The sequence below is a fragment of the Dufourea novaeangliae genome, unplaced genomic scaffold (assembly GCF_001272555.1).
Source record: "Dufourea novaeangliae isolate 0120121106 unplaced genomic scaffold, ASM127255v1 scaffold162, whole genome shotgun sequence".
Classification (NCBI taxonomy): Eukaryota; Metazoa; Arthropoda; class Insecta; order Hymenoptera; family Halictidae; genus Dufourea; species Dufourea novaeangliae.
The window spans coordinates 617,492-724,436 of record NW_015374046.1 but is presented as its reverse complement, the minus strand read 5'-3'; the positions used below and the strand labels follow the sequence as shown (position 1 = coordinate 724,436).

The window sequence follows — 106,945 nt, the reverse complement described above, 5'->3', positions numbered from 1 at the left end:
ACGGTGTTTACAGAGAAAGGTTTGAAACAGGTATACTATATGTTACGCAAATGTTTTTATAATATTTTGTATATTGATTTAGATATTCAATATACAATATTAAACACATAAACAAACATATGTATAAACTACATACAATATACGCAATAAAAAATATACATGTATAATAAATAATATATGTATGTATACAGGTATTAATTGTCAATTATTTAATTGTAACCAAATATATAAAAATATTGTTAACCCAATAAAATATGTAATATATAAAAAGACAATGATGTTGCACTTAGAAAGATTGGAAAGCCCCTTTTAGTTTTGTAAAAACAAATGAATAAATAAACATTCATCAGTAACATAAATAACTGAAATTGCAAAAGCAGTCTTTGACTTCGCAAGTAAATTAAATTTGCTAAATTTATGTACATTGCAGTAATGTCTCGATGAGTGCGACGTACTCGAATCCACTTCGGAGCATTCATGACAAGGCGGAAAGGTTTACAGTCGCTCATAAATTTGTTCTTTGCACAAAGCCGAGCCTCTGCTTAGTTTCTGTCTATAGTATAAACGCCAAACAACGCCAAATAAGACCATAACTGTTTCGCGCATCTGGAATGAGCACAAGAGGTCTCTCGAACCCTCGATTCCCCCCCTTTGGTGCTTTCTGTAACGTGGGCGATAGAATTTGTCATACACCGGGTGATATAATGAAGTATTTCTCAATTCATGAATACTTATGAATTGGCACGTTTATACTTCACAGTCACTCGATGTATAATGCTACACGAGGTATTATGCATCAGGCATAGTGATGCACAAGTGTTAAGATGTTGGTAACCAAGGTAACCGAGAGGAATATGCGCAAACACGACCGAAATTCGTCATTTCGCAGTTATGGTCTTATTTGGCGTCGAGTATAACATTCTCTGTACTTTTTGGGAAAGTTTGAAGAATGTTTAATAATCCTATGATACTGTCTTAAAAGGCGTACAAGAAACGTTTTCCAATGTTTAAAATTACAGTTAGATTTCGTTATATGCAAAATGATAGAAGTTAGGTTATGTTCGTTTGTGTTTATTAAATAAAAGATTTATTCATAATTTCACAGCTCAGCGGTAGATGCTCACATTAATACTTGATTTCGAGATCCTATTAGTATGCGCAATAGATATCATAAAATGATTAGAAATAAAGACAAAATAAAGCTTCGAAGTGTTCCATACCGATTTCAATGAACTTGTGCAGGTTTGGGGTCGGATTTGTCGAGATTTTTATTTTTGTACAAAAAAATAATTACGTTTAATATTGTTATTATGAACACGTATGTACTGCGTTCGTTGTCACTGTTGAATTGCTGTAATAACAATGGGAAAATGAAATATTTTACTCAAATGTAAAGAATAATACATATACGTGTTCATAAAAGCAATACTAAACGCAATAATTTTTTTGTTCGCGAAAGAAAACCTAATAGGTCTGGCGGGACTAGAACCCAAAACCCCTTTCCTTTACAGCATTTTACAGCGAACGGACAGAAGAGAATCCGTTTGAGACCATGGCACTTCGGTGATTTTCAGACATACCGAACACTCATTATCTGACAACGTTACGTACTTTAGGCTGCTTTAGGCTTAGCAACACTGTAGAAGTTTGACTAGTTGAGCTCGAATAGATTGAATATAATTGCCGAATTCACCGTTCTCATAACGTAGAGGACAGCAAAAAATTTTTGATGTTTTGCACGATCGGTATTTCAGGTCTATTCTAAATTTCGTCGGTGCTTCTACTGTACATATTTCGTCAGTGGTCGCACAGATATTAGCCCTATGTACTGTTAGTAGGTGGCGCAACACTAACAACGCTTTTCTTACATAAGCTTGGATGATGCTGCCACTACACGTTAACAGTTATAAGCTTCGTAAACCTGGCTGGGAATGCAAGTAGCGTTCAGTCTTCAGTGTTTCTTCGCGCTTCCACTTGTACGTTTTGGGTGTAGTTCAGTGCAACGAAAAATTTGCCAAGCTTAAAGTTTAATTTAGTGTTTCAGCAGATAGGATTCCGTGTTGTCAACTTTTTCAGCAACACATCAAACATGGCTGAAAGTAAGGGAGCGTTGATCGCGAAAACAGTACAGAAACATGCGGGCAGAGCAAAAGAGAAGGTAAGTGGCAAAATATATAGGTATGTACTTCTAACAGGTTTCCTCGAGAAGTGTGTTAGCAGTTTATACACCTCACACGTACTTGCGATTATACAGTTTATTCCGATAAACTGAATACTTTTTGTTGGATGCTTCGACTATACGTAGTAACATATATACAGATAAAGAAATGTCCGTTGTCAACCTCATAACAATGTGCCTTTAGTTGACCGTTCTGTTTATTGATATCAGACATTTGACGTTTTGAGATCTATGTAAAACATCTCTCAACTGATATACTAAACAAGCCGGTAATCATAACATTCTAGTGTTATTCGGATAAAAGACGACTTATATAATCAGTAAATATGTACCGTTTGTGTGACTAGGTTCCGTTTAAAATGACAATTACGCAATTTGAGCTTGATTTAGTGTAATAATGTACATATTGCAGTTACGTCTTCCACACCTCAGAGAAGTATATTATAATTGTGACCGCGTGCATTGTCACGTGATACAGATTTTTCTGTCTCACTAAATATTTTCCAGACCCCGTAAAACAAACCAGGTTATAGTTCTGTCACGGCAATAATTTATTTTTTCGGAAATTTTTGTTATAAAATTGATATAATATAATTGATATTATGAGAAATTGTCTCATAATACATAGAATATCCTTTGGTATAATTCGTATAATACGAAGGAATATTTGAATTAACATTTTATTGTACTTGACATAACACACGCCTTATAATAGACTTTTATTGATTCCGTTTTTTAATGTACGAGCGTTCAATTTCTCATCATATATTCACCGTGCCTCTAACGTAAGTAAAATTGCAGTTCTCTGGTTCGTTATGTATTATATAACCGGTGTCGCGTACGAACTATTCCGCTTTTATATTTCAATTTAGAAGAAGGGGAGGAGGATGTACATTTCTCCAAATGCGATTTGTTAAGAACTGCAATACATTATAATGTATCTAATATATTACTACGAGTGTAATGAAAATATCTTAAAAAATTTTCGTTATTTTAAACAATCGAAGTATAAATAAGCAAGTATAAATGTGGTAGACAATACTTTCTAATGTAACGAATGAAATTGATTGAAATATAATGGAATTTCCACAACTGTATTTCCTTAACTTCCTTAAACTTTTGTATGCTTGCTTTTGTACAATGCCTTAATTGTATTTGTATTTTTGTTTATATTGAACATTACATATTATTTACTAAATACCCAGTTTTACATTTTACATATTACACTTGGTGTATTGAATATCTGAGAATTGTATGTATGATTTCATATTATGGATTATAATTTAAGTTATTACAACATAAAATGCTTCTTAGATGCACAAGGGCTGTAGTATCTTCTGTCAGCGAACGCATCATTGATTGCTGCTCTCATATAGCAATCACCTAATGGTACTTTGGTCTTCCTCGATATTAATATGGCTACGACATTTGTACTTCATTTTTTTTATAATTTTCCCATTGTCTTTCATACGAATGATTATACTTCCATAAAACATACTCTTAACATCCTGTAGAAATTTTTATTTTCCAAGCAGTGCATAAAATGGTCATTTTTAGTCACAGTCTTTTATAGATTCAATATTTCACATTATACATTATATGTTACTTATATTTTTCATTTTTGTATATTGTATTTTATATATTCATAGTGGGTGTCAAATATAATATGTATATATATGTACATAAGATTTTAATTAAAATTTACATTTTATACTTTTTATGTGATATTTAACTTGTCTGTATTGCTATTTTATATTGCTAAGTTACCTCCTAATTAGTAATAATCTAAGATTACAGATTATTATGATATAAATATTCTTTTTTTATATTGAATATCTGCAAAATATTCTGAGACACATGCAAGGAGTGCATCATACCTGGCACTTACTGATTTTAATGAAACATTTTTTTGTACAGGATCGTTCAGTATGCATGTATAAAAGATATTGGTAGTACATTTGAAATCAAAATTGGGAAAAATCACCTAATTCAATAAGTACTAATGACCGCAACCTTTTGCTGCACTTATTATTTTTTTTCACATACTTATTATTAATAAAACAGTTTCATATAAAAGTACAAATATATACATATAAGTGTGCAGTATATGTACATATGTACATGTAAGCAACACAATTTTATTTTGCACCTGTATGTACATATGTTTGGACAAAACTTATAAAAAGTAAAACACAAAGGCTATAGCCGAATAAGGGGGTCAAATGCGCTCCTAAACCAAATTCAACTTGTGATGACTCATTTGATAGCTTATAACAAAAAACCCATGTGTGCCGAGTTTCAGCTTTGTATCTCGACAGGGTGGGGGTAATAATGGGCAAAAATCAAAATTCACGTTTTTGTTCAATTTCTGCTATCGTATCGTATACAAATTTTGAAAAAAGATCAGATATTTTAGTTATCGGGCCACATATTATGGAATTTTTTCAGATTTTTTAAATAAAATTCAAGCCGTGAAAAGTAAAAAACGCGAAAACATGCTGGAAAATCCCGATTTCGTATTGAAGCAATTGCAGAATGATAATGCCATTTTTACAGTAAGTAGGTATTGTTTTTACTATTATCCTGGAATTATTTCAGATTTATCGGATTGGTGCGTCATAATTAAAAAAATTAAAAACCGGTTTTGTCGACATTTTTCCGTGAAACGGTATCTTATACCTTGAATTTTTTGTATTTTCTTTATTAAATTATTTATATTATACAATCGTAAATATTTATACATTGAGCAAAACAACATAGAAATGACAGAAAATAAATATGTAAACTCAATCAATTGAAACTTTCATACGTCGTGCGCGTATATTCTAAATTATCGACCGCTTTCTCAACAGCGCCGGTAACGTAGCGAGTAGATGTCGGACTCATAACCGTTGTCAACTTTTTGAACGTAGGATCTAGCCCTCCTCGTATTCATTTTTTTTTCTTTACTAACGATATATTTTGTAAGTTCCTAACTATATGACAATGATTAATATCTATTTACAAACGTTTTAAGAAGACTTAAAAAATATTTTAACCTGAAATATACGTACAAATGATGCTGGAGCGCTTTTTATGTCACTGTTTTTCTTGTCAAGTATTCTGTCAATTACGGTATTGTTCAAACTAGTTTTTAAATCTGGTACCTTGAACAGTTGTTGATAAATTGCAGTAAAAATCCTGTATAATGTTGTCAATCTTCGTCACTGTCTTCGTTAATTATTGATGTCACCTGTTCGGCGTTGAATAGCTTACGGAGAATTTCTGCAGGCATCTACGTGTGAACAGAACCCGACAGTATGGTTACCATTCGCACATTCGCAATAATAGCGTTTAATTTCGAAATAATATGTCCATAAAGAGGACAAATAGGGCTATATCCTCATTTTCAAAAAATTTGTAAATAGTTCCTCGGTATAAAAACAGGGCAATTATTGACAATTGCAAAATAAATAGTTAAAAGGAATCTTTTATTTAACTGAAATAATTTTTATTTGTTACCCTTATGTCTCCACTGTAAGTACCCGCAAAGCTCATTTTGATCAGTTTGTTGATTCAATAGTTATGATTTATTGAAAAAAGGTTGACCCTGAATTTCAAACAGCTGTAAAATCAACAATTCTTAAAATTTTCAAAAATTCTCCGAGATACGTTCATATATCGCTAAAGACTACAACATATCCAACTTTGAACAAAATCCGAAATGATGCTCCAAAAAGTGTCCGATTTCGCATGAAATGACCCGTTTGCTACGAGGTCGAAGTAATTAGGCCATAAATAACTGAAACGTCCGTTCCAGCCTCTCCTAAGGTGCTCGGACAGGGCCAAACAGCGTCAACTGAACATGTGTCGATGAAAACTGTTTTTTCCTTCTCCCTGAGGAAAAGAATGTAGTTTCTGCTTTCTATCTCGAAGCAATGAGTACCCTGGCAATAAATTAACGGAGCACGCGCTTCTGTGAAACTGTACGATGGTTCGTTCGTTGCACTTCTGCAAAGCACGTGTCTACTTAGAATGCTGGTTTCTTTTTACTTAAATCTTGTTGTCGTGAATGGAACGAAGGGAAACTACTTGAGGTTGAGGAAACCCCTTCGGAAAAATTCTGTCAGTCGATTAGCGATCGGGCAACAGAAATGTTCACTTCACGGGAATATTACGCGATGTTCTGGTTGTAAATGAATGGTGCAAGCGTTCGCGTATGTATCCGCTGAATTTTTTCTTCTGGGCCTATCTGAAGGTAATTTGATTACTGCTGTTACTTTATACTTATTTTTGTTATAAGTATTCTTCTTTTTTTTACGTACGTTTTTTATTTGTTATACAACAATCATTTCAGAACGAGATGTACCGTCAGCTGGTGGAATCTCCTCAAGAAGCCATTGCGCGAATTCACGCTGCAGTGACCAATATTGCTCAAGATATGTTGTAGCGAATTCAGCGACAAATAATTCTGCGCGCTGTAACTTGCGTGAACACTGGTGGTGGCTACATGGAACACTTGTTAAATTAAGAGCAATCGGCCCCATTTGGGTCCTGCAATCTTTATAACGTAGAAACAACACGTTAGTGACCGTGCAGTGAAGTGAATACATATTCGGTCCAATAACCCGGACGCCCTTAACGTTGCGACCTTTAACTTTTGGTGGGGTCGTATACCTGCGATCACCTGTGGACTGGGCGCTACTCTACCGTAAACCATTTCGTCCGTCGATGACCAGGATCGGTAAAGTGACCTAGTGATACAAGGTTATTATATTAACCAATATTAACTATGATAAACTGCAGAGAAGTTGCCTACCCTCTGATTTGATCATTTTTGGATATGTTGTAAAATTCGACATTTTGAACACCTTTTTCCTATACATATAACGGGAGGAGTTATTTAGTTTCCGAGATATTCACGAAAAACTGCCGGTACTAGCACATTGAATTCTGCTTATAGTTGTGTTTATTTGACTGCAACAGAGTAATGATTCATTCTTAGCAGAGTTATTAACGTGAATGGACATTTAATTTCATAGAATTCCAAATCGATTAGTATAGTGCTTCAAAGTGTGTTAGAGACAGCTCAAGAAAAAAAAGTAATTCAGAGTTGGTTAAAGATAGTTATTTTTTTTCCTGAACTGTTATTAACCAACTTTGATCAGTATAATACTTATCAAAAGAGACAGTTATTTTTTTCTTCAGCGGTGTCTAATCAATTCTGAAGCATTATACTAATAGAGTTGCAATTCTACGAAATTAAACGTCCGTTCACGTTAATACCTCTGTTAAATAAGAATGAATCATTTATTCTGTATCAGTCAAATAAACGAAAGCCAAGGTTAAGCTAAGCGAAGCTAATTCAATGCATTACTACCGGCACTTTGTCACGAATATCTCGGAAACTAAGCAACTCCCCCCGTTATATGTATGGGAAAAAATTGTTCAAAATGTCGAGTTTTACAACATATCCAAAAATCACCCAAATCGGAGGGTAGGTAGCTTTTCGACAGTTTCACCTTAACTGTAGATAAAAACAGATACAAAAGGAAAAGTATTGCATAGAATCGCGCGTCTTACATTGGCATTCTACGCCTTTCGTACGACTTCCCGATCTCTTGCTTACCTTACCTCAGGCCTGGTAAAACATTCGGCCGCGGAGCAACATAAAGACATAAACAATAACACCAGCCCCCACCACTCGCATCTGTTGTGTTGTTATCCTCGGGCAGGAGGTGCGCGCGCATAATGTGACTGCCCCACTTCCAACACATAGTCACTACATATGTCACAACGTGTGTCGCCAAGATCCGATGAGTGGGGACTTCGGGAGTGCGGGAAGTGGAGACAGTCAGCATGCGCGCGCACCTCCTGCCCGAGGATGACAACACAACAGAAGCGAGTGGTGGGGACTGGTGTTATTATTTATGTGTCTACACGGGCGAATGTTTGGCCAGGCCTGATCTACAAGATTGAAATATTCGATTTCAGCAGAAGAAAAATTACTTTTAACATTTAAGGCAAGGTAATTTGTAAAAGTTTTATTCTATAACTTAAGTCAGCGGTGGGCAAAGTTAGTTCCCGGGAGCTAAAACTTGTCCCCACCACCGTCCACCGTTACCATGGAGTGACAGAGACAAGAGTCTGGGCTTCTTTGTTTTTACGAAGGCACACGGTGTGAAAGAAAGGCTGGAAGGGGTGAGGTGCCCCTACGCTGCCCAGCGCTGACTTAAGTAATGCAATTACTGTTATATTACGATTATAGTACAGTTCTATTAACCCTTTGCACTCGACTGGCGCTGTTATTGCGCCACCGCAAGATACAAGAAAGTTATTTTTATTACAATGCGAACTAAACCCTAACAAATACAATTTAAATTTTGTAGATCGTATAAATCGTTGTTAAAAGATAGATTTACACGTTTCGGGACGGACAACAAAAATATCTTTAGGCTTCTAATCGTTTACAATAAAAGTGACTTGGAGAGCAAATGGTTAAGTTATCATTTATTGACAAAGAAATTAAAAAACAGAAATTTGCCGAACATTTTTTGTATGTTTTGTAATGAACCGATCGTGGGCGCTTGCGTCCAGACTGCTACTGAAGCAGCCGATCTGTTCGACGTGACAGTTGGAAATCACTTATAGAAAAGCAAGCATGCTTCATTATAGCGGTATCCAAGTGGGCGAAATTTCAGTTAGTCATAAGTCTAGAACCTTACAAACATTACAATGTCTTTATTACGGAACTGTTTGTGTAAACAAACTTCGAGTCTTCCGTTGTTGTTTATAAAAACAATTATTCTCTGTCGAAATCAGTGCGTAATTTCTATAAGACCAGTCACATTTTTTACTTCTGTCTCAACATTTGTACAAGAAACATTTGAGAGAGTCAGTGTTATAATATCGTATTTGTTAAATATATACAGTAATATGTTAAACATTTCCTCTTAAACGGAAATGCCACTTGGAAAAGCTTCAAAATTAGAACAAGCAAAAATTGCTGCATATTGCGATGCAGGCTTATCTATCCTAAAGATCTCTACTTACGTATTCACAATTATTTAAAAATGCGTCAAAAAACGGTGAAAATCATTATAAACGTTGTCGTAACAAATCGATGGTTTTTCTTGCTATAACTGTATGGCATGTGGCACCATCCTGTTGAGACAACATTTCTACGAGGTATAACTTCAATGAATGCAGATGACAAATGTCAAACATTAGGGTTGCCAACTTAAATATAAAAAAAATGTTGGGAAATTTAAATCCGGTTTACCCGCTGGGCCACCCTTTACAAGTGGCAATGCTAAATTAATAAGGCGTGACCATTTACAAATATCTAAAGCAATTACTACTGGAAATAAAACTGCCAGTGAAGTGACAAGAGATTTGGATTCGTCGATGACCACACGACGTGTCCAACAAATATTGCAGCAAGATGAAAGATTGAAGTGGACGAAAAACCATCTCTTACGCAGTAGCATAAAAGTGCAAGATGTAATATTTTTCGATGAGAACAAATTGTATTTAAACGGTTTAGACGGATTTAAATATTACTGACACGTTTTACGCACAGCAGTATAATAATATAAAGGAGCTCAAAACGGCAATTATATATAGAGAATAAAGAATCGAATACTCAAAATGATTAAACGTAATGATAGAAGTATATGCACCGTTATTAATTAATATTATAATTTTTGTTTTTTGTACTAATTTAATGTACTGTTCCTATACAAATTTCGTCATTTTCCTGTACGTCAAATTATTATATATAGTTTATAACAAAGATATAACGGTTTTTTCAGTTCTTAGTATTTTTTTCCTATTTTCTATCCTTCCGTCATTATTACTAACCGAACCATTAATTGTATTAATGAATTACTTCAAATTTTTATTAAATACAGTAGCATTCTTATAGAAATTTCGTTCACTGTAGGAAATTCCACCTTTACAGAACCGGCAAACGCGCGCGACTCGGACTGTACAGACCTATTCTTAGATATAGAAACGGCGTTCGACAAAGTTTGGCACGACGCAGTGTTTCGATTGCAGATGCTAGCTAGGCAAAACTATTTGTTTTATATTTATTGAAACAAATTGTGATCCAGGAAAATGAATATACGTATTTTGTTATTTACCCAATATTTATTAACTACTTTTTATTTAATATGTATTAATTAAATATTTTTGGTTCGAGACGAAAATAATTTGTGTATATTAACATTTTGGGAGAATGTAGTGTAATTGTTTTCTTCATCACGACTGTTAAATATAATAAACAGCAGCTCGAAGACAGTCTCCATATTTTTTCTGAAAATATGTCAGATTAGACAGAAAGAAAAGTCTACGTGTTTTTCGTTATTTATTGAATATTTTCAGTCTATTTTATACTACAAACTTAATCTAAAACAATACAAATGATTAATCCAATTATATACGAGCCTACTAAATATACAAATTAATAAACAAAAGAGATGCGCGCTATATATATTAGGAGAACATATTAAAACCCCTGTTCGAAGTCGAGGCGGTGCCTTTTTGCGTTCTTTAGCATAGATGCGTAGTAGTAAACCTTCTTATCATGCGCTGCGACGAGCAGAGTGAGAACAGTTACTCTGCTGTATGGTTTCGGGGTTCCTCTAAGTTTCCGCCGTCATTCGGCGACGCGATATCGTGTCTATGCGCGGCCCCGACAGGCAAGCGTAGTACAGTGGACTCTAACTATATTGCCACTAAACATATTGCCACGTGAGGCACGTTCCCTTCACACGTACTTTCGAACACACAAATTCGCTCTCCCACCACGTTGCGTACGCCGACGCACCAGCACAATCCAGCTTTTGCGCAGGCGCCAAGGTCAAAGCTATGACGATAAAAGAGAGCTGCATACATGGACCTAAAGGACGGTGCATAAAGTAGACTTCTGGACGCTGGGACTGAAGCTCTCAGGGGAGGGTACGGTACTCCATTTCAGTCATATTGTGCCGCTAACAAAGTGCTGCCAACTAGATCATGCTGCGGCAAATATGTTTTAAGTTAACTAAATCGGATAATAATTTTGTCTTTACGTGTTAAGTTTTATCATTAAGGGTATGTTTCATAAAGTTACAAATATTTTTATAAACCTTATATATATATTTATTTCTATAATAATATATACATCTCTGAAGTTTTAATATATAGAGCCAATAAAGACCAGAGAACAAGATAAGATTATTAAAATCGGATCTTTTACTGAGTGAAGTATGTTCACTTTGTTTAGACATATGGTGGTATTTTACTTTAACATATATTGTTGTATAATACATTTTCTGAGGTGTATTCTATGATTATACAGTTATTTCACAATGCAAGATGGCATTTTTATAATTAGATTTATAAATAAATCAAATGTACTACAAAACACACCAAGTAACGCCAAATCACGCTCGTATTAATAATTAAACTCGCCTGCAGAGTGCACTACAAACTTAGCCTCACAAGATGGCTGACGGTGTATTCCCCTTTCGTCTTTCGGCACACTACCGCAGAACAAGGCACTGTCCTTTAGGTCCATGGCTGCATAACTTCTGCTCCCTGGGTCGGTGCCCCACTCTGGGGGTACCCCCACTACGCGGCTTAAGCTTCCTCGTCCGCTACGTACAGAGCATTGCATGCTACGGTGGTGGGGCCCGTATGGGGAGAGGTCTTCCCACCACACCGCCAGCGGTAAGACCTCTCCGTAGCATGCGACGCTCTGTATATAGCGGACGAGGCAGCTTGAGCCGCGTAATGGGGGTACCCCCGGAGTAGTGAGTCACTGACTCCGGGAGCAGAAGTTATGCAGCTCTGCGATAGAACTTAGCATGGAGGGGGCTCTGAACTCATTGCCATTTTACTCCCCTACAGCCCCGACCATGACAATATAGTTAGAGTCCACTGTACATCGACGAGCAGACTCGGCTTCCGCTAGGGGAAAAAGTGGCGTAGAAGAGTAGTCTTCCAGCACTTACTAAATTTATTTCAAGTACAGAAATAAATGTTCAATTGAATGTTAATTTCATATAAATTTCAATAATTCCCCATGCCAAATTTTAGGAGGCCCTTCCCTTTCGCCATTTTTTCCCTTAGCGGAAGCCGAGTTTGCTCGTGAGGGTACAACTCCGGACATACAAAGTGTAGAATATAACCGGCGATCAGGTATCCCGCGAGTGTAGCGATCCTGTCCAGCGAGTCTTCCGCTCAAACGATAGCCAGAAGGGAACACGAGACCATTCATTTTCATCATCCTCGGTGTGTTAAGTCCTCATTGTTTCGGTTACTTTTCGTTATAATAAACCCTCTTTATTGTTAACCAAACTTGGGACCAATTTCCTTTATCTTACCCGCTCGTTTCCAAGATAAAGTACACAGGTAAGGTTAAACAGGGTGTGCTTGAGCACATCGAACGAGCCAGGATCCAAAATTATTATTAACGTAACGCCCGCCAGGCGGAACGTAACAGAATCACCAGTAAATTGAATTGAACTCACCTTTTCGGAAATACATCTGCAGCCTGAGCACCTGTTCTGGTAGGGTAGCGCCTAGTCCCCAGGTGATCGCAGGTATACGACACCAGCCGAAGTTAATGCACATAATTTACAATATTGTGTGTGTTTTTATGGTAATTATTTACAAAAGGTGACCCAGCTCCGATGACCTTGACCTTGACCTTGACATCCATATGTTCTCAAGGTCAACATTCTGAACAACGTTTTCCTATATATGCACCCGTCGTTGGGGCTTAGTTTCTTAGATATTCGCAAAAAATTTTTGTGGAACTTAGGTTATTGGTATATTTCATGAATTTAAAATATTCAATTTTCATGAATTAGATTGTCAAGAAAGAGGTGGGTGGTAAACAGTGGGACATAACAGCTAAAGATATAGAAGAAGTGCAAAGTTCCAACCCTCTATCTCAACCCGTAGAATAGGAGTAGGGAAAATTTGGATATCTGTTTTTTCTCTTTTTTTCCTGTTTAATGACGTGTAAAAATTCTGTACAAAAATCTGATAATATTTACCGGGGCACGCATTAGAGAATTTTTTGTGATTTTTTAGCTGAGTATTCTAATTGTAAAAAATAAAAAATGCTGAAAGAAGTTACTTTTTTATTGAAGTTTTAAAGGCACCACATTTATTCTTTCACAGTAGCGACATATAATCATAAGTAGTGGTTTCAATTTTTTGGAGATTTTTTGGTAGGGCGCGCCGTAGTTTTAAAATTCAAAAACTGATTTTTTCGACGTTTTTTCTATGAAAAAGTCACCCATACGTTGAATTTTTATATTTCCTTTACTAAGTAAGTATACTATACTTACGATTTGAAATATTTCCATGTCCAGTGAAACCGTATAAAAATTGTAGAATTCAATTTAACTAAATTAAAACCGTGCTGTACCCATTATATACTAAAATATTTACTAGGTTTCCAATAGCATTATTGGTGTACCGGCTAAGCGTGTCGACTGCGGAACCGCTGGGAAGTTTTTTGGACGTCGTTCGTGCCCTGTACGAAGTACTGAGCTTTTTTTCATTACATTCAGTACATATTTTTGAAATTTGTAACTAAGTGACAACGAACTGTAATTATTTAAGAATATTTTAACTTACAATGTGCATAAAAACTTCATAAACCTTGTCTTAATGACATCCTTAACAATACGACTATCCTACCCTATACACTCAACAATCATAATATTTATTGTTATTTAATTACAAATTAAAAACATTATAAAAGTGTAATAAAAAGTACTTAGTACTATGTACGGGGCTGGAACCACGTTCAAAAAAACTTAGTAGCAGGGTCTGCTACCGTCCGGTAAATATTGAAGTATATAGTGGATACAGCACGGTTTTAATTCAGTTAATTCAATTTCTACTAATTTATATACTGTTTTACTGGATATGAAAATATTTAAGATCGTATAGTATATTTACTTGATATAGGAAATATAAAAGTTCAAAGTATAGGTTACTTTTTTATGTATAAAACATCGATAAAATCGGTTTTTGATTCTTAAAATTATGGCGCACCCTACTAAAAATCTCCAAAAAATTGAGACCATTACTTACGATAATATATGCCTACTGTGAAAGAATAAATGTAGTGCCTTGGAAACATCAATAAAAAGAAAACTTTTCAGCACTTTTTAGCATTTTTGATTTTTCATAACTAGAATACACAAGTAAAAAATCACGAAAAATTCTCTAACGCGTGCACCGGTAAATATTATGTATCAGATTTTTTACTGAATTTTTGCATGTAATTAAACAGGGAAAATAGAGGAAAAGCCGATAATCCAAATTTTTCCTATTACTACCCCCTAGTCGAGATAGAGGGTTGAAACTTGACACAAACTATCAAATGGTATATCATGAATCCAAATCGGTCTAAGAGCACCTGTAACACCTTTATCTTGCTATACTCTTTGTTGAATTCCTGGAATTAAAGAAAAACTTTATTGTTAGTGAGTTAAACAAGGGTTCAGATTTTATTAAAATATAGTTTCCGTAGTTTTGAAAGCTTTCTAAGCAAATATTGTATCCGAGTTGCAAATTAAAATACAACTTGTACGTAAGTATATAGCCGCCACTGTATACGTGAGATGACCTAATAGAAATTTTGTAGATCAAATCGTTAGCAATGGATAATTGGCCCATAATTTTCTCAGCTGAACGCTAAGGCCTCTGTTAAGCACCTCTGCCTGAAAAGGTCCGTTATACGTGCCTGAAAGAGGCAGACTGATCACGGGTATCGGTCAACTGTCTCGGCATACCTATACCCTGGCTCATGAAACGGCCGGTTCGACGAAAGAAAGATGGACGACACATCCTCGGATGGTTCCGTTAGCTCGACCAGCTGAGTCGAGATGCCTCTCCGAAGTGAGAAACGAAAGGAGCCTGAACTAATACAACGGATTGGAGGGGCGATAACGCCTCTCGATTCCTAACGATTCCCGAATATTTTCCACGCTCTCTACCATTCGACGTCACGCTATTAGGGAACTGTTAATCTCTGTGAGTAGGTAGTTGTGTTCCCATATTTGAGAAAGCACAACGCGTGTACTTGTATGGTTTGATAATATTCTCTGTTCTTATTGTAATTATAATTAAAATTCCACCGGCCATTTTGGTGTATCAGTATATATGCTACATTCGTATTCTAATTTAACTCTTAGCAGATAACAGTCAAATTAATTTAGATAGTCATAGTTATATTCGAATTTACATTTCAAGGGTTAAATGCACGTTAAAAATGTGTAATAGTTTCAATTGTAAATTTAAATGACCAAAAACTAATTCCAGCGAGTAACTGTGTAGATATTCGTATTTCACGCTTTTAGTGCCAGGCGAAAAAGAGGTGCCTATGCGAAAATAACCGGCCGAATTTCACGGTTTTACTAGGGTTTGGGAAAATGGTCATAAAAACCAAACAAGAAACAATATTTACATGATTCAAAAAGCAGTATATTAAGGACGAAATAGAGAACAAAACAATGACACTAGTTTTTCTATATTCATTGCAAATTATATAAATAACAAAGGTATAAAAGATCATAAAGAAAGTAAAAGTCCAGTTCTCTCTTACAAAACGTATTTGCACATACAAAAAGTCATCTTTTCATCATAATTTTATATAGACCATTTATTACAAAGTATATACTTTGCATTTCCGATATATTTTGTAACAAGATAAATAATATTACATAACAAACATAAAAAATAACTCGAAGGTACATGGTAAGCGCCGGACGGATTATCTCTTCCGAAATACGTAATTGTTATAGGTAATATAACATTGCTGAAACAAAATTATGTTGTCATAAATATATTTGTGATATAATCAGACTGTCACTGGGACAAAACGAAATATACTGCTCACGACAACGATCGAAGAAAAACTAACCGATCCTACGTCTCGCTGCGGCAATGCGATCTTATTTCGTGAGAGTCTTCAAACAGTTGTTTATAAAACGCTGTCGACATGTTCCGATAAGGGCCCAACGACACGGCGATTCACGCCGCAGGTCGGATGTCGCCTGAGCGGCGACCATCGGTGTTGTTGTTAGATTTCGTTAGCTCCAAGCGATAGGAAAAAGTCGTCGTCCACAAAGAGTTAAAACGAAAAACTATTTTTTTTAATTCTCTCGTAATGAAATTAGACCATTTATAACGTATTATAAATTTATTTTGAGATAGAGTTCTCCCGCAATGCGAATAGTAAAGCGCTATAAGTCGCGGGCCGATATATCGGCTCTGGCACTTCTCGCCAGTGCAGCAAGAGCCGATATATCGGCCTCCGGCACTAAAAGGGTTAAAGTGCCAACAGTGAAACTGTTATATATATTTAAATTTTAACGATCGAAATTCAATTGAAAGTTCCGTATTTCTCATTAGAGTTTCACGAAAATGAGGCCAATCGATTCCTTACGTTTTTCCCGTAAAAATGACAACTCGAAGGATTTCTCAATATTTTTTTAATTGTTGATTTTACAGCCGTTTGAAATATAGTGACAATATTTTTTCAATAAATCATAGCTGTTAATATATGTTCAATAAATCATAGCTGTATAACTAACGAACTGAACAAGCGATAAAAAATTTTTTAACCGTTTGTGTTCGCGAAAAGGTCGAGTAGTAGTTATAAAATACAATATTGTTTGCGAACAGCGTTTTACCTCCGATACTTTGCAAAATTAATTATTTCATTAATAGTTAATATATTTTCTGTCAAGATAGACTTTACGGAACGTATTGAAGTTGCTGTTTCAGCAGACTCCCTGTATACCAAGCTAATGATATAAATAGGAAAACCAGATCGTCACGCAATAAGCTGAAAAAGAAAGCCCGAATGACCCAATCTTTTTTCTGTTTCCGTTTTGGCACAAGATCAAGGCAACAAGCGTGAGCTTTTCTTAAATGTCCAACGTTTTTTCCCTACTTTTTTACCATGGCAACACGCGTAAAGGTCAACAATATGCTCAGGACAGTTGCAATTCAGTTTGAACGGGCTTATGGTTTCCAAAATAGATGGTCCCTTCCAAATTTATTAATAGACGAGCAGACGCCGCGAATCTTCCGTTAAAACGCTATTATTATGCCACTATGGTCCCATTTCACTATTTCGCAAATTGCTATACAAACGGAAAACATCGGTAAAGAAGTCTAATGCAAAAATTTCCAAAAAGTGTCAAATGAAACATCAGTGAACATTTTCTTTATATTAGCTGTTTTTAGTTTCATCAGTGTCGATAATCTTAATGTATATAGTAAATCCGAACGACTAACAAGGGAAGGCACGGAAATGTCCCCCTCCAATTTTGATGAAACTTCGTATATCTGTTAAGCAGTCAAAAATAAGAGATACGTTTTTTTTTTTATCGGCTGAGACGCGACTGTAAGGGGTCAAACCACCCCTCGAAGTTTCGACCCGAAAGTACTATCTCGAAAACTAGAGGAGATGCATAAAAATTTCTAATGGACGAGGTTTGCGATTTTGTTATGTAGAATAATATGGCGCTAACAAATTGTCCAAAATATTATTTGTTTATAATAAAAAAATTTCGGATCGAAGCTTTGAGGGATGGTTTCACTCCTTAAAATCGCGTCTCAAACGATACAAAAAATACGTATCCCTTATTTTGGACTGCTTAATAGACATACGAAGTTTCATCAAAATCGGAGGGGGACACTTCCGTGCCTTCCCTTGTAAGATAATGTTCTGAATTGCTTTCTCTTTTGAGAAAAATGGGAAATCATTTCGCACTGTATGAATTTAGTATGTAACTCATAAGAATTAACTGACTTTGTGAAATAGAAAGTGTAGAATATCGACATTGTGAAAAAGATTATTTTTTCTAATATTAGGTAAAAATATGTGTAAAGCTATAAGTATAATACAAAATGATCACAGATGATTCTAAGTAAGTGGGCCAGGGCATAGCTCTGTTAGATGTGAAGATAGAAATAAATTAGAGCTCCTAAAGTAAGAGATTGTTTAAACGTTAGAGGTAATTTGAGACTATCTAACTTTTTCATTAATGTATTTAATAATCTATTTTGCATAGTTTGTAAGGAGTTCAATACATTATCATATACTCCACCCCAAATAAGAACACCATAATTACAGATGCTATGAAATAAGGCATAATAAATTGTGATTAAAGAATTTGGGTGCATAATTTTGACTAATTTGGAAAAAATAAATAATAGTTATTTAGTCTTGTTGATGAGACAATCAATATGTTTATCCCATTTCATGTGATAATCGAATTGAACTCCCAAATTTTTATATTGCTCAACTCTTTTTATAGGTTCATTATTTATGTTAATATTCATATTAACAGGCACACTATCACAGTGTATTTCGAAAGTCATAAATGTAATCTTTATGACATTTAAAGATAATTGATTTAAAGAAAGCCAAATACTAACTCTGCTTAGATAGTCATTCATTTGATTTTGTGCTTTAGACCATGTTTTATCAGCGCTTAAAATAACAGTGGAGGACCCGGAAATGGGAGACTGGCGGGGTGATTTGAAACAAGTGTTTCCTTAGCAAAAATGTTATTCGAGGCTTTATTAACGAGATATTAACGAAAAACCCCGACCAATCAGAGCGCGAGTCTGCCGGCTGAGTTCCCACGGTTAACGTTGGCTACCAATTGCAACGCGTAACCAACGTTAACCGTGGGAACTTGGCCGGCAGGCTCGCGCTCTGATTGGTCGGGGTTTTTCGTTAATATCTCGTTAACAAAGCCTCGGATAACATTTTTGCTAAGGAAACACTTGTTTCAAATCACCCCGCGAGTCTCCCATTTCCGGGTCCAGTAGTAGTATAAGTGCAGTATTGACTGGAAAAATCTGAGCAATTGGGTTGAAAGAAGACCATAATTATAAAGTAAAGAATATGAAAATGTTATTCTTATTTCGGTGACTCAGTACTAGTTGAATCATTGCCGATCACGCGTCACAGATAATGCCAATGCTCGCCCTGTGCAAACAGTTCCAAGAATTTGTAAGGATAATTCTGCGATAGTTAAGCGGGCATTACTATATTACCTTTACACCTCAAGTGTTGCAATTAAATATTCTAACTGTAACGAGTAACAAACCGTGCTTCTCTACACAGTAATCACCCTTTAAATTTTCTGACACCTGTTATCTGACACCACGTGCACTACAAATTGATAGCTAGTACATGATAAAATCAATGAAGAATATATAAACCGTATCATCGTAAATTCGTGGTGTAACATTTTTGATTTCTTTCTTTATGCCGCACCATTCCTTTTTCAGTTGTACAGATTCTTTCATCAAGGCGGGATTTTATTGTATTATGTCTGCCAATTGTCAAACTGAATGTTGTTTTTTTTTAAACCAGTGATTCAAGGACGAAATCTTGAGTGCTATTGAAAACATTAAGTTATAATTATGCGAAAATATTATAGAAAAAGTTGATAAAAAAATGATTACCTGTAGATAAACTTGTGATGGTAATTTATCAGATATTATTTTGCATATATAATTACCATATAATTTATAATAAATAAACAAAGATTTTTTTAATAAATTTGGTGTTTTCTTATAACGATTAAAAAATCCTGCTTTACTGAAACACCCTGTATTTCCAATTCGGTGATAATCTGTATAACATATTGATAGAAAAAAGTACTGTATATTTCAAGAATCAGTGGAAATTAAATTATGTAGTTCAAGGCTTTTCTTTCTCGTTCTAGTTCCTTCAAAATCTGGGAAAGGTAGATAGAACTGCGGATGACATATTCGACGAACATCTGCAGAACTTCATGAGACAACAAAATGCCGCCAACAGACTCCAGAAAGAGTTCAATAATTACATCAGGTGTGTTAGAGGTGAGTATATTTGAACAAAATTAAATTGTAGGACAATTATAAGTCAGGTCGACTTACATAATTCCTCGACACAGTTAAGTACTCTGATAGATACTATAGTGGCTTAAGGGGTTAGCATACTTTGGAGACTAAAAATGAAAGCTATTTTAAACAACTTTTAATAGATTTCCCATGTACTTCGCCATATCTGCCAAAAAATTGCCAAACGATAGCTTTCATTTTTGAGCTCCACAGTGGACTAACTCTTTATGCGGGGATTTTACCTTAGGAGGCCGTAAAGTACATGACTTTTTGTGCATTTTTTTGGCACAAAAACTGTTCAAAAGGTTAATTCGCAGTTTACGAAGTTGTTTTATAATATCTTCAATTATTACTCCAAATTTTTGTGTGACGACGAAAGAAAAAATACTGTTGAGACAGAATTGAGACTGGGGACATTGAAAAACAATCGAGTGTTACTGGCGTTGACAAAATGTGACCCCAAGAATTCTCTGAAGCACAGAAGGAAAAAGAGATTCTTAATTTGTATGAATGTGGCTATCTATGGTAGTAGAATCATTAAGAAGAATGAAAAATTGTTAAAATAGCAGCCTTTTGAAGAAAATGAATCAAATATTGCTCGAAAATCAGGAAAAGTTTCTTTTTTTTAAATAAAGGAAAACGATAATAGATATGTCAATAAATCTACTACCATCTATAGCCACATTCATACAGATTAAGAATCTATTTTTTTCCTTTCCTGTTCCAAATCATTCTTGGGGTATATTTCGTCAAGGCCAGAAATTTTTCTGTGCCTTTATTATTACTCTGTATCGACAATATTTTTTTTGTCACACAGAAACGTAGAACAATAGTTAAAAACAGCGCAAAGCTGTCCAAGTCTGAGCCGAGAGTAAAGCAGGTTTCAAATATAGATCAACTATAAAATATAGGAACCTTTGAATTCTCTGTGTCTGAAGGGGCATAGGTAAATCGTATCAGAACCCTCGCTCATGAGTGAAACAAGTTTCAATTTTGTCATGTAAATTTTTTATGATTGTAAAATGTCACGGGTTTCTAGTACAGCCGAATTCAACCTGCGGCACGCCAAGCTTTTATGTGTGGCCCGAAACATTCACATACATTATTAGGAAAACACTTTTTTAAACATCTGGCAATCTAAGTATTTAAAACCGTGAGATGCGCGGAAACAATCGATCATCCCGCCAGCGCTCTGCGCTTAACCCACTGAGTACTGGACGTTGAGGCCGATGCCGGAGTCATTTCTGACTCACATCGATAGGCTACTGACAAAAAGTGGGTAGCTTGAGCTCGAGATTCTTACCGACATTTAACTACCATAGTAACTGTCGCTGGAGCTCGAGAGACCCTCACTGATGTATGTAATTCATAGTTTATTTTGAATTGTTTTCGGATTTTCCTTATCCGTATAGCAAAGAATAACCACATGAATTACATAAAAATATAATTATCCTATATTTATATTATTTACTGCTTATTCGATCTTGACGGATAAACGATAAATTCGTGTTGAGTTGACGCTGCTTGGCCCTGTCCGAGCACCTTATCAGAGGCCAGAGCGTACGTTTCGGTTATTTATGGCCTAATTGCTTTGGCCTCGTTGCAGAGTGAAATCACAAAGGAACATCCCGAATTGATAATCGCCGATTTTGATACAACTCTGTAAGATTGTGGTTCTCATAAAAATATTTGATACGTATTTCTGTTTAGCTGTTCTTATACATATTAAGGGGGTGAAAACAGCCCTCAAATTTAGGAGTATTAACTGTATTCAGCCAATTATCTCGAAAACTATTAGAGATATAACAACGGTATAATTTGCAATGTTGTGTGTGTTTTGATAAGAAATCCAGCTATATGATTGAATTCCAGAATAATCTATCTGTTTAAACATTACATCCAAAAACTAGCACTCTTTTCAATTCTTCTGGTAAAATGTTAATCCGTTTTCTTGTACATTTGTACGTGAAGACTACATGTCGAAATATAAAATACGGAAAACTGGAATTTCAATTTTTTCATTATAAAAAAGATTTCAATGAGGACTACATAAAAGCAATATCAGTACGAAATTATAATAGTATATCATCATAAAAGAATATATAAATATGAAGAACAAAAAAGTACAAATATTATATTATTTATTTATTGATTATATTATAAATTTTAATTATTTTTTTTATATTTGTATAAATTATAAATTATCATTGACACTTTTATATTATTTATAGAACTCATTGAAGTAATTTGGAGCGGTACCGGTACGGTAGTCGACCGTAATAGTGGAGCGCCCGGTTCTTTTACCTAAACTGGAGCTCACCACTGTATTTAATAGCCAACTGCGACGTTAATATGGATTGTATCATCTTACCGATAGGCTTATTTTATGGAAAATTATTTGTTCGGATTTTTAACATCGTGACCTCGAGCCAAAATTTGCAAAATAATAATTTGTTTATAATGTTTAGTATTGCAAAAATGATTTTTCGACTTAAAAAAAATTATTTAGGAAGTTTAATCCTCCTCGATTAAAACAAAAGAGGAATCTACCGAATACGATAGACAGTTTCCGAGGTATAAATTCATAAGTACAAACCATTTTCAAGAAAATTGGTAAAAATCGCAAAACTGAAAGGCTTGTATTTTTTAAACTAAATATTTATGACTCCCCCTCCCCCCTCCATTTTCACGAAGACTACAACCTACAACATATTTCATTTCGTACAAAATTCCTGATATCGGGTGTATAATGTGATCGATTTAGCGTGGAATGAGCCACCTATTTTATGAAAACATACTTGTCCGCGCCAATTTCATCAGAAGAAACGGTAAAACGACTTTAAGTGAACAGCCGCCAAATTCATCTACCGTCGCCGCCGAGATGAGCACTTTGCTTTGTCTCTCCTACTTTAAACACAACCAAAGCATATGGTATGAATGGTAATGCAGTTATGAGGAGATCGATAGTGTATTGCTCGTTGTGAGTTGTATATGTTTGAGTCGCAGAGGAAGATTATCGTATACCTCAAAAAATGGATTAATTTAACACATTCATTCGTAGAACGATTTAATAATGATTCAGAATCGTGAAAGCAGACCATTACCTTTGTGTAAATTTAATCTAAAAAAGTGCATCATAAGACTTAAATCACGTAATTTTTTCTTACAGCGGTGCAAGCAGCGTCAAAGACCCTGATGGATTCCTTGAATGAGATATATGAGAGCCAGTGGACTGGCCATGATCTATTGTATGTGCAGGCTCAGAATCTAGATATGCTGTGGCAAGACTTCACTCATAAGCTTGCAGATCAAGTTCTCGTGCCTCTCAACACATATCAGAGTCAATTTCCAGAGATGAGGGTACAACATATATTGCTATAAACATTTCCTTATTTCTTTTTCACACTTTGCTTCTCAAAATTATGCTAATTTAAAAAATATTGAATTATTCATTTTAACTTCCAGTTAATCGTATAACACGTATATACTCTAACCACACTTTGGACAAACAGGAGTAGTCAGATTTATTTCATTATGAAAAATTAATGCTTGAAATGCGTTGAAATAGATGGCACTGTTGTTTTTTTTTTTAAATTTAAAAATACTTCACAATGCACAACTATTAACTCTTAATATTATGAAACTCTGGCATTTGACCTTCTAACAAATAACACAAGCTTCTCTCTAAATTTTGTGGACATTAGATTTTTCTAAGCTCAACATTGAAAATTTTAGATTGAAATGGCAGAATTTTGTAGAAAATAATAACACATGTAAAATTCATTATTATTCTAAGGAATTATTTGATTTCCATAAATATAATCCAGAGTTATTATTAATTAACAAACCGTGGTAATAATAGTGGGATGTTTATCATTTATAATTAATTATTTGTCACTTAATCCAACATACGTAATAAAAAAATCAAAGTCCACAAATATTTGAATTCTGTAACTTTCTTGATTTATTATTAACATTTATCAAATTTTGAAGACAAGGTGTTTCATAACAAATAATAGAATCGAAGAATTGCATGAAAAATGTTTTGTATGTAAGTACACGTTGTTGTTGACGATCGCATTATTTGAGGAATAAAATAAGAGTAGCTTTTTCAAATCAATAATAAACCACTATGAAAATATATACATATTAGCAATAATAAAAGTTAAGCACACTAAGTTCGATGTAGAGAATGTAAAATGACACAAAACACAATATTTTATAATTTAATCCCATTCTAAATCAATGCTCAGATATGTAAAAACTGGGTTACAAGGCACACTGTTAGCCATTTATAAGGGTGTCCCAAAAAGATGGGACATTCCGCAATATGCATATTCTCATGCAAATACAAATCGAAAAATCCTTTACCGCTTTGTTATTTGTGATGAAGTGTCACAAAGCACGAGCGTGAGATGAGACGCGAGCGCGGCCGCGAGATGGCACCGGACCTCTCGCTGTTTCTCGGTAGCGATATTGCACGGCGCTCGCCATAAGAAGCGCGGATCGCGACTGCATCAGGACCGATTACCGGCTGGTTCACCGATACCGAGGTAATCACACCCACTTTTTGGGGTCGAGAATAAACCCGTCCTGGCTCAGCTTTGTCTGAACAGGCCGTTAATCCAATGGGTCTGACTTCCGACGAGAATAGCCTATCCCTCTGGCTGAGCTTTGTATGTAATAAGACTACACTAGGGATCCGACTTTCGTCGAGAATAGCCATCCTTGGCTGAGCTTTGTCCGTAATAAGCCACTACCTACACTGGGCCCGACTTTCATCGAAAATAACCATCCTTGGCTCAGCTTTGTCTGTAATAAGTCACTACCTACACTGGGCCCGATTTTTTGGGATCGAGAGTAAACCTGTCCTGGCTCATCTTTGCCTGTAATAAGCCGTTATTCCAACGGGTGCGACTTTTCCGTTGAGAATAACCCGTCCCAGGCTTAGCTTCTCTGTAAAAGCTGCTACTCTACCGGGACCGATCGTACGCGAGGGCTCTAAACCCCTTTCGTTAAACACGGCACCGTACATGAGACACATCCGCCGAATACACATACATAGGTAAATATAGTTAGAGGTAAGGTAAATTAAACTCTATACGGGATGACCGTCGAAAAACGACAAGTAAGGCGATATTGAAAACAATCCCTACGCTCACTCATTATTTAAAACGTCCCTGGCATACCGACTGAGTCGGCATCTATCTCCCTCTCACTCATTGGTGACGTACGTCACAAATTTAAATCTCCATTTCCGAGATATTAGCTGTTAAACGAACTCACACGTATGCGCAGACACAGTCAAGAAGCTTACGACCCATGTTATTGGTATCGGCTTCTTGACTGTGTCTGCGCGTACGTCTGGTTCAACGCTCAGCTGATTAGAGTTCGCTTAACTGATTACAAAAGGACCTTTCGATTTGTATTGCATGAGGAATATGCATATTGCTGATTGTCCCATCATTTTAGGACACCCTGTGCAAAAATACGCATACAACACAAATTGCATTTCACAATTGTAAACTACTGACATTTCTGTTTATGTTACATTCAGTAATCTAGAATGCGTAATAAGGTTCTGGGTTAGGTTCCCCAACTTAGTGGCTTTGTAAACTACTGACATTTCTGTTTATGTTACATTCAGTAATCTAGAATGCGTAATAAGGTTCTCGTTTTCTAAGAATCATATTGCCACTAAGTGATTGTGAAACGTACTGAAATATATAGGGCTGCACTGAAGCAGTTAGGCTGACATCCACTGTGGGATGCGCCACACCATTGGAAAGTTTATGACTAAAGAAATCTAACAACATTGGTCGCGACTACCCCAAACGTTCCATTCCGAAAATATAGACCAATTTATTTTTCTTAAACTGTCTGTAACTAATATAAAATCAATAATTTGCTTTGAAAATAAAAATAAGCACATTATATACATAGATCATCCCCCCAATGGGCGTTGTCTTAAATGCTATAGTCCTGCCAAGAACCCTTCAATTTGACGCCCTAACCCAGACGTAACCCCTAGCAGTAACAATACTGTAACTCATCGATGAGTATTCGAAAGCTCCACGGCACTGAATGTTCAGATGCCTACCTCACTTTTTCCCCTAGCGGAAGTCGAGTTTGCTCGCAGGTGTACTCTCGCGAGCAAACTCGGCTTCCACTAGGGGAAAAAGTAACGTAAGGAAAGAGCCTCCTACCATTTGGTATTTGGAATTACTGAAATGTATGCCAAATTAACATTCGATTTAACATTTATTTCCCTACCTGGAATAAATTTGCCAAGTGGTAGAAGACTTTTCTTCTACGCCGCTTTTTCCCCCTAGTGGAAGCTGAGTTTGCTCGTGGGTGTACATAGAATTAGTAGTTTCCGCAGTAGCGTTGGTTACCAATCGGAACGCGTATCCAACGCTACCGCGGAAGATCATCCGGCAGGCTCGCGCTCTAATTGGTCGGGGTTTTTCGTTAATACCTCGTTAACAAAGCCTCTGATAACATTTTTGCTAAGGAAAATATTGTTTCAAATCATCCCAGGACTCCCTCATTTCCGGAGGTCGAAGTTATTTTGAGACACCCTGTATATTATTGCGAAATTTTGTGTAGGAAACAGAGTAATCTTCCAAACAATTCGTATACAGGGTTTTCGAAAGCTAAACGATCAACCTTTACTAGCATATTCTACATGCTAAACGTTTTATTGAAAAGGTGAAACAGAAACATTAAATGTGATAGTAGGAACGTGCGTGTTATATGTATGAATTCTTTACCAGAAACATTTTATCAAAAGATATAATGTAAATATTAATCATAACGACAAAGTATAATAGCGTAATAATAATTAAATATATCGACAATGCATAGAAAAGTCGACGATTTTGAATATTATATAATGACCTTGAGGATAAGAATGCAAATTACTCAGTGAATTTGTCTGTGCGGCTGAAAATGATAAATGTATGAAGATAAACAAATTAGATGAAATACCTTGTATAGTCTTATTTCAGTTCTGTTATAGCTTCTTGATTCATGTACTAAAACAATAACGTAATTAAGATTGCACAATGGAGTTGGTAATCCTTACTACTTTGGAATTTTTAGAAGAAGATTGACAAGCGTGGACGGAAGCTCGTAGATTACGATAGCCAGAGACACAACTTCCAATCGTTGCAATGTAATCCAAGGAAGCGGGACGAACTTAAAGTTTCTCGAGGAAAAGAATTACTGGAGGAAGCTAAGCGTACCTACGAACAACTCAATTCGGAACTTCATGACGAACTGCCTGCGTTATACGATTCCCGTGTTCTTTTCCTCGTTACCAATTTGCAGACCCTATTCGCTGCTGAGCAAGTGTTTCACACAGAGAGTGCCAAGGTACGTTTGCGGACTTAATTTACAAAACTTTTGAGTTATTTTTACATTTAATGCGACGCAGCGTTAACTTCAATTAATTTTCATATGGTCAATTTTAAAGATTCCATATTTTTGAAATTTGTCCATAAAGAGGATAAATAGGACAATATCCTCACTTTTTTTTTCAAATTTTTAAATAGTGCCCTGCTGTTATAACATTGTATTTCTTGAAAATAATTCCACAACACGTGGATAAAAAATATTTACAAACAAATTTTTTTTCGTTTTTTCCACTTATTTGTAAACTTTTTCCATTTCAGTATTTTGAATTAGTTTAAAATATTAATCTTTCAAATTAAATTGGTAAAATTGATAACAAGTATAAAGCGCCATATGGTACCCCAACTAGATACGACCCCAAACGCGTGAGACATATTTTGTACATTTATAATACAATTGAGTATTCATCCGTTCATTTGAAATGTGTCCTACTTTAGGTGTATTCTGAACTGGAGGCAATCGTTGACAAATTGGCCAACGAAAGTCAGAGAGGATCATATACGCTGAAGAAAAGTACAGAACCACAGTCTCCGAAATCACCGAATGCTAACTCTTCGTAAGTAAACCGTTCGAATATACCTTTTTTGCTTGCCGAGTGACGACATCCATGACATAGTCCTACAAAACAAGTAGTCTACAATACAATAATCATATTTGTTTTAAACCTGACCATCCCAAAATTAAATTTAGAAAATCAATGTGCAAGATTTCTTGAATATTATTCTGTGGATTCACTAATACACTATTTCTTTCGTTACAAAAAGGCAAATCTTTGTGATGGAAGGTTTCCCTAAATGACAGTCCCCGTGAACTGATAGAATATACTTTATTTGGTTTTGAACAATTCTGTTTATCGCTAGCACTGCATGTTGCATGGTGGTTACGAAACGACTCACTATCAACACGCGTCGTTGTCGCCGTGCTATTCGTTGTGTTTCCAATACTTTGTTCTAAGTACAGTGGACTCTAACTATATTGCCACGCGAGACACTGCCCTCTCACACGTAATTTCGAGCACACAAATTCGCTCTCCCACCACGTTGCGTACGCTGGCGCATCAGCACTATCCAACATTTGCGCAGGCGCTGAGCCCAAGGCTATGACCATAGAACTTGGCATAGAGGGGGCTCTGAACTCTTTGCCATTTTACTCCCCTACAGCCCCGACAATGGCAATATAGGTAGAGTCCACTGTATTCGAATATTTTTATTTTAAACTACCACCATTTTATTGATTTTTTAATACTTTGTATTAATTCTGGATTTTATGTCATGTCGTCTGATAAATTCCTATCTGAATAGTTATCTTACCACCGATTCCAAACACGATTTCACTATATCTTATTTGGTTATTGAAAAGTGTGGTATGGTAATCATTTACTGTACATCTAAACAAAATGCAGTGCAGAAACGACTGCTTTATGCAGAAGGATATCTTGTACGAAAGACTACCCACTTGAATCTTGGGTATCCGGGACTCAGGACGATCCGCACATTCCTATCTTTTATCCACTTTTGAAAGTATTAATCGTTTAGTTTTGCAATACTTAAAAAAGATCCTTAAATCACACTCCTTTATGTTAGGCATTAAGACAATATGTAACGTTTCTCTCTGTTTCAGTTTAATAATCAACACGCAGCCTGCTCAGAACAATATTTCGCCAGGTAAATATGTTAGTCACATTTAGATATATTCAATGTCGTTTTGCGTTTGAACTGTTTGTGTATGATATAAATGTTCAGCATGCGTGTACCGTAGTTAGGCCACATAAGAAGCCGTCGAACGCGTAATTATGTGGCTCAGTGTTTAGTTTCGAGTGAGCTTTGTTGCGTGTTACAGCTGTGGAGGAATCGGCTCCGGCAGAAAGAAACAACTCACCGACTACTCAATTAAACGGCAATGCTAACAGCAATGCTAACAGCAATGATAATTCCGTGAATAATCAAGATGCGTCACCGCAAAGCACAGCCGTCGTCTCCAAACGAGTCGAAGAGCTGTACGATATACCAGTTGGTAAGTACAGTGTGGGAGTAAATATCATAGGTTACGTCAGTGTTTCTTAAGCTATCAGTTGTTAGACAGAAAACCATGTACGTTGCATCCTGAAATAGAAATAAATCTTTTAAATACGAATTTTTCAACAAAAATGTATTATATGGATCTGAAATTATTGTGACTTTTTAAGACTACAGAACTTTTTTGCGTTCGTTTCTATACGCTGTTTTAGCGAGAATATACAAAAAATTTTAATTGAACAGCATAAAATCCGGTGAATTTATCGAATAGCTACCTCCTCACCGATTTCGATGCTTGAAATATGCTGTCAAGATCATCAATCCGAACAACTTTTTCTTACACATATAATGGGTGCTCGGTTTTAGTTTTCGAGTTATACACAAAAATATGGTAAATTTACCGAAAACCAACATCACATACCATCCAGTGTTAACCACGAACCCAACATCCCACTAAACACAATGTCTCATGAATAGACAGCGAATTTGATGCATTTATAGCCAATAAAGCTTTGTGTAATACAATAGAGAAAAAAGCTTTCGTCAGGTGCAATGTGTGTTCTAATTTATTCTGAACACAATAAGATATTTAAGAGAAGAAAGAAATTCTTATCTTTGCTGTTGCCTTCAAAAATTATTTTACTAAATGTCATTTTGCATAAAAATCCGCAGTCTACTCATGAATATCAATTGGCATACCTTTTAACTCACAAAGGATATAGCCGGATGAAGGGGTAAAAAGTGCTGTTAGATCGATTTGGACTTGTGATATACCATTCAATAGTCTAGGAGGGTCGAATAGGGAACATTCGAATTATGCGGTTTTTCCTCCCCTGTCCCTATTTAATGAAATGAAAAAATTTTGTAAAATATCTGACAGATAGTATTTACCAGAGCACGTGTTGGAGATTTTTTTTGCGATTTTTTGGTTGAGAATCCTGGTCGTCAAAATTCAAATCCCAAAGAAATAACGAAAAATGCCGATTTTTTTGTTGTCAAGAAATGAACTCGGTTTTACAGAAAAGAGTTTATTGACACTCACACTTCTACTGCCAGCACTTGAAAGGTAACCTAACCCAGACATTGAAAGATAAAACTATCTTCCAATAGCATTTTTTATTTGTATTTTTGTATCCTTTGTGACATATACTTTCGAGCTACAGGGACCTCGCGATTATTGACTGATTGTTGATCCATGATTATTGTCCAGGCGTCATCCCCACCATTGGGGGCGGGGGGGGGGCGTGGCTTTATTGCCCCGGCGTGCCGAGGCGGGTTCCCATTAACCAGCTGACGACTGAACATTGGGAGCCCACAAAAAGGTTACATTCAAGGGTGTCGGTGAGACACACTAATGCAACGATTAAACTTTTTTATTTTTGATTCTTTATTCATGAAACATTACAAATACGACACAATTTGGATCATATTTACTTATGTACAGGGTGTTTGAAAATTCAGTGTTACGGCTCTGGATCGGTGGAAATTTGCAAAACAAAGCGAATGCCAAATTAACCTTGACCTCGAAATTCAAGGTCAAACTTTTTTATTAGAGCATCATATTGTACTCGTCATGCGAGTAAAAAGTCTGAAAGCAACCATGAGTCGCAACTCAACCGTTCCCTTGGAAAATTGTGTTAAAGTTACATTAGTATTCGGACTCACTTTATTTGCAGTTTACTTATATAGTAATACACCATTATATGCCCCATATCTTCCGTTTTGTCTTTCTTCCTATAAAACGTTCATAGTTTATTTAACTTATTGATTTTTCTCATTTATTGATATTAACAATCGATTATCATCAATGAGTTCAATTTTAGTTGAGCTATATGTGTGGGAATGTGCCGTTAGGCGACCGCCTACGCCAGAATGAAGCGTACTGGTAACCTAGGTTTAACTAAATTTTGTTGCATATATCTCGGAAAGGCGATAATATGTATAGGAAACGTTATTCAAAATGATGACCTCGACAAACATATTTCAAGGTCATCGAAATCAGTGAGATGTGCCTGTTCGTAAATAATTACCGATTTATTAAGGTCGTCTTTTCTTTCATTTGTAATATGCAATTAAAAATACATTAGTTTTAAATAAAATACACTGCTTGTTTTACACAGTATGAATTTGTCTATTGATTTCTCTGTTACTATTGTCACCGTGAGTTAGCTCCAAATATGTATACTGTGTCCGGTTTAATAGGTAATACTTAGCTATACCACGTATAAACATATTGTTATACGTATACTCTTAATCTTGAACATAATAAATGAAATCAATTTTTTAATTTTTTGACTATAGCTGCTTTTGTTACGATGCCTTCAATTGTCACACTAAATTTTGTTACATTACTAGTATGTCGCCTGCCTATTTATGCATGGTCTTGTTGAAACAACAAAAAGAAACTTAACAATTCTGACTCTCAATTATGTATCACAATTGTTAAAATAAAAGATTTTGGTAATCTATTTTGTGCATAACTAATGAAAGTCAGAGATTAAATCGACTTACATCACAGGTCCATGACTAATGAGGCGAATTAAATTATTTTAGAGGTGGAATATGAAAATGGTACCAATTTCTCTATAGGGGCAACGACTGACAACTTGCCGCCAGGCGTTTTGTATAGAGTCAAGGCTACTTACAAATACAGACGCGAAGATGTGGACGAATTGTCGTTCGATGTCGGTGATATCATCCGCGTGGTAGAGTACGATGATCCGGAAGAACAGGTTTGTATTTTCTTTCCTAGAATGTATTTAACAAATTTTAAGTTTAATACAGTAGTGGAAAAAAAAAGATTTAACTCATCGAAACTGCATTCATTTTCCAAACGTTCAAATCGAAGGCTTTTCTTTTTGATCTCCATTGCAAAATTTTCAATGTGTTAACTTAAATTTTTATATTTATACAAAATTAAAGATTTTGAGTATTTTACGTCTACTCGTGTTTACTAACAATTTAATTCTGCTTATAAACATCGGTTAGTCTGATATTTCGAAATATTGCAGTTAAGTGTTATGATTTCGTATCGCTTAAATGAGTGCTGATCGGAAAACGCCAAAAGCTTACAAATCCAGATAAGTCACTCATTATCGAAATGAATCATTTTTCGACACAAGTGTAACCTATTATCTTTATAGACCTATTATCTTTTTATAAAGAATAAGAAACCATCAGTTGGTGTATGAAAAAATAAAAGTAATTAATGGTATGCAAAAATTGTGTTAAAAAAATCTGGTAGGTAGTGGCCACCGCGACACGTATTTGAGATTTTTTTTTGTGATTTTTTGGTGGAGAATCGTGGTTGTGAAAAATCAAAAACACAAAAAATGCGAAAAAACGTTTTTTTCTTATATAAATATTAATAGTTGTATATCAATAGTTTTATAAAAATAAAAGTTTGAGTCTTCACTTTCGAGTTATCAAAAATCCTTGTCGCAAATATTGTTTTTATCTAAAAGAACCTATTTTCAAAATTGCAGCCAAATGAAAGCATATATTTTTTTTAAATTACAGGGCGTGACACTAAAATGGTAAATATTTTTTTCTTAATTTTGTCCCCTAACTTTCGAAGCGCCAAACATCCTTCTCGTAAATGTTGTTTTTATGTAAAATAAAGGTACTTGCAAAATTTCAGCCAAATTGGTTATGATCGGCTTTCAGAAATACAGTCAAAAACTATTTAAAAATAGTATTTTGGACGTCGGTGATTGATATGTAACTGGGTTCTGATCGAGACCCGGGTCACCCACTTTACCCTCCGACCGTGGGACAACAGAAACATTGAAGGATAGGTCTATTCTATAACTAGTCGGTAGTAGTAGTTTCAGGATATTTATTACTTTGCAATTTTATTTTTACAGAAGAAATTACAAATTTATTTTAAGCTTTTTCAAATGTCTTATCTTATCAGTAAACAAAACCAATCTGGTATATATGCTGCTAAGTAATCAATGGAAAGTATGAAAACACTTTTTATTAATATGCCTAGAAAAATTCAAGTATATGTTCTTTTAATTTTTAAAATTACTCAATTTTTGCACAGAAGTTAAACCTTCTTTTTGTCACTACTGCCCACAATAATTCTAATTACCATGTTTATAGTTATAGTAATACTAATAACTATTCTAAATAAAATAAAATATTTTGTTACTTTAGGAACAAGGTTGGTTAATGGGAATCATGGAAGGTACAAACGAGAAGGGTATGTTCCCAGCAAATTTTACAAAACCACTGTGAGGTTTTCACCAAATCCAGGTGTTATACTACAATGCTCACTGAAACGGCATATTCTACCTTAAGAATAGTTTCAATAGTAAAAGTGAGAGTTACACAGTCATCTAAGGTATTATACATAGAAAAAGAAATAAATAACACAATGAGGGGCTCTGGGAAGGGAAGGGGGTGTGATAAGATAGTTATGCTGGAGGGTACTGTGGAGAATTAATCACACCAAAGTGCCTTAACCCAGCCACTGTCTGTGCCAACATTCATTGTTTGTAATATGGAATTTATTCTCTCATATCTGATGTACGAGTACACATCATTAATAATCTAATGGAATATTTAAGTAATTAAATAATATATTGTAATACGTCATGCGGGACTATAATATAAAAATCTATATATTAAATTAATATTATTTTATAAAAATGTACATAGAATTATACAATCTAAGAATATTTTATGGAATAATTTTGTGGTCATTGAAATTAAAAGTAAGAACTAATATAATAATTAAGAATCCTGTGCAATACCCTTTCGACAAGGGACTATTACTCAGTTTTGAATATTTAATTGTCAATTTGCATTAAGAATTTATGATTTTTACATACATTGTTAAAACAACTTGGTTTAGGCCCTATTGAAGATGATGGATATTAACATAAATAATATGCTAAATTTTTTATCTAATTAAATAGATTATAATAAAATTATTCTACTAAATTTAATTATATTTGTATATCAAAGCTGAACATAACACAATGGAAATTTTATCCTACGAATTTTCTATATGAATAATTTAACAAAAGTATTATACAATACGTTTCATTAATAATATATAAAAATATTTGTTATGAAAATCTTATTTACAATTTTTTGTTTTAACAAAAAATAATCTTACGTATAATTCTAAAATACGAGTAATTAAGTAATTAACGAGCAAGAGTTTCAAATCAAACAATAGCAATAATATAATTATATCACTATTACTGCCATTGTATCCATTTGTGGAACAAAAGAAAAATTGTCAGTTGATGGTCCAAAAACTAGTAGTGGTAATCAATGCTTGTTATAAACATTCGTTGAAAAAATTCGTACCCCAGACTTTCCGTAACAAATATAATGTTACAAATATTATATAATTACGAAATAATGCAAGAAGTCTATTAATTTCAGCTTCCACCGAGTGTATCTTTCTATTATATTGTAATTGATCTGAAACATGCAGAATGTAAGAAAGTTGGACTGTTTATTGTATAAATGAGAAGTTTTATGGTTGTAAGATTGATCCATTGTGACACTAATAATTAATTAACTCCATGTACGAATTGAAACTGTAGAAAAATAATACGCTTGTTTACAATGCGTTACAGGTGCATGATATATTACAAGAAAACGTGATGTTGATTAATATTTTACCATTATATAGTCATGATATCCGTAATGACGATAAACGGAAGTATATTTGTATTTTATAAAGTGGACCAACATAAAGTAATTTAAATGATACTGTCGACTATAGATGTGTCAGTACACTTTTCTTCTTCTTCAAACTAAAGAATTATTATATGTAATGTTAATTCAGTGTACAAAAAAGCAACAGTTTAAGTAAACATTATTATAATGCAACACAACATGCTTCCCATCAATATTGTGAATACAATTTACATGTAGTCTGAATAAGTACACATTCCATTAATATTCAAATATTTCTCATAAAAATGATTCTGAATAATTGAAACATAATGTATCTGTAATACTGCCATTGATTGTATTACATGTTATTATTTTATTATCAGATGAGAAGTGAAGCACCTTGTTGAAAGTTGCTTATTATGTCAAATTGGTATTATTGTTTTAATACAATCTTTTTTGTGTGCCTCGAAGTATAATCGTTGAAACTTAAAAGTATCAAACGTGCAAATGTGCCAATACGATTCAGTATTTTGTATACCGATAATATAAAACTGTTTAGAAGAATAATAATTAGAAGAATAATTAATCTTCTAACTCTATTTAGAAGAATCTCATATAAGCACTGAGGAACAAGAATTTATACATGGTATGTGTCTTGAATAAGCAATTACACAAGTAACATTAGGGACATTCCACGCGAAGTCGTACACTTTTTGGAGTAACATTTCGGATTTTGTTGACATTGGGATATATTGTAATCTTTAGTGATATGTAAACGTATCTCGAAGATTTTTAAAAATTTTAAAAAATGTTGATTCTACAACTGTTTGAAATGCAGTGTCAACCTTTTTTCAATGAATCATAACTATTGAACTAAGAAACCAATCAAAAAGAGCTATCTGGGTGCCTATAGTAGAGACATAAGAGTGCCTAATAAAAATTATTTCAGTTAAAACAAAACATTTTTTAACCATTTATTTTCCAATTGTTTTAAATAAATGCCCTGTTTTCATACCGGGGAACTATTTAAAAATTTGACAAAATGAGGATATAGAACTAATCGTGCTCTTTATGAATAAATTTTCACCAATATGAAAACTTCATAATTGGCCATATGAAAATTAATTTAAATTAACGGCTGCGTTGAATTACACAGGCTCTACTAGGCTAGCCGGCACGACTCGGCCGGTCGAGTCGATGAGCTTGCATGTGCCGTTAACTTTAATTAATCTTTATATGGGCAATTTGAAATTCTCCATATTTTTGGAAAGTCCATAAGGAGAATAAATAGGGCTATATCCTCATTTGTTTCAAATTTTTAAAGAGCATCCCGCTATTAGAATATTGCATTTCTTTAAAACGATTACAAGAAAAATGGTAAAAATTATTTTTTTTTAATTGAAATAATTTTTATTAGGTACTTTTATATCTCCACTATAAGCACCCACAAAGCTAATTGTGATCGGTTTGTTAGTTCAACAGTTATTATTTATTGAAAAATAGTTGACACTGTATTTCAAACAGCTGCTGAATCAACAATTTTTAAAATTTTTAACTACAATTTTTAACTATACTTTAGACTACAACATATCCGAGTGTCAACGAAAATTTGAAATGTTATTTCAAAAAGTGTGATTTTGCGTGGAATGTCTCATTAATTAATGGGAAATAGATCTGTTCACGGTACTAATACAATCAATTATTCAATTTGTTGGAGAAATGAGCCAATGCATTTAATTAACTTAAAGAAGATAAGCAGGAATAATTGTATCACACTACCTAATTTCTGACAAAACATAGAAAGGTGTCTGGAATAATTTAACACCATAGTTTATGATCAAATATCATATCATAAAGTAATGTACGTACAATATACAGGGTGTACCAAAAAAGTTGAAGGACCCGGAAATGGGAGACTCGTGAGGTGATTTGAAACAAGTTTTTCCTTAGTAAAAATGTTATCCGAGGCTTTGTTATCGAGATATTAACGAAAGAAAAGCCTCGGATAACATTTTTGCTAAGGAAAAACTTGTTTCAAATCACCTCACGAGTCTCCCATTTCTGGGTCCTTCAACATTTTTGGTACACCCTGTATGTATATGTAGAGAGAGAGAGAGAGAGAGAGAGAGAGAGAGAGAGAGAGAGAGAGAGAGAGAGAGAGCGGGCACGGGCGCGCACACGCGCACACAAACACATGCATACATACATATCATTGTACCTACTTTACTACACTTTCGAGCACTAGTGAAAAAAGTATTCATGCTAATGGTAAATAAATTTATTTGAAATTTAATATTTGTGGCCATATGAAATAAAAGAATATACTTCACGAAATGATCACTACTTGTCTTCTTTACGTTGTATGTATTTATTAAAGTAACGACAAGCAACACCATCAATGTTTATTAGAATATTGAATGCACCCATGTAATAGTAGTGAGGTCTGAAATTTAGTGTAGCAGTGGAGCAATCAATTGTTATATCATTTGTCATTTTTATGTTTTGTTGTTTTATTTTACTGAACAGAATCAGTCATACCTTTATAACCTTAATCTATAATGCGTATATACATTTACCGCTTTGTTTTTTTCTGATCGAAAACGATTATAATAAACAATTACTAGGTTGCAGTATAAGTCTTCATGATTCAAGTTCGTGTTTTATTTACTAGTAAACCCTGAAAAACATCTTTCCCAAACAATTACTTCCTTAACCCCTATGTCAGTGGTGGCCAGCAGGCGACTGTCGAGTCGCAAACTAGTGATTTTACCACCTTTCATTTTTGAAAATTCGTAGAGCTGGGCTAAAAATTCCGTAGACCCCCCCACCTCCAGGAAATCTGTAAGTTTACGGATTCTTTTTATGAATATAAGTCACAAGGTCTTGACAAATATCTACAAAATATAATATAATGAGATTTTGTTAGCGAAATATTAATCTCTGCCTGCCGGCTGAGCTCCCGCGGTAACGCATAGCCAACGCTACCAGTGTTTGGCCATGCTATCCGTTCTTCTCTTCGTCGCAAGTGATTTTCGGGGGTTTCGCGACGTGACGCGACGCCAGGCATAGTGGGCCCCCACTACGCTACTTTCTCTCACCGCGTTCCGCTAAGTACTGTCCCGGAGTCATACTCCGACGGCTAAGGGACGACGTACTGTGGAGGGATCCCCTGGTCACGGAGATACCGTCCGCCTTGTGAGGGTGCCCAGCGTTACGCTCTCCTACGTGACGACTACGACACATCTCGGATTTTCTCCTTTTGCCTCCTCCATGGTAGGGTCTTTTCGGAGAGAAGTGCCAGAGCCACCGATTCTCATGCTCCTCTGTCGGGTGCTGATCCCCGTGGCGCCCCTTCGGTCGACTCTGCGCCAAACGATCCCTGTGATCGTTGAGAGGGAGGCCCTTTTTCTCCGATCTCCTACCCCCTGGGTAGGAACCTTATTCCTCCGTCCTTCTATCCCCTGCATAGAAGTCTGATTTCTCCGGTATCCTATCCCCTGGATAGGAACCTTATGCCTCCATTCTCCTATCCCCTGGGTAGGAGCCTTATTCCGGTTGAGAGGGGAGTATGTAGGGGTCACAACCAACTTCACTCGGACCGACGGAGTGGGGAACAGGCGTCCGTCAGCTACGTGGCGACGCAACAATAACATCATTAGCGCATTCAAGTTCTGAAAGACGTTAGAGACGGTAGCGAAAGCTGCGCGGGCTGCTGGGCAATTTACATATGCGCAGTAATGGAATAAAGTATTATTTTATTAAACTACTCTGACGGTTGAGCTCATTATTTCATCACCCTCATCTCCGCCATGGAAGAAAAGCCTCCGATCAAGAACGCGGCAGAAGTAAGACTGCCCTGTGGTTGAGTGACCCCCACGTATCCTACAGGACGCCAGCAGTAGTGAGAAGCCTGGGAGGCTGATAAGGTAGGTGGGGTTATGTGTAGTTAGTACAGTGGACTCTAACTATATTGCCACGCGAGGCACTTCCCCTTCACACGTACTTTCGTTCACACAGAGGGGGCTCTGAACTCATTGCCATTTTACTCCCCTACAACCTCGACCATGGCAATATAGTTAGAGTCCACTGTATATTGAAGCCGGACTCTCGCGTTGTTGCCATTTCTACCTTCAGCACGGCCAGTACTAAACTCCGTTCCATGTAAGAATAACCTCACGCTGGGACGAGTTTTCGACCCATCTGCGCAGCCCCCACTACTGCCGACTGATTCGGACGCATACGATTGCTTGTAGCTCGCTATCTCTGCCGATCTTCTACCAATCAACGGTCTTAGATCCCGTCCCATGCGCAAAACGAGGTTATTCTTACGTGAAACGGAGTTTAGAGTTGACTGTCATATAACTATATTTAGTTTCACTTCTGGTCAGAAGCTTGGTGACATAATTCCACACTGAATCGGTAACGTCGAGTATTGACACTGAAATGGTAAGGGGGCTTCGCAGCCCTTAAATTTCCAGAAATACTACATTAAGCGAGCTTCAATCAACCGCGCGCTCTCCCCGTTAATCACACTTGTTCGACGTAGCTACATATAGAGTGGGCTGGATATACACACTGTTTGATCACCGTTGCTACCATGACTATCTCCGTTATTTTCACAGATGTCAAAAAAGTTTATTTACGGAAGTTATTGAGCACTGAAACATTGTACATATTAAAACAATGTTATATATACCGCACTTTCTGTGACGAAAAATATGCGAGTTAAACGCAACACCGTATGTACTCTGCTCCTTTCTTGCTGGGCGACAGAGTGGTTGCGCACACATGTCGAGAAATACGTGTGTGCGGAGGGGCTTTCCTATGCTACAATAAAATAGCCTGTAATAAACGAGCTCCTACTGTAGGTCTATCCTTATATCCCGTCTGTGATAAGCATTACCGGCATTAGCAACGTTTAGCATAAACGCCACCTGGTGGGATGTAGGCGGAGCGATCTCCAGCTTACGGTTTTGAAAACCCTGAGTAGTGTTGAATCGATACCACCAAGGTATCGATACTTTTACTCATTGGGTGCGTTCAGAAGACACAACCGTTGCGTAACCGTTGAGTGATTTCACTAGATTTGACTCTAAACGCTACCGCTCACTTTCCAACTACTCAACATGTTTAGTGATAGGTCGCCATGTTTTTTAGCGCAAATAAAGTACGCTACCTTTGGTGAACGTGTTGTGATTCAAAATTGCGGAACCCAGAAAATCCAATTTTATTTATTAATATCTATAATTTAATAAATATATGTTTTATTTTATAATGTAATATCCAATTATGTATATTATGTATTTTATTTTATTTTTTCCATTTTAAAACTATCATTGAATTAAAATACTTATAGTTACTTCAAAACTTATGCGCGACATTCGAAAATGTTCCTTAAATAAATTATTCAGTTATTACTTGTATATCATAATCTATTGGTTGTTTTAAGTTATCAACTAACATTTTTATTACATTGAAACCTAATTCATACTGAAAACCAATTAGTAGAGCTACATTGGCTGCAGCCATAATTTTTTCTATTTCAATATAATATTTTGTAAACAATAACAGTCAGCACTACCATCACGCCGTTCAGCAAAACATGAAAACTGATCACTGATCAGTTCGCAGCAGTTGACTCAACGGTTGTGTTTTCTGAATGCAGCCATTGCTAGTATTCTATGTAGGTATCGATACTTACTTGGTATCGAAACAAAAGTATCCACACCTACTTGTATCGAATTATATTTTCCTAGTCTTGGTACCCCACACAGAAGTTGTTTATACCTTTTAAACAAACATATGTATAAACTATACAATATACGTAATATATGATGTACATAATAAATAAATATGTATGTAGACATTGATTACCTGGTATTATTTGTACAAGCATACTTAGTTTCAGAGATATTCTGAAAATATTCAACTTAGGGCATACGATGTGCGCCGCAGAAGCTAAGTGACAGTAATACGACTGCGGGTTCTCGCCCCGCTTGTACTCACTTTTTTTTTATTACATTAATTATATATTTTTTAATTTCGAGCTAAATGACAATGATCAGTATTTATTTAAAAGTACTTTAGAAATAGTTAAAAATATTTTTGTTTTAAAATGTGTACAAAAAAATTTTGCATATGCTTTTTTATCATGACAAAATGCAAAATTAACATCCTTACATTTAAACTACGCTTTTATGTTATTTCTTTTTTGGTCTTTTTAAAGAATTTTAGTCATCGGGTTTGTCGGTAGACTCGGAAATCCCGGTGTCCTTTGTATTGCACTACGCACGATAATAATTAAGGTAGATATTACCCAGGTAGATACGATAATACCCAGGTAGCATCGCACATCCAACGGACGTCCGTTTCATATCCAGTTTATATCCGGATGTCCTACGTCCATTTTGGACATCATTAGGATGTTCGTAAGACTTAAATTTCGGATGTTCTGAGAAATCACGGATGGGTTGTTGTATGGTACAGAAATATCTGCTCAAAAATAAATGCTTTAACATTGCTCTATACAGGGTGTTCGACTACTAGTGGGAAAAAATTTAAGGGGTTGTTCTTTGAGACAAAATAAGACGAAAATCAAGAATAACGAAATTGCAACAAATGCTTCGTTTGTTAGTTATAAGCGTTTGAAAATTGACCCAAATGATGGCAATCCGCGCGCACGGAGTGTTAGCGGATCACGGCTCGTAAGGGGCGTACAGTCACTTTAAAGACTCAACGACGTGCAGGAAAAGTCAGTAGAACAGATGTCCATTTACCCCGTAGAAGATGTCGATAACTAGTGCCCGAGGTATTTGAGTCGCATCCACTTGTATCGTATTAACTCTGATTACTCGATAAAATTCGCAAGAAATGTAAATATTTTCTTACGAATATTATCGAGTAGAGAGTGTTAATGCCCCCTCTAGTTATCACGTATAACAATTGTTCTGTCCACGAGTATCCATGAAATTAATCCGTACATGCACGTACACCACAGAAGTTCGCGAAAAGTGTCCACACACACTGCGGAATTGTCTCGACCGCGAAAAATGTTCACACACTGCGCGATTAATTAGACCCGCGAGCGGTTCCTCCGTTGAATTTAACACTCTACACGTTACACAAAACTAACACTCAAAATAATTAATTTATAACTATTTAACATTAATTTTTAACCTACACTAATTAAATTATAACAACTATACTAATTTTTAACACGCAATAATTAATAAAACCTACAATATTTAATGAAACCTGCAATAATTAATCAAACGTACAATAATTAATAAAACCTACAATGTTTAATAAAAACTACAATAATTAATTTGCACTATTTATAACGACGACGTACATGACACTACTAAATAATCGCTACGTAATCGCTAAATAAACTAAAACTTAGTTTTCCGAACATGAACTCTATTTGCTCGTAGAATGCAAAGGCCACCGTTCGGAAAGGACAACTGATATTGTTGAACTGATCCTCCCTCGTTAGGATTGATGTGGCGTAATAGGTCGATCCCCACTCTTTCATGGTCAATACTTTTTGCGAAGGAAAAGCTGCATGGGAAAGTGTCTTGAAGGTTGCGTTTCTTTTCGTATATTCTTGGAGCAACATCTGTATTTTTTTCTCATACACCACACGGAACCACTTGGCCACGATGCCGAGGATGTGCAAGTCTGGACATTATAAAACTGTCTGTGTTGACGTTGAGTTGTATGTAAAACACAAATAGTTAACGTTTTATTTATAACAAGAATGTTGTAAAAAAGAAAGTAACGGAAAAGTTCCTTGGGTGATATTTCACCCGAATACTGTTCACTTATAAAATACATTAAATACTCTGGTGAAAATAAGTTATTACATAGCGCTTTTTATACACATGTTTCCATTTTGTAAGAATTATATATATATTGTAAAATTTTCTCATGATCACTCGATATGTAAAAATATCATTGGGTATAAAATTTTCGTTTCGAGAATTTAGCTTCAGTGATTCTATGAGCAATTCTGTCACAGACTTATACTGTGGGTATAAGTGGTTCTTGTAATTTGAGATAAACTGCTATTTATATATGTAATAATTGCAAAATGTAAGGAATAAGTTAACAAATTTAACTAACTTTTTATGAAATACAGTATAACATGTTAATAATAACATTAATTGGAATGTAAAGGAAAAAATGGGTGAAATATCACACGAGGGTCTTTCATGTTACTATTTCTGAGGAGTGTATGAGGGTTAAGGGAAGAAAGAAATTTCTACTATTGTTTTTTACTTTATAAACAACCTCTAAAATGTGATTTTGCATTAATATACGCAGTCTAAAGGCACACCTAACCAGTAGGGATACTTATATCCCTTCCCATAAAGATACCCTCGCCGGTGCTCCCTACTATAGACGGAGTGCGCTCGTGATCTCGCGTAGTAAACAGCAGCGATAGCCGTGTCGCTGCGAGCTGTCAGCATCGGTCGGTCGTACAGAGAGGCTCCGCGTATATAACCTATATCTTTCTCGTCGCGGCGCTGTTACGTTCTCCGTACCTCCTCCCCGGCGGGTGGCGGCCGCACCTCCTCGCCGATTTTAATCTCGTTAGCGGACACGTGCGCGCCCCCGCGCCTACAAGCCACTATACGACGACCTACCGTGTCGGGGCTTCGCCAATCTGGTTTGGTCTAACAGGATTCTCGAGCGACCGAGGGTTGATAAAAGGCTGCGTACCGAGCGGGCGCGGCGCGAATCGCAGGAGAAGTTGCTCCGTTCGAAGTGCAGGCGCTCGTGCAGCAGCGGCAATAACAGCAGACGAGCTCGTCATCGTCTTCTATCCTCTCATCCCGGTTCGTTTGTTCCTTCTTTCTACGTAGCCGTCCTCAGCCTCTGTCGTTTCGCCATACGTCGGGTACAGGTGCGTGTGGTACACATATATATATATATACATATATATAATATATATATATATATTCAGTGTGAATCGTATCTCGTCTCGTGTGTGCGCCCGCGATACAAGAAAGAGTACGGCAGGCCGAACGGGCAGGAGGAGGAGAGAAAAAGAAAGAGGTGGAACGAATCGAAGGAAAAAAAGAGACAGACTGACAGAGAGCCGTGAAAGAAGGAGGGGGGGAGTGAGAGAAAGAAATCGAGAACGGACGAGAGAGAGAAGGGAAGAGATAGAGCGCCGGTGGGTTACCACACCCAACCGCGCCGGGGACTGAGTGAACGAGTGAACGAGCCGTACGAGAGCTCTCTCGCGAGTAGTACGCGGGTACAACGGGGGACCCAGGGACCGACGATCGAGATTCGACGGAGTACACTCAAGACTCTTTAGATCTCGATCCAACGGACCTTGCTCTCGCGAAGTTTCCCTCTCGTCGGGTATAGACGATCGCCGAAATCGCGCGGCGTGAGCAAAGAAAGCTGGAGACGTGTGTGCGCGCGCGTGTCTCTCCCGCTTTCTCGAGCTCTTTCGTGAGTGCGTTTCGTTGCGTTACATTCGATACATGCGTGCGTGAACCAACACCTTGAAAAACCAAAACGAAGGATACACATTGGGAATAATACATCGTAACAAGAATAAGAAAGAAGAGAAGAGGACAAACAAGCTACCGGCCGAGTTTTGTGCGTGTGCGTCGTACATGTGTTGATGTGTCGCTGGCGTCGTCGAGCCCTGCCAGGAGTGCTCCGTCGCCGCCGCGTGTGTCGAAGTCGTTGAGAATACGGAGATCAGATCTACGTTTACGTTTACGTTTACGCCGTCGTCGCCGTCGCCGCCGCCGCCGCCGTCGTCGTCGCCGTCGTCGTCGCCGTCGTCGTCGTCGTCGTCGCCGTCGTCGTCGTCGCCGTCGCCGTCGCCGTCGTCGTCGTCGTCGTCGGCGTCGTCGTCGTCGTCGTGGACAAGTGGTTGTGATGCGTGCTAGTGGCCTATAGTGGTGGTGCGGATCGGAAAAGGTTTGATTGATTTCGTCAGGACGAGAGGGAAGAAACAAGAGAAACCACGAGAACGACGACAAGGCATTGTAGTTTGTTCGCGGTGACAAGGTAATACCGACGATACCGTGCCGTCGAGACCGGTGCTGTCCGCGACGTACCTCGTTGCTCGGTAATCACTCACCACCACCGTAAATCGCTCGTTCCCTCTCTGCCTTCCTCCCTCCCTCTCCCTTCTCCTTTTCCTCCTCCTCCGCATCCTTTTACTCCTACTCCTCCTCTATCCGAGCATCCTGCTGTCCTGAGCCATGGCGTGCTGCCTGTCGGAAGAGGCAAAGGAGCAGAAACGTATTAATCAAGAGATTGAGCGGCAACTTCGAAAGGATAAGCGTGATGCCAGGCGGGAACTCAAGTTATTACTATTGGGTAAGTCGAATCGTAATCGATGACCTATACGTAACGGTTCTTAGAACTTTGATATCGTTTTTTTTTCCCTTTCGATAACTACATCGGTATGTGTAATACTATTTTGGTCCATATCAAAATATCTGGTGTGCTGGTGGTTTTTTCCATTGTGTCGGTGATGGGTTTTACGTCAGTAGTCAGTAGGTTTCATTCACGCGGCTTGCGAATCTCGTGCCTCACGGCAGTATGACCGTTTGTGCGCTATGCCCTAAGACCGATTGGAGTGTGGTTGAACCAACCTATATAATAGCCGGCGTGCGTTTGACAGCTCTCGACCATAACCATTACACAACACTAGAACTTCCTGTCGGCCCCTGTATACATCGCTACGTTTATTCAAACCTGATCGTTTTCTCCTTTTTTGAACTTCAATGACGTTCTGATATCTTAGTTACGTTTAAATAGAAAAATCTTGCGCGTTTTTCGATACCGCTGAACCCTCCGTAACTAATTTCGCATTGTTCAATGGGTTCAGCGAATTTCCTGAAACGTTATCGCCAGTGTTTGTTATAAGTAGACTACGGAATCTTATGCAATTACGTAGAAAATATTTGAATGTAAATGTATGTAAAATATACATATGTGACAGTCATAAATCTATCAGATACGTATTCTATAAGTGTATTTTACATGTTTTACGTAATTGGATTGTCATAGTTGCACAAGTATCTGAAATCTAGTTACAACAAAATTAATTCTATTTACCAGTATGTTTTTTTTTATTGTTATTAATCAGTGATCTGAGGATATTTAAGCAAGTTCGTCTAGGGTAAATGACCCATTTACGGCCACCTACCGTATTATTGTCATCTTAGACTGCTTTACTTAAAATAACAAATAAACGTTGTGAAGTTATACATAAAGAAAATTCTGCATAGAAAGAGCAGCACTTAACTTTCTTTTTCCATTAATTTTTGTAAAATGATCAAAAATTTTTAGTTGATTGGAAGAGTAAAAACGACGACTTCCTTACTAGCAAAAGGGAAACCAATATACTAAAGAAAAGACTATAATTGTAATATTTGAGCTAGTAACATAATAAAATATAGTTTTAGATAATATCAAGATCATAGAAAATAATGTCGATCATAATTCAACGATTCGTTAAACTTTTCAGTTTAATATTTGGGTGACAATGATTGGTACAAGCGTTTCAATAATTTCTTTATTATTGTCATGTGAATAACTGCTTACGAAAACAAAGCCTTATGCTATTTAATGTTACCAATACGGTCTGCAGTCACGTGCAACCTAACCTAAAAACGTGACAGTATTGGGTATATGAGGTGACAGTATTTGGTGAGGTGGTAGTAATTGGGATGTCAGTAATTCGATCGATCACGTTTTACGGGTGTCAGTAATAGCTTTCGAGATATATTTTTAAAACTAATGAATTTATAAACAAAAGTAGAGTTCAGAAACATACAAGAAATTTCTCCTTCTATTAAACATATTGAATAATAATACATACAAATAAAAACTTATGTTTTTGGTCAGTTAATACAAAAATTATGCGGTAATGTCAATTGGGTCTTTTCTCCTAGTGTAGTGAAATTTACAAAAATTAAAATTAAAGAATCCGTTTCTTCTGTTAAAGGTTATGTTAGATTAGAAGTAACATGAAAATTTTATTAATTCCTTCAAAATTTGCACTAAAGTTAATTCTTAATCGTATAAGTAGATAAAGCGTATTATAACAATTTACAATAATGCCGATACTGTTCTAATATTTGAATATAATGGCATTTAGTTACATAAAAGAGGCATGAAAAAAAATTGAAAGCTCAAGGTAAGTATACCGGACAAGTTAACTTTAAACATCTCCACTTCGTATGTTAATTATGGAAAAATGGAAAGAGGTGTGCTAATTTGACTATGAAGTTTTTTTTTATTAATTATAATAGGATGACCATATGTAAATTATATTTATTACCTTCGTATTAATTAGAACAAGACAACTCACCGTGAGTCATTCTGTCAATATGCCTTTATTAATTGTAGCGGGCTGGCCATTGTCATCACTGATGGTCATGTTGTGTACACAGGCGTTTATTAACAGTCGGACAGTGGACGGTTAGACGGCGAGCTGGGAGGCGGTGCTGGGTCACTTTTGACTCACACTGAATTCGCTTCCTCAGACATTATTGAATAAACTGTAGAAGATATTATTATCTTTACATTAAATTACACATATTTAGGAAGTATATATTTACGATTTATTTGCAAAAATACAAAAATATTGATCAAAAATACCCAGTACAAATGCAATTATATTATTTATTTACATGTTTACAATACGTGGATAAAAATACAGTTAAATTGCCTACTGTTCTGCACAATTTATGCTTAAAATATTTGAATGGTTAATTGAATGCATATAATTTACGTATATATAGTAAACACTGGTGACGCTTTGTACTATATTTATTATTGTTATACGTACATAAATAACATGTGTATTATTTTTTCGAAGAAGACAGAATTTCTGCTTGGTTTCTTCTAACAAACTTTTTTCCGCTTGCTTCGATTGCATTCCTAACATCTTTGTGGAATATAATCTCCCGATTATCAAATGCTGTAGCACGTCTGTCGATATTGGTACTATATGTATAATTCTTTTCCTGAACTCTCGAAAAATATTTTCCTTTTCTTTCTAAGTGCGTTATGATTTTCCCAGGAAGGATTTTTGTTGCCCATATTACAAACGCATTATATACTGCAATGTCCAGATAATTAAAAAATAGTGACAACGTCCAATGCCTCGTATATTTTCGACAAGAATATTCGCGAAGTATCTTATCTAATATATACACGCCACGTTTGGTTGAATAATAAAAAGATATCATTCTGGTTTGTACATGCCTTCGGGTCCAGAAATACTGTGGCCATGATTAAACATGATAGAAGCACTACACACTTCCGTGGTTTAGGTACGTACGAAACTAATGTAACATCTTTCGTGAATAAAAATTGCGACGAAAATTGTTACCTTGATCGTACATTTCAGCAAATCCTTTTTATTTTTCCGTAGGATACCAACTAAGAAAATTTCATTTTATAATAACTAGACCGCGGATTTTTCTGCAAAATGACATTTTCTAAAATAATTTTTTAAGATCACAGCAAAGGTAGAAATTTCTTTTTTTGTTTTAAATATCTTATTGGGTTCAGAATAAAGTAAAAAACACTTTAAATCTGATGAAAGTTCTTTCTCTATAGTATTACACAATGCCCTATTGGCTATAAATGCATAAAATCCGCGGTCTAGTAATAACTCTGCCGCTAAACTTATGTACTGAAGAAATTGTTTGTAGTTGTTGAATATCTAGATTTCTTCCAAAAATCCGTCGACTGTGTAACGACGCATTGGCCTTGATTTTTTCTGGAATGTTTCTTATCTTCCCTGAATACACATCTAAATTACAACAATAGAATGTGCATCGCACAGGGTCCACACTTTGATTCCATATTTGCCAGGATCATTCGGCGTATAATCCTTGAGCGGACAACGACCCCAAAAATTGACTAGTTGCTCGTCAATTGTGCCCTTATTCGAAGCATCATTTCACTTTCTCGAGATTCCCGAAACCGACCAATCGTCAACAGTAATACAAAAAATGCATCACATTCAACGCGATCTACGGGTTTCCACCGGTTTTTTTTCTGTTTTTCAGTTTGGATAGCGTATTATTAAAAGGTGGAAGCACACTTTCATAGTATTCACATTCTCATATTTTTTCAAACCGCTATTGTAGGGTATACATTCTAAATTGTTTCTAACTAAATTATTCTAATTGTCTAACTCTGCAGAAAATACATTGTTTTCTCAATCCTGAAGTTCAGGTTCAACGTCACTGCAGGATGATATTGTATCTTCGTCCGATATGTCTTCATTATTAGAATTATTTTCAATTATTACTATATCCTCGAAGGCATAGTTGTTCGTCTTGACAATACATGATTTTTTCTTGTATAATATAAATTTGAATACAATATATCACTGCTTCTATTTACAACACCTGACAATGGTTGATATGCTATGCTCGATGTTCGAACTATAACTGTTCGCATTGCAGCTAATCGCTGAGCGACTGTTCGTTTTCTTTTGCTTTTGTGCTCTGCGAGCATATTCGTGCTCTCTCTCTCCAAGAAGCCAACAATGTACAGTGAGAGTCAGAACTAAGTATACACCTTACAAAGGTGAAGTTTCTGTAATACTTATGTAGCATTCTGCTATTATAAGACCATCGCAGTAATACAATTAGATATGATTTTCTTAACAATTTAAAACAAACTTCTTTAAACATTATAAACAAAAAATCCGAAAAAAAAAAGAACTCCGGAGCTATAACTACAAAATTTTATAAATATCGTTTAATATCGTTTCAATCGTAAACTGTAAATGCACCTAATGAACCCTATACAATGAGAAAACATGCTTCTCTTGTTACATAATTTTCGACTGTTGCATCCGTGTCGTACTGGAGGGTGGCGATACTCGACCGAGTCAATAGAAGACGCTTCTATTCACTTGCCAGTCGATTTTTTCGCCGAATTACTCGGCCGAGTACTCGTTAGGTGTAAACAAGACATAAATTCGAAATATTCATCGGTCAAACGTGATAAGTAGACTGCGGATTTTTATGCAAAATGAAATTTTCTAAAGTAATTTATAACGACAGGAGCAATTATAGAAATTTATTTTTCCTCTTAAGTATCTTATTGGATTCAGAATAAAACAGAAAACTCGTTGGATCCAATGAAAGTTCTATCTTTTATTATATTTCACAGAGCCCTATAAGCTATAAATGCATAAAATCTGCAGTCTAGTGATAAGTTTGTCACGGACTTATTCGTCAGAGAGCGTATCCGCTGTAATCATGGCCTGAGTCAAGTCAGAGTACTGATCACAATTGACCCAGCATCGGCGGCGGACTGTTAATTATCATAAAATGATCATCTGCGGGACACACTATTTTTGTTAATTGCAGCAAGACAATTTATTGATAGATCATGTACATGCCGCTTTAATTGCGATAAAATGTTCCATTTCGTGCTATGTACACTATTGCTCCAAATCTTACGAACTTTAGTAAAAATCAAAATTATGACAATCAAGATTTTATTTCTTACTTATATTTTAATACGTTCGATGTTTTAGATATAAAATTATAAAAATTATTTTATAACTTCTTGGCATTCTGGCTACTAATATCTCTATACTTTTGCTTGTTGAATGTATTGGCAACTATCTTGCAGCAGTTACCATAAATGTTTCTGGAACCTTGGACCTGATTTCGGGTTCTCCTATCCAATTCGTCTCGTAACTATTCAATTGGGTTGAGGTCTGCCGATTGTTGGGGCCATGTCAGCATTGTTTTCAACACACCTTCCTTTTCTTTCCTCTTTCTGCATAATATTATATGTGTGTTTTCAGTTGTTGTCTTATAAAGGTAAATTATCGCTAACAAGTCGAAGTCCGGATGGTATTATGTATTCTCCCAGGATTCTTCTATACCGTCGACCCTTCAATAACGCGCTAATTGGGGCACCAATACTACGCGTAGTAGAAAATCCACGTAATATTTTTAACTCCTGAAAAACTTAACTACATACAATGTATTAATCGGAAGCCTTATTTTGTATGTTATACGTCGTGACCTGAATAAGTAAAACTCGTAACTCCATTTGACGAAACTTTACAGGAGAGCAATAAAACAGTTTGGAATTCATTGTTTTTAATATTTTAATAAAAATAGGATTTAATTAACTTCATAGGGTTTTATTTTTGTATATCGTGTTGAATATTAGGAATTGCTCTCCTTTTGACCACAATCTTCTCGAAAAAACGGAGTTACAAGGTTATTAAACTAAATAAAAAGAAAGCATACAGAGTTATAAGCTTTTATTATAAGTACTTCAAATTTTTTAACAACGAAGGCACAATCATTTATAATAAGCAACTTCAGAAATTAGTACAAGACTTATTTGTTTATGAAATAAAAAATTTATAAACATAAACTAGCCTCTGTTTATAAAAACATCTTAACACTTTACATTAGAACAGCCTTTGAGAATCAACATTTTTTCTACTTAACCCTAGAATTATTAATTAGAATGTGAAAACTAAGAGATTAATTTTAGGGCAGTTAGTATTTATAGAAGAAAATTACTATTCATAGGGTATGTTGTCATAATAGTTTTGGAAGTCTGTTGGAAGAACACTTTGTAAGCTTTGTAGGTCATTATACTTCCTTTTGCTGATTTTCAACCTTTATTTATATAATTTTAGTAAGTAGTGTTATTCTTGTGGTACAATATTACTATTTTTTCTTTGTGGTAAAATCGTCCAAGGATCTGAAAAGTTTAGTTTATAATAAATATGGCTATCAGAAGTATATTTTAAAGTTCTAATATAAGTCACGACTGGGTCTCCAGGCTTTCTACCAGGACGGATAGTTTTATAAAAGAGCAAGTCACTATAGGACTGGAAATAATCAAACGTCAAATATTGCACATTATATGGTCGAGGATGCTCCCTTGCTTCTTTGCATACTCCAACATACTCTGCTGGAACATTAATAATTCTATGCTTCATTTTCTTTTCAATACATGCATGTAAACTATCAACTTCCATCTGCGTATGTCCTTTCTCTAAATATTTTTGTTCTATTGTTACATTGCTTAACATTGAAACACTAAGCAAAGCATTTGCCATAAAAGTATTCCTATTTTGTGAAGTACATCCATCACTGTAAATTATTATACGCCTGTCATCATTTTGTATAGAAGGGAATACTTGTGTCGTTAAAAACTTAACAACAATTGATGAAAATTCTTCACCTTTCACACCTCCTTCAGTCTCATTCCAAAGAAAATAATATGCATCTTTGGTGTTTAAGTTATATAAACAAATGTTATGAATCTTTAACTTCATCTTATAGTAAAGACTAGATCCATTAGATTTGGGGCAAAGTAAAACCGCTTGGAGGTTCATTGCAAATACATGCTTCTCATTTTCTTTATCTTTAGTCTTCTCATTTCTAGCTTCTTCTTTTTTAAAACTTTGCTGTTCATAATCAGATTGTTCTGAGTTGCCTGATTTAAATTGCCTGAAAGTGTCTCGAGAACTAATAATTTGTTTGCCATGGTACTCTAATAATTTTTTACGCAGAACGAACAGAGGAATCAATCAGTGCAACAAACAATATACATTTCCATTTAAAGAAACGATGCAATTGTTAATTGCACATGCACTGTTGCACTTTAAAAAAATCTAAGGGCCTTCAGATGTAGTGCTCTTCGAGCCATTTATCTTTCTCCTTTGGCATTTTTTCATAAATGCATTAATAACGGAATTATGACCTGAAACAATTGCGTGGACCATCTTGTAGACGTCATTAATCGACCATTGAATATCCCCACGTCTAAGGCTGGGTCTGCTAAGCAGCCTTACTGACGGGTCCACTAGCAGGCCCAGGACGAAATGCTCTATCTCCTTTCTTTTTGACACATCACCGCCGCTAAAAAGCTAATCTCATTGAAAAGTCAGCGTTACACCTAGGGACTTTTTGTCAGTGTCGAGGAGCCTTCGAACACTCATCGAGGATTTACTGTATTGGTTTATAAAATGGAGATACGACAGGTGTGCTCAAACTTCTGAGCGGTACTCTACATAAAGTTTAGTTTAGTGATAACCTACTGGTGGATCACGTTGCTTAGTCACTACTAGATTATCTTATTTTCAAGGTTTTTTTAATAATGATAAGTTGACCCGGGAAAATTTGTTACAAACTCTGCATAAGTATTTTCCTGTTTATAATGAGATGACCACATTACTGGTCGGTTCTGCACATAAGAACATTATTGAGAAATGGGCCATCTGTCGATGGATCACATTGTCTTGAATGTATTGTAGTAATGTCGTTGTCATTGCACGCGCGCTTCTCCCATGACGATGCATAGTTTTCTTGAGTTCGGCGATGCGTAAAGGTGCGAGGCGAGTGTTTTTAGAAAATTGTTAAGATATTAAAAGCCGTTTTATTATTATCTTTTGCCGTTACTTTGTGAACCGCTGATTGAACAGATCGATTTTCCCATACGATATATTATCGTGGTACGATTTTATAACGTCTAATAGCGTCTCACTTGACATTATGGTAATTTTGCAAAGTTATATTTGATCACAAGCAATTGCATCGAAGGCAATTTTTTGACAAAAAAAAGTTAATGCGGAGGTACTTATTATTGATGGATACACAACATTCGGCAGAAAAATTAACCCTCGGAGTATGTACGTTTTTAATGTTCCTAGAGACAGTGATGTCTGGATCCATTTGAAACCGTATGCTTCCTTCTTTTAAAACATACTTTCGAACGCACTCATTAAAAGCACCTGCTTGTTCTATATGACTAAATATGAACAATTCCTAGCTTAAATTATATTTACAAATCGATGAGTTAGATTTTAAAACTTTTAAACACTCGGGTCCAAATGGAATATATGTATACATATATTTTTCTACACGTTACGATAAGTGATAGATAGACTGCGGATTTTTATGCAAAAAAAAGTTTCTAAAGTATTTTATAAAGACAGGAGGAATCGGAGAAATTTTTTCCCTCTTAAGTATCTTATTGGGTTCAGAATAAAATAGAGAACTCGTTGGATCCGATGAAACTTTGGTTTTTCATTGTATTTCACAGAGCCTTATAGGCTATAAATGCATAAAATCTGCACTCTAGTGATAGAACTACAAGCTGCCGAGATGGTCAAACACAACCACACTCTTCGAGGAAAATCAACACAAGAGGGTGGAATACTGGTTATTCCCTTCAAAATGATCCCAAAATTTTTATTTATTGTTTTTTATTAATTAATATATTTATTTCATTTAAATCAATATTTCGGAAGATTATTATACGATTTTGTTCCACGAAGTTATAACAGTTCAAAGTTCAACAATTTTTCGGTGAAAATTTAGCGATCCTTTAATTTTGGTGCGGATCCAAGTACTCGGATACTCAAGATTCGAATATCCGCAAATTCGAGCAACAGCCTCAGTCTTTAGCAAATGGAAGAAAGACATTTTTTATAATGTCTAAATAAACAAAACGATCTATAATGGTAATAATCCGAAGTATCGGCCTTGTACCATTCATACTCACACACCCTCAAAATAGTGAGAAATCTGCCTCCACCTTTGACGGATCTACATCAGCTTTACGTTTCCCATAGCTTTGTTACCAGAAAATCAGGTAAACTTGCTTTCATTGGTGAACAAAAATTTGGATTATTCTTCCGTTAATGCAATATGAGCTTTTGCGACTTGAGGCTGGCACGTCGATTCTTCTAGAACATTAGAGGCTTTTCTCGGGCACTTCTTACCATCAAGTTGAACTCATTTAAATGATGTTCGACAGTTCATATAGTTATTGTTTGCTTAAAATACAGTGATATTTCATTATGAATATCTACATCAGTCTTAAAACGATAAGCTTTCAGGTGAATCACGCGGTCTGTATGAACATCTGTTTTACGTGATTTTTTTTATTCCGGAGAACATTATCTGCTGTTTTATTCACTTTTATGTGCTTTATATATGCGTAACAAGCTCCAACAGTTATTCCAAATGCTTTGGTATGTATCACCTTGCTTTCGAAGTAGCTGTACTTCTAGCCGTTGTTGTGGTGTAGTATTTTTACCACTAACTTTATCATACGATAAACGATTTTCGAAAAGCATAAAAAAAATCTGAAATATTGTAAAAATTTTTTTCCTGATTTCGAAAATTAAAATATGCATTGATCATTTTTTATCAATAAAGAAAAAAATGTGTATTTTGAACGCTAAAGAACTATTTTTGTTAAATATTTAAGAAAGGGTGTAGCAGGATGAAGGGATTAAAAGTGCCCTTAGACCGATTTGAACTTGTCATATATCATTCGATAGCTTGACAAAAAATAACAGTCTGTGCCAAGTTTTAACTCTCTATCTCGTTCAGGAGGGTAGTAATAGGGAAATTTCGGAATGTCGGTTTTTCCTCTATTTTCCCTGTTTAGTATTTCTCGGAGCGCGCGTTGGAGATTTTTTAGGTGAATATCCTACTTGTAAGAATAAAAAAAAATGAAAAATATTTTCTTATAGAAATTTAAAAAAAAAATACAAATAATACGTACATGTATGTAGATTATATGTCGACATACTTATTACTTCAATTCATCAAAATTAGTACGTAAATAAATAATATCTCCATTATTATGTTGTTCTTTTACATTTCATCAATATTGCATACATCTGAATTGTCCTTTACATGTCTCGAGCGTGTGACATCACCACGGATTAGTACCAATAAGCGCTACACAGTGTGGAGGGCGTGCATGAAACCGTCCTACCGGAACACGGGCATTTCTCCTCGCAAACTTGTTGGTTTAAGGCAGAGTTGAGCAGAATTTTATTCGAATAATATACTTATAAATATATACTAATTGGTTGTGCCCTGAAGAAGAAGACAAGTTCTTTGAGAGGCGGAAAACTTCTCCTTCAGGGCGAAGCGAACGATTGCATCGCGACGAATTTTCGAAAGTCTCCCAACGGTAGGGTATATGGCCGTATTGTCTGCGAGTCAGCACGCCCCGGTAAGGCCCGGCGCGGATGGGTCCCAGGTTTACCGTACGCACGTGGCGGACTGCAGACCAAATGTTCAGCTCCTTCGTACAGTGGACTTTAACTACAGTAGGCATTCAATTTTCGCACTACCGTTATCTGCACGGAAGACACGCCCCTTGGTCACATGTATTTCTCACACACGTGCGCGTACCCTACTCTGTCGCCCAGCACGCCCAGGCCGGAACACATACGGTGTCGCGTTTGACACGCATATCTCATCACAGAAAGCGAAATGTACATAATACTGTTTTAATAATGTTTTTATTGGTGCAACGAATATTGGTGGCAATTTCATTGCTTCTTGTCTCGCGGATTACATGTAATAGGTAAAAGATGTTAACCAAGCCAGACATTTGCCACTAAAATATGTCATGAAGTATTAACTTTTTCACATAATACCTTAATACTTCATTAGGCAGCATGTTTATAAGAATCGATTTATGTAAAAAAAAGTATTTTTATTCCATAGTATTTCCATATCATTCATAAAGAAACAATTAACTTTGAGAACTCAAAAGATCCTTCACCTACGAAAAAATTGTAACTGCTAAGTAATAGCCCTCTCCATACTAAAAAATTTCTATGAATACAGTTTTCTGATATCTCTAAAAAATAACGGAGATAATTAACATAACCGTAAAGTGCGTATATCCAGCCCACCGTATATGCAGCTGCGTCGCACAACTGAACAGCCGAGTGGTGGGGAAAGAGCTCGGGTAATTGGTCACTAATTCCTGCACGCTTCCTGGAAATTTAGTCCTCTACGGCCCGAATCGTGTGGGAATCGAATGTCTACTGTATTGGGTCGATACAAAAGTTCGTCCTATTTGACAAAAATTGAAGAAAAATTTTATTTACTAAAAATTAAATTTAATCAATATAGTATGTGCCGTTCTGTTCGATGACCTTTCTCCATGTCTCCGGTAGCTGCATAATCCCGCGCTCATAGAAGTTCTGAGGTTTCTGGCTAAAGAATTGATCCAACAACGGGACGAACTTTTGCATCAACCTAATATATTGCCACTGAACATATTGCAACGCGAGGCGCTTCCCCTTCACACGTACTTTCCAGCACACAAATTCGCTCTCCCACCACGTTGCATACGCCGGCGCACGAGCACGACCCAGTTTTTGCGCAGGCGCTGAGGCCGAGGCTATGACGATAGAACACTGATCTGTATATACTGGATACGGTATGGGGCTTCTGCATAGGCATATTTATATAATAGACTGCGCGGTCTTATGGTAGGGATGAAGCGATACCGAAGGACAGAAGAAGCGCTGGAGTAGTTCCTCTCTTGCTTGCACATCGCATAGGGCGGGGCGAAAGCGACTGAAGGGCGATGAGGAGAAGGAATGATGCACGCATGTAATGCCTCCACTACAGCCGTAGGAGAATCCCTCACAGTCGTAGTGAAACTGGATTTTGTTTCACTACGAGCTATGTAAATGTAAAGAATTAATATGCAATTGAAACCAACACGAGTACGTTTAGTACCAGGGACGCTCGTCACGCATCGCATGTGGTTCATTCTCAAAGATGGCAGGCCCCTTTATGACACAGAGCCAACGAGCCTATACCGTATCCAGTATATACAGATCAGTGCGATAGAACTTAGCATGGAGGGGGCTCTGAACTCATTGCCATTTTACTCCCCTACAGCCCTGATCATGGCAATATAGTTAGAGTCCACTGTATATTGTTCTTTTATGTCAACAAGAATTTAAAGTAAAAATGGCCGTTGTCGAAAAAGTCTAAAATAGAAGGTGCTATACGACGACGGAAGTAAAATAATAAAAGTTAACGGATTCGTCGAATTCTATAACCATCGTTCCTGGTCTACGATGGAACACTGCTGATTGGATCTGAGTCTTTTTAATTAAATCTTTGTTTCAATATATTTTTAATTGAACTAACTTATTAAATTTGATTTTCGTATATTCAGATTAGGAAACAATTGTTCTATTTCTCATTCCATACTCTGCCGGAGTGCTTTAATCCATATAATGGTTTTTGGAGAAGGCATATCTGATCGTTATCGTTTGTTGAGAATAATTCCGGTTTTTCCATGTAGATTGTTTCTTTTAAATCACTCTGAACATAGGCTGATACGGCGTTCAGTTGGTGAATATAAATTTCCTTCTTAATCGAAGCGATTAAAATTGCTCGCACCGTCTCGTATATTGCCACTAGGGCAAATACTTCCTCGTAATCTATACCGTTTTTTTGCTCATAGCCTCGGACTACTAAGCTCGCTTTGCACTTGACGATAGATTCACCATGGTTTCTTTTTATTTTGAGAACCCAGTTGTTTGATAAAACTTTTTCGTTTTCTATCCCCGGGACTAGTTTCCATGTTTTATTTTGTATTAACAATTCATATTCTGCATCCATATCCTGTAGTCAGAATTTTGTATCGTACCTATTTTCAAATTCACTTGGAGTTGTTGGTTCTAAAAACTCTTCTCGAAATTGTTCCTTTGGCCTTCCAAGTTTTCCCGTCCTTATTGTTTTTGGTCTACGACGACACCTTTTGGCTGATTCTTGATTGCTCATTTGGGTATCTTCTTCTGCTGAAACTATTTCTTCTTTTTCAGAGGCTGTTTCTTCTCTTTCTTTGTTTCAGGTTGCTTTGTCAACGTTTGCATTTTGATATTATTATTTCTATTTGACAGTAGACCTATAGCAACATATTCGTCTCTTTTTGAAAATTCTGAAACTTCGGGCTTTTCTATAAACCATACATGTCGTCTCTTTACGACAATATTTGTTCCAGGTATCCATAGTCTGTATGCCAGACCTGTCCAAATGGTGCCCTGGGGGCTCAGGGCACCTGGGCTTGCCACGACGGTAGCAGTTCGGGCAACGGTGGTTGTCACGGTATAATCAGTAAACACGAAGCCGTCTACCCTACGCACCACACATGCTCTTTTCTCTGTCTCCAAACGTTCTCTGTATTCAACCTACTTCACATTTTGTTTCGCCCTCTTTCAAGATGCTCTCTGTTAAACCCATTTCAAAGGGTTCCCATCTAAAAGGGCGATTGGGCACGAATGAAACATATCGTTACTCTTGTTTTGAATTACTCTATACAGGGTGTCCCACCTAACTCTGCCACCCTTAATTATTCTCTTATTTGTCACGGTACAAAATAGTGGTTCCGGAGAAAGTTAGTGTATTTTATGGAGGAAATTAGGCTCTTAGATTAAAGGTCATCTCAAGGTCATATCTTCTGAGATTTCTCTAATGGTAACGTTTTTTTAAATGGAATGCCCTATTTTTTTGTTTGCCATTACAAAGTGGAGATCAAAACGTATCCAACAATGTATCACAATCTGACCTTGAAATGACCTTGGGCTGAAAATTTCGCACGTAACTGGTTGAGGTGGAAGCTCACAGAAAATTAATTGTAGAAACAAAATAAACGCTATAATCGCATTATTTATTATTTTAGTGTATGTTCAAAGTGTTGTTACCCGATAGTGTGATACATTGTTGGATACGTTTTGATCTCCTCTTTGCAATGGCAAACAAAAAAATAGGGCAATCCATTAAAAAAAATCGTTACCATTAGAGAAATCTCAGAACATATGACCTTGAGATGACCTTCAATCTCATAGCCTACTTTCCTCCATAAAATACACTAACTTTCTCCCGAACCACTTTTTTGTACCGTGACAAATAAGAGAATAATTAAGGGTGGCAGAGTTAGGTGGGACACCCTGTATAACTACAAAGTTTCATTGGAATCCCCGAGTCAGCGCTCGCAGTGTTCCCTTGTTAGACTCCTTTGAATATCCGACCAACCTTTTTGATTGAACTTTCTTATTCTAGTTCTTCTCCAAGTTCTTTTTCCTTCTTCGAGTTCTTTCTTCAGTGATTTTACATCTAATCGTCTTCATAAATTCAGCATGTGGTTTTCTATTGCTGTATGCTTCGATTGGAATCGTATTATTTAATGCAGAAATTGGACATCTGTTTCTAATAAAATTCGCTGTGTTTATTGCTCCCGCCTACAATGTCTCGAGCAGTTTTGACTGCACCTTGCCATTGCGGTTAATGTTCTATTGGCTCATTCGGCCACTCCGTTTTTTTCTGTTTTCTAGTGTAACTAATAATCCTGTAACATCAATTCAAGGGCCGATGCAGTAAGCGTTTGAGACTGCGAAAAATATTTTTACTGAAAAAGCAACAAATTGAAGTTTATATAGATTTTAACGACGGGTATCTATGCATAACGTACACTTGCTTTTAATCAATCTGCAATTTTTTTTTCTGTATTTTTATTCTTAAGAATTCATATTTTTCATATTTTTTAAGAAATCATTTTTATTTTTAAAATTACATATTCATTCAAATTAATTAAGCTTATTTTAAGTTGATTATTATTTAAGTTAACTGAATATGTAAATAATTATTGTAAAATGTGAAACTTTATTCTGTGCAACCCATGTATGTGATATAAAATACATACAGGCACCTAATGGGGAGTGTCAAGAAAGTCAGGGGACCTGCCCACCCCCTCCCCCCAGACAAAAGTCTTAATTACGCCGATCGATATTTATGTTGAACAGTGCAATTGGAATTGAGATTAATAATCAAAATAGTACAATACTAGAAAATGAAGGGGTCATTGAGCCTAATCGTTTAAAATATTGGTCAACTGTCATCGAAGCTCGCAGTGATCAAGCTATATAATACTCATCAAGAACAGATTATCCTTGATTGCGTGAAATTAGCTGCAGGTTGAAACTTTCGTTTCTTTGATGTTTAATATGACGTGTAATAGAATCTGTAACATGATCCGAGCGAGCCTGTTTCAAATCTCTTTGTTGCAATACAATACATCTTTCTGTGAAACTCACCTTGTTGAAAAGTCGCTGCTCGTCACGTGCATTATCTCGTCGGGACTTTCACGTCTTTGTAATCTTATGATTCACGTAGGGCTAGTATACAGGGTGTTAATTTTAACTCGAGCACCGAAATTATTTCCGCTACTATTGAAAGTGAGAACAAATGACTAAATAGGATGTACATGGTTTTCAGGCGTGCATCTGACAGTGATACAATGTTTTTTTACTTCTTATTACGTTTATTTACTCCTGCATTCTACAAACTGAAGCTGATTTCTTCGCCTTCAAGGTCATGGTGTGAAGGTCGTTGAACTCATCTTGACGCGACTACCTAGACCTAACCCAGACCACATTGCGTTATAAAAAATACATGTGAATGTGTAAAAAAGATACAATGACCTTGAAAAACCCGTTAAAATGACCTTTACGTGATTTTTTTTATCACCATTAGATGCACGCCTTAAGATCATGTACATCCTATTTAGACATTTTTGCTTACTTTCAATAGTAGCGGAAATAATTTAGGTGCTCGAGTTACAATTAACAGCCTATATAATACATAACACCCTATACGCATATGCTGAGTAAAAATTATTTGTACACCGCAAGCTCTTGATTTTTATTGATACCGTTTCCAGTATATAACATTGAGACAAAAATGATTTTTGGCAAAATACAGTGATATCCGCGTATATGGCCACGCGCTATCCCCACCAATTCCTGGAACTACTAGCTCGAGGTAGGCCTCAGCATTATCTATGATCCGCATCGACGTGATGCAACTGTTATTGATTTACCGGAATGCGAATAAATATATTGTTCTTCTTCTTACATTTTTATTATATTGCTTCAAGAACGCTTAGTCGGATTGTTGATGTTCGTACCATAAAAATACAGTGGAGTCCGTTTATAGCGACGTAATTTCTCTGTTCCTGGAATGTCGCTTTGAACGTTGTTATAAGCAAAATGAAAACATGGAAGTGTTGTATACATTGGGCTGTGCCCATAAGTCCTAGTCATTTTCAATCATTTTATTTTTATTTCGTATTTATGAAAATTTTATTTTTATTCTACGATATAATCACCATCGTTATATGTACAATACGCTTTCGGTGATTTCATAGAATTTCTTAGACAAAACCTTAAGAAATGCATACTGAACTATTTCATATAAATCAATTATAAACAGCAACTTCACCGTATAAAATGCATATTATATCCTAAAAAAAAATAAATTCAGCACCTACAATACTCTTAATTTTTATTTTTAAATAAATTCCCTAATACAACGTGATTTTCAGTCTTGTCCGTAATACGGAGCCCTCAGGTGTAGGTCTTCCCTATAACCTCACTTTCGTTAAATCAAATGTGAAGCGTGTGTCGGTCGTTGTATATAAATAGGTAGGATCTAATATGTAACAACATAAGCTAAGCTCCAAGTAAAAAACGTTTCCTCTGTAATAAAGAGGAAAAAAATTGCCCTACTTCACAAAAGCTAGGCTAGAAGCGACGTTCAAGACACCGTAATACGGGGCACCGAAACGGAGACACGCCCCGAAAGTGGGGGCACCGAAATACATCTGCAGTTACTGAAAGGGCTCCGTAATACGGACAAAAACATCTGTTTTTATTTCATTAAATACATTACAAAAATTTAATTGTTTTATTTAAAACAAGTTCCTTTATAATAAGGAATTGTTTAGCAACTGATATTGATTTTCATACTATGAAATTTATGTAGCAGTATTTTTTAATAAATACTTGATTGCGCAAACTGACTTAAAGCCTCCGTAATTGAGACAGATACCTTGCATCGCTAGTATCACGGCTAACATGGGCTTTGTAAAGATTAGTGGCTGATATTACCGCAAAGTGGTAGTTAATAATTCCTTTTCTTATTTCTCTTGGCGGTTAGAATTCTTTTCACAAAATGCAACAAGCTCTTAACTTACCTCTTATAAGGCTAAACTTACATCTTTCGCTCGCTCGTATACACACTCCTTCCCTATCTTGGACCTCCCCTTCTGCTCGTCGCTCCTTTCATTCTCATCTCTTCATTCCTTTATTCTACTCTCCTTATCCATTCCTCCTCCACTCCCTCATCTTCTAACACCTCTACCACCATCTCCTGCCACACCGTCACTTCTGTCCATCCCATGTTCTCTTTCAACGTATGCTCTCACGTTACCTCTTCTCATCCACGTATTCCAAACCTCATTTTTCCCTCCCTCCCCTCATCCTGTTACCCAATCTAAACCTTGCTACCCTTTGCCATCTACTTTCTCCCCACCCTTTCTTCAAATACCCTGGTATTTCTTTTTCCTTGACTCCTTTTCCTCCTCTTCACACCCTCTCCTGCCCTACATCTCATTATCTTCGTTATCTTCGCATTAGTTGCAACCCCTTCTCGTCCAACTATTCCTCTAATTTCCCTATCAACCCTTTCATCCCCTCCTCATTTTCCGCTATCATTGCAGTATCATCGGCGTACGCCAAAATATACACCTTCCTTCCTTCCAACTTTACTCCCAATCTCCCACCTTCCCCTCTCTAGTTCTTCATCGACGTCTGCCAGCAGTAGGGTGAACAAACTTGGGCTGAGTGGACATTCTTGCCTCATCTCCCTTGCTGTCCAGAATTTCTTTCCTTCCACCGCCCCCCACTCTCACCCTACTCACTATCTCCTTCAACACCTCCTCACATCTCTTCACCAAGCCTTCCCTCACGCTTCTCTTTCTCATTGCCAACACCTCTCTGTCCATCGAGTCAAACGCTGCCTCCAAGTCAATAGACATTATTATCATCCATCGCCCTTTCCTTCCCCACCTGCCTATCAATCAAATAATTTATATGTATATGTTTATATGGGATGCTGAGGGCTTAGATTCGAGAATTTCGGTCATATTCGGTAGTAGTACTATTATTCCAATTCCGATTTAAACATGTGCACACTTCTTTTCAGATATAGAAAAGTAAAGGCTCACTAAAAAAAAAGATTTGAATCGAAAAAAAAATCAAATTTTGAAAATGCTTCTCAAATCAATATCTTCCAAGCTTTCATTTTACTGACAGATTACAACGTGAAATTACACGATAATTAAATGAAAAAGTAAAAGCAACACATTTTAATAGATTCGAGATATTTTTATAACGTAACATATTAATGTACTGGATTTTTCTGCGAATATTTTCATATGTACGTACTGTAATAATTAGAATAAAGGTAACATCTAATTGTAAGAATAATTTGTGTATATAGAAGAGAAAACGCGTTCGTGTAATCACAAATTTAAATATTGAAAAGGAATAAATTCATCTCCCATTTTTTTAAAAATGCTTTTGAAATTAATATTTTTCAACCTTTTGTTTTATTGACAGGTTACAAACTGAAATTACACGATAATTAAAAATAAAAAGTAAAACCGTCGCATCGGGGTTTGAACAGGGATTCAAACGGGGTCTTCGTCATGAGCAGGTGAGAGAAACATTGCTGTTCTCGACGTATAGGTAGCTTGTGATTTTTGACCTGGCTTGGGCCACTCGGCCGTCGCACTGCAAATGTGACGCAGGACTTTTGCCGAGGAACACTCGAAGCGGAGCGCACACGGACAGAGGTAGAAAATGCTTGTGTGGAATACCCACGGGAGGCATGGAGAGGGTAAGCGCTCGCGCGGTTTTCCCACGGTACTGGCATCACTGACGGGAGTCCCTTTCGGACCTTCGTTGGGAGCGGAGGTATCGCACAGTGGTACAAAACGCCGGTTTAAGAGTTCAGAGGCTTCATTTGAATATAAAAATGGGAATTTCAAAACCAAACTTGGTAAGCATGTATTTAATGTTCATATTTATTAATAAAATACAAAATTAATAAGCAATGTTTTTAAATAATTTTTTCTTAAACAAAATATATTTTTTTTTACGGAGTTATTGTCAATTACAAGTTCTCTTATATCATTCTTGAAAATTAATGGACTTCTTTCAAAATTTTTCTTCTGGATAACGAAATTGTGGATATCAAACAATCAGAGAATTTCAGAAAAGTTCTTTTGTTTAAATAATACATTAAAAAATTCTGCTTTTTTGTTAATTTTTTGGTCAACAACTGAATTTTGTTGATGTGTAATAATATACCTGAATACCTTGTAACAAAACACACAATATTGCTATTTAAATCGTTTTTGTATCTCTAATAGTTTCCGAAATATTCAGCCAAGCTTATTTCACACCCGTAACTTTGAGGCCTGTTTTCACGCCTTCAGTATAGATGGTAGCAGATATAAAAAGATACGTGTTAAATATTTTGATGAGAATTACCTTGTAACAAAATTTCACAAGAATCAGTGATTGTTACTTCGATATAATATTATACTTGCTAGACTGATAGAACTTATAACAAAAGTATTTTTGTTTAGGCGCAAAATGGAACTAATCGTAATTCAATATATTAAAGTAACAGTTAAATCAGAAATCAAGTCGGGCAATAGCGGTCATCAATAGTTATTTACCGCTAAACCTCTTTTCTGCAAAACATTTGCAAATAAACTTTTTTTTTTCAATATAATTTTGAATTTTAAAGCTATGTTGAACACGGTGAATACATCTAATGTTCATAGTAATTTATAAAGAATTGTACTGAACTGAAACAATTACTGATTTGTTCCATACATTACTAGCATTCTCTGATTGTTTAATGTCCGCAACTTCGTTATCCAGAGGAAAAATGTTGAAAGAAGTTCATTAATTTTGGAGAATGATATAAGAGAACTTGTAATTGACAATAATAACTCCGTACGAAGAACTTTTTTATTTTGTTTATAAAGAAATTATTAAAAAAACATTACACAATAATTTTGTATTCTTTTAATAAATATGAACATTAAATACATGCTTACCAAGTTTGGTTGCGAAATTCCCATTTTTATAACCAAATCGAGCTCCTGAACTCCCAAATAGGCGTTCTGTAGTACTGTGCGATGCCTGGAAACCTAAGCGCGTGAGCAACAGTCAGGAGACCCAATTCGAATCCCAGTGCGGCGGTTTTACTTTTTATTTTTAATTATTTTGTAATTTCACTTTGTAACCTCTCAGTAAAATAAAAACTTGAAACATATTAATTTTTGGGGCATTTAAAAAGAATAAAATAAATGTTTACCACTTATATATTAAAATTTTATATTATATTCATACATGTTATGTTATATGTACATAAATAATTTTTACAACTAGATGTAATCCTTACAACCGTATGCATTACTACTCTGAATATTCATACAAAAATCTGTTAGATTAAAGTGTTACATTATAAAGCTATTTTCAATCATTTAACATTTATTGGCTTTACTTGTAACCTGTCAGTTAAGTTTAAATAAAAAGTTAAGAAATATTAATTTGCGAAGCATGTTTAGAATTCGATTTTTTTGTTAATGATATATTTTGCGTGTCCGACTATTGTTGGAGCTGGTCTACGCATATACGCTGCTGAATGGTATTTTGCTTCTCTAAATCTAAAAAGAAATAAATACATACCTGGTTATTTCGTAATTGTAATAATGTAGAGTAAAATATTAAGGTTACTATGATTGTGTTTTGTTTAATTATTCTCTAATTACAATTAAAAATGCCTTTTGATTGGTAAACAATGAACCACAACATGAGTAAGTTCCAGTATATCAGTAAATCATTACAAGGCACACATCAATATCAGTGTGTAATTCGACCCCTTCATGGAGCCAGATGCAATGCTTGCGAAACGTTGGGAAAATAATTACACCAGGACACGGCTTACACTCGAAAATCTCAACAGTAATAACTCTAACACAAATCGCATGATCACGATGTTGGCGGGTCAATTTTGAAGTTATCATACAATTACAATTGTATTATAGTCGCTTGTGCGTGTATTTCTTTCGCGTAATATCTTAGATTTCCATTGACGGATTTGTTTCTATCAACGAAATTTATAAGTTTATAATAATATTTATATCTTATCTTACACTATTGCAATTATGATTATAATTATATTTATATATTTATTTCTTTTTATACACACATAAGCAAAAGACTATTTAGCATCGTGTATATATAGGGTGGGACAATAACTATTACCACTTCAGATATCTTTGAAACTACAGTAAAACCGCGATGAGTGTTCGTGATCGAAACAAATATCATGGGCTTCAGAATTCCACGTTCTATAACTCTGCTAAACCTCATTAAAAAGTTAGCGTTACACCTGGAGACCTTTCTTTGTCACTGCCGAGAAGCCTTCGAACACTCACCGAGGATTTACTGTATAAGGTTCATAGAAATATTTGTTGAATCAAAATTGCACAGTACGAAGAGAGCCATCCGATTCTTAGAGTGGGTGATGGCAAAAGTGTCTTGTCAAATTTCATAAAAATTTACACAGTCGTAGACAAAATTTAACATGTACAGGAAATTTGTCTGGCGCTCATGATTCATGAAACCAGAGACCAAAAATAACAGTTATATTAAATTTTTTTTTGCAAGAAAGTCATTGAATAAAAAGTAATGTTTATTTAAATGGAAACCAGATATTAATAAATCTCAAAGAAATTGGATTTGTAACTATTCTGATTACGAATAACCATTATACATGATCAAAATTTTTGTTGGTCACCAATAACAATTATCAATCACGGACATTTATTTTGGTTGTGAGTAAACATTATTGACTGCGGAAAGTATATTGGTTACGAAAGTATATTGGTTATGCGGTAACCAATATCCATGATGAGAGTTTCATTTTAGTTACTTTCAATCGTCGTCAATTTAGATTAATGTTATTTTTATTAATGTATCTATCAGTAACGAAAAATAAATTATAAAATTTATATATTTTAAGTTAAAATACAGATACGTTAATAAAAATAACATTAATAAAAATTGACGATAGTCGAAAGTAACCAAAATAAAACTCTCGTCATGAATATTGGCTATCGCGTAATAAAAAAAATTCCTGTCGTCATTAATGGTTATCGGTAACCAAAATAAACTTCTCGTCATCGATAATTGTTATTCGTAACTAATATAATTTCCGTAGGCAATAATGGTTATTTGTAACCAAAAAAAATGTCCGTCATCGATAATTATTATTGATAACCAAACAAAATTTTAATCATTTATAATGGTTATTCGTAACCAAAATCATTCACTCAAAGGTATTAACTCTTATACTGTCACTTTTTAAATTGTGGTTATAACAGTTAGTATCTCTGCATGAAACACTACACTAAATCGCGTACACGATTTTTATAATCTTGAGATAGATGCGTTTTTGGTGTGGATTGGCGCACGAGTTTTATATTTACAGTACCGGACAAAAGTATTCGTACACCCTTTAAAACGGAAAAACTTCTTTAAAATTGGTCCAACTGACTTGAGTTGTTTTGTGAAGTTAGGGACATTCGTTTCCTAAATGGCGTGTAAAAAAAATTGTAAACGTCGTTTTTTACAACTTTTCAATCTGAGGCTATAATAAAAATTTAATAAATACATATCGATGATTTACGTTAGTTATACACACGTTAAAAATTCCATCAAAATCGGTTAACGCTGCTACGAGATACCAACGATTAATAATGTTGAAAATCACAGTTTTTCAAGACTTTCGACCTACAACTGTAGTAAATCTAACAATTCTTACATCTTTTGATGCCTGTCTCTCGTTTCTGTATCTACCGATTTCAATAAAAGTTTCAGTATGTATATAACTAACATAAATCTTCGAAATGTATTTATTAAATTTTCATTATAGCCTCGGATTAAACAGTTGCAAAAAACGACCTTAACAATTTGGTTCGTGATTTCGACCAATTACAACTTTTTCACTTTTTTTTTTACACATCATTTAGTAAACTAATGTCCCTAACTGCACAAAAGAACTCGAGTCATTTGGACCAAATTTAAAAAAGTTGTTTCGTTTTAAAGGGCGTACGAATACTTTTGTCCGGTTCTGTACCAGTACCGACAGTACGGCACCATCGAGAAGTTGAAAAATTTTGCTTGGCAAGTCGCAAGACGGCCGTTAATAATAATTCCTTGGTACTTTAATAAAATTTTCATTCAAAAAACAGATGATAGAAAACGACACTAACGAGCTGTATATTTTGTTCCAGGCACTGGTGAATCCGGCAAATCTACTTTTATTAAACAAATGAGAATTATCCACGGATCCGGGTACTCGGACGATGACAAGAGGGGTTTCATTAAACTCGTATACCAAAACATTTTCATGGCCATGCAGTCCATGATCCGGGCGATGGACCTCCTTAAGATTGAATACGCCGACTCTTCGAATGTAGTGAGTATTTTTACCGATGACCGTGACCTCCCTTTTTTGCGATGGTATACATATTCTCGGAGCCGAAAAATGAAACGCGTGCATGATTCATATCCAACAGAATTTTGACAGGACTTCTTGCAGTGAGTGTTATACAGCTTAAGATCAGATAGTTCGACGTGCATCGACGAAGGAAAAATTTAGAGTCACTTTTCCATGAAGAATTTCCGTTTTTTAAAATAATTATTTCTAGATCTGAGATCTTTATGCAAACTCTATGATATTCATGTGAAATGTGCATAAATTTTAATTATCATACCGTAAAAATTTATAGTTATATCTAGACTGCGGATTTTATGCATTTATAGTTTAGAGTGTATGGGGTCCTGTGAAATATACTAAAAGACAAAATTTAATGCGATGCAACGAGTTTTCTATTTTAGTTTGAATCCAATAAGATATTTAAGAAAAAACAGAACGTCCTAAATTTGTTCTTGTCTCTAGGAATTACTTTGTAAAATGTCATTTTGCATAAAAATCCGCAGTCTAGTCATTACCAAATGCATCATCTCCATATTCAGGAATCAGGAATGAGTATGATTCATATGTCCCAAAACGTTACTCCATTTCATTTGAACAGGATTCAAGAGTTTTTCTCCTCTGACGATAAATATCCGATTATAAAAATACGATTAAAATGTTATGACCATACATTTTTTCAGATCTTTTGCGCGTTTTATTACGATAAGAAAGTGAAGAAATTAGTTAATTTCTAAATTTCTAAATTTTCAAAAATTTTTCACGTTTATCCATCGATTGAAGCAAATATGCGTTTATCGTCGGTAGTTCTAGTGTAAAGTCTCTGCCTGCAAGCGTCAAATGTCTATGAATCGTTTATGACGAGACGCCTTAGTGGACAGTAGGCCTTAAGCTGCTCGAATCTCGAATTTGTCGGTTCGTCCGAAAGTCCGAATGCATCGGACTACCCAAGCGTTCGTATGTTATGGACCATGGACCTGAAGGACGGTGCATAAAGTACACTTATGGCGGGCGGTTAGGGGGCTGAGAGGAGCCGTTCAACCGCCATGAGAGGGACGACTAGTAGTGCCATCTATGCCGTACCAATTTCTCGCGGAACATAGTTTAAATTTGATCGTTCGTGCTTAATACGTTGCACAATGCACTTCGGCATTTTCGAAATCGATTACCGGCTACTAATAATTTACATTCAAATATAAACCACCAAAATAAAAATATAATTCAAATATAAACCACCAAAAATAAAGTCACCTTCAAATATAATATTTTTACTATTTTGCTTAAAACTACAATAATATACAATACTATACACGTGAGTTGCTCTCCAATGCTTTTACACAATAGCGTCACCAGGATTATTACAAAGGACGCCATGAAGGACGCCATTTTTAATAATTATACTCGGCTGTAGAGGACACCACCAGTAGTCCCTCTCATGGCGACCGAAAGCCGATCCCCCTTCCGTCTTTCGGCCTGCCCCCGTAGAACTATGACACCGTCCTTCAGGTCCATGTTATGGACGCCCGTCCGAATCCACCCGACTTTTCTCGAGCCCATCCGAGCCCGTTATCTCGGGTAGTCGCACACCACTAATCGTAGACCATCAAATCCTCATCGTTGCCACGCGCTTCGTGGATATCACGGGTCACGGGTTTTATGGTAACGCTGTTTGGGACTCACGTGTGATTCATGGATTTTGTAGCACACCACCACGTGGTCCATAAATCGGCAAAATTGTCTAACTAAATTGATAATGATTGTACCTTAACGCTTACTTAATTTTTTTTGCAAATTTCTTCTAGCAATTATGTGTTACGAGACACCCTGGTGTACGTTGAGATTTTTTTTTCGAGTTATGAAATCTTCTAAAAAAGATGGAATTATTCGCATGCTTTAAACAACAGTAGGTACTTTTTGATTGCGTGGCTTCGTACACTACAGCTTCAATATTCGAACGCAATAGAGCAAGGTAGCCGAAAATGAGATCCATTTTTTTAAGCACGGATAATTGTCGATTAAAAATCCTTTTATTGAAATACGATACACGTTTTAAATGTAAGATGTGTATACTTTTACAACATAGTAGAAATTATAACAAAACAGATAGAGTTCCATTATAATAAAATAAAAATGAAAAGTATGCAAAAACATGAATTCAAAAAGTGGTCCCCTAATATGAGACCCAGGTTTCATCTTGTCAAAATTTATTTTCTCTGTCTTTTGTCGCACATTGGCCATATAAAATTAATCGCGTCTGCACCTCAGTCTTCATGGGCCCACTGGTAATATGTGATACACTGAACCCGTTGTTCACCGTGTACATCTGAAAAATAAAGTCCTGTACAAAACAAGCATCCTGCATCATAATTTTCTTCGTTATCACTTTCATCATTCAGAAAAATGTCTTCTTCACACTCATCAGTTAAACTATCACGTTTTACGCGTTTCCTTGTAGTGCCTTTTTTGAAATTGTTTGCGACGTTCAAGACTTCTCCGTAACGGAGATAGGCTGGGGTATTATATTAGGCTACTTTACCCTATCGATTTTGCTTATTCACGTAATTAGGACACTTGAATGCGACATGTTCTCGTGTTTTATTGCAGGAAAAAGCGGAACTCGTGCGAAGCGTGGATTTTGAGACAGTGACAACATTCGAAAGCCCATATGTTGAAGCAATCAAGGATTTATGGGCAGATGCTGGTATCCAAGACTGTTACGATCGCAGGCGAGAATATCAGCTCACAGACTCTGCTAAGTAGTAAGTAGACCTTTCTTTGCCTCTGTCACACATTTCTCCCTTCGAGGATAGCGTACTTTCTGTTTTTCTTTCACGAACATTCGACTAGATAACACAGTCCGGTTATAATTTGTGGTTGACGTGACTTGCGACGCATCGCCTGCTAAACCGAGCGTCGAACACGTGTACACGGCTGTGGATTTCGTGTGATCGATATAACAGAGCACAGAAACGATATGCGAACATTTAGGTGCTGCGATTATTTTCATAATAGGATATTATTCACGAAATTTTTATCCAAGAATGTGTTGTATAGATGGGATGTGCAAAAAAATATATAGAACAAAGTTCAATAACATGTAATAATCATTCGTAAAAAAAAAAATGATAAATTGTTTTATACATATACAGGGTGTCCCACCTAACTCTGCAACCCTTAATTATTCTCTTACAAAAAAATGATTCGGGGGAAAGTTAGTGTATTTTAGGGGGCAAATTAGGCTCTTAGATTAAAGGTCATCTCAAGGTAATAAATTCTGAGATTTCTCTACTGATAACGTTTTTTTTGATGGAATGCCCTATTTTTTTGTTTGCCATTGCAAAGAGAAAATCAAAACGTATCCAACAATGTATCACACTATTATCTTTAAATGACCTTGGGCTGAAAATTTCGCACGTAACTGGTTGAGATGGAAGCTCAGAGAAAATGACTAATTGTAGAAACAAAATGAACGCCATAATTATTATTTATTATTTTAGTGTATGTTCAAAGTGTTGTCACCCCATAGTGTGATACATTGTTGGATACGTTTTGATCTCGTCTTTGTAATGGGAAACAAGAAAATAGGACATTCCGTTTAAAAAAACATTACCATTAGAAAAATCTCAGAAGATGTGACCTTACGATGACCTTCATTCTCATAGCCTAATTTGCCCCCTAAAATACACTAACTTTCTGCCGAACCATTTTTGTGTACCCTGACAAATAAGAGAATAATTAAGGGTGGCAGAGTTAGGTGGGACACCCTGTATGTACGTCTTGGTACATTTTAATAACGTCGAATAGCTTACAAAGAAACGGTTTTGTTATTATTGATGTTTCTTTTTCTTGCATAATAACGTTTCCTGACAGGAAATGGTGTAGTAACACAATGACTTACCGATGCGTAATGGTGCCCGCAATATTTTATCAGTTAAAATCAGGTATGTCTACCTTAGACTACTATGACAGACCATCTTAGCTATTTCATCAGTTCTGAGCTGAAAAAAGAAAACGATATTATTAATCACAGATGCATGACCATTCAATGGGTCAGTCTATCTATCGTTTTAGCAAGTATTAAAGGATCAGCAACCATGAGCGCCGTTACTCACACAAATTTTTATCGACCATTAAAAACTCTCGTATCATTTAGTTATAGAGGTATTTAATATTTGATCCAGTATATTATTTTCGCATTCTGTATTTTCCGGAAATTCGATTGAATCATTTTTGTACACTCTGTACAAATGTTCGGTTATAAATAAAGATCATTTTCTCGTCCGAATATGCGTCACTTATTCAAGATTCTATGTACGTATCAGAAGTGCTCTGTATCCTCTCGCGTATCAGGTATTGAGAAGATAATGTTTCAGTTACCTAATGGAGATAGATCGAGTCGCGGCACCAAACTACCTCCCCACAGAACAGGACATTCTTCGTGTGAGAGTGCCCACTACCGGTATAATTGAATATCCTTTTGACTTGGAAGAGATTCGATTTAGGTACGTCTGGCCGCGCAAAGGAAAGGGGGAAGATGCATGTGCCTGTCAACTACTTTTCATCGGACTTTTTCTGCATTGTGCCTGCATCCGTTGTGACTCACCGATCTAATTTTTGTACAATGAAGATCATCACTTCCGTTTCTTTTTCTTTCTCATTGACGTTTCAAAAGGTTCGTTGGCATATTCCGGCTTTATGGTCCACGATAGACTAGAAATTTTCAACTATACCAAGCTGTATAAAACAAATTCTGCACTATTGTTAGACTGTGTTCTAAGTATCTGTAATACTAATGCAAATTTATGGGATTGTAGATCTTATTCGTCAAAGTATTGATCCCAACTTCGATATGGTTGCTAAAAAATAAATAGTTGTTTAAAACTTTACACTAATTATCATTACTACCTTTCGCATTATTATAGAGGAATAATGAAGTTTCTGTAATTAATTGTGTGTCGCGATAAAGGGTAGATTTTACGTTCTAATTATTGTCATTTTTAACGAAGTATGTAAAATTTAGTAGTCAGATTTTACATTTAAAGAAAGGAGGTACCTAATATCGCGTAGCAAAAGTTAAATCACTGTCAACTCGGTAATAATTTATATTTGTGCATGTGATTTGTCTCAGAGTAAAGAGAAATTATTTACGTTTCATATAACGTCAGTTAAAACCGTTGAAAGTGACAAATTTTTAATTGGGACTCCAAAAATATAAGACATGCAAAAGAAATGTAACTAATATCGCCTACTCAAAAAATATTGATTAATTCCTGTATATGGGTCATTCTACGCCAATCGGATTACTTTTCTACACGATGTCTGGGATTTTGTTCAAATTGTAATATGTTATACTTGATGTGAAAATAGGGGGGGTTTAAGTCATCATTTTGTTGGTTTCGGAATTGTTTAAAACATACAGACTCTCAAATATGGCAATTTTCACCGATTCTTACGAAACCTACCATCACAAAAGAATATTTATCTCAGTAACTATTAAAGATAAGAACTTGCTTCTTTTTTCGTTTTGATCATAAAAGATCGTTCTTTGAAATGAATTTTCTGTTTCCTACGTAAAATTATTTTTGTAATGCAAGAATATTAAAAATATTTTTGTTTTGCAAACTTGACACTTATGTCATAAATTTAAAAATTTTAAAAAAACATGCCCGTATTCCCTGATCTTTTATCTTTCAGATCCTGATGTTTTATTTGCGGGCACTTTGAAATTAAAGTTGCATTAGACCGACGAAGTATTGTATATCCGTATAGTTCGACATAGGTTAGCTATGGTACAATCTATCATGAAAATTTCTAATAGAAAAGTTAATTCATGGAACGCAAGAAGCTGAAAAATTTACGATTATTTTTCGAAATACGATAGAACTTGCTTTCTTCATATAGAATCATTAAAAGCTAATCATTCCCAACAGAAACTTATTTCTTTTTCAATCCGAAGGAAAGTACATAAATATTTTCCCCTATAAGTTATTCATATATAATTGTGTAGAAAGAAAGATTTTACTACCCTATAAGTAGAATTTGTTACTATCTGGGATTCGTGTGCCATAAAACTCGAAAACGAAATCAATGAACCTTCTATTATCGAGAATTCTTGCAGGCAAGGAGCTGGCGAGCATGTGAGCTGTTTTTGCGATTACTCCTCTCCTCATACTCACCTTTAATACACGCATGGCATGCACTATCAGACTGTGGCTTCGTTTGTTTTGCAGTTATCTTAGTGACCTAGAGCGTATCGAAAAGCCCGACTTCCTTCCTACTGAACAAGACATTCTTCGGGCTCGAGCTCCCACTACTGGCATTATAGAATATCCGTTTGATCTGGACTCCATCATATTTAGGTACTAACACACATTACTTGAATCTTGACCACTCTAGTCTACTCCTTAGAAGTATATTACGTACTAACTAACGGAATAATGGATTTGAGTACCCGAGAGTATCTTGAGTGAGTTTTCAATACGCATAAAATTTCCAAATTTCTTTTATACGTATTATTATTCAGACGAAATTTACTCCTATCAGATCTGGGCATTGTTAGAATAAACTTGGTTTATAATCACTGTGCAAATAAAAAGCAACGTTATACGATTCAATGCAATAATCGAATAAATATAATGTACTGAGTAATTATGTTAGTATAATTAAGTATTAAATTAAATTATTTTATAGAGTTTGGCTCAAATAGTAATTTTAGAAACTTATTATGCGGAACTAATGAAAAAGGTGGTTTGAAATTAGGGAATATAAATATTAGAATCGATCAAGTATGAATTTTGAAATATAGAAATTGTAACGTGTGAATTTTAGAAAACAGTTTGAAATAGAAAATATTGATAATATAATAAAATCACAAAAAAATATTCGTAATAAATATTTAAACGAGAGCCATCTTTATTAATGTAGTTGCTCAAGTTTGTAATTCTTAGTTATTATTACTTTATATTAGTTTATAGAAACAAAAAAGTATTTTTAAGGAGCATATTTCTTGTTGGTATGTACCCTGATAACCAGTTGTGTACAAGTTTCGAGCAAATAGCCAGCAAATAATGACAAAAGTTGTCTAAAATACCATAGCCATTTGTTTCCGCATTTGGCTTGGGTTCTGCAAGCAACGCCAGTTGACAGAATGGTAAAGCAAATTGGTAGCAAGTCTTGCAACATAACCTGCGTCAAATTGGAGGAAAAACGGAACGAAGTCTGGGCGAGCCAATTTGCTGCATATGTTGCAAATTTGATGCCAATTTGCGCAAGTTGTTCATAGAAAATCCTGCATCAAACTTGTAGCCATAACTTCATAACAGGCATTAGACAAAATTTGGCTTTGCAGGTTTGGCTACCTGGGTACCTACTAATGTTACATTACAGTTTATTAATAACAATTCATTACTTGAAATGGTATTTTTCTTTTTTTTTCTAAATAATTTATGCCCACGTCTGATTGTTATTACACACCCAGTCACGTATTTCCTTGAATACCACGACATTGTACATACTCTGATAACAAGTGTGCACAAGTTTCAAGCAAATTGCCAGCAATAAATGACAAAAGTTGTGTAAAAAATCATAGCCATCTCTTTTCCGCATTTGGCTTGGGTTTTGCAAGCAACACCAGCTGACAAACTCGTAAAGCAAATTGGCAGAAAGTCTTGTAACATGACCTATGTCAAATTGTGGGCAAAACCGGAACAAGGTTTGCGCAAGCCAATTTGCTGCATATGTTGTTGCCAATTTGCTGCTAATTTGCATCAAACTTGTAGCCATAACTTTATAACAGGCATTGGACAAAATTTGGCTTTGCAGGTTTAGCTGACTGGGTAATTACTAGCTATAATTATCTTAGTGGTGATTAGGTAGTGGTTTGTAGTTAAAATGGTATAAAATAGTTAGTATAATAGTAGATAGTAATTGGAATTTCTATGGAAAAAGTAAAAACTATATGAACAACTGATTATTTGAAAATTAGGATAGTACTACTTTCTACTTTATTATGGTCTTCTCTTAGCTCCTCTTTGTTTTTATTTGTTTCATTTTGTATTATTCTTTTGCTTTAAACAGCTTATTGTTTGCATGTTTTCTCATGCAGTTTATCTTCACTGAATTGAACTTTGTAAATGTCACTTTTTAATTATTTCAATGCAATTACATAAAACAGTAAGACTTTCTTGTAAACTGTACATTATAATGAATGATATAATGTTAAACAAAATGATTTTGTGTATTATTACATACTAAATATATCTAATGTCAATCTATCTTGCAGGATGGTAGATGTTGGTGGACAGAGGTCAGAAAGAAGAAAGTGGATTCACTGTTTCGAGAATGTCACTTCCATTATCTTTTTAGTAGCTTTAAGTGAATATGATCAAATCTTGTTTGAATCAGAAAATGAGGTAATCGTAATTACGAAAGTAACAAAATTTTACTTTGTAAAACTTAAGTTATAATAACTGAAAATTATCTGTGTCATTTTCAGAATCGGATGGAAGAAAGTAAGGCGTTATTCAAAACAATTATCACATATCCTTGGTTTCAACACTCCTCTGTCATTTTGTTCCTAAACAAAAAAGATCTGCTCGAAGAGAAGATTATGTATTCCCATCTTGTTGATTATTTTCCTGAATACGATGGTAAGTATAATAAATGTTAATAAATACAATTCTGAGTCTCTAGTATAACTCACATAATATATAAAATGTAGCGAGGGACAAAAATATTCATATAGGAAGAACATAGACATTAAGAAAACTACACTAGAATGTTCCTGTACATGTATTTAAGTTTTAAATATTTACGGTGGCACTAAATTTCGCGTTACATTGAATTATCTTTTAACAGAAAATGATCCCCCGAATGTTCCGATGTTCTATCAATTATTACAGAATGAAATTATATTTGGGTTATCTTCACGTAGGTATGACTTCTTTCATTATTTGTATCAGAATGACCACATACGCGTTTGTTTTATCTATAACTCATTTTATGAGTTGCGATAGGATCATTATATGTAAATCATGTTCGACTACGAGTTATTTCTTTTAATCATGACTTGTAGTAGATGGGCGATATTGTTTTAAAAATTTTTTTAAATTAAATATTTTAATGGTTCAAAGGTCGGTTGATAATGTAGTATCAATGATTCGGGCGGTTTTAAATGTGTTAATTTTCAGTTATTCGGCATTCAGTGTAAAGGTACACCTTCTTTTTCCTACCGTGGTAGAAAATATGGCGTGCTGTTACATTCTAGAATCCCCCAGTATAACCGTGAATTATACTAGAACTTGCATAATAATTAATTAGCAAGAACAAAGTTTACTACAACATTCTCTGATTACCCTGTTCAACAATCCATTGGGTGACTGTTGTAGATTTTTTCGTCTGAAGCACGAATCCGGCAGCAGATTGCTCTGTCACCCTCAGTTTTTGGAAAACATGTGTTTTTCTAAAAACGCACAATTTCTGGCATAAATAACGTATTACGTAAAAACTAAAAACGCTGAAAAATTCAATTTAGTCTAAAAAGTTATAGAAGAGTTTCTTGAATATATCAATTTATACAGTTATTAAATTTTGTGATCTTGAATGGTTGTAAATGACTATCAAAATCTAAAAAGAGAGCCGATTTGGTTACTTTCTGCGCGTTGTTTTTGCAGTGTTACGAAAAGTTCATAATCCAGTACAAATTTGCTGCACTCTTTTAATTCATACAGGTCGAGAAAATATCCATCGGCAACGTGTGCACGGTGTTTTGCCGCCATTCTTCGCCTGCGTCAACTCTTAGAACATATGTATATACAGGGTGTAACAAAAATGTTGGAGGACCCGGAAATGAGAGGCCCGTGAGGTGATTTGAAATAAGTTTTTCCTTAGCAACAATGTTATCCGAGGCTTTCTTAAGGAAATATTAACGAAAACCCCCGACCAATCAGAGCGTGAGTCCGCCAGCCGAGTTCCCGCGGTAACGTCGGCTACCAATCGCAGCGCGTAGCCAACGTTACCGCGGGAACTCGCTCTGATTGGTCTGGATTTGTCATTAATATCTCATTAACAAAGCCTCGGATAACATATTTGCTAAGGAAATAGTTGTTTCAAATTACCTCACGAGTTTCCCATTTCCGAGTCCTCAAAAATTTTTGTTATATCCTGTGTACTCTGTCCAACTTAAGAATATTCTCACGCTCGGACCAGCTTTTGACCGATCTGTACAGCCCCCACTACCGTCTATCGCTCCGACGCCTGCGATTGCTCGTAGGTCGCTATCTCTGTCGGTCCCCTACCACTTAACGGTACAGCGCAAGCGCGAGGCATTACCGATGCCAACGAAAATAGTGTTAAGTGGGGGTTCGGTCGTTGCTACGCTTTCTTAGATTCATCCTATGCGTTGAACGAGGTTATTCTTAAATTGGAAAGACTTTGCATATGTTAGATCAACACTGTTAGATTTGTCCAATAAGCACATACATGTTATATGTATGTTTGATGTTTTTTTTTATGTATTCTTGGATACCAATCACGGAATTATGAAAAATTTTTCCCGATCTATTTCAGTTTTACATAATTTCGATGTTCAGTGCATGCATACCAAGGTGACTCCTATATACTCTTGATGACAATTTTTTAAAGTAAGGTCGAGTTCGATCGGATAAGGGAAAATGAGTCTCTGAGCCTTTAAACATTTAAATAATTATTTAGATGCACACAAAGTCGATTTTACTCGATTATCCTCTTAACTCGAAGGGTACGTTCATGTTGGAGTTGCGATAGAAGCTATAAGAGCATCGTTCGAAGCGCGATACACGCTGCTCAAATAATATCTCTCTTTGAAAGAATTATTATTATCTTCACGTCCTGCAAAAAAGTATAAAAAAGTCTGCTTTATATTAAAAAAAGTCTGCGCAGTAAACGTAAATATCGTGTGCATCCTATTAATACTAAAAGGTACCAACTGGGCAATCATTTAGAAGTTTCGCGTTTTCCTTTCATGTAGGAGATACAACAATTTCGAAAAAATTGTAAGAAACAAAGATAAATTAAAAAAGTATATATTTTTTAATTAATAAAGAATTATAAGCAAAGCCATAGAAACTTCTATAAATGTAACGGACTACATTGTTAAACCTATTTGTATCTTGCACAAGTCCAGGCAAGCGAGTAATGGCCACATGGCGACAAATCACCGTGTACCCGTTCCTGACGGATATTTTGTCGACATCTCCGAATACAAAACTGTTCCAATACTTTTCCTGGATGATTCCTTATTTAGAACTCTCTGCAGAATCCGATACTGTGTAACGAATTCGTGCTGGATAAAGAACTTTTCGTAAGAATGCAAAAATAATGCGAAGAAAGTACGCGAAGCGACTCTTCTTTAAACTTTGACGTCCATTTACAATCATTCAAAATTACAAAAGTTTATAACTGTATACACTCATATAATCATGAAATTCACCACCATCTTTGAAGACTAAACTGAACTCTCTAGCATTTTTAATTGTCAGGTAATACGTCATTTTTACACGAAATCGTGCGTTTTTATAAAATTCGTGTTTTTCTAAAAACTGAGGATGATAGAGCAATTTTGCTTGCGGATTCATGTTCAGGGCGAGAAACTCTGCAAGAACCACCCAGTGGATATTGCAAAACAGAACTAAGGTTAAATTGTGTTCGACAGTGTTATTAAAGAAGCGGGCGAATACGCCTGACGCGACGGGTATATACAGGGTGATTCTCTCGCTGTGCAAATTAAAGGACGTACCACTCTAAAGAACTGCTGCGTTATCGACAAAAGAACCAATCGACAGATGACACGTGCCGACGCGGCGGTTCTTTAGAACGATACAGTCTTTGATTTACGCAGCGAGAGAATCACCCTATAGTATCCAGATAGCACATGATGCGTTAAAAACGTCCATTTTACGGCTATTTTACGTCTAAGGCGCCTTTAAGCCGTCTTCAAGGCGTCATCAGGCGTCATGTGCTATCTGGGTATGTACTCCAACTACGTACTGCTCAACTTATTCCCCATATAGCACATGACGTCTTAAAGGCGGCTTAAAGGCGCCTTAGACCTAAAATAACCGTAAAATGGACGTTTTCAAGGCGTCATGTGCTATCTGGGTCATGGGTTCGATCGATGACCGTCAGTGCCATACCACCTTGACAGTCCCACATACTTTGCAGCTGAAGTGGCGACATACGACGTCTCGTGCCGTTGGAACAATTGTTTTTAAAACTTTCTGGAACATCCAGTACGAATAGTTCGATGACATAAAACCTTTTCCTTTTCACTAATATTCATAAGGTCTTATCAAAAACCGCCCCATGGGATTGTTAAGTAGACAGGATGAATGCCTTTTTACACAAATTCTCTTGTAACTGTCAGTATGCGAGCATGCTGTGAGAGTGTTCATGTGTATTACTGGCACCGCAATTTATTCAAACATGCAATTATACAAACACAGAGGTGCAAAGACACATAGTAGTACATCACACTAAAAATAGAAACACAGAATCACACAGGACAAACTTTGCAAGTATCCAAAAGTAGCACACAACTGTAAGATACAAACACACCCATAGTAGACATTCGAAGTGTCTACAATGCGTTGCTGAAAAGACAGCAAGCGGAAGGTATCCGAATACGAGCGATTCAATCCCCATAACCCCATCTCCTCGAACATAATCGTAGAGACAGGCCACGTGTATTTTCATTACTGGTCGAAACGGTATATCCACATAATTGATTTATACAGGGTGTATCAAAATAGTTTCAACTGCCCGAAATGAGGGGTTCCTGGGATGATTTGAAACAACTTTTTCCTTAGCAAAAATGTTATCCGAGGCTTTGTTAACGAGATACTAACGAAAAACCCGGACCAATCAGAGCACGAGTCTGCCGGCCGAGCTTCCGTGGTAGCGTTGGGTACGCGCTGCGATTGGTAGCTAACGCTTCCGCGGGAGCTCGGCCGGCAGACTCGCACTCTAATTGGTCGGGGTTTTTCGTTAATATCTCGTTAATGGAACCTCGGATAACATTTTTGCTGAGGAAAAACTTGTTTCAAATCACCTCACGAGTCTCTCATTTCCGGGTCCTCCAACATTTTGGTCACATCCTGTATGCTTCTGCGCGTCTCTTCGTAGCTAATATACATGAACTCCCTGATCAGGAAAATCGCAATACTTGTATGCGTGCGTGTTGATGACAGTTACAAGAGAAGTTGGGTAAAAGGGCATAGACACTCTACTTAACAATCTGGTAGGGCGGTTGTTGATAAGCCCTTGTAGATTTTAGTGAGTCGGCAGGTTTTATGTCGTCTAACTATTCGTATTGGATGTTCCAGGAAGTTTTGGAAAAAATGATTGGCAGTAGCACGAGATGTTGTATCGTCACATCAACTGCAAGGTAAGTGGACATATGAAGATGCTATTCCGTGTATCAAATGAGCAGCGCTTGGTTTGAGTAGTATGATCCATCGCGATAATCAACAATTAATAGCTCAGAAACAAAGCCACAAAGGCAATGACGTCGTTTTTTGATGGTTGTCTTAAAATTAGTTTCACATATACATGGTGATGCTGCGCGAAATTAAAGGCCTCGACGCTCTAAAGAACGGTCATTTTTATTAACACCTTGTATATTATTACGCATATTTAAACGATTGTCAATAAATATAGCCAATACAACTCTTTTTACATTTACATTCTTATTTTTATTCTTATCATATGAATATTTTTGTCCCTCGTTGAATAGGTACATAATATAGTAAGGGCTCGAAACATATTATCAATTTAGTCATTCATTATATAATGTTATATGGTGCCTAAATTTCCTAAAAATTGTTCCCAATGATACATTTAAAAAATTTGTTTCGTTTCTAATAATACCGTAATCAAGTCCTAAAGCATTTCGTTCTGTTCAACTTATTTTTCATATTTTATGAAGTGATACAAAAGTATGTCAGTTGTAATTTACTTCAACCCTTTATGCGATAGACGACAGATTAAGCGTAATTTTAATAAACCTGATTAATAATTATTTTGTGCAGAATTCATTTTATTATTAGTAAATCAACAAGTTTTATGGTATAGGACCTAAACAGCAAGACGTACCAGCCAGGGAATTCATCTTAAAGGTGTATCTAAGTTCGAATCCTGATCCTGACCGCATGTGCTACTCTCACTTCACGTGTGCGACGGGTCTGTTTAAGTACAATACATCCTGGCAAAATTGTAGATTTTTGTAGAAAAGTTTTTAAATCGTTCTAGTAACTGTCAATTACAAAATTGTGATTGTATTCTTGAAGCTTAACCCCTCCCTTATAAAAATCTGTTTTTGATATTCAAATATATGTAAATATTACATCAGTAATAAATAATAGAGAACACTAGCACACTTACTTTACATTAATATGTAAATCATTAGATTTAATTGTTGTATTAAGTATTGTTTACTTAGAATGGATTTTAAATATCATTACCTAGCTTGTTATTATTACTAACTTGTAAAACACAAAGAGCTGTTAAAATCATAGTATCATTGCGTATCATAATCTAATAAAGTGCACATCAATATGTATCAAAGAACTTACATAAGAGATTTATCTGGTTGGTAAGGCTTTCAAATGGCTTCTATAAGAGTTAATTAAACTACTTTACTCAATTGTCTCTTTGCTACATTGATTGGATTTATATAAAAACAATCCAGAATTTATACAACTGGAAGATAATAATTTTATTTGTTTTAATTTTGGTTTCCAATCTTCTAACACTCGACAATGATTTTCATATAAAGGGATTAATTTTGGATGATTCGGGAATGAAAGACTCGTTAGGTGATTTGAAATAAGTTTTTCCTTAACAAAAATATTATCCGAGGCTTCGTTAACGAGATATTAACAAAAAACCCCAACCAATCAGAGCGCAAGTCTGCCGTGCCGAGCTCCCATGGTAGCGTTGGCTGCCCATTGCAGCGCGTAGCTAACGTTACCGCGGGAACTCGCTCTGATTGGTCGGGGTTTATCGTTAATATCTCGTTAACAAAGCTTCGTATAACATTTTTGCAAAGGAAAAACTCGTTTCAAATCACCTCACGAATCTCCTATTTCCGTGTCCTCCAACATTTTTGGTTCACCCTGTATAGTAATTTATACATTTCCCCGAGTAATTAAGTTTGGTAATAGTTTTCTTTGACATCTGTCCTTTCATTTTTATATGTATTTTATTATTTGCAGTAGTATACACATAATTTAATTTTGAGCCATCTGTACTACTGTACAGAGCTGGAAAGATGGCATCCCGGGGGGCGCAGGAACAACACGGATACTCCGATCGCTCTGCGTAATTCCCCCCAGATTAACACCCTGAAACACTGCAGCATTACTTCGAAAATCGTCGAATTGCTCGCACTATTGTTCTATCTCTCTTGGTCTTGATATATCTTGTTCGCTCTGATCGTCACGTGGTGCTATACAGTAAATTGTTGATAAACGCTCGAAGTTTGGAGCCACATGTTAGTAAAGCAACACGGTTTTTGAGCCTCAAAAACCAACCGAGACAAATTAGAAGCCTGCGTATCCACGACACAACACTAATACAATGATGAAACCATTTTTAATCGTGGTTCATTAACCCCTTAACACGCACCCTTGAATTAACTCAAGTGGACGGGACTGGCAGAAATGTGCTCACTCGAATTAATTCGAATAGTGTCGTATTTTATGTTACCACGATGTACATGCTCGAATAAACACTGGCAATGAAAAGTAATCTCAAGAAAGTGATGATTAAATAAAAGAAGAAGTATTAATTTAGTATTTGCATATTTTAATGTAATTTTTAATCATTTTTGAAACTTGTCGTGAGCTTAAAATATCACGATTATGTATTTACATACACCTATCATTAAATACAACCGTCTGGAGAGTGGCTTTTCAAAAGTTTGCTTTATTTACGATTGTTATTGTTTCAACGATCAGTTTCATTCATTATGGTACTGACACCGAGTAAGGTCAAATTTTTCATTTTTTGTTGTCTTTAAAACCATTACACTTATTGTACCTACATTTTACGTATATAACTTGAAGAAATAAAATTAATGTATTTGATTAAATATTTTATTTTTTGTCCTTATACACGTAAATATTGTACGAAAATATGTTTAAATAAAAGTTTCCACGGATAACGGAAAGTAAGGTTTTTACGATTATTTGAAAAGAAGGCGCACGTTAAGGGATTAATGAGAATTTCATTAATATACTGGCGAAATGTTTCTAATTAAAATGATACCAAACATGATATAATTTGGATTTATATTTTTTTATTTATTTCATGTTAACTCATTTTCTTTCATTATCGTTCCTGATAAATCACCCACATTATGCCATATTTGGTATCATTTTAATCTGAAAAATCTCTCCAATATTTTAATAGAATAACCAAAAACACATTGGTGCATTAGTGTTGTCACATCGATACACAGCGTTTAAACCTTTCTTTAACTCTAAATTTTCAACTATCGGCTCGTGAAGGGGAAACCGGTGACGTGTTACATTACTCGCTTGACAGATTCCGCAGAGGATCCGCCCAGTACATACTGCGGATGACGCAGAAGTATGTATTTAATGTGGAGTTCTTTCCGAGCATTTATTAAGACTTTACTGTATCGGATGATTCTGGCAACTGGGCCAGGCTATAGCTCTATTTCGAGTGTAATTGAAAAAAATCATAAAGGAAACTTATGCACCGTTTAACAAGTTCTATAGGATACTTCATGCAACTAGGCTAAGCTACATCTTTAACCCTCCGTGGACATTACACACATAGTAGTACATCAATGAGCATTCCTGGAGCTCGAACAACCGTTACTATGGTAGTACAATGTCGGTGTGGGTCCCGAGCTTGAACGACCGTAACATTGTAATAGTAACTTATCGATATGAGTCAGAAATGACTCCGGCACAGGTTTCACGTCCAGAACTCAGAGGGTTAAAAGATATTTTGACTGCAATTTTGCAACATTCGGGTTGGACCTACGCTTTTACGTTTCTTTTGACATGATTTCGTATTGGCATAGTGTTAATGTTCTTTTTTATAGAGCATAAAAAAATATATCAATTGATGTATATAAAATACAATTCTATTGTAAAAAATAGAGGTGACCTTGAAATATCTGAAACGCATTCAGCTTGGGAGCAAACACATGCGGCATTGGAGCTTTTCGAGTACTCGGAAAAAGCGAGCCGAGATATACAGGGTGATTCTCTCACTGCTAGGGTAGAAAGGCAAGCCGCTTGTTTTTAACCGGCCATAAGCGATCCGATCCGAGAACCCGAAAGAACCGAGCGGTTCGAATTATTTCGGACGATTTAAAATAATCGAGTAGCTCGAATGATCCGAATAATTTTGGCCTGATGCATTTTTTCCTATCACCAATAGCAGCTAAGTTATTCAGGAGGCCGGTTTTAAGTGCCTCACCCTGTATAAAGAGAGCTCATACTTGTATAAGAGTAGTGTTCCAAAGAATACATATAAAATTAATTTTGTTTGAATTCTGTTTATTTAAAATCTTAGGAATCATTAAAAGAGTTTTGATTGTTATTCTTATTAAATTTTACATATAATAAATGGCCTGCGGCTGCTTAGGTGTGGGGGCATCTTTTGCACCCCCGCCAGGAACGGCCCTGATAACCATTTCACTAGAAAAACCAACGACAAAATATCCGAAACATTTACCATACCTATTCGACATGTCTAACCACTCGACGATCGAACGAAAAACCTCTACCAATCATAGCGCGAGTCTGTCGGACAAGCTGCCGTAGTACCATTGGCTACACGCTGCGATTGGTAGCCAACGCTTCTGCGGGAACTCGGCCAGCAGACTGGCGCTGTGATTGGTCAGGGTTTTTTGTTAATATTTCGCTAACAAAGCCTCGGATAACATTTTTGTTAAGGAAAAACTTGTTTTAAATCACCTCACGGATCCCTCATTTCTGGGAGTCGAAGCTATTTTGGAATATCCTGTATTTACTTCAGGTAAGTCAGGCCTGACCAACATGTGACCCTTGGCCCAAATTGGCTAACGCCCTAAACGGCCTGTTGTCCAAACGGTTCCCCCACTACTCACAAGGGAAGGCACGGAAGTGTCTCGCTCCGATTTTGATGAAACTTCATGTCTGTTAAGCAGTCAAAAATAAGGGATACGTACTTTTTTATCGGCTGAGACGCGACTTTAAGGGGTGAAACTATCCCTCGAAGTTTAGTTTTCACTGCTTAACAGACATACAAAGTTTCATCAGAATCGGAGGGGGAGACTTCCGTGCCTTCCCTTGTCAGTTGTGCTGCTTGGCGATCGAGAATCGGCGTACGAGACGTTATGGTCGGAGCATGCGCACGAACTTTCTTGTCTGTACGTCGTCCCGCGCGCCAATTGTGATCGCTGTTCGGTGGACATGGAAGGGGATCATTCCCCTACCACAGGCAGAGTAGGCCGGTAAGAGCGCGGACCAAAGATGGGCAAATTCATTATCTAGATAAAAAGTTTCAAATAACGAATAAAGGATGAAAAAAATATTTCGTCATTTTTACTTGATTGAACGTAGTAATTCCTATTTTTATCATAAAATAATATTTTTTCTTGAATTAAGTAGACATTTTGCAAACAATTATTTAATCTCATGAACTGTTTAAAGGTCAAGATGACGATCTTAAATACTACTGCTTCTCACTATGTATTATTCGAATGAAATTGTGCCCATCTCTGGCGCGGACCACATGTTGGGCATCCCTGAGGTAAGTCGTTAACGTTGTTAGAAAATATAAATTTCCTTAACGATCGTCCGGGATACAAATGTACCTCAATGAATAAAAATAGTTTTACGGTGCAGAAAAAACAAACGAACAGTTAAACTTCTTTATATCCTCCCCCTCTGTTCTTTCATATAGCCCGACCCAGTTGTCAGAATCACCCTGTATAATCCGGTTATGGATATTACCCGTTTTGGCCAATACTGGAAATACGTGTGCCCTGTTTTTCTAATTGTGTTAGAAAAGATGGTTCTATAGCGAGGAGATTATAGTATACCCAATCAGACTTGTATTCCTTCTGCATGCGAAATTTCCAGCTCTGCATAGGAGTCAGTATTGAATTTATTATTACTCATATCCTCATGTAATATCCCACTGACAATCTAATTAAGAGAAGATACGGTAATTGTATTCTCAGTTAGGTAACTGCAAGTAGGAGTAATGCTAACTTGTATGCTTCCTTGTATATTTCACAGGTCCACCCAGAGACGCTTTATCTGCTAGAGAATTTATTTTAAGGATGTTTGTCGATTTAAATCCTGACTCGGAGAAAATCATTTATTCACATTTTACGTGTGCCACAGGTAGGCTACTGATATTTGTTGCAGTAATATGCATTCTTTTTTTTTTGCTTCATAATATTATAATATATGTGTTGCGCAAAATAACACTGCATGCTGCCTGTATGACCAGAATAAGGTGCGTAATATTTGATAATAATAACGTTTACTTGTCATTGGAAAATTAATCTGTTGTCTGTTTAATAACTAAATATAAAATACTACTCAAACGTTTGGTGCCATTTGTAACACTCATTTCAAAAAAGTAAAACGATATAGTACATAAAATTAATAATAGAAACCTTATACCGTAGGGTGTCTCAAAATATCTTGGACTTCAGAAAATGAGGGGTTCCTGGGATGATTTGAAATAAGTTTTTGCTTAGCAAAAACGTTATCCGAGGCTTTGTTATCGAGAAATTAACGAAAAGATAAAACGAGTTTCCGCGGTAGCATTGGCTACTTTTTTTTTTACGGGGAGAAAACCTAGAAAATGTGCACCGCCTCTGCTGGGGGCGGAGACGGCCAATGCGGGATTTCACCACGCTAAAAAAACCGCGACCAGCCCTGCCCGTTGCCCTCTCCTACAGGTGTTTGAGGGGAGGGCTCTTCTCTGGGAACGGGGGGGGGGCGATTGCCCCCTTCCCCTCCCGCCGGAGACGACTGCACGTGCCGTCCCTCCACCTCCTACCTACAGCGCCGAGGGGTCACCTCTCGACGCTGTCCTCTCGTGGGCTGACCGCGAAAGGAGGCGGTACCCCCAGTACCACACCCTCGGCCCAATTGCCCCGCGGGCGAAGCGTTGGCTACCAATCACAACGCGTAGCATGTTTTTGCATGACTAATTCACTTATTAAGTGAATTAACACCTTTACAGCTATAAAAATTGAAACATCCAGTTATATATTTTTTGATAAAGAAATTGAGTTTACTTTTATCAAATAAATAATTGCAAACGTTTGAGTGGTATTGTATATTTCCAAATTAAGATTGATTTTCCATTTTTGACAAAATTTGTTACTCACAATCATATGTTATTTATTGTTGCATGCTGCGTTTATGGGATTATACATCAGACACTGAAAATATCAAGCTTGTATTCTGTGCCGTTAAAGATACAATTATGCAAACAGCACTTAAGGAATTTAATCTTGCCTAATGTAATTGTGGACAATTTTTGCATTTATATATACATTATATAACGGTACACATACATACATTACATTTCTTTCAGTGACAACCTACAGAGATTTTTTACAACGTTGATATCAATGTTTGAACGAACATTGGTATGTAAAAAAGTACAATAAAACCTGCGGTAATACCTGCAAATTGAGACTGGATCTCGGGTTAGGTAGGGTACTAACAATGAAGGGTTCCAACCCGAAAATTCTAAATTTAATGAAATTTCGCATGAATATAGAGCATATTGAACTATACTTGGAGCAATTGTTGTTTGGTGCCAGTTTTAACTTTAAACGAATGAAATGCGCCCTTAAATTTGCGTCTTTTCGTTTTCTTAATATATCTTTGTAACGACACGAGATAAAGCAAAACTGTAAATACAAAAATTGTTCGTTTATTTATGATCTACTACGTTACTGAAAGAAAATTCTTTACGATGCGTCATTTATAAACAAAATGATTTTTTTGTTATTTTATATATAAATTCTTAACCGTAAGAATTAGAGATAGTCATAGTGTTTACAGTTTTATTTTATCCCGTACCGTTACAAAGTCATTTTAAGAAAATGAAAAAAGAAACCGCGAAAACATTAAGGACTGATTTCACGCCTTCAGAGTGAAAACGGGCACGAAACAAAAAATTGCTAGAAGCATAGTTCAGTATGCTCTACATGCATGCGAAGTTTCATTTAAATCAGAATTATCAGGTTCGGAACTTTCTCTTGTAACTTGTAAGTAAAGGAATCGGTTTTAAATATAAAATCAACGCCGAGCGTAGAAAAGGACAGCTCGTGAAAAAGAAGAAGGGACTGAGCGTCGAAAAATAATAAAAAATAAAAAATATGCATCGGTACATTAATGTTGTCTCACCGATACGCGAATGTTTGTAGATACTAATGCAGGTTGTATTGTAAATACAAATGAATTCATTTTCTGTGCAATATATTAAATGTTTTCTTTGGATAATATTAGTTATACATAAATCATTTTACCGAAGATATCTGAATAATATGAAAAATTAAATAAAATGAAAAAATGCTTAGTATCACTAGTGTTGTAGTTTAAAAAAAAAAAATAGTTTTATATAGTTCTCTAAATATCAGTATACTGTGCCAATATTGGAAATATGTTTCTTTACCATATACAAGTAAAATCAACTGCAGTATAGAATGTGATATATTTTAACTATGACATATATCAGGCCTGGCCAATATGTTGTTGGTAAAAACGAGATGGTCCTTACCATTACTCAGTCCGTTCCCCCCACTACTCAGTTGTGCTACACATAAATGGCAGGTATGGAGGGGGGACATTACGATAGAACAGAACAGAACGGAAGGGGAGGAGGACAGAGTGGCTCGCGAGTCGTATATTGGCCATGCCTGGCATATATAGAAGAGTAAAATTTAAAGAATTATATTCAACTCAATATGGTCAATTCAATAATTATATCTAATTTTCACAATAACTGCTTATCTTATAAGGTTATTTAAAAAATATGCACAGCACAAAGTTTTAATGCATGAGTCATAGAACCTTGTTTATTTGCATATTATTTAATGTATAAAATTACTCATAAAATTAAATATACACTTCTAATAGAAGAAATTCAGTAATGTATTGTATCTACACTTTTTTGAGTATATTGGGTAATATATTGTTTTCTGAGATCATAGAATTACAAGAAATTGTTTTTGTTGGCTGAATTTGTTAATCTATAACAAGATGGGTGAAATTCATTTTTATTTAATAATTATAATAATATTAACATTGATTATAGCTTGTTGTAATACCTTTTATTATAATATGGAGAAATTCACCTTGCATTAAATTTGTAGTACTTCACATAAAGTCTCCATGCAAGATTTCCATAAAAAATATACTTTTTAATATTCAATTGAGTATCAATGTATTTTACTTATTTCAGTATTTTTTCTTATATTTTAAAAGTCAGAATTTCATATCAGTGTACGTTCAACTTTGCAAGTTAATTATAAGTTAATAATTTCTTAAACTTCCAGAATCAGTTAAGTAGAAACATTATTTTGTACACAATACTGTGAACAAAACTTACATTATGTATTAATTTACAATCTGTGCACGTATACATTGTTTTATCGATATATGTATTCTTGTGTATATGTATATCAGAGAAGCACAGTTAACCATATACAACCAACTATATTACACTTCATATTTGTGGCATCATGTGTTACATTCAGTTTTTCAAACGTATGTGATATTTCATCAATATTAAACTATTTTATTAAGTTAAATCAAGGTCATCAAATTATAACTATGCTTTTCTTCTTTTGTATATACTTTTGTAAAACTTCTGTGACTATTATATAACTTCTGTGGTTTACTTATATAGTATTTTTAATTGTGAACTGTAAAGATAAAACAGAATCATTAATTTATGTACTTCTGTTATTTAATTTAAATACATTATTGCACAATATAATGAAATTCGTTTATTAGTTAATCCTATACAAGGTTGTATATTTTGTATGTTTGTGGTGTTGCGAATTTTCACAAATGAAACATTAATATTGCATGTTGCATGTACACGTCAACTTCAGTTTATACTAATCATAAATGGTAAGTTCACTGTTTATTCTTTTTGTGATTTTTATATATGAAATATTAATTGAGCCATTTGTTTTACAGTGGTATAAGTCCTGTTTTGAAAAAAATGAGTTATGGCCAGTTTCAGTTACACGTAGATGTCTTCTTTTTATATTTCTAATAACACTTATAATAACTTCTCTTATGGTGTTCATCTTTGAACTATTCTAATTGAACTACCTCGATTGAACTGTCGATCGGTTATACCCGCGACGGCGGTTTCAAACCGACCAGCGCTGCCGTTGACGTCGACAGAGAATGATGCCTCCTCATTTCTTCGTAACAGGCTATCCTACCTGCACAGACGGTAACGCGTACGTGCCTCAGTCTGTACTATTTAAAGTCAGCGAAGAACAACAAGGCTTTAAACTTTAAACGCAAACCCTGAAATATCTCAATGTATGAATAAATAGACTTATACCACTTTAAAAAAAACGGCTCAATTATCGAATGTCTCATTTTTAGATCATAATAATTAAACTGTAGAAGTTTTGGATATCCAAATTTGTGTAGGATAATTTAAGAATGCAAATAAAATACCAACTTCATTATACTTTACTGCATTTTGCACATTTAAACATTTATAGTTTATTTACATTATTCTTTATAATATACTTTTTATAATTTACTTAATATTTATGTGCAGATTGTCAGGATACTTCAATTATTAAATAATTTTATTAATGTTATTACATTATAACAATGGCATAAGAATATTAATAAGTTTCACAGATGTATTTCTATCTCTAATTTAAATCAGCAGTATTTATATAAAACAATTTAGTCTTAAAACTAAAGTCAAATCCTAATTTACTTCCATAAACTGTTAATGCTGAAACACTGAAAATATGAATGAAAGACAATTTACAACAAATTTTTAAATTCTTACAGTTTATAATATTCTATTAGTATCTTTGAGTGGCTTTGAGTTTTAATAAATCTAATTTAATCTGTATACATTGATCGATATGTATATTTGTGAAAGTTGTGACATATATGTATATGTAATATGTGCATATACAGGGTATCCCCAATTACCTTCGACTCCCGGAAATGAGTGGTTCCTGAGATGATTTCAAACAACTCTTTCCTTAGCAAAAATGTTATTCAAGGCTTTATTAACGGATATTAACGAAAAACCCCGGCCGGCAGACTCGCGTTCTAATTGGTTGGGGGTTATCGTTAATATCTCGTTAACAAAGCCTCGAATAACATTTGTACTAAGGAAAAAGTTATTTTAAATCATCCCAGGAACCCCTACTTTCTGGGAATCGAAGCTATTTTGGGACACCCTGTATACATAAATTTCAAATTCTCACAATCGTTTCTTTTACAGATACGGAAAACATCAGATTCGTCTTTGCCGCAGTGAAAGACACCATTCTACAATCCAATTTAAAAGAATACAATCTTGTTTAGATGGCAATATGTGAAAATCCAAATGGACTCAAGAATTTTTCTTATACCCTGACCGAGGTATCAGTGTGAACTCTGTTAAGTTGCACAAATGGAAACGTTAAAAGGGAGAAAAATGAAAATAAACAATCAATTGTGGTGCCATCAGCATACTGTCGCTGGTCCATTACAAGTGTACCAACTATTAGTAAAATTAACAAAGGAAGTAACAGCGATGAGCGAACATGGACCTAAATCAAAGCGTCATACGTTCTTTCCTAAACTTTTTCACTGTCAATATCAACAATCTGATTTGGTTTTGTACACTATTTGTTGAATTTGTTACCTTTTTATAGATTAGTTTAGTCGATCATGCGTGGTTGACTACATAATCGTCTGATTTTTATATAACAAATACCAACACGTAAATAAAGGTATGAGACATAGCGCAGCGATGCCATACAAATGTTTGTCCAATTGTTTATCTCAAATCGAGAGAGATCTCAGTGTGAAACTGAAAGCAAAAATGGATAAATGCTTTTTAATCACAAGTAGTCGGTGACACAAGTGAGAACAATTCTAGTGCCATTTACTAGGGTGGTGTTTTAATTGCAGTCCTTTCTTAGATGCAAAAAGCCAAAGTGTTTTTTTTTTCTTTCTTTAATCTGTGCCAGAAGCGAGTGAAGGTTTTTTCTGCATGTGACTCAAATTCATAATTCATCGTATAAATATTGTTATATATAATATATGAAATGAAACATAGATTAGCATCAAAAGAAAGCAACATACAAACCAGCAAGAAGGAACCCTTAACCTTCTTCAATATTAACAAATTATTAGAGAATTATGAGGTGAGATTTAGGTAATTATTGAGGTGAGAGATTTCAGATTATTCTGTTATCTTTCTTCTCCGTAGACTGTGTACAGAATGCGAGGGCTGCGATCTCACGCCATACAACTATAATTATACGATTCATAAACAATACAAAGGACGCTTAATCATAACGATAGCTTTCCTTTCATCCAGCCCTCGATTGTTGGCACAGCACTGCGTAGCAAGGGACGTGGTTCACAGAAGATAGGCCACTGGCACGCATTGTATCCACATTATATTGTACGTATGTATGACCTGCTCACTGCCTGCGCTCGCTCATGCTGGTTAGCGCGCTGCCCACTGCTTATATTCTCTGATGGATCTACTTGACGGCTGTTTCTACCATCTTGCAATGTTCCGTACTTTGAACACTTTTATAAAGGTGGAGGAAACCGCTTTATACGTATCTAGAGAGTATTAGCAAAAATAAACTCCACAGTGTTGGTCAGATTGGTAAATTCGAGCGTGACATTTGGATAAGTGTGGTCCGATTGTCTAAGACTGATAACACTAGATGCACACTGGGCAGCATATGTCATACCTACTTCGGTTGAGACACTGAGTTTATACAGGGTGATTCTTTTGCTGCACAAACCAGAGACCGTGTCGTTCGACAGAACCGCCGCGTCGGACACGTGTAATCTGTCGATATGTTTTCACTGTTGTTGTTGACGCCTCGGGGCCACATACACACGTGTCGACACGGCGATTCTTTAGAGCGGCGCAGTCTTCGATTTGCGCAGCGAGGGAATCACCCTGTATAAATGAAAAAACATATAAATACATTGAATGAAATATAATATTAAGAGATAATAACAAATAATATTGAATAATAATAATAATAATAATAATAATAATAATAATAATAATAATAATTGAACAGTAATAATAATACTGCTTGGTTTTCAGTGAAAGTGAGCTATTCAAACGAATGGGTTGCAGTAATGGAGAGGAAACAGATGTGTATTCCAAGTGCAAAACGATGCTAGTGAGAAAATATGGTAGAATAAATGGGAGGGAGAGCAAGACAGTCAGAGAGAACGAGAACGAGAAAGTGTACCTAGTATGCCGTATGAATGCGACATTTTAACAAAAGTTTAAAAAAAAAAAACGGTTGAGACAAACCAGACTTTCTATCGTCTGATTCGCGAATGAACGAGTGTCGTGAAAATTTGTCGCTATAGTTTATTTGTAAATCATTTTTTGTCAAAGTATACATTTTTCTGAAAGCATAATATGTTGGGTATTCTTTCTGTGTGTATAAAATGTAAACACCTACCAAGCCCAAAATAAAATCAATGTTTCTAACTTATTTATAATAAACAGTATACATTAATGATAAAAATAAACGCATTTTGTGACAGTAGTATTGAAGCATGGCACAACATTCACCTCGGAACATGATTATCCTTATTCCCATTTATGTTATCTACTAAGAACACAAGTTTAATTTTATTTTACAAAGAGGAACGAAATTTATACGTTATTTTTATAATGTAAAAATTCTTATATTTTACAGAAGAAATATACATACAGTACAAGCTCAGTAATTAAGCTCACATATGTGTGCGCTTACCCCTCCTTCGCCCAGCAACGAAGGAACGAAATACATACGGTGTCGTGTTTAACCCACATATTTTTCATTGCAGAAAGTGCACAATATTTAATATTGTTATAATCAAATGTTTCAATACGCAATAACTTTTGTAAATAAGTTGTTTTGATATCTCTAAAAATAACGGAGATAGTAAGGTGATCAAAAGATGCGTACATCCAGCCTACCCTATATGTAGCTATGAGGACAAGTGAACGGACGATTGTCAAATTGAATTTTCGTTCTTGGAAATCTGGGTCTCTACAACCCCGAAATAATCAATTATCGAGCCTCTACTGTAATTTCATTCGATGACATATTGAAATCTTTATTACTACTGTGTATTGCAACTTTTACAGCTGCTCAGGTAACACTGGCTTTTATTTATAATATATGTACCATAAATAACTTTTTGTGTTAATCTTGGTAAATAATCATGATTATTATAAGGAAATAATCGTAAATAATTACGATTAATTCCTTGGTTATTTAACATTTTCTTTGATTTTATCATTATTTTTTATTAAAAAATTTTCCGAAAGTAATCATCTCATATGACAACTGAACTCGAAGCAAACAGTCTTCCTGAAGCTAGTAATAATATAGTTGTAGGGCTGAGCAAGTCATTGCGAGCTCATACTCCTTATTTCCATTTCTTAGTGTGTTTGACTAAACGACTGGACGGGAGCTCGAAAACCACGTCCCCTGGGAATGTGTTCTAAGTTGGGACTAGCATATAAATACGTATTCATGATGAAAATGATGTAGAGTGGTGATAAAGCACAAAGCGGGTTTTCTTGATATTGTAGGATGCGTAACTAAGGTCAATGTACCTATTTCTAATCGGGTCCCGATTTCTGAAAAAAAAACTTACGAAATCTTTAATATTGTTCGCTAATGTTTGGTTTTTAAAACTACTTTTATTTAAATGTAATTATAGAGGGAGGTTTAAATTTTATATCTAATAAATTTGTTGTCGATTGTTGCATAAATAAATAATAAAAATCAATTTCTGCGATAGCAGAACTCTTATATAATTAAAAATAGGGACATTGACCTTATATGCAGCATTATGTTTTACAATTAGCGCCTCAAAATAAAATAATACCGCCAACTAACGGCAATTCTTGTATTATGTAAATCATAGAAATTAGTCATTTTGGAGTCTCTTCTAAATTTAAATATCGATTGATGTTCACTTGGAACAGACAATCCATCGAATTCGTACAGAATGAAGTAAATGTAAATATTTTAGCTTTCGAGTTTACTGAAATATAAATATTTTAGCTTTCAAGCAATTTTATAAACACATTACACCTGTTTCACTTACAAAGGAAGGTACCGAATCCGAAAATTCTGATTGTAATGAAACTTCGCATGAATGTAGAATGTAGAGCATATTGAACTATGCTTGGACCAATTTTTTATTGTGCCCGTTTTTATTCTGAAGGGATGAAATCAGCCTTTAAAGCGTTCGCGTTTTTTTCGGTTTCTTAATATAACTTCGTAACGGTTACACCGAAAGACAAATTTTCTACGATGCGTCAGTTATAAACAAATTGATTTTTTTATTTTACATGTATATTAACCGTAAGAGGTAGTCACAGCATGCAATAAATGTGCATTTATCAATGGTGTATTAATATCTAAAAGTATATAATTTTTATAAATGTTTTTATTTGCCAAAACAATTTTTCCCTTTTTGTACTTATATGCTTACGCATATATATGATATCTTGTGTCATTCATGTTTTGTAACATACAGAAAGTTTTACATGTGGGATTTTATTAATCGACTTATAAAATAATTACAAAAGAAAACTCATGGCGTTCATTCTGTGGCCCATGTTCATTCGGGACATTTCTTTTTTAATAAACATTTCAATTTTATTAAATATAATTATTGTTTCGTTTATTATTTGCCCTCCTTCATTCTCCCTTCATAATACATATCAGGATATCATCCTGGCAGGCAGATGCAACGATGGCTAGTATTGTAGGAGGAATGCAGCAATGTATAATATCAGTCTTATGTGCTGCTACAGCGTGTCGTGTCGTAAAACACACACATACACTCACTCATCATGTAGACGAAGTAGAAACAGCGTGATAATGGTGACAGGATGAACGAATTTTCATCCTAGAGGAATGGAACTCAAGATGGTTGGAGGTCCAGTTTTCTAATTGTACTCGGCGTTTAATATCCAATTTTAAAAAAATGGATAAAGACACCTCTTAGACGGGGGATAAACTTTAGAACAACGCAGTTCCTAACTAACCTAACTGGACATGGCTGTTTTGAAACTTACCTGTTTAAGATTGGGAACAGTACAACTCCCACCTGTAGGGAATGTCATGTCCTATGTTGATGATCCAGGACATACCATTTTTGAGTGTTCCACACGAAACCAAGAAAGAAAGACCCTCTATTCCGATTTAGGATTAACTCTGAATATGAACAACATAATTGATATTATGATCTCAAATGAAGATAGATGGAAACGGATGTCGTCCTTCATCGAGTAGATTATCCGAGATAAAGAGGACAAGGAGAGGGAGAGGCAAAGAAGACAATAATGTTTACTGTGAACCCAATCCCTTAAACCCATACTTAGTAGGTTTTGTAATTCTTTACTTAGCGGTTACACTATAGGAAACCATGCCCATGGAGTTTCCCTAAAGTAATGTCTAAATACACGCGGATCCAGGGAAGGGTGCTGTGGGTGAAAGAGAAGTTGCATAATCCAAACTGTACCCAGCAGTTGAGCCTGCACAATTTTGCGGGGAAAAAAAGGCACAAGTGTCAAAATCATTTAGACGCTTCGCTGACAACGGGCAGCGCACAGAGTTTGACAATCAGTCGTTTGAATTTCGACGTCGCGAGTCAATCCATTGGAACCGAGATGCAGTTGCACTTAAATTTGGCAATTATCACCGATATTTACGAAAACTAGCTTTCTAAAAGAATATTTGTCTGTGCAATTATTAAAGATACGAATTTGAATTCTTTTTCATTTTAATTGTAAAGGATCGTTCTTTTTAACTAATACATGATGGTATTGATAAAATTATTCCAAATAATAAGAGTATGTGAATATTATAATGTGTGATTCTTTCCCAGAGTTCTCACTCACGCCCATGCATTCGCCACGATCTACCATCCCGCTACAGATTACAAGGAGGCTTCGGGAGTCCCAATTCCCCTAATGTGAGACAACCTCTCGAGGTAAACGTCACCGTGTATGGCCTGCTTAACGTGAAACGATCTCGCGAGTCCAGGCCTCGAGGTAAACCTCACCGTGTATAGCCTGCTTTAGGTGTCGTATCATCAAGTCGTCCCAGTTATCGATTATGTATTTTCGCTAGCGTCCGTTTGTTTACATCAGCGATTCGGTCGATTCGGAGTTTGCCCCGAAGGAGTCTCCCCCCTTAAGTAATGACTTCTAGATGTTACTTAATAACTTCTAGGTGAGACAATTACCTTCGTCGAATTATCTTTTTAGATTTCAAAATTCTTGAAAATGGTGGTGTTAAAGCAATGTTCGCAGTGTATGATTTTTTCGCATAGAAATGTAAAACATCCAATTGTATTGTAATATTCTTTGCAAATAAAAATTTACTTATAACATTACATTGTTATTGCTTTATTGTATCTTACGTAATTCAAAAGTATATCTTACACAAATTGATTTTGTATTTCAAGAAATAAATATTTCGTTCCAAGAGATATGTTCTTACTTATGCTACTTAATAAGAGAACTAAATTTCTGTATAATTATCTATTTATAAAATGATCTAGGAAAAATCTTATTTACATAATAGTTCTCCATAATATTGACTTTATAAAAATTGCAGTCTATATGCAAAAATGGCATGACATGTTCACAGTGTTACACTGAATGCCAGTTTAAGTAACCGCATAGCCTACTATTTGTTTTAGTGTGATACTGGAAGCATAAATTTTGTACCAACAAAGCCTTCCTACACAGGCAAACACATTTCAATTTACACTACTATTTTTTATCAGTATACAGTGTATCTTACTTTTTGTCGACTTGTATATCTGTCAGTCGCATCTATTCTTTCATTGTTACAATCTACCTCATGTATATATTAACTGCCAATAGTGAGGAGGATTGTTTATGCAAAGATAATGTTCCAGTAAGCATCTCTTTCGTATCCAATGAATGGAGCGAAGAGTGGAAAGATAAAAGGGCAAAAGTCAGAATATAGTTTTCATTTATTTTAAACAGCGTATTGTTTCAATGCTAGGTAAATGTATGTATTTTGTAGTTGCAATAATATCTTCTAGAAGTTTTCAGAATTATAAAATAATATAAATTTATATATCATATAATGACATGAAATGTAATAAAAGATACAATATAATTTAAATTAATTGTAATTATAACATAAATGAAAAAAGTTTTGAAAAAAGATGATGGTAAGTTTATTTTTTAAAATTATCTTATAACTCTGTTGGAATACTTGTAACCCTTGTAACTTGTATGGAATTTTGTTAATAATTAAATTAAAATTATGTTGAGGACTACAAATTATGTGTATAATAAACATTCTCTGTTTAAGTAATAACACTATGCAATGTTAACTTTGAAATTAATGTAAAAAATTGTATGTGTTACCTGTCCTATGAAAAATTCCTCCAAGATACAACTGTTTCTGTACGTATAAGATTGGGTTGATTGATTATGCAGATTGAATGGTTGTGAATATTCATCGAAGATGAATAGTCAGCAAGAGTTTTGCGATATTATAATGTTAATTTGTTTACATTATGTATCTTCTATAATACCACTTTTTTAATATTATTTAATATTATAATTTATATGTACCCTATAATATGAATATTTTAAAACCGAAATGAAATAAAAGCGGTTGTTTATATCGGTATTAAAATAAAAATCTTCAGAATTAAAGGAAAAATTCCGCCAATATTATCATTTGTATCATAATTAATAGAAAAAAGCAAGTTCCTGGTAACCGTTTAAAACCATTTTAAAACCATTTTAAATCCTATTTATATCACTTCATCCTTCAGAATTTTAGCAACATCGTCACTGCTGATCTTGACTTATTAACGAGATTTATAAAATCACTCTCCATGTATTTCTGAAGATATAAACCAGAATTGTATCGGACGTCACGTCAAAGTACCACAATAGTAGAACGTGGACCAATGAGGAAGTGGACTGCTTAGCGGTGCATTTCCAAACGGGTACACCATTGTATTAAGGCGGAAAATCGTCATTGAGAAAAGGGCGGTTTTTGTGGCGCGTGAACAGAAAGCGCAAGCGCGCACAGCGTGGATAGTAACGGTCTGTCGTTTCTGCGACTGTAGTCCTGCGGAGGATCATTGAAGGAGGCATTGCTGCAGTAACGAGAGTTAAGCTTCTAGTCGTTTGTTTTATACTCGTGCTGTGAATCATCTAACGCAAGTGCAAAAATGAGTTACTTGCTGGAGGAGGAGGAGGACATCGATGAGTGAGTGTCACTATCATTTCGATATCATATTTTATACGTTAAGTTCTGACATCATAATACTCACCCCCTGACGCGAAAAAGGGCTTGGCCACCCCTCAGTCTCGTTTCATGAGATGACACCGATTTCTATGCGAGCGTTTCAATTAAATCCATCATCATAATTGACAAGTATGTCAAGTTTGTGTGGTCGAAAGTTTTTACATCGATGTTACGAGCCGTTTGCATGAAATTGTCAGCTACGTGTAGAAGCCACAAGTGCATGTGATTCTGACGTGCGGAACTTCTTGGAACATTGATTTAAGAAATACACGAATAACACGGCCCGTACGTCTTACAAGGCATGTCGCTTTTGTGCGTGCTCATTTGTACAAGAGATGCCATACATATTACCATTTTTGGAGATATAATATGTGTGATTTTAAATAATACTGTATTTTTGTAGCATTAATAGAATTTGAAGGTTCTTTCGGTTTACGGTTTCATTGGTTCAAGGTACGGTTCAAGTATTAAATATTCTATGCTCAATGCTTTTAATATTTGTATTTAGACTACATTCAGATAAATTTTTATAGAAATAATATAAACAAAAGTGCAATAGAAAAATATTAACTATCAATTTTACATTTTCGTCTAAATGGGTGTGTCAGTCTTTTATCGAGGAACATTTGAATTCAGGTTAATATTAACTTTGCTACTGGTTATCGGTATACCACGGATTTTATGAATTCACAGAAAGAAGGAAAAAATGAACTCAATACGATGAAAAGTTTCCGAGATAAATATTCATAACTACCTAGACCTTCACGAAAATAGGCAAAAATTTCAAACTTTTATTATTAGCATATATTGTTACAAAATGCCCTGACATTGAGAGCAGAAAGTGATACATTTTGGCGTGCAATAACCCATGTGCTACTAAAAATAAATTTTCCAGTTACTTTTAAATTAGAAATAAGTTATTCTAATCCTACATTCTATATATTTAATAGCAGCTGTTATTACACTCTGGTAGCAGAGTTTCCTGCAGCAATGTATGCGTTCATTTTTTTTATAACTTTCGTTTTTCAATATTATACCTTTTTTAATCTTCTCGACAGCTTTGTATACAATAACCAAAGATCCAACATTTAGTATGTACCACTAAGACACAGAATAAGGGGATCATAAAGTCACAAACCCGTACCTGAAACTTAACTGTGCACATTAAAATTCTTTTTATTTAAAGGGTCACGCCTCCCCTGAGGTTTCAAAAATTGGTTTATTTCTTTTTGTTTAAATCGTTACTTTTTAGTCATAGAAATATCATAGAAATAGCTTTAGAGCAAAATTTCTACGCGGTTATGCTGTTAGAGCTGATTTAGTGAAGCGTCTCGTCGCACCACCGAGCGTAAGTAAAGAATTTTTAAAACCGATTTACTACGTAACTGTTGCAGTTTTTATCCGATTCACTTGAAACATTCACTGAATACGTTTAAATACATATGTTAATTATTAATTCATTATTAAACATATTTAATACAAACTCTTACTGCAATTAACATTTTGATACAGTAAATTCTAGGGCAAAAATGCTAATTGTGAGCGGAGATTGCCTCGGTTTGGAAATTTTTAGTATTTCCTCGAAACTCCTCTAGACGCGCTCCGGTTCGGTTCTCGGTTCTTTCGCGCCAATTTTCAAGTTTCGGACAGAAGAAACATGGCGCAAATTGCGTCTTCCCAGTAAAAGGTGCATTTTTAGAGTCATTACAGCTAAATCTTTTACAACTTTTTAACAGACCACTGACAATAGCAATATAATTTTTTGCTCTCTGTTCGCCGAGAAAATTTCCTGTGATTGTTTAACTACTTTTATCAAATTATTCAATTGATCGGTAAACTTTTTATCTCTCATCAAATCTTTGACTAAGCGACCAAGAAATATGCCTTCTTTTATTTTCGCGTCAAATATGCGTGGAAATTTTGTAATTTGTTTACGTAAACATTTATTCTGTAGTTAAAACAAGAAATTAAAAAATGTTTACAATTAAGAAACAGTTAGAATTTTCGTCAATCGAAATTGATTAAAACGTTAAGTATAATTGCGTGACTAGTATCCAAGAATACATGAAGAAACCAAACGTTATATGTACATATGGCGAGCGTGGTGCCCATTGGATGTTACTATGGATCTCCATTGTGCGTAGCTACGACTGAGCAATGGGCGCGTGGTGGCAAAACACCGTGCGCACATTGCCGACGGGTATTTTCCCGATCTGTTCAAATTAAAAACCGTTCCGACACTTTTTCTGAATAGTGTCTGCTTCAGAAATATTCTACTGAATCCGGTACTGCGTCTCAAATTCGTGGTAAGAACTTCTCTAAAGAATGCAAAAATATTGCATAGAAAGTACGGACTTCGGCTCTTTTTTTAAACTTTCACGGCCATTAACAACCATTCGGAATTACAAAATTTAATAACTGTATACACCGATGTATTCAGGAATTTTTATTAAAGTTGCATTGGAGTCAAGACATTCATGAGTGAGCCATACCAATAAAAGGTATTTTTTTTATATCAGCAATTTTCCAAGAAATCTCACGTTAAAATTCGCATGACTGTATACTACTGTTGCGCCAGGTGCACAGTGCTCTACAAAATATACAGTACACGGTTATGTGTGTGCGTTGGAGAACCAACTGTTTGGCAGGCAACCGACAGTGGAGGGGTCCTCTGACACGATCTGGGGCGGGGGGGAGGGAACGTATAAAGATCCCACGATGCATCGCGACTTCTATTCGGGGACCGGCATCGATCGCCATCGGTACTGTTTTCTGTGATTCAGCCGCGAAAGGTAATCGTTCGTTTGTACTCTGGTACATACTTGCTTTGTCATAGCGACCTTTGAATACCTCAAGTTCACGTTACTCGAAAGTTGTTTTACTGCGGTAAAGGGGAAGAGAAAGACTCCTTCGATTACCGATATGCCTACTTGCACGTGCGAAAAACGTCTTCCGGGTGAGGAAAGCCACGTATGCCAAATCAAGCCCCCCGTCGAGGATAATGAATTGGAAGGGGATACTAAACAATACGATAGCGCAGTTAGGTATGCATGATTTGTTTGAAATTTTGTTTCTTTCAAAGTAGAGAGAATATTGTCACCATACGAATATTTCTGGTCATGCTAGAATAAGCGTGATAGAACTTGTATTATAAAACCTCGATTAACATTAAAATCTTGAAAAGTAAATGTAATAAAAAACCAACTCTTTTTACACATAAACTATTAATTTTTAAGATAACAGAATTTCTATATTGTAGAAATTTCATTCTTGTTAATAAAGAGTAGAACGCAAGTTTCGTGTGTTTAATGTAATAATTGTAGTAATCTCTAAAATTTTTTTATTAAAGTAAAAAAACACGGACTTACGTTTATTGATAGACTAAACATAGATAGATAGGCATACTATTCGCGGAAGTACTCATTTATCATTATGGATTTACTAAAATCATTACCGGCATCCTAATTTTATTGCTTATATATTTTGTTGTATTATATATCTGTAAAGTTTGTCTATGAAAATTGGAGTATTAGATATTAACTTTAAATATATGTAAATTAGTAAAATCAGGTGGTAAATTCAATATTATTTCAGTTCAAGTATTTATAGCAAAATACTTTTTGGTTAGAACACTGTGGTTATATTTTCATTTGGTTAGTGCATAAAAAATATATTTCGATATAATTTCTGGGGGTTATTAAACTGACATTCTACTCTTCTAAAAATCAGAAATTTGTGTAAACATCCAAAGTCTCCTTACAATTAACCTTTAGATGTTAATTCAAACACATGTGCATGGTTATTGGCTAATTACAAAATTTATATTCGGAAAAAACTGTATGTTCTCTACGTGAAAGGTTTTTGCAAGTTAAACATAATTCGTTAAACTGCATAACAGTCTTTACTACATTACCGTTCGTATATCTAAATGTACTATAAGCAACATATTTAGTTTAGACTTAGATTATACTTCCGATAAGAAATTGTAAGACTGCCATAAGAGCTGTGTTGAAAACTCGATTTTTGACAAGCTTTTTCTTAGTTATTTGATCGACGACCGAGTCTCAAACTTTTTTTTTCTCTGTATTTCGTTCTAATAAACAATCTGTATGAATTTTATTTAATTATCTAGTCTTTATAGACGCGAACTCCGGACCTCGGCGAGTCGAGACGTTATCTGATATCAAGCCTCCGTTGACCGGCGCTCGGATTACAATGTAAACAGACAGAAGGAATCAGGCATGAATAAAAATTTAACACGTTCACGTCGGGGCCGATTTTCATGTTTTTCGCTGTGAGGCGGCGCTCGAATTCATGCTGCGCTTCATCTGGCGGCCCACGATTGTTGCTTGTTCAGACCTGTATACGTAATTGTATACCTGTATACCTGTATACCCGATGGCTCAGTATCGTGTGACCCACCGGTGATGCACGCCGGCAGATGGGACAGTCGAGCGTGACCCACCGGTGATGCACGCCGGCGTGAACGTGTTAAACTTTTACTCTTTTCAATGGACGTTCTAAAAAATGTTATGAATAAATTTAGGAGATTCTCCCGATGAAAATAAGTCCAAACACAACAGAATTGGGACTATTTGCAGTATTATATATGTAGTTCGATTCGCAACAGTAAGGGGTAACGTTGGCTACCAATCGCAGCGGGTAGCTATCGCTAAAGCGAAAGCTCGGCCGGCAGACTCGCGCTATGATCGGGGTTTTTCGTTAATATCTCGTTAACAAAGTCTCGGATAACATTTTTGCTAAAGAAAAACTTGTTTCAAATCACCTCACGAGTCTCCCGTTTGCAGGTCCTCCAGTATTTTTGTTACACCCTGTATATAAATAACACCAGCCGCTTGCAGTCGACCGACGGAGGATATTGAATAGTATGCATGCTTGACATATAATATTTAAATTTTGTTTACTCGAGAAC

General features: G+C 35.5%; 3 protein-coding genes across 8 annotated transcripts in view; all 3 read left to right on the top strand.

The window, feature by feature from the left end:
• Window positions 1–1,955: 1,955 nt before the first annotated feature.
• LOC107189715 (amphiphysin) lies at window positions 1,956–34,118 on the top strand. Of its 2 annotated transcripts, none has more exons than XM_015578310.1 (9): window positions 1,956–2,158; window positions 19,927–20,062; window positions 23,253–23,443; window positions 27,188–27,460; window positions 27,937–28,055; window positions 29,120–29,163; window positions 29,339–29,512; window positions 32,104–32,246; window positions 33,676–34,118. In XM_015578310.1, exons 1-9 carry the CDS (start codon window positions 2,090–2,092, stop codon window positions 33,754–33,756), a joined length of 1,230 nt encoding a protein of 409 aa, XP_015433796.1. In that variant the 5' UTR covers window positions 1,956–2,089; the 3' UTR covers window positions 33,757–34,118. The 2 variants fall into 2 exon arrangements, with proteins under 2 accessions (XP_015433796.1, XP_015433795.1); XM_015578309.1 differs by having other exon boundaries at window positions 32,068–32,246.
• Window positions 34,119–45,006: 10,888 nt separating this feature from the next.
• LOC107189693 (guanine nucleotide-binding protein G(q) subunit alpha) lies at window positions 45,007–94,248 on the top strand. 4 transcript variants are annotated; one of them, XM_015578279.1, is made up of 9 exons: window positions 45,007–45,510; window positions 69,211–69,395; window positions 72,018–72,172; window positions 73,787–73,915; window positions 75,644–75,772; window positions 77,695–77,824; window positions 77,908–78,061; window positions 88,712–88,819; window positions 93,945–94,248. In XM_015578279.1, the coding sequence occupies exons 1-9, from the start codon at window positions 45,393–45,395 to the stop codon at window positions 94,025–94,027; spliced, it is 1,191 nt and encodes a 396-aa protein (XP_015433765.1). In that variant the 5' UTR covers window positions 45,007–45,392; the 3' UTR covers window positions 94,028–94,248. The 4 variants fall into 4 exon arrangements, with proteins under 4 accessions (XP_015433765.1, XP_015433764.1, XP_015433763.1 ...); XM_015578278.1 differs by lacking the exon at window positions 73,787–73,915; XM_015578277.1 differs by lacking the exon at window positions 75,644–75,772.
• A 7,716-nt stretch (window positions 94,249–101,964) lies between these two features.
• LOC107189735 (uridine phosphorylase 1) overlaps window positions 101,965–106,945 on the top strand; it is a 17,407-nt gene continuing 12,426 nt past the window's right edge. The window contains exon 1 of one of the 2 annotated variants that reach the window (XM_015578342.1): window positions 101,965–101,973. Coding sequence is in view for 1 of the 2 variants with exons in the window: in XM_015578343.1 (XP_015433829.1) it covers window positions 104,935–105,056 (122 nt within the window). In the remaining variant the exon portion in view is untranslated. Of the gene's footprint in view, window positions 101,974–104,867; window positions 105,057–106,945 lie in introns of those variants that run through there. The other variant, XM_015578343.1, reaches the window with a different exon arrangement.

Coding starts and splice junctions, on each gene's coding strand:
- LOC107189715 (XM_015578309.1), top strand. CDS start 2,090: ATGGCTGAAAGTAAGGGAGCGTTGATCGCGAAAACAGTACAGAAACAT. Junction 2,159..19,926: donor CGGGCAGAGCAAAAGAGAAG/GTAAGTGGCAAA, acceptor TTCTCGTTCTAG/TTCCTTCAAAATCTGGGAAA. Junction 23,444..27,187: donor GTCAATTTCCAGAGATGAGG/GTACAACATATA, acceptor TGGAATTTTTAG/AAGAAGATTGACAAGCGTGG.
- LOC107189693 (XM_015578279.1), top strand. CDS start 45,393: ATGGCGTGCTGCCTGTCGGAAGAGGCAAAGGAGCAGAAACGTATTAAT. Junction 45,511..69,210: donor ACTCAAGTTATTACTATTGG/GTAAGTCGAATC, acceptor ATTTTGTTCCAG/GCACTGGTGAATCCGGCAAA. Junction 78,062..88,711: donor TTATTTTCCTGAATACGATG/GTAAGTATAATA, acceptor TATATTTCACAG/GTCCACCCAGAGACGCTTTA.